Here is a 144,179-nt window from a genome sequence, read left to right on the forward strand (position 1 = left end):
GAGTGACAAGTCCTTTAACACCTGTTGATCCACGTCCTCTGACAGTGACTCGACCCTCCTTGTCACTGATGCAGGGCCGAGAGCAACAGCACGGAGTGAGGCTTTTATGTCGTCTTTGTTTTTGAAATCCTTGAAAATAGTCTCTGCAGTAATGACCATTGCTTCCTTGAATAATTCAGCCATCCGTAAAAGGCTTTTTGTTTTTAGCCAGAAAGTGACTTACACGAAACGATGCTTCAGTCGCAGCCTTATTTTGATCAGAAGATTTTGTAAAAAGTGATTGCTGGGCCTTCAACTCAGATCTCAGCTCGTCAACTTTCCTTGCACGGATGGCTCTTTGGCGGGTAGCGATCTTTAAATTTCGGGTGGTTGGTATTGTGGTGCCGCTCCAAATTCCCTCTTTTACATAATGATTGTTTTTGGTGGCACAACATACATACACACTTATCTTTTACCAAGGTAAAAATAAATTCCTGTTCCCATTCTGGATGAAAATGGTATGTTTTTGCCTTCTTTCGTGTAGCCTCCGCCATTCTAGTTTGACTGTTACCTCACGGACGCTAGGCTATCACCATGGAGATCCATATTGGCGTTTGCGACAGTTAACTTACGAGCTCTTCTCTTATCTGATTCGTCACTTCATTGAAAATAAATAAAGCAGTTGGATTAAAAAAAAAGATGCATGCAAAACGTATTTTTTTCGGGAGCTACGGGCGCTCTTCTCTTATCTGATTGGTCACTTCATTGAAAATAAATGAAGCAGTTGGATTAAAAAAATGTTGGATTTTTTTTCGGGAGCTACTGGGACAGTGATAAAGATCTACCAGTCGATCGCGATCGACGGGTTGGCGACCACTGTGCTAGCCCAATCGAGTCCTCGGCGTCCGACATCACCAAGGCGCTCTCCGATGCAACGATTGAAATCTCATCCATCTCACGAGCTCTGAAAGAGACATTAGGCTGGCACTGGATGGGAGCAAACGAGCGTGCTGGGTAATGAACGGTCTGTGGGGGATTACCCGGCGGAACCGAACCATTGGAGCCCCCAAACAACTCTAGCGTCAACCGGGTCGGCCTCATACCCATATGTAGAAGGACAGGCGTAGGGGAATTCAGCTTGCAGACACACAATCGTTGGGCTCCAAAGAAAAAATCTCAATGAGTGGATGCTTTCCATCTCCTTTTATACCCGTACGTCCGGGGGAGTGGCATGCAAATTCCACTCGCCAATTCTCATTGGCCTTTTCTCAAAGATATTTGGGGCTCCCAAGCTTGACCCCTAGTGTCACTACATCAACACAACGTCGAGTTTTTATTTTCTTTATGGGCTGGTTCATAAGAGTTTGTTTTGAGTAGGAACACTCCTTTGGGACAGTGTTGTGGATGAATCTACACGTTCTTTGTGCTTATGCCTTCTATTGTTTGGAGTTTGCTTTATAGATTATTTTCTGTTGTGTAATTCTGTCTCACAATATTTGTACATATGAACATTTTGAACATTTGGGAAGATATGGGGTGGACATGTTTTCTTTAGTGCTGGCTCAAGTAAAAGCAGGGGAGTCATTATATTGATAAATAAACATCTACAATTCAAATTTCTCAAACAAATTAATGATAAATTAGGAAGAGTCATTAATGTTTTAGGTGAAAATTCTGGGGCAAAGTCTGATTTTGGCTAATATTTACGCAACTAACGCTGATGATCAGGGCTTTTTTTTAAAGAAATATTTTTTAAAGTGGTGAAATATTTACGTTGGCCACTGATATTAATAATGCTTTGTAAAGGTAAATCAGGAGACGGGAACAGTGAGACGGTTAAGGCTGTTTATTTCCTTTGCCGTGTGCACAGCATATGCACTTTTCCTGTGCTTTTACTCAGTCAAGTGACACTCAAAATAAACATACATTTTGGCAAACACTCAGTAGAATACACAATATCAACAGACGCCAACACTGGACTCGTTCTCTCCCCCCCTTCTGCTGGTGGCGAGGGTGGTTTTATCTGCTCTCCCCGTGCTCACTGGAATTAGAGACAGGTGTTAGTCATAATTTAGCTCAGGTGTAAGTGCCCTTACCGTTTCTCTCTCTCCGGATGGGCACTTGACCATGCCCACACTGCCACATGCTTATAAAGAGTTCTATCTTGATCTTTATAGTCCCACGTCTTCGTCTACTGATGAAGATATTCAAAAATTATCTTGATTCTGAAATAACCTTGGAGGAGCTTGACGAGGTAATTAAGGCCTTACCTACAGGCAAAGATCCAGAGCCAGATGGTTTTGCCACAGAATGTTTTAGATCTTATGCTGCAGAATTGGCTCCACTTTTGTTAGAAGTTTATACAGAATCTTTAAAGAATGGAAAGCTTCTTCCATCCATGACACAAGCCAGAATCAGTCTGATTCTTAAAAAGGACAAGGATCCAAGTGAGTGTAAAAGTTACTGTCCAATTTTCCTGATCCAGCTAGATGTAAAAATCTTGTCAAAAATTCTGGCTAACTGATAAAGTAAAGTCTTGTACATATAGATCAGGTGGGGTACAATATATTCGGGGCCATAGCTCTTCTGATAACGTTAGGTGTTTCATCAATAGCATATGGTCAGTGGCGAATGATAAGACTCTGGTCGCTGCCATCTCACTTGACACCGAAAAGGCATTTGATATGGTAGAATGGGATTATCTTTAAGATTTTGGAAATGTACGGGTTTGGGAGTACTTTTATTGGTTGGATTAAGTTACTTTATAGACACACGGTACAAAGGAATGGATTAATTTCAGATTATTTTACTCTGGATGGGTTGCCCTCTTTCCCCATTATTGTTCTGTCTGGCCCTGGAAACATTAGCAGCCGCAATAAGAAAGGAGGATGATTTTCCAGGAGTGGTGGTGGGAGGTATGGTGCATAAGCTTTTGCTTTACGCTGATGATATTATATAATTTTTCTCCAGCCCTACTAGATCTATGCCTTGTCTCCATAGAATTATTCATTCCTTTTCTAATTCTCCGGAGTCAATTGGTCTAAATCCGAAGCCTTGGCTCTGACAGCGTACTGCCCAGTAACGGCTTTCCATCCAGGCACCTTCCAGTGGCCCAAACAGGGCATTAAGTATTTGGGCATTTTATTCCCAGCAAATTTGTACAATTTTGAACCACTTAATAGAAAGGTTTTCGAGCGAAGTGGTCAGGTGGGCTTCATTACATTTATCTATGATTGGGAAGGTTAATGTTATTAAAATTAATTGCATTCCAAAATTTAACTACCTACTGCATTCTCTCACAGTAGATGTCCCTCTCTCTTATTTTAAGCAATTTGATAGCATAGCAAAGTCCTTTATTTAGAATGGTAAACATCCTAGATTACATTTTAATAAGTTACATAGGTTGATTGACAAAGGTGTTCTAGGCCTACCAAAGATTTTGTTTTGTTATTATGCATTCGGTCTCAGGCATTTGGCTCATTGGTCGCTTCCACCTGAGAGAGCCCCTCCCTGGTATTGTATTGCATAGGAAGCCCTTACCCCTATTTTGCCATTGCCAAGCAATCTATCTTTCTATCAAACTAACCGGAGAGGATAAGTTACACCCCGTTATCTCGCATTTGCACTCGGTATGGACAAAAGTGTCCATAATGTTTAATTCAGACATTTATTTCAATCTTGCCTCAATATATGACTGAACCCTAGATTATGTATTAATAAATCCCCTTTCTGCTGGTCATGCCGTATTGTGAGGTGGGTCACTAAACTCAGTGACCTATATGAGAGTGGAGTGTTGAGATCTTTTGTAAATTTGGTTCAACATTTTTGGATTCCCAGATCTCAATAATGTATTTACAGCTGCGCCACCTGCTTGGTCATGAGGCATCAGTGTATTACTCCCTGTTAATTCAGAGTCTGGGGGACGGAACTTCAACTTCTCTTAAAGAGATTATGGGAGAAAGATTTAAACTATTGGAGGAGGGAGTGTGGGCTAATATAAAAAAAACGTCATGTCTGCATCTAGAGATGCAAGGATTTGCCTTATGCAATTCAATGTTATACATAGATTTTTTTTGGACCCCTCTAGATTGTATAGGCTTGGTCTTAAATACACAACCTCCAGGGGGGTTTCAAGAGTTTATGTGACCTTTTGGGCACTCAAATTTAGTTTTACCCCAGAACCTGTATTCTTTAAATAATTTTTAGTATTATGATTGGCAGGCAGATTATTTGAAGGGGATGGAAGTCAGATGGGGCTCCCTCATTTCCGGAGTGAATTTCAGAGATAGGGGGGTAGCGGCTTTTGAGGAGATGTCAAGCAGAAGGCTGGGGTTCAAGATTTGTTTGATAGGAAATGGTATTTCGTGTTTTTGGGGGACTCTCGGGGAGGGGCTGTGGAGAGAGAAGTTTAGTTTTAATTATTCAGTATATGATTATTATATTTTCTTTTTTTTTTTGTGTGTGTGTGTGTATTCTATTTGTGACCACAGGGGTGTTAGTTGGTGGTCAGGGTGGGATTGGTGATTGGGAAGGGTGAGGGGTAATAGCGAGGGTTAAATGTTGACTCAATAGCGCCGCACTCCCACTCTCCTCTGCTATTCCTAATGGTTTTCCTGTGATTAAGCACTCTCTTCGAATCTGGACCCAATTTAGGAAGAATTTTGGACTTCAGATTTTTTCACTTCTCAGCCCAATTGCAGCTAATCATTTGTTTGCTCCCTCGATGGTGGATGGTGCATTTAAGATCTGGCATAAAAAAGGCTTAAAATGCATCGGCGATTTATTTATTAATAGTAAATAAATAGTTTTTCTCAACTGACAAAAAACTTTGGTTTGGTAAAGACTAATTTTTTCAGATTTTTACAAATCAGGCATTATATACAGAAGTTGATTCCCCAATTCCCTAATAAACCCCTAGCCAACCCTGTCGATATGTTTCTTTCTGTTAACCCCACATTAAAAGGCACAATTTCTGTTTTTTACAACCTTATTTCAAAGTTGCATAGCCCCTCATTAGCAGCTATAAGAACCATGTGGGAGCAGGACCTAGGTGCTGCCTTCACAGATCACATGTGGGATTCAGTCCTGGATCGGATACACTCTACCTCCATGTGTGCCCGACATGCTCTTGTGCAATTTAAAGTAGTACACCGTATTCACATATCTAAAAACAAACTAGCTTGTATGTTCCCTGATGTGGACCCGACCTGTGATAGCTGTAAGAGCGCACCTGCGTCACTCTTTCACATGTACTGGACGTGTTCCACCTTGAATGAGTTCTGGACATCAGTGTTTCAAACGTTGTCTGAAGTACTTCAGCATCAGATTGAGCCAAACCCTTTTACTGGCATCTTTGGCATTGCTCCAAATTTGGGCTTGCCTAAAGGGAGGCTGAAAGTATTGGCCTTTGCCTCCTTATTAGCTCGTAGGGCTATCTCACTCAAGTGGAAAGATCCTGCTCCTCCTTCCCACTCACATTGGATTAGGGACATTATGTCCTGTATGAATTTAGAGAAAATACGGCACACCACCCAGGGATCTGAGAATAAATTTTACAAAATATGGTGCCCCTTCTTGACATTTTTTGAGAAACCAACTACAACAATATCAGAGTAGCTACCCTCCTTTCCTTTTTTTTTTTTTTTCTTTCTTTCATTCTTACCCTTTTCACCGTTATGTACTACAATTTGGACATGTGTTTTAAATCATCTCTAGTAGGATCCCTTAAATGCAGGCTTGTTTGTAATTGGATGGAAGGGTGGGTTATGGGTGGGGTATGTTCGGTTTAAAAAAGGGAAAATGTGTATATTTCATCATACAGTAATTGTTTTTGCAAAGTTGTCATTCAATAAAAAAAACTTTGAACAAAAAAAATGTTGACTCAGTGTATATATGTTGTGTTTTTTCAATAAAAAAAAAACACATTTTCAATAAAAAAAATTATGAAAAAAAAGTGCTGAGGCAGAGCTGAAGCCAAATGTCGTCTGAAGGCCTCAGAGCCAATTGACTGACTGAAATACAGATATAATTCTATTTTGTTGTGGAAGGTGGAGTTTTGGGTATTCAGGGCAAGACAGTCATACTCTGAGTTGGGGGACAAAGCAGGAAAACACCTGGCTAGATATATAAAATAGAGAGAGTCTTTTTCTACCATTCCCTCAGTGAAATCTGTTAAAATATGTGAAATCAGTGAAGTATATTAATAATGCTTTTAAAGAATTTAATTAAAATTGTATTTGCATGTTGCTTCGATCATATGGCTGAACCCAAAATTATGTATTAATAAGTCCCTTTCTGCTGGTCAGAGTGGATTGGGAGGGGGGTTAATACACTCTGTGACCTATATGAGAGTGTTGAGATCCTTTGAAAATATTGTTCAACATTTTGGGATTCACAGATCTCTTTACTATTTTGAGGAATAGAATACACCCCCCTAGAGCAGCAGACACTCTGGAGGGGTGATTACTGCTTTCGGAAAAGGTCATGAGGCATCAGTATTACTCCCTCCTAATTCAGAGTCTGGGGGATGGAGCTTTAACTTCTATCAAGAGATTATGGGAGAAAGATTTAAACTAGGTATTGGATGAGGGAGTGTGGGCTAGGATTCTAAAAAATATCAAGTCTGCATCTAGAGATGCAAGGGTGTGCCTTATGCATTTCAAGATTTTATATTGATTCTATTGGACCCCCTCTAGATTGTAGAATGCAAGATATAGTTTTAAGGGGATGGAGGTCGGCTGGAGAGCCATAATTTCAGGAGTGGTGCTCAGAGATGGGGAGGGTGGGTGTTGGCTCACTGTAACAAGACCTTCAGGTTCGGGTATGGAAAATGAGGATATGGGGAGCAGTGACACGCGGGAGGTAAGGCTTTTAATCTCTTGCCTTCTGTGCAGCACATACACTCTTTGGGGTGTTTCACTCAGTTCAATAATTCACTCTCAAATATAAACATAAACTTCTTCACAAAGACTTAATAGCTTCAACACGTAACGTAAACTGTTTGACAATGCTCGTTCTCTCTCCTGCAGAAAGACACAAAACCACACCACCATCACCATATACCTACCACCCCCCATCCCCCATTACTGAAAAGAAAGTCAGCCAAAGCCATCTGTGCCCCCAGTCTGTGGATCACCTGAAATTTGAACGGCTGAAGTGCCAGGTACCAATGAGTGATCCACGCATTGGTATCCTTCATGTGGTGGAGCCACTGAAGTGGGGTGTGATCTGAACAAAGGGTGAAGACCCGCCCTAGCAGGTAGAAGTGGAGGGTGAGGAACGCCCACTTGATCGCCAAACATGCCTTTTCAATGTGCTGTACTTAGTTTCCCTCAGCGAGAACTTACGACTGATGTACAGCACCGGTCGCTCCTCCCCCTCCACCTCCTGCAAGAGTACTGCCCCCAGCCCTCTTTCAGATTCATCTGTCTGCAAAATGGTAGAGAGACTTTTGGTGCAAGTAAGAGCGGTCCCCCACAAAGTGCAGATTTCACTTTCAGAAAGCCTTTTGGCACCACTCCGTCCACTGGACCGGATCGGGAGCCCCCTTTCGAGTGAGATCAGTCAGCAGGCTGGTAACGTCAAAGAAACTAGGCACAAACCTTCGGTAGTAGCCAGCCAGCCCCAGAAACTGTCTCACCAACTTTTTGGTTTTGGGCACTGGGCAGGCCACAATCCCTGCGGTTTTCCACCTGCCCAATTGCACACTTCTTTGAGTTGGCCGTGAGCCCCGCCCGCCTCAACGATCTCAGGACGGCTCTCAGATGTTGCATGTGCCGCCGCCAATCATTACTATTAATGATGATATCATCTTTGGCCTGCGAATTTTGTCCATGAGATGCTGGAACGTGGGGGCCCGAACTAACTGAATGGAAGGGTCAAGAATTGGTGTATGGTGTGGAAAATGCATTTTTTTCTCGGAATATTGGAGTTTAGGGGATCTGCCAATAGATGGGTACGTGTCAAATATAGACACATCATTCACTTTTCAATAGTCCACACAGAAATGTCCCGTCGCTCTTAGGTACCAGAACCACCAGGCTGGCCCAATCGCTGTGTGACCTTTCTATTATTTTCTATTACGTCCGTGAATTCTGCTTGCAACCTGGCTATCTCTGTGAGCTCTGATGCTGAGAGGTGGTCTTCACACAGGACTGGGGTGAATGGATTAGGTTTGAGCGTCACCTCTGGCCCGAGCTCCACCCTCTTGGGAACTACCATTGCCAAAGCCACAGGGACCACCTCCCTGCATTTGCTCTGCCTCTATCCATTCGCTAAACCTCATAATCGAGATCTTCAACTCACTGTGTGACGTCAAAGGGCCCTTGCCACTTAGGGAGTCATTTAGAGCTTGAGGCGGACAGTAATACAAGCACATTACCTCCGAGTGCGTATTCCTGTAGTCGAGTGCCCCTGTAATACAGCCGGCTTTGAATTTACCCAAATTTTTTGAATTGCCGGTTAATTTATCCAAAGTATGGAGTTTTCTTATAAGTTCAATAACGTATTGAATTACATTTTTACTGTTTGAAGGTCCCTCCTATCACGCTTCATTTATGATGATGAGCACACCGTGCGGCCAACGCTCATGCATCAGCTCGAATGGGGAAAACCCTGTGGAGGCTCGTGGGACCTCTCGCACTGCAAATAACAGGGGTTCGAGCCACCTATCACAGCATCCACCTGTACGAATTTACGGATCATGATTTTCAGGGTTTTATAAAATCATTCTACCGACCCATTAGTTTGTGGGTGGTAAATACTGGTGTGAATCGATTTAATACCTAATAATTTGTTCAAAATACATACTGTTTGTGACATAAATGTAGTGCCCTTGTCAGGATTTCTTTCGGAATCCCCACTCAGGAGATTATTCTGAAAAATTCCTCCGCAACACTATATGCTGAGATGCTGCACAAGGGAATTGCTTCCAGACATTGTGTTGCATAATCCACCAAAACAAATGCTATGTCCATTCTAATGGGCCGATGAAGTCCATACCAATTCTTTCAAAGGGTATCTTGATTAACGTTAAAGGGATCAATGGTGCTTTTGGGGTGGCCGGTGGATTCACCAACTGACATTCCCGGCACCTGCAAACGTCCCCATGGATGCCCTGCCAAAAAAAAAAAAACAGGCCATTATTTGGTTTAAATGTTCTTTCCTATACTAAATGGCCAGCCATTGGATTATGGTGAGCAGCCTGGAAATTTGCTTCCCAAGAGCTCTTCGGGATGAATTTTTCTTTTGTTTGAGTGTCCTGAATCACTTGATACAACCAATGTTTAATCATTTAAAAATACGGGTATGCACGTGTGATGTTAGGCTAGTGCTGTTGACATTCGATAACTCTCACTTGGTCAAATGCGTGTTTGAGGGACTCATCACATGACTGCTCTAGAGGGTAATCCCGCTCAGGGATTATCTTGACGCAGAGCTGACGTAGACGACCCTGGCACCACCTCCCCAGCCATAGCATCGCACTACACACACCGAAACATTATTTCACAGGACCTATTTGTATACATTTCCCTTAATAAATTCAGGCCAATTCATCCCAAAATCAGCGTATGGGTAAGGTGGGAATTAACTGCGGCCTCCACTCTATGTTTTCTACCCCTGAAGAGTATCTCAGTGGTAGCCACCAGATACATATGAATATCCCTGTGCACACATCGCACCTTCACCCGATTATTTTTGCCCAATGCCACTTCTTATATGAGACTTAGGTGGATGGAGGAATGAGAATAGCCAGAATACACCAAAGCTTGATATGTATCCCCCTGGGTACTCACCGGAATCCAATATGCCCCAGTTCAATCGGGGCAGCCAGTGGAGTGTCAAGAATCTGGACCAGTGTGCCCACCTGGAAATGCCCTGGATCCCTGCAGCTGTCTGACATATGTGTGTTTTTGTCTTTTGGTTTAAGTTATTAATTAAATATCATTTATATTGTCAAGCCGGTTCTCGCCTCTTCCTTTCCTTTAATCCCTTTACAGTCAGCAACCACATTCGTCAGCATCACAGACACATTGGACATTTGAAGTTGAATCTATCCCACCACACCATTCAATCCGTGTCCCTGGTCTGCGGGCCTGTCAGAGGTTTCAGCTTGAGCATGTAAGTTTCTTTTAACGAGTCCAGAGCCGAGGATTTTGAATACATTGCCGTGTTAACTTCAATAACAGATATGTAGCAGAGTGTCTCGAATCTCTCTGGATTATAACATAAAAATAATTAAAAACTAGCAAAGTGCACAGAGCTTGTCTTTTACACGTCCAACCCTCGCATGGCATCACGTAACTCCCCCTAAATGCGATTAAAATTGTTGGAAACGCAATATAAAAATGTACACTTTCACATATAATTTATATGTGTGTTTATGAATATAGTATCACCCCCAGTCCCATTTAAACACTAAAAAACATCTGCTCTATAACTCGATGGGTGAATGACATGACATCAGAACGTCCACAGCGTGAAGGTAGGATCTTGTAGATTTAGGATTTAGATTGTGTCACCACTACCTGTGAAGAGCTGCAAACTTCTGGCAAACATTTGCGCATGGATCAAAAGCTGATTTGCATGTGAAAATAATGAGTGGTAAATTTGCAGCTAGATTTATTGTAAGGGTTGTTATGACATTCCCTGAACACTTTAAAATACTTATGATACATTTTGGTAACTCTACAACCTGTAAATCCACTTTCATTTGACATCAACAGGGTCGCTGCACGAACTCAGGGTTTTAGGATTGGTTTCAGGTTGACAAATTCAAACCGATCCAATCAGGCTTAATTGGTACCATGATGCAGCACATCAACTGTCTCTGTCAACTCAGGCTTCGATCCTGACTTTAGATTACGTGCATGTGCACATGAATGAGTGGCGTTTGCAGCGCACAACCAATCGTGTGAGAGAACACGATTCACTTCTCACGAGACTCAGCAGAATTTACCTCTCTGCTGAACGCTGATGATTATGAAAATAAGAATTTAAATTCATTTTGCACAAGATGTTGTTTTAAAAATATTTAAAAAAATTCAAATGCATTTACACTTATCAAGAGTTCTGCATGAAAGCATGAAGACTTAAAACACCTTATACACAGTACAAGAGATAACTGTAAAATTATGAAGCAATTAAAGATATTTACGCGACAAGAAGAAACAGCGGCTGCTACGAGAGCTCAGGAGGACTGCTACAAACAAATTCTTAATGTGATAAAAAATATATATATAAAACAGCTGGTATATCGATGCATGGATGAATTCATATAGGCCAACAACATGAACACACAGGCTAAATCATTTTTAAAGCTTAAATTTATTTAAAATATAAAAGCTTTTATATTTATTTTAATTGAAAATGTTATATATTATTCAAAACTATTACAAATAAATATAGGCTATTGATTACAAAACGAATAGAGACTATAAAGATGAATATTCACCTTAAGTTTATTTTCCTTTTCAAAATCAACCATTTTGTATATCAAAGTGTTTTTAGGCAATGGAATAAACTACTTTGATATGGAATCCTATAAAATTCTTAACTTGTCAAAAAGACTTGGAGGACTAGAATTCCCAAATTCCCCGATTAGTTTTTTTTTTTTATGTCTCTGGACACCACATCACATTTTTACTTTAAGCCCCAGAAGAAATATCAATATAACATTAAACTCAGCAATTGAAAAATTTGGTTTTTCTTACATTTTTGAAAAAACCTTTAAAGCAGTTTCTAAAAAAATTAATCATTAAACTTTCAAATTGTCATGTGGTGTAAATAATACTTTCTTTTTTGAGTCAAAAATATCAAGCATTTTTCTCAGGGTTACAACATATGAACAAAATGTGCCTTTTCATAAACATGGATATGTTTTAAACATCTTCCTTTCTACATCCGTTGATTGCTGGCCATTCCAATTTCTTTCATTCATTTTAATAGAAGTGGCCTGTATATACTAAATAGTCTCAGTACCAATGTTTATCTCAGTAATGTTTTACTGACAAAACACCATTTTAGTTTTATAGTTTTTATGGTCAACATAAACAACAAAATGGCTACATGTTGTTTAAACACAAAGATTTTGATTTGGTTTAAAATATGAATCATATTTTAAAACAATTATTTTACTGTTTGTTTTTAAAGAAATAACAATAAAAGATTACTCTGCACTAGTTATGCCAACATTTCATTTTTGAGGAATATCAGATGAGACTGATTTTTATTTTTTTAACTGTCTCTGGACACCACATCACATTTTTCACTTTAAGCCCCAGAATAAATATCAATATGACTTATAACTCAGCAACTGAAAAATGTTCATCATAGAGAAGTAAATGGTTTGTGTGAATTGCATTTCAGATCAGGACAAAAATTAGCGTCACTTCATTGACCCTTAGGACACATGACCATAATATGCACCTGTTACTCTCTGTAATTGTATTTTCTGATTAATTTTGTGAAAAGAATCCACATTATGATCATGAAAAACTAACTTTTTCTAGATCGCTCGCCCACTGCCGAACGCAGTTTTACTACTCTAATCTACTACTTGACCATGTCTGAAAGTGCGTGAAACTTTTGAAACTTGTGGCATAAATTTCATGTGAACGCTAGGAAGGACCAATCAAACCATCGCAAACTCCGACATACAGGTCCTTCTCAAAAAATTAGCATATTGTGATAAAGGTCATTATTTTCCATAATGTAATGATAAAAATTAAACTTTCATATATTTTAGATTCATTGCACACCAACAGAAATATTTCAGGTCTTTTATTGTTTTAATACTGATGATTTTGGCATACAGCTCATGAAAACCCAAAATTCCTATCTCAAAAAATTAGTATATTTCATCCGACCAATAAAAGAAGTGTTTTTAATACCAAAAAAAAGTCAACCTTCAAATAATTATGTTCAGTTATGTACTCAATACTTGGTCGGGAATCCTTTTGCAGAAATGACTGCTTCAATGCGGCGTGGCATGGAGGCAATCAGCCTGTGGCACTGCTGAGGTGTTATGGAGGCCCAGGATGCTTCGATAGCGGCCTTAAGCTCATCCAGAGTGTTGGGTCTTGCGTCTCTCAACTTTCTCTTCACAATATCCCAAAGATTCTCTATGGGGTTCAGGTCAGGAGAGTTGGCAGGCCAATTGAGCACAGTAATACCATGGTCAGTAAACCATTTACCAGTGGTTTTGGCACTGTGAGCAGGTGCCAGGTCGTGCTGAAAAAGAAATCTTCATCTCCATAAAGCTTTTCAGCAGATGGAAGCATGAAGTGCTCCAAAATCTCCTGATAGCTAGCTGCATTGACCCTGCCCTTGATAAAACACAGTGGACCAACACCAGCAGCTGACATGGCACCCCAGACCATCACTGACAGTGGGTACTTGACACTGGACTTCAGGCATTTTGGCATTTCCTTCTCCCCAGTCTTCCTCCAGACTCTGGCACCTTGATTTCGAATGACATGCAAAATTTGCTTTCATCCGAAAAAGTACTTTGGACCACTGAGCAACAGTCCAGTGCTGCTTCTCTGTAGCCCAGGTCAGGCGCTTCTGCCGCTGTTTCTGGTTCAAAAGTGGCTTGACCTGGGGAATGCGGGGATGTTTCTACTCCAGACTCAGTCCACTGCTTCCGCAGGTCCCCCAAGGTCTGGAATCGGTCCTTCTCCACAATCTTCCTCAGGGTCCGGTCACCTCTTCTCGTTGTGCAGCATTTTTTTGCCACACTTTTTCCTTCCCACAGACTTCCCACTGAGGTGCCTTGATACAGCACTCTGGGAACAGCCTATTTGTTCAGAAATTTCTTTCTGTGTCTTACCCTCTTGCTTGAGGGTGTCAATGATGGCCTTCTGGACAGCAGTCAGGTCGGCAGTCTTACCCATGATTGCGGTTTTGAGTAATGAAACAGGCTGGGAGTTTTTAAAAGCCTCAGGAATCTTTTGCAGGTGTTTAGAGTTAATTAGTTGATTCAGATGATTAGGTTAATAGCTCGTTTAGAGACCCTTTTCATGATATGCTAATTTTTTGAGATAGGAATTTTGGGTTTTCATGAGCTGTATGCCAAAGTCATCAGTATTAAAACAATAAAAGACCTGAAATATTTCAGTTGGTGTGCAATGAATCTAAAATATATGAAAGTTTAATTTTTATCATTACATTATGGAAAATAATGACCTTTATCACAATATGCTAATTTTTTGAGAAGGACCTGTACCTGGGGCCTGTACCATGATGGTAGTTGAACAAACTCGGGGTTACAGGATTGGTTTTGAGTCGACAAAACCAAACCGATGCAATCAGGCTTTATTGGTACCATGACGCAGCTCATCAACTTTCTCTGTCAACTCAGGCTTTGATCCTTATGCTATGATTACTCCACACGCGCGTGCACATAAAAGAGTGACGTCGACACTGAACAACCAATCGCGTTCGATATGGATAGAGCGAGAGCTATATATTTTTCCGCGCGAGGAGCAAGAGATTATTATTCAGAAATATGAAGAATATAGGAGTGTTTTTCAAGCACGCAGTAACACTGTATCTGCTGCCAAAGCAAGAGAACAATCTTGGAGGAAGATTGCTGATTGCGTTAATGCGTAGGCTAAGTTAAACAATTAATGTCAATTTATGTAGGATAATCATATTAAAAATTTATTAAATGCTAAAATTAAAATGTGTATTCGTGCTGATATATACATGCATACAGAAGTGTGTGTGTGTGTGTGTGTGTGTGTAGATGTATGTAAAGTGTGAATGTATATAGGCTATTACATCCTAAGAAAGATTGATATTCATTGATTTTTAGATGCAACTCCAAACGTTCTTGGCAGCAGATCAAAACAAAATATAAAAATATAATTCAAAGTGGTGAGTATTTACCAAAACCTTTTATTACTTTTGTGAACATTTAATCACAAACACTTGTTTGCAGCAAACAGAAAAAAGTGTGACATAAGGAAAACTGGGGGAGGGCCACCTCCTCCAGAATACACTGTGGCGGAGGAGTTGGCACTGAGTAACAACAAGGGGCGGCCGATTATGGATGGGATTGCAAGTGCTGTACAGTCTGACCCTGGTGCTGGCTCCTCTAAGCAAGTGACACTGGGTATGTGTGTGCAATGCATTACTAATGTTTTTAAAAAAAAGTTAAATATGGCTGACTCTATGTTCTGCACAGTAGAGGGAAATACAGTGTCCCTGTTGAAGCCAGCACACATGCACACAGTCTCCTGCACAGAGGTCAGTACACCAGACAGAACACAATGAACATAACCTGCTTTATAACAATTTTGATTTAAATTGGCCTTCAATTTATAGGGTGAACCAAATGATGAAGACACTCTGTCTGTGTCTTCAGAGACAGTTGCTGAGGTGAATGCACTGGGCTTTTTATTATAGCACACATTTGAATGTCATAATTAAATGACTGGCTCTTACACATCTCTTTTATTGTAGGATTTTTCACAACCTGCCCCAGAAACTGAAGCCTCTACCTCAATGGGCTTCAGAAGGAATGTGAACAAGGTAATGCTTTAAACCCTTAATTACAGTCAGTCCTATGTTTGTAGAAAGTCATGCCACTTTTTCTGATTTGATCAACCTCCAGAAAACGTGTAATGATTGTTTGTGGTGGAATTGTTTCAGGTGGAAACAGACTCAGGGCCCTTTACAAAAGGAGTCTAGAACTAGACTGTTCACTGAAGGAGCTGGACTGTGAGCTGAGGAGGCTCCAAATTAAAAAAATTAAATTGGAGATCAAACAGCTGGAAAAAACAGATCTCAGTATGTGAATTTTTTTTTTTTTTTTTTTTAACCAAGTTACCCTGTATGAACACTATGAATGTTTATTAATGTCATTTTTCTTTCTCTCTTTCCTCCCTAGCCACATGACCAATAAAACAGTTTGAGACCTATCAGCAGTGTCAGTGTGCTTTTATTAAGTAAAATATTGTGTTGTGATTGTATCTCTGACAGCTGCGCCAGCTGGGTGGTCAATTGTGATTGGGTCAATTTCATCAGGGAGAAGCTGGTTTTGTGGTGGTACTCGCTTCTTTCTGATAGTGGCTATATTGTGCAGAATGGCACATGCAGCCACTATCTGTGATGCCCGCTCTGGTGACACTCTTAAATGCCTAAGGCAGTTGAAACGTGCCTTTAAGATGCCAAAGGTCATCTCGATCTTGACCCTGGTTTTACTGAGGGCCACATCGAAGCGGTTTTGTGGCCCTGTCTGAGGGTCAGGATAGGGGGTTAGCAAAAACCTCTGGCATGCATAACCTCGATCTCCTACCAACAGGCCATCAAAAAGCCCTGTCATAGAACAGAAAAGGGAAAAATTGTGTAAGCTTTTCAAATTAAAACTTTAAAGTGTACTGTACCAATTTTAACTTGCCTTCCTCAAAGCGCTGACACAAAATAGACTCACGGAAAATTTGAGTCATGCACTGAGCCAGGCCATTTGGCATCCAAACTTGTGATCATGAATGCATGATCACAAGTCATCTGCAGATGAAATGTACAGTAAATAATTGTCCTATCTGTTAGTTACTTATTTAAAGATTGATCTCAATGCAAATAAAAATAACTTCACATTTTTCAAATACCTGAACATTAAGGCTGTGAAAGGACTTTCTGTTCACATAATCTGCCTCATGTTCTCCTAGAGCTGTGGAGATTGCAACATGTGTGCAGTCTATTGCTCTTATGACTCTAGGGAATCCTATCATAGGAATTAAAAATATATATTTAAAATCATTCTTAACAGCTACTGTAGACTATTGCATTATATATTTCTAAGTATGAAATGTGCTTTTTTGCAGAAGAAAGAAAACGAACGTGAAAGGTTAAATTTGTTCATATGATGTCACCCAATCAAGATATCTTACCGGCAATTTTATAAAATCCCTCTTTTATGGACATGGTCGATAAATGTCCAGGGAACACAATGAAGCTATTTATGTACCCCTGCAGAGCGAGGACCACCTTGCGAATGGTCCGACAGACCGTGTTTTTACCTACATTCTCTGCATCACCGACCGCATACAAGTATGTACCACTTGCCAAAAAACGCAACGCAGTACATACCATTTGCGGTACAGTAAGGGCATGGCTTCGACGAGTCACATTTGTTATGTGCGGCTCAACAAGTTCACAAAGATAAGACATTCCTTCCGCGGAAAATCTGTATCTTTCATACAAGTATCGGGAAAGTCAAATAGATTTTGTCTGTCCCTAAAAACTCTTTCTCTACGAAGTGCTCGTCTAACAATTTGCGCGGAGATGTCCACAGGATTTGGGAGAAAAGGTGAAGCCATTGCAGCTTTTTTTTTATTTATTTTTTTTATTTGCAACAATAACAAATACAAAAACCAATACAATAATACACAATACTAAAGAGTACAGTACAGAGGGTTACATTACAAAAAACAACAAAGAATATCAAGCTAGCTTAAATGATTGACACCATTGCAGAGTCTTACATGCAGTAGAGTTTTTAGAGCTCTTCAACGAATTTAGATATAAATCAAGATCTTTCTTAAAAATAAAAAAGGAAGGAGTTTTCTTTGAAAATTTACACTTGTGAATATAAAATTTGGCAAGAAAAAGTAGCAAATTAAGAACAAATTTAAAATGATAAGGGTCTAATTTCAAAGAGTCACCAAAAAACACAATTTTTTGGCTTAAATAGAAGTTCAAAGATAGATACCTTTTAACAAAGTTTGAAAAGTCAATCCAAACAATTTTACAGTACACACATTCCCAAAATAAGTGAATAATTGTCTCATCAAATTGATGACAGAATGAGCATAAAGGAGAAATACTGTTATTAAATTTAGCAAATGTATAATTAACTGGGTAGCAATTGTGAACAATTTTAACAGAGACTTCAACCACTTTATTAGTTAAAAAGAATTTCCGCTGAAGAAACCAAAAATCTTCCCATACTATATCATTAAATTTGTTATTCCAAAAGCTTACACAAGCAGGCAAAGAAATCTGATCTCTGCTAAGAATTGAGCTGAATTTTCTTATTTGACAAGCTGTTGAGAGGACATTGATCAACAAATAAATTAGAGCTGTCAAATACAGGTGGAGAGCATAAAGGACCTTTAGGGCCAGGTCTGACTAAAGATTTCACACAATCAGGAATTGCACCAAAAACAATGGCATACTCTCTTGGGGGGACTGGAAAAGAGAATTCTTGCATAAAGTGTTCATAAGAGAGCAAGACACCCCTTTCATCTAAAAGTTGACTTACTAACAGTATATTTTTATCAAACCAATTAAAAAAAAAAAGAGATTTATTTTTATACTTAATATTTTGGTTGTTCCAGATAAAAAATCTATGTGGAGAAAAATTATAATTATATATTAAGGACCAGCAAATTAGAGCCTGTTTATGAAAACCAGAAAGAGTTAAAGGTAATTTAGAAATGCTATAGTTGCAGCGCAATAAAAAATGCAAACCACCAACTGAATTGAAAATATGATTTGGGATAACATTCCAAAAAGATGTAGGATTGTTCAAAAAGATTTTATCCACTTAATCTTGAAAGAGTTATTAAGAGTGGAAAAGTCCACCAAGTCAAAACCACCCATTGTCCGATCAGCTATCATAACACTCTTTTTAATTAAGTGCTTTTTAGATTTCCAAACAAAGTTCAATATAATTTTGTCCAGCTTTCTACAAATCTCCACAGGAACATCCAGAGCCATTGCAGGATAGATAACCCGAGATAACCCATCTGCTTTGGAAAGCAACACTCTACCCGTTACAGACAGATCACGCTGTAACCAAGAATTAAATTTGCGTTGAATAGAGAGAATAAGAGGTTCAAAGTTAAGTTTTGATCTTTTTCCTGATCTTTACATATGATTATACCCAAGTATTTAACTTCGGATTTGACTGGAATGTCACAGACTTTAACATCAGTGGAATGTTTAATAGCTAAGAGTTCACATTTGTGAACATTAAGAAATAAGCCAGAAGCAGATGAGAAGAGATCAATTATATTTAAGGCTACAGAAACTTGATCCTTATCCTTCAAGAACAGAGTGGTGTCATCAGCCAATTGGCTTATTAATATTGATTGGTTTATAACAGAGATACCTTTCAAATTACTATTTTGAATGTGGATGGCTAATAATTGCATAGGAAGCAGAAAAAGATATGGTGATATTGGGCAGCCTTGACGGATGCCTCTTTCTATATCAAATCTGTGAGTAGTACCATGCTGTAATTTAATTGAAGCATTTGCGTTATTGTACAGAGTTTGAATTACACTGATAAAGTTGGGGCCAAAACCAAAAATATTCAAAGATTTAAGAATAAAAGTAAACTCAACAGAATCAAAAGCTTTATAAAAATCAAGAAAAAACAAGAAACCGTCGTCAGGGATCAGATCCGAATAGTCTAAAATATCAAGAACAAGTCTAAGGTTATTAGAAATAAGTCTGTCTTTCATGAAACCCGATTGAAAGTCATCAAATATATTATCTAAAACACATTTAATTCTTTTAGCAAAAATCATGGCTAGTATTTTGTAATCATTATTTAACAAGCTTATAGGTCGCCAATTTTCAAGTTGAGTGGGGTCCTTTTGAGGCTTAGGGATCAAATTTATAACACCCTGAGTCATGGAGCTTGGGAGAGTTCCCTTATGTAGGCTTTCTAAATACACTTGGAGAAGAAATGGAGAAAGAATATTTGAGAATTTCTTATAGAACTCTGAGGTCAGACCATCATTTCCAGGAGATTTATTTAATTTCAGCTTATCGATCGCCTCAGAAACGTCTTTAATTTGAATAGGGGCATCACACAGACTTTTTCCAATATCATCAATTTTGGAAATACGGTCTGAGTCAAGAGAATTAAAAAATCAATCCATATTTTGTTGAGAGTGTCTAGAACGATATAGATTTTTATAAAATTCTTCACAATAATTAGAAATTTCTTTATGATCTTTTAAAACCACTCCATTTATGTTAAGACTATTTATAGAATTGAGATGATTACGCTGTTTCTCTAACTTAAAAAATAATTGGAATTTCGTTCTCCCTCTTCCATCCATCTCCTTCTTGAACGAACAAAGGCACCCTTTGCTTTACAAATATACAAGTTATCTAATGAGTTTTGAAGATCAACCAATTCTAATTTCTGGACAACTGATAAATTTTCAAAGGGGATGCAGGAGAGACAGACAATTCTTTTAACAATGTTAAGTTCCTCTAATTTGTATTGCTTGGCTTTTTGAGAGCCAACTTTGGATAACATTAACCTAATATTGTATTTTAATAGCTCCCAATTAGATCCAAAATTATTTTCAGCTTTAGCTTTATTAAAAAAGAAATTAATCTTATACATTACAGCTTGACAAGTTTCCTCATCCACTAATAAAGCAGAGTTTAGTTTCCAATAAGAACTATATGTTCTTGAATGAGATGGGTTATCAAAAGTCAGAATAATAGACTTATGATCGGACAATGGAGAAGGCAAAATTTCAACTTTGGTGACATAACCAGATAAAGAGTCAGATATTAACCAGAAATCAATCCTAGACCTCAGTGAACCAGAGCTGTTAGACCAGGTAAACTGTGAAGCATGAGGATTTTTTTCCCTCCAACTATCAGTCAGACCAAAACGGGAAATCAACTCACAGAGGCCTGATGATCCATTAGAAATTCTAGGTGGTGATCTGTCCAACGAGCTGTTTATAGTTTGGTTAAAGTCTCCACCCAAAATAATAAGCAAATTAGAATATTTAGATTTGAAATAGTTTAGATGCGTTTCTATTGAATTAAACAATTTTAAGTTATTTTTTGCAGAGTTAAATCCATAAATGTTACCCAGGACAAAGATACAATCATTTAAAGTAACAATAAAAAAAGAAAATGACCTTCAGGATCAGAGATTGTCTCTATTATTTTACCCTTAAACTTGTGCTTTAAAGTTAAGACTCCTGCTGAAAGATTAGAACCATATGAAGAGAACATCTCATACGCCCCATTGTGATTTCCAAAACTTAAAATCGCTAGAATTTGCATGAGACTCTTGTATGAAACAAAAATCAGTGCTAAGAGATTTAGCATACAGAAAAATAGCTTTACGTTTGACGTCATTACGTAACCCTCTTGTGTTAATTGAACAAACAGAAAGTTTAGGAAACATTAGAACAATATGAGACCAGAACTATAACAAGTGAGTCAGTCCATGACATCCTATAAGTGAGAAACGAATTACCCGTAGATGTTGAGAGTTTGGGATCATTCAAGGGGAAAGAAAAGAAAAGGAAAAAAATAAAAAATAAAAAAATAAAAATAAATTATATAAAAAAAAAAAAAAAATAATATATATATATATATATATATATATATATATATATATATATATATATATATATATATATATATATATATGCATAGTAATTCCACAAATAAACCTCACAGTGACTTTTTCTATCTTTCAGTAAGCATTTTGAAGATTGAGAAATGCTACTGAAGTCAGAAACATGACAATAAAGTCAGAATAGTAGGCTACCATTAGCAACTAAATCAAAAACCAATCATTCAACGACCTCCATGTCTTGCACAAGAAGTTCTTTACCATCAACGTACGCCTTTGGACCAACAAAGTAAGCACGGTGTCCTTGCTGATGGGCTCTCTCAACAAGTGGCCAAAGTTTTTTACGCTGCACACGATCCTCGGGGGACAAGTCTTCTGCGAAGCGCAAGTGGTGCGTAGCAAGAAAAGGAGAGAAGCCATTGCAGCAGAGAACAGACGCTGGGAATTAGTTGCGTCACCTATATGTTTCTTTGCTCACAGCTGATTGGTCAAACTTCAGTCTGAGATCTTGAATCCAGAACATAACCTGCCCCGGAGCAGGTTAGCCGTGCAGCGTAAGATACCATGGCAACGAACACCGATTAAAGCCAAGCTACTTTCATAGTACCTAAAACCCAGGGTTGGCGGAAGCTAAACTGGAACATAGCTGGCTAGCCACAAACCGGCTTCATGGTACAGGCCCCTGTTTTATGGTGTTTTCAGAAAACCGGTGTCTTTTTTTGGCATGTGGAGCTTGCGCACTCAAGTTTGCCAGATTGCTGGACTAAAGCATCACCCTGACACCATATCTGATTGGGGGATTTCATCTATAGAAATTTGGCAACCTCACACATGTCGAAATCTAATTCTAACGGGCTTATTGCCCTTTATTTAAAGACTGTTATTTATCATATTAAATATTAAGTATTCAAATTAAATATTATACTTGCACGATTAGCTCTAAGTAATGCATGACACAATTGATCTGAAGGGGATGTAAGGGGAGATGGTGGTTTTACAAGGGGGGTGTTTGGTATTTCTTGCAACAGTGCATCCCCCCTCAATTGGAGCCCTGACTGTAATATATAACGAATTTGGGGCAAGTTTGTAGCAAGTTTGACAGAACTCTCTATTTGTGTTAAGGTCGGGAACTCCGGTAACATCTAGAAATTTATTTTCCAACATTTAAATATGACTTTGTTGGATCATTCATGTGCTCTGAACTCATAATTATGATATTTTTGACTCCACTTGAAGGGCACATTACACTATTGTAGCAACTTGCTAGCAACATGGCAGCTTCAAAATTCATGTTTGGGGAATGTTGTCGAACAAAACATTAAGTAATGTTTACCACAGAACTTATTTTACTCAAAAATACCATTATAAAAACCCCTAGGAAATTCTGAAGGAACCCATAGATTGAAATACTAATTCCATTGCGAATTTTTGGACTACAACCTGAACAGCTTTATTGCATGCTCAAAGCCTAGTGTGACTCCAGCTTCAGATGGTCTTTTATTAGTTCAGTTGGTTCTGTTGCACAGTTACCTCTGAAATACTATGTCCATAATGTAGGATACAATAAGAGAAGACTGAACAACTCTGTCAAAACAAGGGGACATATATTTAGCTAATGATGATTCCTGCAGTTTAGTGTGAACGTGATTTCGCGCCGAAACAAACGAATCGGTTGCGTGGTGACGCAGGCGCAGCGTGGGGTTTCCAAGCCGTGAGAGCAGGGTCACCGGCCGCGCCCATCTCTGCTGTCTGATGGCCGGAGCGAGCGTCTGACATACTGCGCGTACTAGAAACACTCCAGCACCAGAGAACGACGCGTGTGGGACATACAGAACGGCTGAATCTGGAGCGAGCGTGGTGCTGGTCGCATTCATCACAACACATTTGACCGAAGCGGTTTTTTTTGCATCAGAATCAGCGCTGTTACAGCTGTCGCGGCTGCGGGTTCGGGGAGTGCCGCTCCTCGCTGGCTGACTGACTGACTGACTGTCTGCAGGTCGGGCAGCTGTGGATCTCTGCTCGCTGTTTACAGTCAATGATAGCTACACAACAAACTGCCCCGACTGAACACAGGTCAGTACTTATCTTTTCAATAAATACCTCATTGACTTCACTCTTCTGGGGTCCGGTGGGGTTTGGGCCGCTGCTGGGCTTTCCAAACACACACAAAATAGCATTTTCGCGTCTGAAATTGTGATTTTTTTTTTAGTACAGTTGCTGCAATTGTAGTTTATGAATCATGACCAGGCCACATAACTGGTTTAGTATGTGTTAACTTCCTCAAATCACGGTCATGTGCCAGAGATGGGCTGTTAGCTCACTAGCTGCACTCATGTTCAAGCTGCAGTCGTCTTATTTTTAATTGCTATTGCCAGGCTATTCGCACTGTTATTAACGATGACATCTACAAGCTAAAATTCATGTATATGGAATGATCAGCATTCATATCTGCTAAACCTGACATTCCTCAATGTTCACCATTTTGCCTGTTACACTGATATAAATAACAGTATAAAATGCATTTGATGGGCATGTATTGGTGTGTATCTAGCTGCAAATGCAGATGCTAAAATGGACAGAGAAGATGGAGGATAAAGCCAATACCTCCCCCACTTCATCATGGACTCGTACAGTTTGAGCATATGTATATTGTCATGTGTCACCTTAATAAAGCCTTAATAGTGCACACCTGGAGTATGTCAGTGAGCTTGTCCGTTTAGTGTTTTCGCAATGGTTTGCTTATTTAAGTCACTGATATGAGCTTATTGGTTACAGCGATGGTTATATGTGTACAGTATATATGAAGTGTGTTTATGTCGGGATTGTTGGTGTACGTTTGATTGGCTTTTCACTGAGCCTGTGCTTTTAATGACCTTAACGCGAATTAATGGGATTCGCTCGATCTCTTTAACGTGTGTTTTGTCGTGTGTGATTCGTGGAGGAAACGTGAATGAGGAAGAGCAGCGCGATTATAGATCAACCTCGTTGTGTTTGATCATTGTACAGATGAGATATTAGATTTGTGTGCTCGTGCGATCGATCGATGTAGTAATGCCGGTGTGTTTTAAAAAGCTTTCTCAGCTCATGATGCTGTAGTGACAAATGCATGCGTGCGTTTGAAGTGTGTTCGTGTGCTGAATGAATGTGTGTGTGCGCGCGCGTTCACGGCCTACAGCTGCTGCAGCCAACAAGATGGCGACTGATGAAGACAGCCCTGCCTCAACACACACAACACATTACATATGCTCTCATATACAATCTGAAAACATTACATGCTCTGTCAATTATCATTTATTTCTTCTCTTAACACGTCACACATCACATCCGAGACTGAACACATGCTCTCAAACATTATTTGAATACATGCTATTAATATAAAACACATGTATAAATGCTTTGGAATGTCTTTAATAATACTGACATGCATATTAGGGGTTGCAGGACTACTGTTTTTATAGTCAACTAGATGAGTCCACTAGTCGTGACGTCATTCTCCGAAACCTTTAACAACACAAGTGTGGCAGAAATTCCACTCCCATACCAATTTAATATTTTACTATACAATAGAAAGGTTGGATCAATGTTTTTTTATTTATTTATTTTTTATTTTTTTTTTTTAGCGATTTAGCCTATGTGTAGGTAATATAAACAATAGCAAGGTAGCTAAATGTCATATATCCAAAATATTCCCATGATGCTTTGCGGGCGATGTGGGCAGAACTTCCGGTTAAGCGTAAACAATTGTTATGTACTAACACAGCATTAAAAATGATGGGAACTTTAGAACATATGATCACAGAATTATTGCGAGGTGATATTGTTCTTCCCCACCTGTCTGTTAATGATTATGGGTTTCAGGATGATGGCCAAGTATCACAAATATAGAAGTATTTTAGTTATTTTGTTGAGTCTTCATCCATCCATGGAAGAACCTGAGCAGACTAACCTGAAAAGCTATGTAGCCTATTAGCGCCTTCACAGCTATAAAAGTTGGACATGTTTTGAGAATTGTTGATAATTATGTTTATTTTAAAGCATATATTGAGTCTAGTCAGAACCTGAGTTTGTTGTACCAAGATTTTGTACTTGCTGCAGATACAAGGGAGGTCTAGACAGAAGGATGCTTGTGTATAGACCTTATTCATGCTAGCGCCATCATTTGGTTTGTAATGGGAATAGAAACGAGCTGTGAGGGATAGACTTACCATCTCTTCAATGGCACAAACAGTATAAAACTTTCTAAAGCTCCTAGATCACATCTGATTTCCCACAACTCATGTCCAGAGTTCTTTGTATACTGAATGTTCTGGGACAGATATTTTATCAATGCTTTGTCTGTGGAATTGTCCAAAACACTTTAAACTGCAGTACAGCCCATTGAAGAGACTGTAAGTCTATCCCGCACAGCCTCGTTGTCATTCCCATAAAAAATTATAGATGGCACAGCTGTGAATAAGGTCTCACAGCTGTGATGGCACAGCAGGAATCTGGCGATGATACTGTCATGCTCCCATTTTTTGGATAAAATACAAATATTTTACGGGAGATGAATATGTAGTAAGCTCAATCTAGCTTTATAATTGTTAGTTAACATACTCAATCTCCGGATCTAAATGCTATAACCTACATTAAATGTTTTAGTGTTGACGAACAACTGATCCTGTTGATGGATAGAATTTATTGTTCTTGTGTAGGAAATAACAATTTATTATCAGCCCCACAATAAACTGTACCATACAAAAATAAGTACATGCAATAAAAATAAGCATTTATTTGGATATATATTATAAACATTGTACTCAAAAGTTCAATGTTCTTTGTAAAGCAACTATAAAACAGTATGTATTATTAAAAGCACTGTACAAATAAATGTATTTGATACTAAAATAATAGCCACACTTTTCCAAATCACCCTTTCGCTTAAAGGGAAGACATGAACATTCAGCAAAGACACTCAATAGAAAGTGAATTGCTGGCAGGAAAAATGCAGGAAAGAGGAAAATCCCAATACAATTAATTTCAAACTTGATAAAACATCTCACTACTGTACGTCTCATTTAATAATTATTGTCTTCCACTGTAGAATTGATCCATCCAGCATCACAGCATGAAAACAGTTGTCAAAATATTGTCACTACTCGCAGACTTTTTTACCTTTTTATACTCTGTAATAATGCCATTTCAAAACATTCACAAAGGCCAACTCTGAATAGAAATAAACTAAAAAAAATGCTAATGAACTTTCAGCACATGTACATACATTTACATTTATTCATTTGGCATACGCTTTTATCCAAAGCGACTTACAAAAGAGGAAGAACATCAGCGAATCATCTTAGGGAGATAGTGGTACAAAAAGTGCCATACTACAAAGTTTCACTATCATCATAATAGTATACATGGTATACATACACCTGTTAGCACAATAATGCTATCGTTTATGTTCATTGCATTCCGTTTCTGGACATCTATCGTAGCTGGACCGTAACGGTGGATAATATAATTAATTCCCGCTGTTGATTTTTTGCCAATAAAGTGAAAAGAGCACACACAAATTATTCCAAGCTTTTTCAAACAGATGTTCCTAAGTCAATCCTTCTGTAGGCAGACGATGGAAGAGCAGCATCTGGGACTAGAACGCTTGCAAGTGGTTTCTGATCATACCAATGCTGTTTTAAATAAAACTTAGTTTTGCTTGATTATTAGGATAACCACTCTGCACACATTGTCCGGGGAATTTTAAAGATATCTTACAACAATTAAAAAGCAAGAATCTAACCGCATGACACGCAAGCAAGCAGAGACCGGCTACACGCCAACCAATCGCACTTCCACTAGCCAACAGGAATTTCTGCCCAGCTAGCAAAATACAGTGGACTCACAGAGAATATTGTGGATAGGAATGTGAAGGATGCACGTCTCTGTGTTTTTTCTTCTGTGTTGCAGACAACAAGTGACATGCAACTCGCAAGTGGCAGTGCGCTCTCTAGTAGTGGATGACAGTATAGACAGTCTTAATGTTATGCATAACACTAGCACTTTTACTCAACACACACTGGCAAGTTTTTTAAAGGGGTAATTTTTTTCACCAAAACAGTCACAATTCCTCCCTGTCTCTAGCCCTCTGTCTAAAATGCTCGCTTTTGGCATAAGCGCCTGCCTAAATCTTCAGCGTAAATGGCAACTGTTATGATTGGCTAGCATCATGCTGCCCCTCAAATTCAGCAAACTCAATCTGAAGAGAACGAACCTTGACATAAAGAAAATAGCAGGGTTTACACAAAGCACATCCAACACATTGCATCTTAATATATTAAAATGTTAATCACAAGCACAACTGTTAACACTCCGCACCATAAACTATCAAACAGTCCAAGTGTTTTTAAATGCCCCATCCTTCAATAATAGTTCCTTTGCAAAGCTTGAATTGTATTATGACGGTTCACAATCAATGCTGAAAGCCAAAACAATTAACACACCATTGTCCAAAGCATGGTGAAAGTATGTACACACTTACTGAAGGCACACTGAGGTGCACATCATTGGAAGCACACCAAAACGGTCAAGGCGTTCATCGCCAAAGACGTCCTATGTTTAGATACACCAACAATTAAAAATAGCGCAGATGGGTGAAAGAACAAGTCCATGACATGTTTGTGCTCAAAGCAACACAGGCAGCAGCTGAATGAAAGAGAATTGCTTCTCCCTTTCAGAGTTGTAACTTGACATTGCATTGATTCTCCATTGCATGACCCCTTTAAATTTTGGATGGCAGGGGAAGAATAATTTTATATTCATGAGTAAAGCGATAACTGATTTGATGATTCTGTAATATTCATCAGGAAAGTGCTGCCTGATTGGTCAGAGAAACTATAACCCAACCATAAACCTAATTCTAACAAATCAGGTAGAGCTTTTGGAAATCCACCACTCGCTGTATTTCCCACAGAGACCTTTAGGAAATTATGTGGAAAGTGACTAATTGGGGTCAGACTCACAGTGTCGACTGCATGAGTCATAGTCGACTTTTCTATGCAACCATTAACGCATACATACTGTAGATGAATTACATATCTAAATATTATGATCTGATCACATAACATACATGACATGCATTATTACTTGTATACGTATTACGGTCCATTTGATCTGCACACATTCCGCATACTTACAGATGTAATTTACAAATCTGAGCACACATTACACATCCTTTGAAATACTAGCTCCATTCCAGTATCAATATACAGTACAAGACACAATGCAAGATGAATCATGTACTGTAAGGTTTACTGTTACATAGAGGAGAGTTTTCTTTCTGGTTTGTGGCTCATCATCAGTCATATGTCGAGGAAGGGCGGGCATATGAGTGTGCTGTAAGGTGTGCTGCGCTGTATGGTGTATATAATCTTATGTAACACAACCTCAGCATCAGTGGAAAGTCATCTCTTCAAAGAGGTCCAAAATCCTCTAAAACCATCAGCCTGTGTTCATATCCATAAAGGATTTTCAACGTACTAGCCATAGTCTTGCTGGTTAACAGGAAGTATGTCAAATATGGCATAAGGTTCCTGTTTTACATCATAGTATATTTGGCATAAATATGGTCAAAATGTTCAAATATAAAAAAAATATATAAAGTAGCTACTTCAGAATTTAAAAGTGACGTAAAGCATGTCCTGCATTGTTTTCAACAGTCTGTCATAGATTCTACTGGAAGTATGTGACCCTCATGGATATTTTTGCTGTTGTTGTTGTAATGCATTTTTATGATCTTTTTATCCCACTTGATGTTTTTAGTTGCAGCTCTGAATAGGATTATATTCTTTCCGTCTGTATATGGCGGCTTTTAGGATTATGGCTTTGGTCAGTGATAGTGCTGATTAAATTTCTTTTTTCCTTTTTTTTTTTTCAGCTGTCCCGTCAGAAAGAGTTAACGTGCCCTCACGTCATAAACATTTGTTCTTTGATCAGTCTTTTATGAAATTCGGTGCTGCTGCGTGATGTTTTATGCCACTGTAACTGTATCTTTCATCATGGCATTTTGTGTTTTGATTTATCAGAATTTCTAGTGACGTTTCGTAACTGATGGTAGCGAAATCAAACCAGGCAGCTTATGTTCATCTAAACTGCTTCAAAGCAAGTGAATTAAGAGTCTCATTAAATGTGACAGAGCAATACAAGGCTGACTCTGACAAGGCAAATCAATGTCCAGATCACATGTCAATGTCAGTAAAATGGGTTGCAAACTCTGTTCATGTTGACTTTAATGTTGGGGTCTCAAGATAGAGTGCCATGCCAGATGATCATTGCATTTGAGTTGGTTTAGCATTACAGTTACACCACTGTCAAAACTGGAAGCATTTTTGACTACCTTGGCCATCGAGTACTGCAACATGCAGCAGAAATCCTGTTGCAGGAAACTCTTGTGAGCATGTTTCCTGTCTACCGTTTTTCTAGACTTACAGCGGGTGAAATAAGTATTGAACACGTCAAAATGTTTTTCAGTAAATATATTTCCAAAGGTGCTATTGACATGAAATTTTCACCAGATGTTGGTAACAACCCAAGTAATCCATATGTAAAGAAACCGAAACAAATGAGCTCAGCAAATTAAGTTTTGTGTAATAATGTGAAATGACACAGGGAAAAAGTATTGAACACGCTTACTGATATTTATTTAATACTTTGTACAAAAGCCTTTGTTGGTAATGACAGCTTCAAGACGCCTCCTGTATGGAGAAACTAGTCGCATGCATTGCTCTGGTTTGAATTTGGCCCATTCTTCCACACAAACAGCCTTCAAATCTTGAAGGTTCCATGGGCCTCTTCTATGGAAGTTCTCTTCAGTTCTTTCCATAGATTTTCAATGGGAATTAAGTCAGGTGATTCGCTGGGCCATTCTAGCAGCTTTATTTTCTTTCTTTGAAACCAATTGAGAGTTTCCTTGGCTGTGTGTTTGGGATCATCGTCTTGCTGAAATGTCCACTTTCGTTTCATCTTCATCATCCTGGTAGATGGCAGCAGATTTTTGTCAGGAATGTCTCTGTAAATTTGATCATTTATCCTTCCTTCAATTATGTGAAGTTTGCCAGTACCATTAGCTGAAAAGCAGCCCCACACCATGATGTTCCCAACTCCAAACTTCACTGATGGTATGGTGTTTTTAGAGTGATGTGCAGTGCCATTTCTCCTCCAAACATGGTGTGTATTATGGCATCCAAACAGTTCAATTTTGCTCTCATCTGACCACACTATATTCTCCCAGTATTTCACTGGCTTTTCCAAATGTTGTGCAGCAAACTTTAAACGAGCTTCAACATGCTTTTTTTCAGCAATGGAGTCTTGCGTGGTGAGCGTGCATACAGGCCATGGCGGTGGAGTGCATTACTTACTGTTTTCTTTGAGACAACAGTACCTGCTAATTTCAGGTCTTTTTGAAGTTCTCCACAAGTGGTCCTTGGCTCTTGGACAACTCTTCTGATTATTCTTTTCAGTCCTCTGTCAGACATCTTGCGAGGAGCACCCGGTCGAGGCAAATTTATGAGGAAATGATTGTCTTTCCACTTCCATATTATGGCCCCAACAGTGCTCATTGGAACATTCAGAAGCTTAGAAATGCACCTATAACCAATGCCATCGTTATGTTTTGCAACAATTAGGTTGCGACGGTCTTGAGACGGCTCTTTGCTTTTACCCATCATGAGATGTGTCTCGTGTGACACCTTGGCAATGAGACCTTTTTGTTGGCCATCCGTTGAGACTAAACCAGCTGATATTAATTTGCACTGACAAGGGGTTGGATTGCTTTTTAATTACTGATAGTTTTCAGCTGTTGTCTTGGCTTTACATGCCTTTTTGCACCTCCCTTTCTTCATGTGCTCAATACTTTTTCCCTGTGTCATTTCACATTATTACACATAACTTAATTTGCTGAGCTCATTTGTTTTGGTTTCTTTGTATGTATGGATTACTTGGGTTGTTACCAACATCTGGTGAAAATTTCATGTCAATAGCACCTTTGGAAATATATTTACTGAAAAAAATGTACGTGTTCAATACTTATTTCACCCGCTGTATATGCATGTTCTTTCTGCAACCTTTTGCTTCAGATTATAATTTATTTTGCAACCTTTTACACAATTTGCAGTATTCATTTCAGATACTGTTAATTAGTTTTAGGCCAAATGAACATGGATAACATCACCTTCATTTGTTCAGAGGTAAATCAATTCTATAATAACTGTATAATAATAAGTTAGTGTGTTATGAGCGGTTCTGTTCACTTACATTGAGGTTATCAGGTGTGTAATTGCTATCAACTTTTCAAGTGACTGATAATCGTTTGTCTTTATTTCTTTTATAAAAAATTTCATAAATTTGCTTTACAATCTCACTCTTCATTCCAGCCCACATAATAATTTAATCCATTCGGTTTATGACAATATTTAGTCAAAACATCTCTAGGGCTGCCCCCTAATAGTCGACCAAAGGTTAGTTGATGAGAAGAGTCTTGGTTAATTGGTTGGTTGGTAGCACACTCCACAGGAAGTGGCGAAGTCACGCTGTCAGTGACTGATTGACATGATTGTTTACATGGCTGGTCCTTGAGATAATTAATTATGTCAGGCAGGAAATACAAAGTGGGATCATTTCGATAGGGTAATGGATGACGCCAAGAAGGTGACATGCAAAATCGGCAGGCAAATCATTCATCGACCTCAAACATCACTTATCATTTGAAACATGTAATTAGCCTCACGTTAGCCACTTAGCTTGGGCGCTTGCTCTAACGTTAACCTAGATAAATATGCGCTATTTGGCTAATCCAAGTGTTTGTGGGAAGCTAAATTAGTACCTCTCTTACTGCATATTTAATGTGCATTTCTCTCTATAAATTAACAAAATGTTCTGGCAGTCTCCTTGCTGTTTTTTCAGAATCATTACCGCTTTTTTATTTTGGCAAGCTCCATGTGATGGGGAATCAGAGAGAGAGTTGCGGTGAGTTGGTATTTTTTTGGTATTTTTAATCGGCAAGTGTGTCACATCTCCGAATGAATGGAGCGAAATCTCAGCAAAATGGTCAGCAAGTGTGACACCTTCAGTCAAAATCGTGAGTCTGCTAGTGTGGCTTAATATTTTTTGCATCCAGGAATTGCATTTTTGGAATGCAGCAGGAAGTAGGTCATATGACATCGTCAGTCAGCATACTACATTTTCAAACATTCATTGTTGCATACTGTGTACTGCAGGATGCTGCAGAGCTGTCATCATGCAGTGCTTCATTCCAGCCCCCATTTAACACACCTCATTTTTAAGCACACACACAATGACCAGAGTTCAAGATAAATTTACAGGAGCATCAGCTGTTCTGGATCATGTAAAAATATTTTTTTCATCATTCATCTTTGTCCTCATTCCATTTGGACTTTGTTCCTTCCAATTTTTGTTCTTGCTGAGCAAAGCCTTTTACTATTGGACAGACACTTTGGCCACCTGAGTAAAATAATTGTTAAATATATTGGGGATGAAAAGTTGATACTAATATACCTATTTTTGCTGTGGTATCAAAATTGGAAATTGGAGAATCATAAATGTCATGAAACTTTTATGTATACATTTTAAAATTGAAAAAGCCAACATGCTGTTCTACAGTTGCATTTAGAGATTTTGGAAAACTTGTGTGGGGCTGGGCTGGAAGGACGCACGCCCGGACCCCAATCATAAAAAGGGATAAAGGTGACCGGAGACGGCAGTTTGAGATAGAACTACAGGCAGCTGCTTTCTCTCTCTCTTCTCAGGAACTGCCTTCTCCGGTGGCCTCAGGAGGTTAAGACATAGGATTATGTTCTAGGGCTGGGCAATAGGACAATGTAATCGGATATCTATGATGTCTTACAAAGTAGGGCTGGGCAATAAAACGGTATCAATATTTATTGATGGTACAACCGATGACAATATAAAATTTTTTTGATATAATGCTCTATAGTTTTTGCCATATGGGCGGCAGTGAAGGCCGTGGGCCTCGACGGACCAGACCCGGGCAGCAAAGGCTTGCTCTGGGGACGTGGAATGTCACCTCACTGGGGGGGGAAGGAGCCGGAACTAGTGAGGGAGGTGGAGCGTTACCAGTTGGATCTGGTGGGGCTTACATCGACGCAGAGTTTTGGCTCTGGATCCGTACTCCTGGATAGGGGATGGACTCTATTCTTCTCTGGAGTTTCCCAGGGTGTGAGGCGACGGTCGGGTGTGGGGATACTCACGAGTCCCCGGCTGAGTGCCACTACGTTGGAGTTTACCCCGGTGGACGAGAGGGTCGCCTCCCTACGCCTACGGGTTGTGGGGGGGAAAACTCTGACTGTTGTCTGTGCATATGCACCGAACAGCAGTTCAGAGTATTCGGCCTTCTTGGAGACCCTGAATGGAGTCCTGAATAGGGCCCCAGTAGGGGACTCCATAGTGATGCTGGGTGACTTCAACGCACACGTGGGAAATGACAGGGACACCTGGAAAGGCGCGATTGGGAGGAACGGCCTCCCTGATCTGAACTCAAGTGGATGTTTGTTATTGGATTTCTGTGCTAGTCATGGATTATCTATAACAAACACCATGTTCGAACATAAGGATGCTCATAAGTGTACGTGGTACCAGAGCACCCTAGGCCGAAGGTCGATGATCGATTTTGTAATCGTGTCGTCGGATCTGAGGCCATATGTTTTGGACACTCGGGTAAAGAGAGGGGCAGAGCTGTCAACCGATCACCATCTGGTGGTGAGTTGGGTCAGGGGTGGGGAAAGACTCTGGACAGACCTGGGAAGCCCAAGCGAGTAGTGCGGGTGAACTGGGAACGTTTGGAGGAGGTCCCTGTCCGCGAGATCTTCAACTCACACCTCCGGCGGAGCTTTTCAGGCATCCCTGCGGAGGTTGGGGACATTGAACTGGAGTGGGCAATGTTCAAAGCTTCCATTGCCGAAGCCGCGGTGGAGAGCTGCGGCCTCAAGGTTTTAGGTGCCGCAAGGGGTGGTAACCCTCGAACACCGTGGTGGACACTGGTGGTCAGGGAAGCCGTCTGACTGAAGAAAGAGGCCTTCCGGGATTTGTTGTCCCGGAGGTCTCCGGAGGCAGTTGCAAGGTACCGACAGGCCCGAAGGGCTGCGGCCTCGGCCGTGAGGGAGGCAAAGCAGTGGGTGTGGGAAAAGTTCGGAGAAGCCATGGAGAAGGACTTTCGGTCCGCACCAAAGTGCTTCTGGAAAACCGTCCGCCACCTTAGGAGGGGAAACGGGAACCATTCAAGCTGTATACAGCAAAGATGGGACGCTTTTGACCTCAACTGAGGAGGTTATTGGGCGGTGGAAGGAACACTTTGAAGAACTCCTAAATCCCAACACGCCCTCTATGGTAGAGGCAGAGCCGGAGGATGATGGGGGATCAGATTCTATTTCCCTGGGGGAGGTCACTGAGGTAGTCAAACAACTCCGCAGTGGCAAAGCCCCGGGGATTGATGAGATCCGACCAGAAATGCTGAAAGCTCTGGATGTGGAGGGGGTGTCATGGATGACACGCCTCTTCAACACTGCGTGGAAATCTGGGACAGTGCCTAAGGAGTGGCAGAACGGGGTGGTGGTTCCCCTCTTCAAAAAGGGGGAGCAGAGAGTGTGTGCCAACTACAGGGGTATCACACTTCTCAGCCTCCCTGGTAAAGTTTACTCCAAGGTGCTGGAGAGGAGGGTTCGGCCGATTGTCGAACCTCAGATTGAAGAGGAACAATGCGGTTTTCGTCCTGGCCGTGGAACGACGGACCAGATCTTTACTCTCGCAAGGATCCTGGAGGGGGCCTGGGAGTATGCCCATCCGGTCTACATGTGTTTTGTGGATCTGGAGAAGGCGTATGACCGGGTCCCCCGGGAGAGACTGTGGGAGGTGCTGCGGGAGTACGGGGTGGGGGGGTCCCTTCTTAGGGTGATCCAATCCCTGTACGTCCAAAGCGAGGGCTGTGTCCGGGTCCTCGGCACAAAGTCGAGTTCATTCCATGTGGGGGTTGGTCTCCGCCAAGGCTGCGCTTTGTCACCAATCCTGTTTGTGATATTCATGGACAGGATATCGAGGCGTAGTCGGGGTGGGGAAGGTGTGCGGTTCGGTGGGCTGGGGATCTCATTGCTGCTTTTTGCAGATGATGTTGTCTTCATGTCATCATCGTCCTTCAGCTCTCACTGGATCGCTTGGCAGTCGAGTGTGAAGCAGCTGGGATGAGGATTAGCACCTCTAAATCTGAGGCCATGGTTCTCAGCAGGAAACCGATGGAGTGCGTACTCCAGGTAGGGAATGAGGTTTTGCCCCAAGTGAAGGAGTTCAAGTACCTCGGGGTCTTGTTCACGAGTGAGGGGACAATGGAGCGGGAGGTTGGCCGGAGAGTCGGGGCAGCAGGGGCGGTATTGCACTCGCTCTATCGCACCGTTGTCACGAAAAGAGAGCTGAGCCGAAAGGCAAAGCTCTCGATCTACTGGTCAATTTTTGTTCCTACCCTCACCTATGGTCATGAAGGTTGGGTCATGACCGAAAGAACTAGGTCGCGAGTACAAGCGGCCGAAATGGGCTTCCTCAGAAGGGTGGCGGGCTTCTCCCTTAGAGATAGGGTGAGGAGCTCAGTCATCCGTGAGGAGCTCGGAGTAGAGCCGCTGCTCCTTTGCGTTGAAAGGAGTCAGTTGAGGTGGTTTGGGCATCTGGTAAGGATGCCCCTGGCCGCCTCCCTAGGGAGGTGTTTCAGGCACGTCCAGCTGGGAGGAGGCCTCGGGAAGACCCAGGACTAGGTGGAGAGATTACATCTCCACACTGGCCTGGGAACGCCTCGGGGTCGCCCAGTCAGAGCTGGTTAATGTGGCTCGGGATAGGGAAGTTTGGGGCCCCCTGCTGGAGCAGCTGCCCCCGCGACCCGACTTCGGATAAGCGGTTGAAGATGGATGGATGGATGGATGATATAATGCTCTATAGTTTTTCACTTAAATGCAATAAAATATAAATAGACATGAAGTTTGTCCGTATGAACAACCCTCAAGCGTGTGCTGTCCATGCATCATAAACAGCCTCATATCATATGGCTTGATAAAGGAGCATGCTATGAGTGACAAGTAAACAGCCAATGACAAGTTGCATTGCTGTGGAGTTCGGTTGCATCATTGCCATGTGACATCAGAACACAAGAACACATGCGAAAATGAGTGCTTTGCCTGCTGGCTATGAGGAGATTGTGAATAAATAAGGACATGTCAGCTCAAGCTCGCAAGTGTGACAGTTATTGGTTTCTTTACATCCAACATCAGAACACTGTTGTGTGTAAGCTTTGCAAAAAAATAAATGTCCCGGCCAAGTACGGATACACAAGCAACTAATTTCATCACCTTAACCGCTTCCACCCTTTGGAATATGCAGCATGTCGTCCGCCACGACCTACATCTACCTCACCTCAACAAACAACCCACAAGCAGTGCACGATGGAGAGGTACTTGGTAACAATGCCTTAAGATAGGCTATTTGTTTACATTTTATTTTGTTTTTGTCTGTTAAAACTAAAATATTTTTTGTTTGCCTTAATAGATTGGGTAAATAAAAAATACAGTGGTTAAATTCAAATCTTTTTTTCTACTGGTCTTTGTTTAAAAAAGGTTATTAAAATGTTTCAATAATTATCGATACGGAATGATATGAAACATTTATACCGTGACACTTTTTTTTAGCTATATCGCCCAACCCTATTACAAAGATCCAGATCCAGATGCTGATTGCTGACAGACGATGATCAACAATATCAGGAATTGGCAAAACAATGGATCTGGGAAGTTGCCAATATATTAAACTGTAGCCAGGGTGTGAAACTAGCACCTGCTACCCACCAAATGCAATTAGGTTGAATCCATTTCACAAGTTCCTAGTCCAAATGTACTTCATGTGCGGGTAATTTTGCTCATCTATTCGTAAAAGGAGAGCGATCTGTCTCGGAGTGGCACATGACAAGATATGCTGTCAGTCACAAAGATGTGCTTGATCATATGTTTAAGAACAGACAACAGAAAAGCCGTCAATGCTTGTGTCTGATTTGCGGTTTGTTCATAGGCGTGCAGCACAAGCCTGTCATGTGGAACAAGCGCATGTAAAGAGTTTTCACTCTTATTTTTCTCTGTTTCATTCGTCTGAAAACTCTTTTCTAGAATAATGTCTTCTGAGAGAATGCTACAAATGATCTCCGATCATCTCAGGAGGTGCTGTTAGTTTAGTTTGCGTTATTTCCAGTCAGTTTGCATGCATTTTGAACACAACTCTGCAGGTTCAGTAATATATTTGTTAGTGTTGTCACAGTATCAACATTTGTTTTTTCCCTGAATCGTCACTTTCCGGATAATCAGTTTGCGATATGGAGACTTTTAAGTCACGTCTGAAATCTCATCTCATTACACTGGCCTTTGAGTCTTGATAAATGAAATGGAGTTTTGGAGTGTTTGTATTTTGTGCTTTAGATTAATGGTGTTTGTGTATGTGCTAATTTGTAAATGTTATGTTTTAAATTGTATTACTGTGAAGCACTTTGGTCAACTCTGTTGTTTTAAATACGATATAAATAAAGTTGAGTTGAGAGATTAAAGAGTAAATTATTTCATTATATTAATATATAGTTTACATGTGCTGCATGGTTCACAATGAATTAGTGCTCTGCTTTGTCATCTCATACAACATGAATGATTTTCCAGAGTATAAGCGGTAGGATTTGTACATTCATTTAAAGTACACCGCTCATCCATGCTAAGATTGCAGCCTTCAGTTGTTTAATAGATCACACTACGACAAGTCACGAGTTTAATTAGATTAATTGTCCATTTCAGTGTAAGGAGGAACAGAGCATGCCTACAAAATTAGCATTTTAAAGCAGTTGTGTATCAGTCTTACTGCGTGCTGGTACTGGATGAGTCGGTGCTCAGTACTACAGAAACACTGGTATCCGTTGGATCTTTTTTTTATTGTAGTATCAACTTGGTTCTGAAGTACCGGTACCTTTTGAAAATACTAATCATTTTTCACAAGAACACACTTTTGACAGCATTATTTTGGGAACACAAGCTAATTTATTAGGCTTAATTATTTTGATTATTGTCTTTAAATTTATAATCGTCTTTATTTCTTAATCTGTAGGCTATTAGTAATTTTCCATCTGTTGTGTTGACGGATGCTTGCGTGATGGCAAATGGAGCCATTGGAGATGGTAAATGTTTGGATTTGGGGAGGTGGTTAAATAAGAATTTATCGCTTTTTTCTTTGTTTAAAGTGCAATTTGTGAAAAACATAAGTGTATGTTTTTTGTTAACTATCCCTTAAAAAAATTAATATTCAACAGGGCTCAACATTAAGGGAGGTCTGGGGCCAGTGTGAGAGCGTTTCGGGCCAGTTGATGAAACTAACAAATGTTTAATGATGACACATTATACAAATATTGAGTAAGTATAGTGACACTATGTGAAAGTAACACTATATAACAATGTGTTGTTTAAAAGTTATTATAAACAATTTTTTGTGGTTGGGCTAGTGTAAATGTTGGCAAGGCAATTAAAATCTAAACCACTGGACCGAATGGGCTAGCAGAAAAAACAAAATACTTATTGTTGAGCCATGTTTTATATGCTGATGTGATGGGCTGTATTTAGCAAGTCACTGGACAGACTGGTTGATCTGGTTGCTGATAAATGTCTCTGAAGGCTGCACCTCACACGGTTAATAAGAGAAGCGATGCGTGTCCATGTGTCTAGTGTGTCACCAGTGTAGATATCTTGCAGCTTCTTTGAATACAGGTCTGTTATGATGTGTGTGTACTGCTTTGAATAAGCAAAGTAAACAGCTACAATACCGTACAACCAGCCCGCTCTAGCACATACACATGAGCATGTGAAACCTCATCATTTGCAATTGAGATAAAGGCTTTGCATTCTGTTGGCAGCACTAGCATTCGACTGAACAACAGGGAGTAATGTGCTCTAACCTGATGGGAAAGTTATTATAGGCTGTGTTTGGAATAGCATACTACTCTTACTATTTCTGCAGTATGTATACTGTTTGCAGTATGAAAAGTTGTGTGAAGGTGTAGGATCTAAGCACATTCGTACATGTGTTGTCTCTGATGATATATGGAGTATTGCAGTGCAATAAAATGAGGAAGTGTGTGTGTGTGTGTGTGTGCGTGTGCGTGTGCGTGTGCGCGCGATTGGAGCGTACAGATAAACCGGTTTGATCTGCGGCAGACAGTGGCATTCATAATGGTACTGTCCCGAAACCTGGTGAGCTGCCACACTGTTGACTGTTTTCAAAGCTATGCATGGGGCTGAGTATTGGCGCTGATTTCCTGTTTCAGTTCCAATTCACAAGGTCTCGCTTTGATTCAATTCCAATTTTGATGTGGTTCAATTTTATACTGATTTATTTGGAAATATTAGCCTACAGTTACAAAATCAACAGGCCTGTTTTATTTATTATATAATGGCCTGACCACTATGGTTCAAATCAAGCATTGTGACTGTAAATATGTATTGACATATTTCAAAATATTTTCGACCACTACAGGTTAATATACAAAGCTAATATTACACAATGACATTTAATTATTCATATATTATTCTTTTTGGATTTTGCCTTTGCTTTAATATATAACATAGCTCTTTGTGCATGTAAAAGGTCTGCAAAGTTACAAAGTCCACACAAAAGGGAGTTATACTCTCCCACAGACAACACTGATCAAGAACTATAAGAAACGGCTGGATCATAGTCCAGCCATTTCTTCCGTTAAGTATCTACATCACTATATAACACATTCACATAATGTTCGCCTAAGGCTACTTTGGCCCGCCCTCAAACAAAGGTAGTTATAGCCGAGGCCAGGAAGAGTTGTGTCTTTAAAAGACAGGATGTAAAAGAGGGGAAAAGTATGAGAAAAGTAAAGTGTTTTTTGAACATTAAGGCATGTAAACCTATTCTAGTAGATCCCCAAAATAAAATTATGAGCCTGTAAATTAGCACAATGTAAGCTCTTTCATTTCTCCAGAATTTTTGTTTTGGATAATTGAAAATGGGTAGAATTTAACAATTTACATGTGGAGCCACATTGAGAGGCCTATATCTCTGGAATTTAACCATAAAGGGTCTTAAAAATGAACATGAAAGACATGAAAGAAAGAGTGTTCAGAACCAGAATCTAAAAATATATATTGATATCTTTAATTTATAGATTTTTTTTACCTGTACTTTTGCTCCAAAATCATAGGTGAAAATGGTCATTTTGACCCCCCTTCAGAATAATTAATTAATCATTAAATATTAATCCATGGCATTTAAAATTTTGGAATTTGTTATTGTTCATGATATTTACAATTTGAGCTGTGGACCTCCTGGATGAGCTGACACAGAATGACACCAAAGTAATAAAAGTAAGAAAAATGCTTTAATGTAACTGGAGCGCTTGGAGTCGCAGAGCAGTTCTTGCTCCATACTCTGTTAGATTAGAAATATTGAGGGTGTGCAACTTCTATTTCACTTCACTATGTCTAACATTTTGTCAAGCCTTTTTTTTTTTTTTTTTTTTTACACTTGTGTCAGAGAAAATCAAGAAAAAGACTTGAGATTTAATCTCTCCTCACAACAGAAGATAAATGTTACAAGATTGCACCAAGGATGGTAGCCTCGGTGTGGTGCTCTTCAATGTTTTTGTTTGTTTGTCCTGTGTTTTTAGTATGTATTTTTTAATCAGATTTACCAGAGACGAACTGCTGAACATTTGTGTCATATATCAGACAATTCTTCCCGGTCTTTGACTATTCGGACATTTTGCTGGTCATTTTATTCGGAGGCGCAGCTGTGTTCAAGCACGCTATGAGATGCAAACGAGCTGGAGCACTGGTCAAGCTCCGTCAGCGCGGCTTTTGAACAGCAGTGCAGAGTATTCATCTAGTGAATCTCAGCTCTCTTACTAACAAAAGCTAAATCTCCTCACTCATACAAACAAGGACTTTTCAAACTCTGCTGCCTTGTGCTTCACAGAAACCTTGCTGGGTGAACCCATTCGGGACAGGGTGTTACATCTGCCGGGCTTTAAGCTGTTGGGAGTAGATTGCATTGCGGAGTTAACGGGGAAAATGAGAGGTGGTGGAACATGAATTTACATAAGTGAAAGTTTCTGTACACATGTAACAACGTTAAAAAAGATGTGCTGGCCAAATTTGGAAGTGCTCTTTATCAACTGTAAGCCTTTCAATTCGCTGCTGGAGTTTTCCTCGTTTATTCCGGTGAGTGTTTATATTCCCCCACAAGCGTGTGTGAGTGCAGCGCTACAACAGCTGGTTGATCAGATCATAGACACGGAACAACCGTGCCTGGACTCATATTATTATTATTATTATTATTATTGTCAACAATTTGAACAAAGCCAATCTCACCCGTAAACTGTCAAAATACAGACAGCACATTACATGCCCCACCATAGACCGAAATATACTGGATCACTGCTACAGAACATTAAAGGATGCATATCGCTTTTTCCCTAGAGCAGCTTTGGGACTGTCTGATCATTGTCTAGTTCATCATCTTCCAACCTATGGGCAGAAACTAAAATCAGCTAAACCTGTATTAAAGACTGTAAAAAGATGGACCAGTGAAGCAGATCTGGAACTTCAAGAATGCTTTGCACTGATTGGAGGGTTTTTGAAACTGCAGACACCAATCTGGACAAGCTCACAGATACTGTGACATATATCAGTTTCTGTGAGAATATGTGCATTTCTGCAAGGACTTATTTAATGTTCAACAATGAAAACCCATGGTTTACAGCATAACTCTGGCATCTTCATCAGGCCAAAGAGGATGCTTACAGAAGTGGGTATAAAATCGTGTACAATCAGGCCAGAAACACATTGACAAAAGAGATTTTAGCCTGAAATATATGACTAACTACAAGACACCATCAAAAGCTGGCTAATGACCCGAATTTGTTTTACTGTAGATTTGAAATGCCCAGTCTCACACCCCACACCCGCTCTGAACTTCACTTCACACAAAGAACAACACCTGCAACCCCCCTCCTCCCCCCTCCTGCTACTCAACCTGCACTTAACATCTGTGAAGAGGATATGTGCCGGGTCTTCCGGAAACAAAAGACAAGGAAAACGCAGCGCACAGATGGTGTTTCCCCCACTTGTCCAGGATGAAGATGAGAGCGCATACAGAAGGGAGGTTAACAGCAGGCTGTCTGGTGCAGTCAAAATAACCTGAAGCTGAGCACGCTCAAAACAGTGGAGATGATAGTGGACTTTAGGAGACGCACGTCAACATTGACGCCACTCACCATTTTGAACAGCACTGTGGCAGCAGTGGAGTCATTCAGGTTCCTGGGCACTACCATCTCACAGGACCTGAAGTGGGAGACCCACATTGACTCACATTGACATTGTGAAAAAGACCCAGCAGAGGTTGTACTTCTTTCTCCAATTGAGGAAGTTCGACCTGCCACAGACGCTGCTGATACAGTTCTACTCGGCAGTCATTAAATCTGTCCTCTGCACTTCAATAACAGTCTGGTTTGGTCCAGCTACGAAATTGGACATCAGAAGACTACAAGGGACAGTTCGGACTGCTGTGTGTGTTATTGGTTGCCACGCCTTCAAGAACCGTACACTTCCAGAGTGAGAAAAATGGCTGGAAATATCACTCTAGACCCCACTCACCCTGCCCACTACATCTTTGAACTGTTGCCTATGTATGGCATGTGGCCTACATAGGCTGCTCATTCAATAGCACTTCCTCTCAAATCCAAATCTCCAAAATTTTAGCCAGACAGCTTTAAAGTTAAGAAGAGGCACTACGGAATATATATTACTATTGTATAAAAAAATTCATTAATAATAATAATAATAATAATAATAATAATCATTATTGTTGGCTGACTGTTGTGGGATTTGGAGGCCCCCGCTTATTGGGATAGTTCACCCAAAAATGAAAATTCTCTCATCATTTATCATGCCGTCCCATACATGTATGACTTTCTATATTCTGCAGAACACAAATTAAGATTTTTAGAAGAGCATCTCAGCTCTTGCAATGTGAATGGTGATCAGACTTTTGTAGCTCCAAAAACCACATAAATGAACCATAAAAGTAATCTATATGACTCCATTGGTTAAATCCATGTCTTCTGAATTGATATGATAGGTGTGGGTGAGAAAAAGTATTTTTTACTCTAAATCTACACTTTAACTTTTACATCTAAAAGCAACATGTGGTGCCTGTTTTATTTTAACATCAGAAAGTGAAAGTGGAGATTGAGAGTAAAAAAAGGGACTTCCATTTTGATCTGGTTCTCGCCCACACCTGTCATAAGATATGGATTTAACCACTGGAGTCATAGATTATTTTTATGTTTCCTTTGTGATTTTTGAAGCTACAAATATCTTGTCACCATTGTATGGACCTACAGAGCTGAAATATTCTTCTAAAAATATTTGTGTTCTGATGAAGAAAGAAAGTCATACACATCTGTGATGGCATGGGGATGAGTAAATGAGAGAATTTTCATTTTTGGGTGAACCATCCCTTTATTGTGGAGGCACTAGGCAGTTGCCTACTCTGCCTATATCTAACCAGCCCTGTGGCAGAAGCTTCAGTGGTACATGGAAAGAAGGCATGAAGGAAGAGAAATGATCTCATTCACTCTTCTTTCCACAAAAACCTGGTGTTATGAGGTTACTTTAGATATGGATTACACAAATGTGCAATTAGTGAATCAAGAGTGCTGCGAGTATGTGTAAAGGCTTTTACACATGGGACGCGGAAAGCAGCAAATGAGCCACGCGGCTGCCGCTTTCTCTTATAGTGGAAGCTTTTGTGCAGTCTGTTGCCATAGTTACAATCAACAAGAACTCTGTTGCGTGAAATCACCACGCTGCACACAAACAGCAGCAGTAGACTTGCAATGAATGTGAGAAATATTCTGCACCTATTTTACATCACCTCATTGAGATGTGCCCTGGCAACACTTTTTTTTTGTATAATTAAGATGCAGTTGGACCAAACAAATTTGAAACTGGGCTCACTGTTTCTTTAACTGTTTATTTCGTTCATATAGTAGTTACAAATCAAATCAGTAGTTGGTTAGTAAAGTCATAATCAGTTGAGAACATGAAACATGAGACAAACAAATGATAAAATAAAAATTGCATTTGTGTTTATTGTTGATGTGTATGTCTGTGATCTGCTTACAAGAGAACTTGATGCTTTATTTTGCTCATCATAATTATGTATTATTTGTTGTTATTTATAATTTCATTAGAATTGAGTTTATGACTAGCATGACACCCACTGAGTTCTGTTCATTTCCTTTTGCACTTTATTTTACCTGGCAAACCAACTCGCAAGCTCCCAAGCACCGTATTTTTTTATGGCTTTTTTAGATCTCTGAAATTTGAGTCATAATTTAACTCGAAAATGTCTGCTATGAGCTCAGTACAATTTTGAATGATTGGCTGTGAAAAAAGCATTTCAATTATTGACTAAGCCAGACCCCTGAAAAAGATATTACAAATAACATATTTGTATTAAATATTTATCGTAGCACTTGCCGCGAAGAGCCGTGCATGTGAAAGTGGCAGGATTTTGTGTATACGAGCACTGCTTGCACACGCCCTGCGATTTTGCTGTTTGTGATTTGCCTCTCATTGAAAATAAACTAGACACTTGCGCTTGCTGCAATATATATATATATATATATATATATATATATATCAGTGGCGGCTGCTGGTCATTCAAAGAGGGGAAGCTCATTTTCGGCCTACATTATAAACTTATTTACCCTATTTTTTGCACTAAATCAATCTTAGGTGTTGATCTGCCCTGCTGTTTAATTCTAATTTTTTCCTCGTAAGGAAGACTTTCAAATGGCTTCGCCAAAATCAGGTCGACAATATTAGCACCGTCTGCCATCGTGCGCAGTTTCACCCGCACGACGCTAGCCTAGCCTACTGTATGAATGAATGAATGAACGAACGAACGAACGCACGCTCTAAAACAAAATATATTAAACTTGGTAAAACTGAAACAAGGAATGTGGTGTATAATTGTGTGAAATGTATTATGCAAATTGACTAGCAATTTCGCCAAACAAATATAAAGAAATAGGTTGCAGCAGTTTGTCTTTCGACTACACTTGAGAAATCCGCTGATGGGACTGAGCTGAAATAGCTTCAGTGACTTCTTATAGTACAGATTCGCTGTCAATCAAAAGGAGATGCAGCCTTTCGACAGATCCTCCAATCATCACGCGGAAGCCCGGAGTCCGGGCCAGCCCACTCCTCATTCACCCCCAGAGACGCTGAGCGTCCGTGGGCGGGACATAATCGCAGCATTTATCCAATGACCGTCTATTTTCGGAGCACTGAAAAAACTGTTCAGAGCAGCCCCATTGAAGTCAATGGACGCTCGGCTTTAACAGGGAAATGCACTGATGCTAACGCATTTTTAGTCAATAAATTGTTTACACAATAGTACATATTTGACCATTATTTTTTTGACATTATAGGGGAAGCTGAGCTTCCCTTGCAGTCTTAAAGAAATCCCCACTGAGATATATATATATATATATATATATATATAATATATATATATATATATATATATATATATATATATATATATATATATATATATATATAATTTGTATATAATTTGTATTATTTATTAATAAAAAACAAACAAAAAAACTATTGCAATTAAATTGTTTGTAAAATAAAATGCTGCACAACAGTGCTTCACAGTATTAATGAAAACATTAATGGAAATAAAAAATCTGATTACATGTGGCACAATGCTGCTGTGCACAACATGGTGATAAAACACTTGGATTTGTGATTATATCTTACAGATGATGATGATAATAATAATATTATAACAATAATTTAATTTGATAGAATTCTTATTATGAGTATTATTGCTACATTTTTCATTTTAAATTTTTATAAAGTAGTTATGTTTTTCTGTCTTCAATTTCACGCATCGAGTTGAATAGAGCTTTCATACAAACGGGAATTTTATTTTGACAGACCTTTGAGTTCTTCCTGTTTTTGATGGGTTAGCTTCCCATTAATGCTAGGGTAATCCTGTCGTGACTCTCAAGCTGAAATCTCAGAGCTACGTAGTGAACACTGTAGGAGTTAATTTTTATTGCAGGTCTCCTTTCCAATATATGTATGAAATCATGAGCACTCACAATAAAATGAAGACTCCAGTCATATCAGTACGTTTTATTCTACATGGAGGGGGTCTGCACATGGGGGCGGCCATGTTAGAATCACATGACCAGCAGAATACTACTCGCTTAATCTCAGTAACCGTCCTGTTATTGGACACGTTCACTCATTGATTAAAGTCATCATGTCTGACTGTGAATAATACATTTCTACAATGGCATCAGAAACTGAATTTTTTTTATTTTAAATTATGCTGCATCCATGATACTAGGTGTCCGTGTAAGTACAAGATGACACAAAGACAAAAGTTACTGAGTGCACCTTTAAGTGTTAACAGCCTTTTATACTTTTATACTCTAAACACACTGCATGAAAATTAAGCACCAGTAGTGTGTGTTGCGTTTGTTTGTGTGTGTGTGAAGCAGATGACAGCGCAGAGCGGCACCTCGTTCATTCTGTAGAGTGCAGTGCATGTGTCTGTATAATATTTGATTAAATTACATCCTTCTGCTGTTTAATGATCACATTTGGCCATATCCAAAGGTTTTTATTTTATTTTCAAATTGTCTTTGATTACATCTCATATCATTTTGCTAATTACAGCATACTTTATTATGGTACCGAAATTAGCAACAAGAGGATATTTGACCATTTTAAATTTTTTGGTATTGCAATACTTTGTTCATACTGGTAAACCACACAACCCTTGTGCACATACAGTAAGCGAGCGAGCAACGCCTTTGCAGATTGATTATAGGATTACGCCATATCGCAATTTTGATTTGAATGCTTATGGAGGGTCACGGAGAGAGTTGTGGAATCCAGTCATAAAAACAAAATTAAATTAAAAATGCGGAGTCACAAACTTTGAATGTGTGAATGTACCTTTTAATATGATGATATGTCCTATTGTGATGATTACACCACAAAAGGGTGAGATTTAATTAAATATACAGTTTGCTTGTGCTGCATGCTTCATAGTGAATTTGTGAAGCTGGCTGCTCATACACTATGTGTGTGTGTGTGTGGATGACAGAGAGCAGTGTGCTCATTAATCATAAAGTTTGCAGCAGATGCAGAGTAGGTATATATAGAATTAAATCACAGCCTTTTGCAGTTTAATAAGCACATTAAATCATATAGTGAACTGCTTATCCTGAGGTGTAAAGCTGCCATCAAAAAAATTTAAACTGAAAGTAAAAGTTAACTCAAAATAAAAGCTCAATTTAACTAGTCTGTATTCTAAAATATAATATTTAATGTAGTAATAAATAATAATAATGATTCTAAAAAGTAAATCAATAAAAATGGCATAATATTTAAGCAATATTTCACAAGCAAGAGTGCTGTTGTACTGAATAAAATTTTCAATGCTTTCTTTAATACTGTGATGCTTCTTCGTCAAATAATACTATATTTGACAAAAAAATAAATAAAACAATACACCAGTGTAGCGTTTTGGATTGTGCTGTGAGGATCTGTTCATTTGACACTTAATTTGGTCAAAAAGAATGCAATGGTATGTTAAAAATGAAATGTTCAGTTTTTATTTGATTTAAATTTCTGTGAATTCATTCATTGTTTTTAATGATAAAATGTAATTCAACTTTAAAACCCGGAATTCCGAAAAAATAAAACATTGATATTTTGTGTCACACTTTTGTTCTATCTGGCCCGAATCTCTCTCACACTCACCTCAGGCTCCTCCCTTCTTTATGACATCACAGCTGAGGATTGATTGTGCGTGCTGAAGCAGAACTGGGGCCGAATGCACGAAAATGTTCTTAAGAAATAAATTAAGTTCTAAATAGACAAAAAGAACATCTTAATTTGTTTTTTAAGAATAAAAAGACTTTGACATTGTCTGATCAGACTGCTCATGGGCTTGCCTTGTCTAACAGCCTACAACAAATTCAATACTTCAACACTGGTAAATCGTAACGATAAATGTATATATATATATATATATTTTTTTTTTTATGTAAATTGCGTGAGATGTGTTAGTTTAACAACTTAAACCATCATTGGAGACTTGGCTCGCTGCTAACCATTTGATAACTTTTAATTTGACGTGGAGCAAAAGAAAAAAAACAAAAACTTAAGTAGACCAGAGACCAGAAGAGGAAATTACTCCAAGGAAAAAGCTCTCCTTGGGAAGCTTGATAATATGTCGGAAAGAAAGTAAATGAGAAAGGGTGGCGGAGGCTCTCCGCTGTGCCCAACTCCGATAGGGATGTGGATGGGGTGAAAAAATAAGTCTCTGCTTTCTAAATGAACACTAAAAATCAGAGAGAGAGAGAGCGTTAGCGCTAGCGAGAGCTAGCTAGCTATATGCAGTGCATCTGTTTGAATAAGCATGACTGGTCACCACATTAAGAAGCTCCAAAACAACATTTAATGTTTTAATTTAGTGATAATATTTACATGTTGTACAAGCTGAAAATAAAAATGTAATTAAAAACAAAAGGGTCAAAAAAGTTTTTCGTTGTGAAGTAACATTTCTACGTTAACAGCACACTGCGACTTCAGACTCAACATGAAAACCCCAGTAAATTCATTAAACATCTTACCTTTTAGAATTTAAGACAACTGTGAGGTTAACCTAACTTTAAGATTTTATTTACGACGATATTCAAGAATTTTTGTTTTCGAGAATTTGATTACTTAAGTTTTTTTCTTAAGAACAATCTTAAGAAAAAAGATAAAAGGTTTATTCAGGAATACAAAATATTCGTAACTTTTTTCTTAAGTTACAAGTTATGATGAAAATGGTAGTTAAGAAGAAATTTCTTAAGAACGTTTCATGAATCCAGCCCCTGATATGATGATGGAGGTCGAGTGATGATGTTTGTGTTCATCTGAAAGACCCGAATTGAGTTAAAGAAACAGGGGCTTTTAAGACATGCCTTCCAGCAGCTTCTGTATGCTCCATATATCTGCATCGCCATCATGCATTGTCCTTCTGTTTCCGCTGCATTTCCACGCATGAGCTGTGGCCACTGCTGGTGTGTGGGTGTCTCTTGTAAAAGCGTTTTTGGAGGGGAGACGGGCAGAGTGCTATTAAATATTGCATACGGTCCTCAGTGCATGGCTGCAGGCGCATGCTGTCAAATACACGCACACACTTAAGCGGTCAGGCCTATTTAGCGCATGCATTTACACACCACACACTCTGAATGCTTTACACACTTCATCACTTGAGGCTGCAGATGGACACAAAGAGCAAAAATGACCCTTGTGTGATCAGCTCACTTAGTGACTACTGGCGGCACTCGGAGAGCGAATGCTTTCAAGATTATTCGGGAGAGAATGTGTTTTTTGTTTAGTTTTTTCATGGAAAATGCTCTTAAGACGGTCTTTATCAAAAGTGGGTTGCATGTCTATTTGGACTGGGTTGTGGATAGCAGGGAAAGAACAATACCACGGTTCTCCCATTGACAATTCTTCGGTGGCCGCCCAAGTGAAATTTAGGGCTGCCGATGCAAATGTAATAATTATCTCATGTTCAGCTAAATGTTTCTAATCTGTACTGCGATATATTTCCGGTTCGATTAAAGCTTTTGCATGAGTGTAACGAAACCCGCTTGCGCTAATGATCTTCTCTGCTCTAATCTACCATATCTCTTACAGTAGTAAAAGTATCTGTGATATTTAAAAAAAAAATTTGTTTCATTTTAAATAATATTTAAAACAAATATGTTTTTGTATAATCTATTAGACCTTATTTTTATAACAACAGTGGCAGTTGTAGTTAACATTTCTAAATGTGTTTTGGCTACTATTTTTTCATAAATACTACTACTATTATTATTATTATTATTATTATTATTATTTTATTATTAGCTACATTGACCTAAACATGGTAATGAGGAGCCATTCATGGACTTACCTGTGATTTTATGTCATTGGACTGTAAATATATGGGAAAGTACATAAAGGGCATTAAAGTCTGGACCACCAAGATTTGGGGGCAAATTATAAAATTTTCCTCCTCTGTGATGTTCTTTTTGAATGATGTTTGAAATTAGGAAATAAATGGGATAATAAATATAATGGGCTCATAGAAATAAATAAGCTCTTTATAAAAGGGACTGGAAAACGTCCTGTATATTATTAAAAAAATAATGTCACATGGTACTAGGGCTGGACAATATGTAAAACTTATTTTATAATCAAACTCTTGCTGAGGGTCATTGAACATTTTAGCTTTATTGATATTGCTTTAAAAAATACTTTTTCTGAAACACGAAAAACTTAAAATATATTTCTAAATTCAAATTACATCAACAAAGAAATTATTAAAATAACAAAGTGATCAAAAAATCTAAAAAAATCCAAATCCAAACATTCCCTTGTGTTCCCAAAATAATGCTGCCTAAAGAAAATAAAATGAATCTCTGGTTGGTGAATGTAGTCTTGTATTATTTTATGATTTAATCACTTTTGTCTTTGTTTTTTTAATACAAAGATATATTTGAGCTAACCTGCAGAGTTGTGTTCACAATGTATGTTAAGTGCGAACTGCTCCTTGGAAATAATTGACGGCTTTTCATTTATCTGTTTTATTTTTAAATGTGTGGCTTTGTGTTTAACACCATTTCTTGCCATGTGTTACTTTGAGACGTCTTACAGGTCTCCCAATACTGTTGCGGGTAGATAAACAAACTTGCCCGATCATGAAATGCCTGCATTTGGACGAGGATCTTGCGAATAAAGAGCTGGATTCAGCCTCATCGCATTTGGCGGGTTACGGGTGCAAATTTCAAACCCTGGCCTACAGTTTAATATACAGTTGAAGTCAGAAGTTTACATACACCTTAGCCAAATACATTTAAACTCAGTTTTCCACAATTCCTGACATTGAATCGTAGAAAACATTCCCTGTCTTAGGTCAGTTAGTATCACTGCTTTAAGAATGTGAAATGTCAGAATAATAGTAGAGAATTATTTATTTCAGCTTTTATTTCTTTCATCACATTACAGTAGGTCAGAAGTTTACATACACTTTGTTGTATTTGGTAGCATTGCCTTTAAATTGTTTAACTTGAGTAAAACCTTTTGGTTAGCCTTCCACAAGCTTCTCACAATAAGTTGTTGGAATTTTGTCCCATTCCTCCAGACAGAACTGGTGTAACGGAGTCAGGTTTGTTGGCCTCCTTACTTGCACATGCTTTTCAGTTCTGCCCACAAATTTTCTATCAGACTGAGATCAGGGATTTTTGACGGCCACTCCAATATCTTGACTTTGTTGTCCTTAAGCCATTTTGCCACAAATTTGGAGGTATGTTTGTGGTCATTGTCCATTTGGAAGACCCATTTGCAGCCAAGCTTTAACTTCTTGGCTAATGTCTTGAGATGTTGCTTCAATATGTCCACATAATTTTCCTTCCTCATGATGCCATCTATTTTGTGAAGTGCACCAGACCCTCCTGCAGCAAAGCACCCCCACAACATGATGCTGCCACCCCCATGCTTCATGGTTGGGATGGTTTTCTTAGGCTTGCAATCCTTACCCTTTGTCCTCCAAACATAACGATGATCATTATGGCCAAACAGTTCAATGTTTGTTTCATTAGTATGTTAGTATGGTGTTCCATCCGCATCAGCTTAAAAATGCAAGAACCATTATTGGAAAGTCATGAAAACCATACAGTATTTTCTTTTTTCTTTTTGTTTTTCTTCTAATTTTTAATGGAACCGGTTCTTGGTTCCATACCCTACTGATTTTGTTAAGCAATAATATGGTTCTGTAGAAACCACAAGACTAAAAAAGAATTTTGTGGAAGCAAGGTTGCAGAAAAAAATGGGTGCTCTCTGTTGTGCTTTGAGTTCCTTTAGAGAACATGAGACAGACTGCTGTGTAGATCTGAAAGATATTTAACTGTCTGTTTTAGTTTGATCCTGCCCATCTCTTTTATAAACGTCTCTTGTAGGCTGTTTTGCTAAACAATATTACAACAATCAAAATTGAGCATATTACAGTCATTTTTTGGGGATCTTTGAAGTGAAAATACACTGAATAAGTGTTTGTCTTTGTTCTAGTTTTGCTGCTCACCCCACCGTCCATTTCCTGTTTGCAACACATGTTCTCAGCTGACTGTGGGGTCATGTGACAGCATGAAGAATAGATGCGTGTGCCTGCAGACATCAGTGAGCACTGTCTCATTATTTACAACTAGGACTGGGCGATCTATTAAGAAAAATATCAACGTTTTTACGATATTCAAAATATATCTCTTGTTATGTATGTATTTGCTCTAAAATGGCTTTTAGTTTTTTCTTGCAGTTGCTGACCATTTAAATAAAGAATAAATTAAAATAAAATAAATGGCTAAATAAACATTAGTATTGTTTAGTAACAGTCAAACGCTGACTATTTTAATACTGCCAGTCAATTGGGGGCAGGTTGTAAAACAAGACGCATTTACGCACTGAAAATAATTATGTGCTGGATTTGCTTAAAAATATTGTGCAGAATTTTTGTATCCCAGTTTTTAAGCAAATTCCACTAGGAATTTTAAGGAACATTACCTAAAAAAACATAGCTGGCTATGGCCAAATTAATGAGCTTCCATTTAAAAATGTTTTACTTAAAATACTGTGTCAAGCCAGCTACTACATTTAAGGTTTTTTAACCCTAAGACTCTCTGTTTACCCAACTCTGCATTTTAATCTCATTTAGCTCAATTGTAAGTGCTATTAGCAGCTTCAAATTTTAGGTTCTGTTCATTTACTTTCAATTAACTTTAAAATAAAATGAGCTGAATAAATAACAGACAACTGGTGAATGTCAAAAGTTTTTAGTGTTGTTTCTGAATTTACAATCTATCAGATATTCCTGCTCTCCCTGAACCAAAATACATTCTCAAATACAACAACAGTAACAAAATCATGACAATAAACATAAAACATAAAGATAAGTGGGCTATGCAATGACTTAAAGAATTTCAGTAAATCTAAATAAACACAATTCAAAATGCATTTTAACAGACGACACACTGCAGAAATATATGCAGGAAAGATAATACTCTCTGAACTATACTGCAACAAAAACACCAGAAACAGTGTGTATTATACATGAATCTATTCATTCAAAAGATCTTTTAAATTTAGCCAGACCTTGCCATCATCAAGATTCAACACCTTTTACTGTATAACCTCAAAAAAAGAAAGATAAAGTGTCAGCTTCTTTGGGTAGTTGAAGGGCATACAGTAGCCTAAAATGTCAGTGCACTGACCCAAGTTTTGACACATGTCCCCAACTACTTTTCTAGGACTATCAATCCATCCAATGGGCTGAAAGGTAACTCTCGCTCTTCCTGCTGCACAGCTATGATGGCATCTGCTCCTGTCTACACTCGTCAAGATCTCTTCCTAAATGACCCAATCCTGTTAGACAAAAAAACTAAATTAGTATAATTGTAACTGACAAGATAATGTAAACGTATGTCTAGTTTACATTTAAGAGTCATGACGAGACCACTGAAACCCGCTACATATTGCAACAGTGTTATACTTCTAATGTGACACTTTTTTACAAACCAACTTACACATATTGATATCCGGGTGTCTCCTTGGGCATCAATGTAATCCATATAACTTGAGTGAAAATTTTGGTTTGTGTTCCACAGAAGACAAAAAGTCATACGAGTTTGAGATGGCATAAGGGATGAGGACAAATGGCATTTTTGGGTGAACTCCTAAAATCATTTGATTAATCTGAAAAGTGAACATAAAGCAACATTCAGCTAATGTAAGATGGTTTCCCTTTAAGACGAAGGGGTTCAATGAGACATTTGCATGGAAACATGTAGAAAAGAGATTTACTTTGACTTACCTGTTGCCTTCTGAGTTTCTGCCGCGTGAGTGACCCCTGAGCAGCGGTTGAAGATTAACTGTCTCTCCCTTGAAAACTCTGTGGGAATTCTCCGCCACTGCTCGACAATGAGAAGGCAAGGTTTCCCATGAGAAAATGTATTCATGTTGTCTCAAACACTAACTGAACGCTAAAACTGTAGATGCAATTGATGAAGCTGAATATAAACTAACACTCAGAAAATGTTAGCTGGTTTCAAGATGTACAATTTGAAGTTTGCATTAAACATTTTAAATTGGTGTAGAAAAACTATTTGGTGAATACATGTTTACACATTAGCTTCCAATCAGCTGACAATGTTGAGAAGAAAAAGGAACATTTCATTATAATCACGCATAGCACAGATATGATTTGAATCTTGAACCGTCGTTTACAGACGCTTTTAAAAGAAATGACGGAAAAGAGACCGTACCGGCTTTTAAAGGAATAATTCACCCAAAAATTAAAATTTGCTGATAGTTTACTCACCCTCAGGCCATCCAAGAGATTCTTTCTTCATCAAAACAGAATTTAAGATTTTTAGGATTTCATTTCTGGCCTCCTCCTTTAAACAATGCAAGTGAATGATTTTTTTTGACGGTCAAAAATTCATATTTAGGGTGCATCAAAATAATCCCCATGACTCCAGTCGACAAATAAAGTTCTTCTGAACCCAAACCATTGATCATTTTTTTTTTAAACAAAACAACACTTATATACTTCTTAACTACAAATGTTTTCTTCTGTACATCTCTGTGATGCGTGCTCATGAGAGGGATGATGTAAGCTTGTTGGTAAGGTCACGCGTCACGTGGAGGAGGAGGCATTTTTTGGAATTGTTAATTTTTTAAAAGCTAAATGATAAATGTAATGATAATAAAATGTAATTAGTAAAATGTATATTTTCTTTATGTACCTAGTTAGAAGGTCCCCAGGTATAGGTATAAATAAGCTGGGAGAGATTTTCTTTAATACGTAAGCAAAAGGGACTGAAATAGACCCATGCGAGTCGATATCGAATCAAAATCAAATCGAGAGCGTGTGAATAAGAATCCATTCGTGTCTGTCCTACTGTTCTGTGTCTTCTGTTTTTAACACAAGTATTTCAAAGTGTGCAGTTGTTTTTGCATTGATGCCAGATTTTCCCCCCTTTTTTATGTAGGATCTGATCTTTCGGATTGTGCCCATGAAGTTCAAATAACAAGAGCCATCTGTGATAATACAGCATTTAACTTCCTTCTGGAAAACACCTTCCCAACGTTACACCATCATTCAAATCACAAACACTTTCAGTTGTAAACAAAAGCTGTATGCTTCTGAATCCTGAAGTCTCGCAAGTTTCACCAGTATTGTGCTGTGATGATTTTGAAGTTGTCTCAGTTATCATTGCATATGAACTATAACAGCCTCATCAGATCGATTTGATGGTGGAAATTCATGCTTTGCCTTCTGTGTTTTAACACATAGGCCTACTGTTGTTTTATTGGTTGTGCTGATGGTTTGCATGCAATAGTACTCATTTAGATAAAGGAGGGTAGTATTTGATCTGCTTAATGAACAAAAATGAACATTCTGTCATCATTTATTCATTCTCATGTAGTTTTAAATCTTTACGACTCTTTCTTCTGCCAAACACAATAGGTGAATTATTCAAGAATGTCCTCCTTTTTAATCCCATGTAAATGTCAAGCTCCAAAATGACCAAATAAGCATTATTGTGTTCCCCATAAGTCTTTGAGGTTTGGGTATGGAATGACATACAGGTGAGTAAATGATGACAACATTTTCATTTTTGGTGAGCTTTATCTTTAACTGCTCTGTTTGTTTCTTGCAGGAGTGTGTGAGATCATGATGAGGTGATGGTATCTCTTGCAGAGGGTGCTTTGCATTGTAAAGCAGCCATTGTGATTCATTCAGGCAGGCTGGAGTTAACATCCTGTAGCTCGTGCTCGTGTGTGTGTGGGGCAGCTGGTCTAGTGGCAGGGGGTCTTAAATTATTAAACTCCAGCAGAAACAAGGCGGCATCTTATATATGGCACAGCAGTGTTCTGGTCACCTCCTGTACTGCACTGATTTAGCCATGCCTTGCACACCAGACGCCTGTATGGACATTAGAACTTCATCTCCACCATGTCTTATGTTTGTGACGTTTTAAAGGAATAGTTTACTCAAAAACGCTCTTATGTGTCAAACTACTACACCACAAATTCAGGATCTTGCTTAGAAACAGCCAAAGCTGCTGTAGATGTGCTGAAGCCTCCATTACTAATCTCTTAGTAACGGAGTCACTTTAATATTAGTAATGACAGCTTAGGCTGTTTTTAAGAAATTATTGAAGTAATCATGTGTGTGTGTGTGTGTGTTTATTGGTGTCTGTGTGTGTGCTAGGGTTGTAACGTTCCATCGATCTGCGTCAATGCATTTATTAAATCACCAACTATATGATGTAATCGATTCAACACGTAAACATCGATTAATTTATTTTTTTAAGATGCACTTTTATTTTGAAATTTTCTTGCTAGACACATCCATACAATTTTCTATGCACCATATGATATGAATCTTGCTTTATAAGTGCTAAATGTGCTTCTCATGTGGGCACACATATTATAAACTGTGCTAAGGAGGAAAAGAGAAAACACCTGCCCTGCCCCGACATCAATTACAAGACTTTTCACTTCTACACATATACTGCCTCCCTAACATTTATCACAGCAAACTATAACAGAATTGTTCAATACAATCATGGAAGGCTTAGCTAAGAAAAAAAAGGGATGGCACATACTCCTGTTGTGGGTATGTAAGTATTTTGAATTGAAAGACTTGCTTGATTGTTGTAGAGATGACAAATTGTCATTTGTAGTTTTTACCTCATTCCACAAGGCACAATGAAACAATCAAGGTCATCAAACAATTTATAATCACATGTATGTGAAGTATTTTAAGATAATTTTTATTTCTTTTTTTCAATAACTGAAGAATATTTTTTGTTGTTGTGGATGCTCCAATCTGGATACTGGGTTTGGACTTTTCAGAGTGCTCAATAAAATGTACAAATTATATTTTGATTGCATTTGTGAGATAATAAATGTAAGTGATTGTGTAAAATATAGCACATAATATCGCTCTATCGATCGCAGACCCCTGAATCGAATCAAAGTCGCATCAAGGCAAACCTTGAGGTATCTGCAAACATCGCTGGCTAAGAGAATCTATATACGATCGTATCTTGTTGAATCTTGCGATTTAAACCCCTGGTGTGTGTGTAATTGCCTGCGACTTGCGCGACTCTCAGCAGTGATCACTACAAATAGCAAAACTGTTAGTTCATTGATAGTATTATGCTCCGAGAAATCATGGAAAAACAATGCTGATGTTCAGATTTTAATGAAACCCACTCACTGACAGACAACTTTCTCAACTAAAACTCACAATAACACATAAAAGACTCTCATTTGTCGCCATCTACTGGTATAAATATGTCACATGGATTAATTTCCACTTCTAGTTCTCTGTTCGGCTTGTCATTACTCTCATTACGGTTTAAAACGTCACAAACACAAGCGAAGTGATACAAACAGTAAAGCGTCCCTTATATCAGCACTCTTGAAACGCCTCTTTCAATCAGATTTCAGGAACTGTATAAAATATATTTGGAACTAGACTGGTTTCTAAAGGTAGTTTCTTACTGTTTGTTGGGTCTGAATCCGAATTGTAGGTGCGTTTGTTGCGGTCTGAATCCGAATGCGATTGTTGAGACTACAGGTAGCCTCGGTTTTGGTACCACGGTCCGCTCTCCGGTCTGCAAAACAGCTTTCATATTACCAATTGTTTTATGCAAACCGTGCTGTTTCGGACTAAACTGCCAGTGTGTGAAAGCCGCCTTAGTGAGTGTAAAAAGTGGGCAGAGACCCACACTAAAGTGGACCAAATCAGAGTTTCCGCTAGAAAAAAATGGTGCCGGTCAAAGTGACCGGCAGAGGTTTCGTTTTACAGACATTTTGATGATATGCCGGTCAAATATATCGCCTCTTAATTAGTCAAGTTGAGGAAAATTGGAGGCAGTCTATGTGACTTAAAAAATGACATAATCAGGCCGTATAGAATGCAACATATTATTATTAGCTTAACTTTCAAATAGACGAAAAAAAAAAAACATGAACGTCCGATTTCATGGCGTCAATCAACGCCAATTGTTTTTTTACTGTGGTTTCACACACATTCACTTTTTGAAACATTGAGGCACGGATGTACCTAATACAAATAAATAAAACATCTCCAGTTAACTAGCAGATCATTCATTTAGTCCGTTATTAAATAAGAGATCTAGCGCTGAAATCTGTTGTTTTTGAAATCAAGCTGAGCGCTCGTGTCCGCTGCTATCAGTTGCATGGACGACGCGCTGCGCGAGTTGCGCAATCTTCACTAGGACGCCGCGTTTCAATCTATCGCCGTTCTGGAGACTCTCTGTTAATTCCGGTGAAATCACAAAATAAAATGCACACAAACGTGTCCCTGCTTGATATAGACTGTAACCATGCACTGATGAACATAGGCTATTCAGTTTTGATGATAGAGAAAAAAAACTCACGAATGCGCGGATTAGAAGCACTGATCTATCTATAATGAGATGTTCCTGATTCACCATCGTCTGGCCTCTGAAAAAAGCTTTTAAAGCTAGTCTGCCTGGGCCTGGCCATATTTGAAACGTCTCACTCAATCGTTCGTTGTTTAGGTCTATATTGCAGCCGTTTTAGGCGTGCGCTTTATTTGAAATGCAGCATGCGATGTTGTTTCATAACTTTCAAACGATAGAGCCTGTTCCTTTATAACATAGCAAGAGATCGGTGTATTTTTGCTTTATACATTTTAGGCTTATTCTCAAATTCAGATTGTGTTAGGGGGACGGGATTATTAGGCAATTTTAATCGGACAATTTGACCGGAGAGATTTAATTTTGTCGGACATTTAATTTTTTTACCGGCCAATGTCCGGTAATTACCGGACAACGGAAACCCTGGACCAAATGTATAAATTTACAATGTAAATCAGAAAACAAGCAGTCATATTTGGGTCAATAGAAATATGTCTGATTGATTCATGATTTTTAAGTGTGAACAAGTATTTTTCTACTCACAGCGGAGTGTGTGAGCAAAACAAGGTAGAAAAGCTTGACTTGCTCTCACTCTGCTGCAAATATAAATCTACACTTTCATTCTTCTCATAGTTCTTGTCCTCCGTTTCCACCTGCTATTAAGGTTTTGGGTGATCTGATCAGATGTGGTCAGCCCTAAATACAGGTCTAAATGGGGTCTAAAATGTTTTGTGATCGGATTACAGAAACCACATACGAATGTGGTCAAAAACATGTTTCCACATCACATTTAAGCTAATCCATCCTGTATTCATCTTGGCAGCAGAGAAACGCCACCCCTCACCTATCAAATCAACTGCTGTGCTAAAACAAGAGTTTAAATTTGCCATTTACGAGTGGCTTTAAAGGGGACCTATTATGCAAAATTCAATTTTGTGTGTACACAACCACCCTACAATGTTAAAAGTCCACCCACTCCTCTTTCTTATATTTCTATTAATCAAAAACAGTGTGTCAAAATGAACGTTTTTCATTTCTGATGCATTTCTGCTTGTGACAAATATTCTGGATTGCTGTTTCAAATTAATATGATTTAATATTGTAGCTGGACGTGTGTGTGTGTGTGTGTGTGTGCGTGTGCGTGCGCAGTTCAGAGAGAGTTCTCGCAATACACTTTTCAAAGCAACGGTGAAGAAGCATCGCCTCTGAATGATGGGGGGGGGGGGGGGTTATATATATATATTTTTTTTTTTTAAATTAAAATTTCTATATTTTATACACTCAATAGTCTACAATATAATAGCCATATCAACGTAGCGTAATTAATAATAAAACATAGTTGGATATTCAGTGATATTGGCTGTGCAATATCGACTTTTGTGATTGGCCAATACCGGCAGACTGGAGCCAATGGAAATTCTTCTCCTTCGGTGCGCATCTTATTCCTCTGAGAACTTCAAATCAGATCGTTTGAGGTAAATTATCTGGAATGATTTAACTGATTTACGATGCCTAGTATGTGAGAGTGTTATGTCTTAATGTGAGTTAGTCTGAGTGTTTTTTATGCGTGTCATGTTATCCTTTATTTATTAACTGTTATGAGTTTATTTTGCACCGATTCACTGATAGTGTGAGGATGTATGAGGTCACGAGTATGTACTAGTTGAGCACACATTCATGCGTAGCAGCATGGGAGAGGACCGCTTGTCATCCCTGGCCCTCATCCATACACACTATGACATGGCAGTCAACCTGGATGAAGCTGTGAACATATTCTCCAAATTGCACCCAAGAAGATTGGAACTGACCAGTGTATGTTTAATTTTGGACAAAACAGCGCAAGCGCTAAAAACACAGCACGCAAGTGAATTTCAACAGTGTGAGCACCATGACACAGCTCGCGACGTAAAATTTAAACCTGCAGAACTTGCAAATCACAAACTCGAGCACAAAAAATATTATTGTGCACACAAATTAACAAGTCCCACACACGCTTAGTTTTTTCTGCACGCAAGCAGAACTGTACACACGCACGAGTTCTTTTCTGCACACAAATCGGTTTTGACACTCAGGGCGGGCCCAATCCTTTCTGTTAACAAATGCTATTGGCTGCTGACCAAATACTGTATCGATTGGCTGCATCTCTTCGAATCTCTCGTGATTGGCTGTTGTTGGACGAGAACAGACAGAAAGCGGAACTTCTTATTTTTGACAAGAAAAAAACATACAAAACTCTCTTAGTGGAGAAATAAGAAATATACATCAATTGGAACAATACAATTATTGTCAGTGTAAATGAAAAAAAAAAAAAAGCGTCCCCTACACAATACTGAACAACAAAAAGCAAACAACAAGGGGATATTGGTTTAAAAAAAAGTCTTGAGATCAAAAGGCTTGAGAGAAAATGTAAATATTAAAGATAAAATTTAAATAAAAGCATCCTTTAGACGTAGCATACAAGTGGATATTTATAGAAACAATTGTCTGGATATATCATTACACATCTTTCTTGCAATTTTAGACTTTACTTATTTCAGTGAGGAAAATACTATTTATAATCGTTCATAAACCATGAAAAAGAAGGATTCGAATATCTCCACTTACTATAATGAATGATATTTACCCATGAGGACAATCATATTAACCAAATCAGATAGGGATGAATCTACATTATGGATCCATATAAAAGAGAATTTGTGATAAGTCAAACATCAGGATGTCATCAATCTTAAATGACATGTATGTAAATCAGACCAGAAGCTTTTGGCCATAGGACACACAAAAGAACAAGTGTTCCAGAGTCTCATCAGCAGCCTCACAAAATTCACAGGGATCTACTTCCAATTTAACCTCTTTCTAAGAAAGTCAGCAACCGGATATATTTGATAAATTATTTTAAAGTGAGTCTCTTTGACTTTAGGGCAAATGGGCCATTTGATGAATTTGAAATGTGGTTTATCAATGGACAAGTCATTCATATTTGGAATTTGTACACACAATCCTCTATTATAATCCAAAAACATTTTGTTATATAAATACATTTGTTATAACATTTTCTGTAATGTAAATTACATTCATTAATTACTAGATTTGGTAAGGTTGGTGAAAGTCTTATTCTCACATACAACAATGTGTTTTGGATTAACGGTAATAACGGTATTGATTTACACATTTTATTATATTCTCTATAAGTGCGGTTAAGATTATACTTGAGCAAAAATGCAAAATGTCCCAAAAAGTCACTATTATCATCTAATTTATCATTCACAAACACAATACCCTTCTCATACCAATCACTTTTAAACAATGATTTCATATTAATTATAATGACCCTGTTATTCCATAGGGTGGATCCATGGGGAAAAAAGTTGTGGGTAAATATAATTTTACAGTATTGGAGAAATTGTTTGTGGAAGTTTGATAATTTAATAGGAATCTTAGATACCTCAATCACATTTTAAAAGAAATTCAGGCCCACCTATTTTATTAAATAGAAATCTAGAGATCTATCATATAGAGTAAGTATGATTTCAACCATTTACCCTTAAATGCCCCAAACATTGATTCAAAGTCCAAGGCATTGATACCACCCTTATCATTCTCTTTCACTAACTGTGATTTCCTAATATAATGGGTTTTATTTTTACAAAGGAGGGAACTGGGAAGATTGGGAATCGGATGATGGCAGACAGTAAAGAGGTTATGGTTTCTTTCTAAATTCCTCCTTAATTTCTTTTAGCTGTAAGATGTTTTGTGCGTTTATATATATATATAGATGTGTGTGTGTGTGTGTGTGTGTGTGTGTGTGTGTGTATGCACAAAACATCTTACAGCTACAAGAAATTAAGGAGGAATTTAGAAAGAAACCATAACCTCTTTACTGTCTGCATAATCCTTCCTATTGTCTGTCTGTTCTCGTCCAACAACAGCCAATCACGAGAGATTCGAAGAGATGCATCCAATCAATACAGTATTTGGTCAGCAGCCAATAGCATTTGTTAACAGAAAGGATTGGGCCCCGCCCCTGAGTGTCAAAACCGACTTGTGTGCAGAAAAAACTCGCGCGTGTGTGGGACTTGTTAATTTGTGTGCACAATCATATTTTTTGTGCTCGAGTTTGTGATTTGCAAGTTCTGCCGGTTTAAATTTTACGTGCGAGCTGTGTCATGGTGCTCACACTGTTGAAATTCACTTGCGCGCTGTGTTTTTGCACTTGCGCTGTTTTGTCCAAAATTAAACGCCATACCAGTGTACTAAATCCATAAGTGTCAAGACAAATACAGCAACAAGCAAAGAGGCATTGACAGAGAGTCAAGAAATGATGATGAGAAGAATTATTATTAATATTTCAGTAAAGTTCATTAAATCTATTCTGTTGTTAGTGTGGTCTTTAAACTTATGAACTGTGTATGGACTGACAAAGGTGTTACATGAGGAAGCATTTGACAACAATGCAGTAAATATTTTAGGTGCATCAAAAAACGTGCTCGTTAACCAGCAGGCAAGCTAATCCAGCACAAATTAGTGCATAAAAGGTCACCAAAATGAAGTATTTGAACCTCATAATTAAATACAAAAGGAGGAGAAAAACTGCAAAAAGGTCCACTTTTTGAAAAAAAGAACCCCCCCTTTCAATAGGCTGGCTACGGACCTGTAAGTGTTCTGTTGTTGGCTGTAAAAGTGAACATAAGAGTCTTCATGTACTTCCAACATCTGAAGACGCCGTGGACAGGTTTTGGTTTTGAAGGAAATGTTCCCCAAAACATACAAAAATTTGTGTCATCAAAATAATTTTACACTGGACTTCTTTGTGAATGAGTGTCAATATAAAGCAGGATTTAAAAAAAAAAAAAATTGATTCTCAAGCATAGATTAGTACCAACTGTTCATATTCCAGCTTTATATCCTGAAGATGTATCTCACTTTATATTTTGCAAATCCCCTTCCCGAATATTCTTGTTAGCTGATTCCACGGCTAATGCAGCTAAAGTTACCATTGTCTCTGATTGTATTCATGGAGACCAGATATACATATATGGTTGTACTCAGGGCTTGACTGGTAATCTGGCATACCGGGCATTTTCTTAGTGGGCCGATGCACTTTGGGGCCAATCAGTGGACTGGCCTTTGGGAGAACCGAGCGTGCGGTGGGTCGGCTGCGATAAGCTAAAATGAGCCCCGCTTTATGCAGAATGGACCACAAAAAGGACAGCGACCCCCCCCTCTGGAGAGAGAGTAGTGTTATAGAGCCAATTAGTGGATGGGGATTATTAGGAGGCCATGATTGAGATGGGCCAATGGGAGGAATTTAGCCAGGACATATTTGAAGGTCCCTCCTCCCAAGCTGTACGCATGACATTGAGCACATTGCGTGGTCAACGCCCATGCAGTAGCTCGAACAGGGAAAAACCTGTGGAGGCTTGCAGAAACTCGAACAGCAAATAATAGGGGTTCAAGCCACTTATCCCAGTTCCTAGCATCCTCATGCACAAACATACGAATCATAGTTTTCAGGGTTTCATTAAATCGTTCCACCAACCCATCTGTTTGTGGGTGTTTAAACACTGGTGCGAATAATTTAATACCCAATAATTCATACAGTTTGCTAGGTATACATGACATGAAAGTAGTGCTTTGATCTGTGAGGATTTCTTTCGGAATCTCCAATTGGGAGATAATTCTGAAGAGTGCCTCTGCAACACTGTGTGCAGAGAGAGAAGGGGATGGCTCATCTGCCTCCAGTTATGCCGTCATATAGTCATCAACCAGCTGTATGTTTCTACAGTGATGCCGGGTGATGGCACTGGACCTATTCAGCCTATTCTATTAAGTCCTCGTACAACAGGAGGTTGGCTGCATGTATATGTTGGGCTGCGAGCTATGCTTCTTTGGACAGAAGCGTAAGGAGGCGGGCCGCCCACTGAACCTTCGGCTATTTCGACATCGCCGCCTCCCGCTCAAACAGCTCTATGAATGCCTCTGGTTAAACTTGCGGGTCCATTTTCCAGAGGGTGACCGGAGGCATGAAGATTGCTGGGTCTGGGTCACGCTTGGGCCTTCCCCCTGGTGTTACAAGCTCTGGAGTGCCTGCTGGTCCTTTGCTTGAGCTCGGAGAATGGCTTGGAAGCGCTGGTCTTGCTCTCAACGCAACTCAAGCAGGGTCTAGTGTTGAGACTGATGCATGCCGGCGAGAGACTGGAAAACTTCGGCCAGCAGCGAGGACTCCATGACGACATGCTGGCTTCCTCGAGATCCCGGGTTTTGGCACCACTGTGACAAGGTTCTTGTCTACCACAAAGGAGGAAGTGAGAGACAGGCAATGTTTTAACTCAAACAAAGTAACTTATTCTTTTTACACAAATGTTTAACTCAAAAGAGAACACCCTTCCTGTCACATCAGCCCCTTTCTTATCACTCTTCCAGGATTACTGCAACGAGAAACAGCTGTTAGTCATAATAATCACCCAGGGTTGAAGTCTTACCACTTTCCCTCTCTCCCTCACATGCATGCTCTACCGTACCCTCCCCAACACAGTTTATTTTGAAAAATGTGTATTAATTTTTTACACAAAACATTGGGATCTCTGGGACCTCAAACATTAAGACAGTCAATCTCCACAGAACGGAAGGATTGAGCATACGCAAACACATCTAGATATATCTTTAGATATGTGTGTCTGGTTTTAGAGAGCAATGTTTTGGAGGTGAGCAAAAGGCCATATCCAGGTCTCCAATGGCACTGACCCCGTATTACCAATATTAGCATGACACTTTATCAGCTGGATTACTTGCAGCTTAAAAGGCAGAGGCAGCCAATCAGCTGCTGGCGTTAAGGTATGATGTTAATTGGATGTTGATCCATTCAGAAGCTCTTTATCAAAAACACAGGAACTGTGTCTGGCAATAAAGGAGACAGGTAAGACTTCTGCTTTCTCTAGAAATCTGACAACACTTCTTAACGGATGATAATTGAAGGAAGTATGGAAGTGTGACATTAGATGTACGGATGGGTTTTTGTGTTTGAATGAAACACAAAAGATGTTGGACCTTAATAAGTGAAGACTTTACAACTTTAGTTGTGCAGTATTAGATATATTTACTCTTATCTTAAGGAATATGTCCATGTTGTTTCTAGGGAGGGGTCACGATGGTCAACAAGTCTGTAAAATACAGACTAGTCTATTAGTTGACTAGTTTGTCTACATTTTTTAAGTATACAGTACTGTGCAAAAGTCTTCGGCACTTGTGAAAAATGTTGCAAAGTGAGGAGGATGTCCTAAAAAAGAATGCCATGTATAGGATTCATTTATCAGTTAACGTCATACAAAGTCCAGTAAACATAAAAAAAGCTAAATCAATATTTGGTGTGACCACCTTTGCCTTCAAAACAGCACCAATTCTCCTAGGTACACCTGTACACTGTTTGCTCCAAGCTTCTTGGAGAACCTGCCACAGTTCTTCTATCTATTTAGGCTGTCTCAATTGTTTCTTTCTCCATGTAATCCCAGAGTGACTTGATGTTCAAAGAGGGCTCTGTGGGGGCCATGCCATCTATTGCAGGGCTCCCTGTTCTTCTATTCTATTTGCAAAAGGAATGTTTGGGAGTATAAAATGCACACTTAAGCTGAAGATATAAATAACCTGTATAATAATAATAATAATAATAGTACTGTGTGTGTGTGTGTGTGCATGATATATATACTTTTTTCTTAATTTGTTGCACCACTGTTGAGTGAGCATGGTGTGCTTTTAGTTGTTAGACTTTTTGCAGAGTAAAACCTTTTTGATAAAGTTGAGACTTCAAAATCATCCCCATTAAAGCACCACCACTACATCCACAAACATGTACTCTCCTGTTAGTTGTTTTTGAGTGCAAGAATGTGTCTTTTGTAAATGCCCCATAAAAAAAAAAACATGTACAATCAGGAACATGTGAACCTGAATCTAACCTGATTTTACTTGGATTCCTTAATGCCGATTAATAGATTAGTCGTTTTGGCAACCCATTGAATAGTCTATTTAAAAATGGTCAGACATGCTGTAGATTACTGGAGGAACTCCCTACTTCCACATTTTGGTTAACTTAAAGATTGAGTCTAATATTTGTCAAAGGGTTGTGTTACAAAACTTAGTGTTCATGTTGAAGTAAGATGCAAGCGAAAGTGTTAGCCGGTGGATTTGGGTCACCAGGAGCGTTCATCAGCAGATTTGGTGTTAACTGGATTTGTGTGGACGAGCTGAATCAACGGTGTCCCTGGATTACATGAGTGACATTGAGAAAGGGACGAGGTGTCTGTCCACTCGTACTCTCCACTGGTTCTGTCCACCTCACCACTCACTTAATTCAACAAGCGCACAACATTTGCTTTGGATTGCTTCTTTTTGCCAAATTTCCAAAAAGGGGGTAGGTTTAGTTTCTGTTGTGGCTTTAATTTGTATATTTATCTATTTAAATGAGTATCTAGTTTGGAATAGTATAGACTGAATCAAGAATATGTGCAGGTCACATTTCACCCAAAAATCTAAAAGAAATTTGTTTTGCATAATGATGATGAAGGCTATTTTAGGACCCCCCACCCCAATTCTCATTAACATGGGTTAGGTATATGTAGTTGGGTATATTAGGAATATGTAATTCTCATTACTGTAATGTAAAAAACTACAACATTGTATTTTTTTTTTTACAGCTGATTGAAATAAAATTGTATTCTGCAAAACAAAATTACTGTATTACAGTAAAGAGACTCATGTGAATCACCATTGAGAATATTTAGAATTACAAATAAAATGTCCAGATGTTTTTCGCTAAAATATTATCATAGTAAAAAAATTAAAAATCTTTAAAGGCTTCATTATTTTTATCCCAAATATAATTGAATTATCTTTCTTTTGATTTTGGGGTGGAATATGACCCAGTTGACCCGTGTGTGAGATTTGTCTGTGTAATTTATCAGTTTTATAAATGTTACTGAATTAGCTTTAAGTTTTAATTGATTTAAACATGAACACATTCTTTTGTCATATCCTAACTTGACTTTGCTGTGCCGTTATATGAAGACATTTGTATGTTGTGTGATGTGCTGGTGTGTCGGTAGCCATGCAGAAATTTTGATATTTAGCCCAGGCTCACTGCACAACCCTGTTGCTTAGTAACGGCTTCATGGGTTGGCAAGGACACAGGCAGAGAGAGAGAGAGTGAGATTCGCTTGCATCCCTTCATCAGTGTTGAAATGTCTTTTCTCTCCATGTCCAGTCACTTTGGGGCTCTAACTATAGCACGGTCTGATGTCAGCTGTGTTTTTTTACATAAACTCTAATTTTAGCTTTGAATTGTGATGTACATGTACAGTATACAGTATATAATTATTAGAGTAGCCTATATATATATATAATTTTGTATAATCTTTTTCATATCACTCCGCAGTCTTTTCACCTGATAAAACCCATATCAATATTTTACGTCCATTTATTCATTCATGTGGTAAGTATGTGTATAATAAGTAGGGATGTGCCGGGGTGGATGACTAATTGACTAGTGGTCTAACAACTTAATAGATGATTAGTGGGGTCGACTACTAATATTTAAATTTTTAGTAGTGGTGGTTTCAATGGTAGATGGATTTCTCAAATGAATTAAGAGACACAACTTCTTGTTGTGTTGCGTGATTAAAACTCGCTGTGCTTAACAGTGAATAACAGTCAGCAGCACAGTAAAACCCTCTGCAAGAAGTTTTGTCTCTTAATGCTTTAGGTTTAGTCCTTTTGATGTGCTGCTTTTACAACCATCAATGTGCAAAATCAACAATAATTTTGAAGTCTATTACTGTCGGACATTAAATCCTCTGCTGTGAGTAATATTCCTGCTTTTGTGAGGTGTTGTGGAGAGATTCAAGTCTTTTGCTGATTCTGTTGAATACTGCTTGAATAAATAGTTGCAGTAATAAGGTTTAAACAGCTTAATGTCATGAACTAGATCTGTATTGTCTTGCAGTTCTGCGCTTTTGAATGTGCAGCGAGGATTGCCCAGAAGCACTAGGTTATTTTGAAGAACATAATCAGTTTATAATCAAAGTTCTTTATTGGAGCCTTTCTTACTTTTTTACTTTTCATACATTGATAGTTTTGTGCAATAAGTAGTTGTAATTATTTAGCCTTTTTATTTGTTGCCGTTGGTCACCATGTTAAGCTGTGCTGGTCTTATCCTCATGTGATCGGGGTCACGTGAACCTAACGGAGCCCAATTATACATTATCCTTAACACAGACTGGTCGACTAGTTGTTCCAATAACTGACCGACTAGTCAATTAAGATAATTGGTAGTTTTGCACATAACTAATAATAACCAGGATAATGTAGTCATTCTGTCATTACAACATAATGTGTTATATATATATATATATACACACACACACACACACACACACACACACACACACACACACACACACACACACACACACATCATATATATATTAGGGTGTCTATTGATTCATATTTTTATTTTTATTAAATACATAATTAATATAATTAATTGCATTAATAAAAGTTTACAAAGAAAGGCTCCAAATAAAGAATTTAGTATCTAATAATTAAAATAACTGTAAATATAATTTAATATGTAAAATTATTACAGATATTCCTTATACTTGTCTGCTGCCACAATATACACATATATGATGTAAAGCATTTAGGGAAAAACAAATAGTGGCTTTAAAGTCAAAAAATGTTCTATATAATTGAGCATATCCCTATTATTGACTTCCCTCTATTTTTAATTGTTGATCTATATACTCATGCATCAGATGGAAACTTTTGGAGTGTCTTTCTTTGGTTTTGTCGCATTTATCTAATTTCCAGTATATCTAGTCATAAGCATTGTGTTTTAGGACCCTGTGTCACATTGAAAAAGCACATCTTGAGATTCTGTTGCATTCGGTTCGGTTGAGCGCAAGAGAGTGTCATCTATGGAGCTGCTCTTGGTGGTTTGAGGCATATTGCCTGTAGAGCAACAATAAATTTACCATAAATTAATTACATAATTTATGGTAACACTACAAAAAGGTTCCATTTGTCAGCATTAGTTAATGCATAAGTTAACATGGGTGAACAATGAACAATATATATTTTACAGTATTAAAATTTGTTAAAGATGCACTCAGTGCGGCGTAATATTTTAATGTCATCTTGAACTTATACTGACACCTAGTGGTTTGGATCCAGGATTATCACAAACACAATCGTTTTCAGGTACCAGTTCCACTGTAGAAATTCACTATTCACAGTCAGCCATAATGAATGTAATCCTGGAGTGAAAGTGTCAAATAACAGGATGGTTATTGAGATTAAGCGAGTAGTATTTGGCTGGTCATGTGATTCTAACATGGCAGCCCCCATGAGGAGACCCTTTTATAAGGTTACTGATATGACTGGAGCCTTCATTTCATGAAGTTTATCTGGTGCTTATGATTTTAGACCTATGTGTCAAAATTGCTATTCAGTTCTTTATTAGTAAAACTTTTGTAATGAGGAAAAAATGACTGTGTGACCTTTTAATGATTATGTTGGTTCATAACGCATTAACTAATGTTAACATATAGCTCTGGAAAAAATTAAGAGACCACTGCAAAATGATCAGTTTCTCTGGATTTACTATTTATAGGTGTGTGTTTGAGTAAAATTAACATTTTTGTTTTATTCTATAAATTACTGACCAAATTTCAAATAAAAATATTGTCTTGACTCGTTTAGAGCATTTATTTTCAGAAAATGACAACTGGTCAAAATAACAAAAAAAATGCAGTATTATTGCAAAAAAACAAGTTCATATTCATTTTTAATTAATGAATTTAAATTAATAATGTATTAACTTAGGAAGAGTTCAGAAATCAATATTTGGTGAAATAATCCTGATTTTTAATCACAGCTTTCATGCGTCTTGGCATGCTCTGTACCAGTCTTTCACATTGCTGTTGGGTGAATTTATGCCACTCCTTTTATGCCTCGGCTTTGATGGCTTGTGGCCATTCATCTTCCTCTTGTTCACATTCCAGAGATTTTCAATGGGGTTCAGGTCTGGAGATTGGCAGGACAATGCTCCATGCTACACAGCAAGGTCAGTAAAGGTGTGGATGGAGGACCACCGGATTAAGACCCTGTCACGGCCAGCCCAATTGAAACCCATTGAAAACCTCTGGAATGTGCTCGAGGATGATGGATCAAACCACAAGCCATCAAACAAAGCCAAGCTGCTTGAATTTTTGCAACAGGAGTGGCATAAGGTCGCCCAACAGCAATGTGAAAGGCTGGTAAGAGGGCATGCCAAACACATCAAAGCTGCGAATGAAAATCAGGGTTATTTAACCAAATATTGATTTCTGAAATCTTGTTAAGTTAAAACATAAGTATTGTGTTGTTTAAAAATGAATATGAACTTGTTTTCTTTGCATTATTCGAGGTCTGGAAATACTGCATCTTTTGTGTTATTTTTACCAGTTGTCATTTTCTGCAAATAAATGCTCTAAATGTTTATTTTGAATTTGGGAGAAATGTTGTCAGTAATTTATAGAATAAAACTAAAATATACATTTTACTCAAACACATATTTATAAATGGTAAATCCAGAAAAACGGATCATTTCGCAGTGGTCTTTTAAGTCTTTTCCAGAGCTGTGTACTCTGACGTTTTTTAAATCAAAAGTTGTATATATATATTGAAATTAACATTAACTAAGATTAATAGATGCTTCAAAACACAATGTTAGTGTTAATTTTGTTATTCTTCATATAATTAATCACACTAAATGTGTTAAATCAACAGCTCCAATAGTTATATATTCAGGGACCAAAATTAACATGCCACACCAGATACTTTTTGTCTCTGTTTGTCCAACATGGAATTGGAATTACTTGGCTATTTTTCCTCTTGTATGTGATTCATGATTGATTGCAGAGTTATTTAATTTATTTCTGTATTTTTTGTTCTACAGATCAGCGCGAGCGCCAGTGTGTGGACTGAGTGAAGCCCATCATTTAGAGGAAAATGAGCGAACTCGACCAGTTACGTCAGGAGGCTGAACAGCTCAAGAACCAGATCAGAGTCAGTCACTATATACACTTGTTACTTCACTATGTATGCCACACGTCCATTACCCTCATTAACTTATCACTAGGGATGCACCGATCTGATACCTGGATCAGTATCGGCTCCGATACTGACGTTTTTAAATGGATCGAGTATCGGTCCGACGAGCCCGATCCAAATCCGATACTGTGTGTTAGTCATGTTTGTTACTGTCAAAAAATGACATACTATTACTACAAAAAAAATACATTACTATATATTACTATTATAATATATTATTATTATTATTAATATAATTTGTTTACAAATTATAATATTTAAGTTGAATGGTTCCAAAAAATATCTGTGTGAATGAAAATTGAGCTGATATCTTACAACTAAATTAACAAAAAAGAGATCTGAATCCTTTTAAAGTCCAGATACAAGTTGAGAAAAGTTTGCAAAAAAAAAGAAAAAAAGAATGGCTTCTTTTCTACTGATGATTTATACTGGAATTGGTTACAGCTACAGCAGCTCGTGCACTGTGAGGAGCGGCACTCGTGAAACTTCTCTTTCATAAACAAACTGAATGACCAGGTACATGGTACCGACTGACTGAATGAGACGGGCTTGTTGTTCATTCACTTAAGCATTGGCATGTGAGTCTACCTTGTTCATCACGGAGAGAAAAGGGCATAAGAGCCATTCATTTGTCAAAGTGACTGATGTTTATACGTGTTAAGGGGCTTTCACAAGACTCACGTCAGCTCCGCCAAATACATTGAAGTCTATGAAGTGACGCATCAGCGCAACCTCTGCTCCAACTTCACACAGGTGTTAACAAAAGTTTTTGGCTTACAAATGATGTCTTTGAGAGTACAAAGCTTCAAGAAATATTTTAAAACTGCCCAAATTTATGATGAGATATTGAATGTCTCTTTATTTATTTAATTTAATTATTACTTTATTTTTTCCAAGTATCCAGAGACCCCAGTTATTGAACTACAGTAATTGCATTCACTAAAACGTTTTGTTTAAAAACACTAAGACATAAACAAGTCGAGTCCTCTTTTCATTTTCTGCAATCATTTCTGCCTTTTTTCTCTTCCAAATAAATGTTTTCAATATTTATTGTGCACACCTCCCGCTTTCTTGCATGGCAAGCTTGTAAATTCGCCCCTCCTTGACACTTTCTTCAACACTTGTCATGTTTAGGGCAAAGCGCCGCATGATGATGGCGTTGAAATGTGCTTTACAATGAAGAAAGGACATTATTGAAATTCAAAATTATTAACTTTAGGCTATTATTGTTGTCTTATAAAAGTCATTCTCAGCAATGATACTGGAAAATGATACAGTAGATCTGCTTTGTTCTTATAATGCTTAAACATTCAACTGAAGTCAATGGATTTGACATGCAAATTTGAATAAAGGAGAAGGTAAGAACGTTTTTGATACTTAATATTATTATTAGACTATTATTGTTGTCTTTTTGGATTAAAAGTCATGCTCGCCAGTTCACAAAACAAATGAAAATTATAGATCTGCTTTGTTCTTATAATGCTTGAACACTATAAAGTCACTTGAAATGACTTTATCTCAAAGTGATTCTACGAATTACTCATTGCACATAAGACGCGCATTTGTCGCCACCTAGTGGCATCTGCAGACAATTAGTCAATCAATGAAACAACAAATTTGTGAAGCAGAAGCAAGCCACACAAAAATAACCTTTATTGCAGCTAATTTTCACAATTGTGCATATCATTTGCTATACTTGAATAATTCAAACAGCTTAAGTTGGTGCTTTTATTTTATTGTTTAAAAAAAGAATACCCTGTTCGTGGATCAGTTATTCTCAACCTTTTCATACCTCATGATTTTGCATCCCTGGAAGTTATAAACTTTAGACAACGATGACAGTCGGACCACTGATTTTTTTATTTTATTTCACCATTTATTTGTATTATTTCACACTGGGTTGATAAACATGGTGATTTGGACTTAATACCTCACGATGTGAATTCATTTTCAATAATTCAACAATCGGAGACATCTTATACCGCAGTTACCACATGTTGTATGTGGAAAACACAGAATCATATAAATGGCAATGGCAATAAAATGCAGAAAGTCATGGAATATGACCTATTTGGATGAAAATGAATGTTTGAATGTACAGTTAATCAAATTAAAACTGTGATATGTCCTAGTGTGATAATTAAACTAAAAAAGTCTCTGATTTAATTGAATAAAGAAATAATCTGCAAGTGATGTGCGCTTCAAAATGAATGTGTAGAGACGGTCGCTCATACACTGAAAACACCTGATGACAGACAGAGAGCACTCTGAAGTGCGCAGCACATACAGACTATATATTTATTTAATTAGATCACAGTTTTACGGGGATTAATAATCACCCTGGGCCATGGAGCAAGCTACTTCTCTTGAGGTAAGAAACTACCGCAAAAAAGAAAACAAAATAAAAGAATGGTGTGATTTTGCTTAAATATTACACTTGTTGGCCTCATAAATATCTCCTTGAAATGTATTGGAAAATTGCACCTTGAAAAGAGTGGGAACGCTTATTCATTTTATTTGTTTTTACTCCGATACGTAGTCCTAACCAGATGCGATGTGATAAAGTGAGCTTTTATCCAAATCAACCATGATGAGACATTTTAGTGATTATTTGGTTTCTATTCATGTAATGTTTAAATATTTTCTGCCAACAGTAAAATCTCATTGGTCCAAAATCCCACTCCACATTAGTACTTGTATGACTACTCAATTTTACAAATTGACTAATCACACAGACAAGTAGGCTAGTACCTTATTGTGTTTACCTTATGTAAATTTCTCCGAAAATAACCTAATTTCTTTGTACATTTTTAAAACATTGATGGATAATTCCAAATTATGTTCTTTATTTTGTGTTCACTTTATTTACACTTTAGCATAATTTCAAATATAACAAATATTGATGCAGTTTGTAGACTGAAGATTTTTCCTACTGCTATCACCATATGGAACAAACGCAACTGAAATCTTGGGATCCACGTGGCGAAGCTAACAGAGTAGTATATGTGGATCATTTGCTTGTCTTGCTTCTGAGATAGATGCCACATTGACTATAAAGTAGTTGTCAGAAATTGTGTTTGGTAATATGGGTTAATCAGTTTTTCTTCTTTAGGATGCACGGAAAGCATGCGCGGACGCCACGCTCTCTCAGGTAAGACTCAAGCGTCAGAATCCCATGCAAGCAAATAACTCCAAACTTCTCATGTAATCTCATTTAATTGAGGGTTGAGTTTTTGAATAATTTTTTGTTTTCACCTGTTTCTTGTAGATCACAGCCAATATTGAGCCTGTTGGGCGGATTCAGATGCGCACTAGACGGACACTGAGGGGACATTTGGCAAAGATCTACGCCATGCACTGGGGGACTGACTCAAGGTGATCACGTACAAACATGTGCAATAAATAAACTCTGTCTACTTAATACTCTGTATTAAAAGAAATGATTCACCCAAAAATGTATGTTCTGTCATTAACTCCAAACCTGTGTGACTTTCAGTCACCATTTATTTTTATTGTATTGGTAAAAGATGCAATGAAAGTGAATGGTGACTGATTGTATTATGCTGGACATCTCCTTTTGTGCTCCATGGAAAAAAATAAAGTCATAAAGGTTTGGGAAAAGATTAGGGTGAGTAAATTACAGGATTTAAAGTTTTGGGTGAAATATCCCTTTAACCTCCATCTCAGGTGATGTGAGGCAGGTCACTGTTTACACCTGCTTTTTATGTCAAATGCGTCTCCTGTGACCACTTGAGATTGGATTTTGAGGGGAGTGTCAAACTACAAACGTGGAGTTTTAAGCAGAATGGGAATTTTTAGTTTAGCAGCTGTTGAGCACTTTACATGATCTGAGTTACTGTAAAGATGGTACTCAACCAGAATGAACTTTTTCCTGTCGCGGATGCTGCGTCAACTGTCCACTTGCTGCTCTAAACCGCTAGATGTCACTATAATCATACTATTTCAACTGGCTAATGCTGAACAGCTCAGCACTGCTCTTTCTCATGAGAAGTAGATTGCTACTTGGAAACAACTATCTTATAGCCATATTGCACTAATAAACACCATAAAACTTTGCATATCATATGCTTTTAAAGCAACTAAAAAGCAGGAGGTTGAGGATGAAGCCTGGTTCATGCAGTGTAAGAGACAAGGAGCTTACAGTGCCTATTGAAAGTCATACTACATTATCAAAATCCTTATCATATGTCATAGTACACCCTGGAAATTTAAATCAATTCAGTCTAACCTTTTCCAGCTGTATATACACATTAAAACCTTCAGACTTTCCAAATAATCAAAGTAAAAATAACATGTAAAAAAATCGGAACAATTATTAATAATGAATTAGTAAAATACCTGGGGCACGTTCAAGTTAAAAACGGTGTGCAACGTTTTGCTACGGTTTCCGGGTTGAACGTCATGTTTCCAAACGGCGTGCACCGGTGTGCAACGGGGTTTGAGATGCGTTTTCTCTTGTTTGGTGGGTGTGTCAGAACTGCAGTCCAATCAGCAGCAACATGTATATAAAGCACGCGGAATTAAAGTGAACTCACACAATGGGTTCAAATAAAGTATTTTATAAATGTGTTCGATGCAGCTCGGTTTACGCATCAACTGAGGATATTAGAAGACATGTTTGTCGTAAGTTTTATTGTAAAATATAGGATATCAACATAATGATGTAGTTGTTTAGGCTATATTTTTAGCTTCATTGCAAGTGTATGACGTTTGGTATAGAAATAAACAATGGTAATTAAGTGCTTTTCCTAAAAATGAGAAAGAAAATACAGGGTATTAAAACAGTATGAACTACAAATCAAGTCAGTATGTGAGGCTAAATAGATGTTTTAGTCTGAATTAGGTAAGATGTGTGCTTCCATTTCAGTTTCCACAAATCCCTTCACTCGATTGGGAAGTTCTCTCGTGTTCTGGGCGGCAAGTGCAGTAACTGTAACATCGGGCATATTTTGCAGTATTAAACACATATTTATACCGACTTCATCAGGCTCCGAAAATTCTTCACAAAGAATGGCCTTCTCAGCTGCCATAGTTGCAACTCTTGCGTCATCAGAACAGTGCGTTCAACGCATCACCGTTTCTGTTTAAAAAACGTTGTGCAACGTTTTGTCTGCGCTGAACGCAGCCCTGGTTTAGATAAGTGATCATCCCCCTAAGATTAACCATTGCAAACTTGCACAGGTGTAACCAATCACCATTCAGATCATATGCCTGGTTAATTGGCCCCCATCTGACATCAAGTTGAGTGGTTTTGATTACTTAAAAATAAAACTGGCTGTTCCATTAGGATTCCATTACTAGTATTGCATGGTAATGCATTAAAAAATTCACTGTGGTTGGAAAGGTGGTTTCAAAAGGACTCAGGGAAAAAATTGTGGAGAAGGCAGAGGTTAGGAAGAAGGGTACAAAAAAGATTTCAAAGGCTTTTACTCCGAGTACCGTTCAGAGCATTATTAAGAAGTGGAAAGCGCATGGCACCGTTCCTCCAAACTTATTGACTATGCCATGAGGCTATTGATCAGGGAAGCTATCAAGAGGCCAAAGGCAACTTTTAAATGTTTTTAATGGATTTTGAGTTCAGGCTGTAAGACAAAAAAGTGACTTCCAATGATTTTCTTTTTATGATTTTTTTATAGACACTGTAATTAAGATAACCACCTTTTGGAACAGCCTTCCAAAGTGGTCTTTAGCTAATGCAGGCGATTAGGTCATTAGAACTTTGTGCTTTCGACTATTGGAGTGCATCTGGCAAATTAGATGAATATAGCAGTAAGTACATTATTTTGTCTGATTTTTCTGATTCACAATGACTGGCTGTGACTGTGTTATAATTTATGCACACATTGATACATAATGCACAGCAGAGTAAAGGGAACTCTTTGACAGGTTTAAAGACTTTCAAGGATAACCTATCTCTTGTCTCCCTTTAGTGGACAAAATTGTACTACACCTTGTACTGTCCTTCATTGTTGAATAACCTGATCATTTTAAAGTGTTGCTGAAAACAGAAATTTGTGAAATTTTTCACATCAATAGACAAGCATGACAAAAAGGATTGGGACCATCCTGCCTCTAGGTCTTACAGTTTTTGCTGCCCAGACACATTTAGAGCAGAAAATAATAATAAAGTAGAAGCTGCAAGTAGGGGTGTGCGATACTGACAAAACATTATATCTCGATATTTTCTGGGATTTTGCCAATAACGATAAACAGACGATATTATGCATCCTTCAAAAAAAACATTTGTTGAAGGCTTATATTGTACTAGTTCCCTCTTACAACATATTAATTGCATAACATGATAATATTGATTGTTGATATTATTAATCAAATCAATATATTGAAGGAAAAGAGATCTTTATTATTTTAAACTGAATCATTCAAATAAGATCAATACTACTCTACAAACACTGCTCTACTGTAAGGTGAATAAACGCAAGATGCAAAAATATGACATTGTCATAAGTCACCAAATGCAAACTTCTTTCAAACACAGCACAAGAAAAACAAAACAAGTATTGCATTTGTAAACAAATTACACCCTTCTGTACAGTAAAAGATGCACCAAAAAAAGCCCAGGCAGTGTGTATCTTGATCTAAAGTCGTCAAAAGTTGTTAAAACTCATCTCTCTCAACAGCTTGAATTGGCACCATGTCTTTTGCGATGTAATTGGTGACAGTGTTTGTTATATCTTGCCATCTGTTGCTTTTTTGTTTTTTGAGTGTTTTTTTGCTTTTACCCCGTCAGCTGCAGGCGTGTTGTGTTCAGTTGACTTACAAAGCTTTTCATATTCAATGCGGTGGGTAGTTTGAAGATGGTGAAACAGGTTGGTAGACTGTAACTGATTTTTGGCACAGTTTGCAGATTGGCATCTTTTGACTAGCATCTAACCTATCAAAAACCAAACCACCTTATGCTATTGATGACGAACAACGTCTAGCAATTTAATCTAGCGTGGGTTGCAAGGTTGTCAATGTTTAATTATCTTCTCACTGGTTCTTCGCTCATTTTTAACTTCTGTCATACATGTGCAGTAGTATATACTACTTTGCTGCAGCATGCAGTGAATTCGTGGCACTTAATACAGCTTTTGATTGATTTTTGATTACTCGATAATGTGATTTTGTATATCGTTAAAACAACAATTGCGATATTATCGTAGAAGAAATATATTGCACACCCCTAGCTGCAAGCAGGAATTACTGGGGTTCAGAATTAATCTGATAGCAAGTTAGCACCTAAAATGGAGATAATTTTCAGCAATCCCAGGTAAACAACTTTAGAGATTTAGTGTTTTATTTATTTATAAATTTTTTACATGTCTGATTGTTATAGGGTCACCTATTGTCTGATCCACACCAAATTTTGCATGCTGCTTTGCAAAAACATTTAATTTGTGTAAATTTGATTTTAATCGGAGCCTTTGTTTAGGAGTTATTGTCTTTTGGGTAAACTAAGCCACACCCATATGTTTAAAATATCCTATTATAGTCATTATTAATAAAACAGTTCTATGTTTTTTTTTTAATTATAATTATGTATCTAGAAGTTCAGAGAATTGTACTTTACCAGTGGTTGTTGTGGCAAAGTTGTTCAGAATGAGATCTATCATATTATATGAATAACGTGTGTCTGTGCAAAACACTGCAGAATATACAACCAGTGCAACCAAATTTCCAAATTTCACCAAATTTTGCATGCTTCTTCAAAATGATATCTTGCATATACATCCAAAATTTGATGAAAATAGGACTTTTTGTGTAGGACTTGTTGGCTTTTGCGTAATCTAGTCCACACCCATATGTTTAAATTACCCTGTTATAGCCATGCCAAATAAAACAATTATTGATCTAGGCTGTCCAAAGATTCTTCCTGTACATGTTTTGTTGAACTCACGTAAAAAAAACCTAGGACTAGTTCGCAAAAGTAGTTTTTTTTTTTTTTTAAATAATCAAAAATATTTAATGAACGATTTGCTTGACACAATGGTCCATGAGGCAAAGTTGTTCAGAAAGTGGAGATCTATCAAATGATATGTCTAACTTGTGTCTGTGTGACACACTTCATAATATTCAGCCATTTAAAGGCATATAAATGTGATAGCGCCTCCCGGTGGCCAATTATTTTCTTCACATTTTGCAGTGACCTCTAAGGCCAAGTCAAATATACCCACAGTGTTTCATTCTGATCGGCTTTTGTTAACCTTGTCTAAAAGCTGCTGAAAGTAGATGGGTCATGTTTTTTGAGATATGTAACTATCCTGATGGAACTTGATGGCACCTTGGACAAAGACACTGCATGCAAAATTCAGGTCGGTCGGACCAATGATTCCTTTGTTAGAGCCATTTTTAGGTTTTTAATTATTATAGCGGCACCAAGAGGCAGAGATGCGCAATTTTTGCGTATCCTCAGAATCACCCCATACAAAAGTGTACCAAATTTGTTGATATCTCATTCTGTTCAAGAGTTATAACCATTTTCGTAAAAGTGGTCTTGCTCGCAACGTACATTTTGCCGTATCTTTGCTATGATGAATCGAAAGTAGGGGCTTCCACACCTAAAGGAAAGCAGTTTAGGGCGTTTACATGACCACACATGTTGTCGCCTATTAATGGTGCACTCAGAAACTTTTGTCTTTGTGTCATCTTGGACTTATACTGACAACTAGTGGCTTTGATGCAGCATAATTTAAAATCAATAGTTTTCAGATGATGCCATTTAAGCTATATCACACGAGCAAGAGTGCAATATGGCCCTACATCTGCGCTGCTGTGATTCGACCGCAGACACGAGTGCCGTATGTTATCACAGCAGTGCTGATTTAGGGCCATATAGCATGTGTGATATTTCTTATATTCAACAGTTCAATGAACAAGTAAATAAAATAAAAAAAATAGGAAAAACTGAGTATGGTCATAAAAACGCATTTGTGCATGTAACTACTATATTACGCGACGGATCAGAATCTGTCGTTGCTGGTTCAAAACAAATGATGCGTCCAAGCCTCTGTTAGTAATTAAAAAATGTCACTTTAGAAATAGTATCACAGCCTGTGCTGTTTCGAACAAGTTATTGGATAAACAAGGATGTGTGAGTGAAAGACAGACATGGAGTGTATTCAATCATCTCTTGCCACTCCCAAGCAGAGATGATGTCAGCTATCTGAAGATCAGCTTTCTCAGTGGAAAAATAGCATCCAAACAGGGTTGTTCCTCTCTATTTCATGGTAGCCGGTGCACAAGAGTCGTCACTATAGAAACCGCAATGTCCTCCACATTTTAAACGGCACCCATTGTGTAATTAATCAGTCTGTTGTGTCTCTCAGCTGTGATGAGCCGTAATGCTGAAGATATTCGTTTAAAGCCATTTAAAGCTATTTCCTAGCTTTAGTAGTGGTGTAGTAATACAAGTGATCACGAAGAGCTGTTGAATGTAAACCGCTGATGCGGATTCGCTTCATGTCACCTAACTGGCTGATATTACACACAAAAATTATCTTTTGCCACCACCTGCTGGCTAACATATGTAATATAAAAAAAAAAAGACAAACAGAAGCTCTTAACACATGTGCACTACTCTTACAGAACTGCACGAACACAAGCAGAGTGATACACACACAGTGAAGCGTCCGAGTGCTGATGGTGTCAGACCATCAGTGCACATGGAACATCTCTCGTCCAATCAGATTTGAGGACCGGAACAAACTGTTGTATATTATATGAATTTTGTATTCACAATCAGTCATGATTATTTTAATCCATGAGTGAAAGTGTCCAATAACAGGATGGTTACTGAGATTAAGTGAAGTATTCGGCTGGTTGTGTGATTCTAACATGGCAGCCCCCATGTGCGGACCCTCTCTATGTAGAATAAAACAGCTTTTATAAGGTTACTGATATGAGTGATCATGATTTTCTACATATATTGCAAAATTACAATTAATGTCTTTTAGGATTTAAACTTTTTTTTAATAAGGAACATTTTTACTGAGTGCATCTTTCAGTGTAAATTGTGCGTGTAAATGTGTGCATTGATAATATTTTGTAATATTTTGTAACAAAATGTAATGAAATTATTCACAGGGACACTTTTTTGGTGAGTGTGTTTGATTTTTTTTTTGCCTCCGCTCACTCAGCTGTAAAACTACTTGTACAATACAATATTACAAAAATAGTGATACACTGCTACTTTTTGGAAAAAGCTACTCCGTTTTGAAAACTGCTTACAAGTATAGTTTGTAACGTCACTACTTATTTACTTCCCAAAACTGTTTTGTTTTCAGATCTGATTTTTGTTATTTATATGTTGCACCATCACGAAGCATTAAACCTATAATAGAGATTATAAAAATTATGTAAGCTGTTCTATGATGTTCAGATGTCTTAAAGCCACTATTACCGCTGGATTAATCTCAGGGGCGGAGCCAGGAGTTTTTCAAAGGTGTGGCCAGGCAGGGGCAAGCGATCAGTCTCTGGTGGCACAGAAATGTTCGGGCAGCATTTACATATATGGTTGGACGGTGGGGGTGTGAGTGGATACAATGATACCCGTGGCGGAGAGGTTTGGCATCCTTGGTGTGAGCACAGAGATAATTTCACCTCTAAATATATAAATTGGCCACCCCCTAGCTCCGCCACTGATTAATCTTGCTTATCTAAGTGTCCAGTACTATCTAATGTGCTTTTCTAATTTTATTCAGTTAGATAAAAAAAGACCTTTTGCATCCAGCTGGTCTGATGGGGAGAGTGTTCCTCGACTGCTATCGGGTCCTTAAATAGCATATAATGTGCGAGAATAGGGCCGTCAGTGGACTTTCTGGTGCCCCACTTGGCCAAGATGGTGCCCCCCTACGGGGTTGGTGCCCTGTATAGGGAGTGGTGATCCTGGTTACATTCTTCTAATTGCTCTTAAAAGAAGTGCACACTCACATTTCATTTAAACACTCAGCGTGTTTTCTGTATATGTATTTTTATTTCTACTGGAATATAACATTTTTAAAAGTTATACCTTGGAATAGGACTTCCTATTTATGCAAAGCATGCCATTTCCACATTGGTAAAATTACATGTGTATGTTTGCACAAGATTTACATTATTTTGCATGTGTCATATTTTACAATCATTATCTCTCAGAATGAGTTAAAATCTATCATTATCTCTTTTGTGTCTTCAGGCTTCTTGTCAGTGCTTCCCAGGATGGAAAGCTTATTATCTGGGACAGCTATACTACAAACAAGGTAAAAGCTGAAAGCCAAAGATCTGTGTTAACTTTAATTATGGTTTTATGTAGGAATGGGTAAAAATATAGGTTTTTTTGATTAATCATGATTTTCTTTTGAATGATCTCGTTAGAATTCTTTAAATCCCAAGTTCAATCTTTTACTCTATGCACAACCCTCTACAATTTGAGTAAATCCCTCGCATATGGCAATAAATGCACACTATACGACCAAAAATGTCTGTGATTAACCACTGGTTACTGGTAAATGTTTCGATTTCACTCTCCAGTGATTTGAGTTGTATAGTGGTGAAGAAGTTAAGCTTTAAGTTAGTTAAGTAAAAACCCGCTCCTCGATCCAGGCAAAATCATGCCGCTTCACTCGCTCCTCTACCACTCCGCTCAAACACTGTCGTGAACCCTGTAAACTGTGTTGAAAAAAGCACAGTAGTGGTAAAATCAAGTGATAGAGAGATGTTTTGATGTTTGACGGCTCATTTAATTTGATCACATGGACCGAAAACAATGATGCAAATGTCAAAATATATCCTTATATGCCACGATATGGTTCGGCATTTTTTTGGGTTTGTGATGTATCAAAATTCTAAGTATCGTCTCATCTCTTAATATTTGTAGGGATTATTTGTCCTGTGATGAGCAAATTTTTAGGATGTGCATGCTGTGTGCATAACACTGTATGTAATAAATCAGTGAGTATTAGTCTAAGCACAGGGTTTTCAACCAGTGAATAACTAATGTCTAATTTTCTAACTAACGATTTAAGCAGTTTATAATGTAATTGTAATGTCATTTTAGGTAATGTTCTTAAGTGTTGCAATGGTCATGGATATTTCTATAGTTAATATATGATTACACCGTGTAACAAATTATTATTTTTATTTTTTCTGGGTTGTAAGTGTTATTTCCTAATTGCTTATGCCTCAAAAGTATCAAAAATACTATTATTCCCCACAAACTTTGCTTTTGTGACCAGGACAGTGATATTTTGAAATGTACCTATTTTTCAGAACATTCCAGATAGATTCAGTGCTGAGTAAACTTGTAAACTTCATATCAAATTGGGATAACAACTGGAAAATCATGGAAATTCATTAGTCAGTAGGGGTGGGGAACCCTTTCTTAATGAAAGATGAAAAATATAGCTTTTCTAGGGGTCCCTAGCTCTGTAAAGGTTGAAATCACATGTTCTAAGTCATAAAATTGTTCTCCTTGTATATTCTCGTACATCTTTTCATTTGTAAACTCAATCCAGATTCAATTTTAACTTCTAACGTATCATACCGTCTGCTTTATCTGAAATTGGTGCAAATATTTGATGTACTGTGTATTGACGTGTAGGTGCATGCTATTCCTCTGCGCTCTTCGTGGGTGATGACTTGTTCATATGCGCCATCCGGAAACTACGTGGCCTGTGGAGGTCTGGATAACATTTGCTCCATCTACAACCTGAAGACCCGTGAGGGGAACGTGCGCGTCAGCCGAGAACTGGCTGGACACACAGGTACTCAATTTTCAACTGTATAGGCAGTTCTGCACAGTTGTACCTACACTTCTGATGTTGTTCTCATACATTAGCAACCGAGACTAACTTAGGAGTTTATTTAGTTTTGGGGTTTAGTTTATGGTCTCACTATTCTTTACTGCTGTTTTCACCAGGTTATCTGTCCTGCTGCCGTTTCGTGGATGATAACCAGATTGTTACCAGCTCAGGCGACACCACCTGGTAAGTTAAGTTACTGCTTCAGAATCAAGTACCAAGTATCTGGATGTATAAATAGACAGACAGACAGACATGAAAACAGATAGATAGGGATGGATGGATGGACTGATAGATAGGTAGATACATAATGACTAATGATCCAATACAAAAAAGTGTTGTAAAGAATTATAAAACTTTAAGTCTGTGTCCTTATTATTTTGTTATTACATTTTTTTGCTGCATTTGTTTAATATTAGTGCTCTGTGGGATATTGAGACCGGGCAGCAGACAACCACATTTGCAGGTCACACCGGTGATGTGATGTCACTCTCTCTGGCCCCAGACACACGCCTGTTTGTGTCGGGTGCCTGTGATGCCTCTGCTAAACTCTGGGACGTCAGGGAAGGCATGTGCAGACAGACTTTCACTGGCCATGAGTCTGACATCAATGCCATCTGTGTAAGCAGAACTCACATACACACCAGAGAGTCACATATAGTCACAATGGTTTACTATAATCATCCAATGAACCAACTTGTCAATTAGTTCACCGCCACCAGCGTTGCGTTTTAAATGTGCACAAAGTGATTATTGAGGGGTTCAAGCCCCTTTCATGTTTACAATATGAAAAGTAATTAATGGAATTTTGAACTTCGTGTTATCGTCAAACGGTACGCCAAAACATACATGAACACTTTTACTAAAACGGTTATAACTTTTGAACGGATTGAGATATTATAAAAATTTTGGTACACTTATGTATGGGGTCATTTTGGGGACACACAAAAAAAATTGCATGCCTCTGCCTCTTGATGGTGCTATAATAATTAAAAAACTAGAAATGGCTCCAACTATGGTCGATCGACTTGAAATTTAGCATGCTGTGTCTTTGTCCAAGGTGCCATCAAGGTTTATGAGGACCTCACATATCTTGAAAAACATGGCAATTGACCAATCAGATTTTAGCAGCTACTTGACAAGGTTAAAAAAGGCCTATTTGTATCTTGAACATGTTCTTCATATAATAGACCTCCTCTTTCTGAACAACTTTGCCTCAAGAATCAAATTGTTTGTTAAATAGTTGAGATTATTTAACAAAAATACTTTTTCAATCTAGTCCTAGGCTGTTCACCCAATCAGAACCAAATTAGTGCAGAAAGGTTCTCTGGAGTCCCAATCTCAATAATTATCAAAACCGTTGAAACAGTACCCAAACAACATGCAAAGTGGGGATGGCCACGTTTTCTTAAATGGTTAAAACTCTTGAACAGAATGAGAAATCATCACCAAATTTAAAACACTTATGTAGGAGGTCAATTTGAGAACTCGTGGAAAAGATTGGGTACCTCTGCCTCTTGGTGGCGCTATAACATTCAGAAATGTAAAATAAAAACATATCTCTGTGCTACCTAACCTGATGTTTCTGAAAATGTAGGCACTTTATCATTATTTAGTTGCAAACAGACTGTCTAATTAATACTTAATATCTGTAACATATGTACTTGAAGGACCTTAAAGGGTTGAACTCATAAAAGCTATATTTTTCTTTTTCTTTTTTTTAATTTTTTTATTATGTTTGAAATTATGAAGATGGAGACTAAACATATCAGTCGCAGTTTGTGCTTTATTCTGGGTGCACTTCCATAAAGCCGACATGTTGAGATCATGCATCCAGCCGATTATTACTCTGCTGTAATTGGACTCTATCAGTCTCGTAATTAGTTATGGCTGAATGGGAAATGCACATTTTAAAAACATCTATGTAAAATTTATTAAAAAAAGGTCTTCATTTTCATTCAAAGAGTTGACGAATTTGGGGACGGAAACAGGGGAATCGCAATGTGGCCTAGTGTGATTTATTAAACTGCAAAAAGATGGGATTTAATTCAATGAATATATTTATGTGCACCGCATGCTTTAAAGTGAAGACGCAACACTTTTTTTACTCAAGCATGTGTGGAGCTCATGATACAGTGTTTCAAGCGGTCTTGGAGCTTTTTGCTATCAGTGAGTGCATTTATATGCAAAACAGTATCCTGATGAAGTTACCAAATATCAGCTCATTGTAAAAAAATTTATATGATGTGTTTGGGGTTTCTGCATTGTTGACATCAGCACATTGGTTAAGCACTGATTTTTGTTTGCTCGGAGTTCACTTTATTTTCACACTCATGTTATTCAATTTTTGTCACAAGTTACTATATTAATAATAATGTTACACCGGTGCACAGAAAAGAGGAGATGACAGCATTTCACTAGATTTTGAATGCATATTAAAAACACTTAGAGCTATTCAGGTTGTAGTCCAAAAACCCGGAAGAGAATTAGCATTTCATGCTCTGGGTTCCCTCAGGATTTCCTAATGGTTTTTATAATGATAGTTTTGGATTTATGAGTAAAGTTCTGTGGTAAACATTACTTGAAGATAGTTGGATGTTTTGTTCTACAACATAAATTACACAGTCATTCACCAAATGGGAATTTTGAAGCCAATGTAAAAAAATAAAAATATGTTGCTAAATGAGACAGATTGGTCAACTATTCATTCAGGCAACCCACTGTCTAGTTGAGTTCAACATTACGTAGTTCAACACATATCTTGTCCAAACACTTAAATACACATATACACTTCATGTTTTAGATGGCTAAAACTTTATAATTTTTCTCCTCTCAGTTTTTCCCCAACGGGAATGCGTTCGCCACAGGCTCGGATGACGCCACCTGCAGGCTGTTTGACCTGCGTGCTGACCAGGAGCTGATGATTTATTCTCACGACAACATCATCTGCGGCATCACCTCTGTGGCCTTTTCGAAGAGCGGACGACTGCTGCTTGCCGGCTATGACGATTTCAACTGCAACGTGTGGGATGCTCTTAAAGCCGACCGCGCAGGTCAGTATAAAAGGCAACAGAAATATCTTCCACTGTAATGTTCTGTTATTTATTTACTTGTTTCACAACCGGGTGTTTAAAACTTGTCTTTTCAGATAAGATCATGGTTTTTCAGTGAGAAGAAAATTGTAAACCGTGTTTTAAAAAAAGATCTACTTTCTGCATTTGATTGGATCATGAAATGTTAGGCTGTGATGTTTCGGATTTCATTCATAAGATAATATTCAATGTCTTCTTGTCTTTGAAAATAGTGTATTTCTCAGACATCGACATTGTGAAATATTCCTCAGAGAACAACAAATAGGAGGATCACAAACTGTATTTGTAGATAATTTTTTCACATGTTTCTAAGGTATTAAAGACTTTTATTGGCAAAAACATTCAATATATGCAAAGAGTCAATATTTACAGTGTTGACCCTTGTTCTTCATAACCTCTGCAATTCACTCTGGCATGCTGGATATCAGCTTCTGGGCCAAATCCTGACTGATGGCGATCAGTGGGGATTTCTTTAAGACTGCAAGGGAAGCTCAGCTTCCCCTATAATGTCAAAAAAATAATGGTCAAATATGTACTATTGTGTAAACAATTTATTGACTAAAAATGCGTTAGAACACGTTCATCTCGAAGACGAGTTCGTTCAGAATCAGCTACATTACATATAGCAGGTCGGCTGACTCGATTTACTTCTCATACATTCCCGTAGCGTCAGTGCATTTCCCTGTTGAAGCCGAGCGTCCATTGACTGCAATGGGGCTGCTCTGAACAGTTTTTTTCAGTGCTCCGAAAATAGACGGTCATTGGATAAATGCTGCGATTATGTCCCGCCCACGGACGCTTAGCGTCTCTGGGGGTGAATGAGGAGTGGGCTGGCCCGGATCTGTCGAAAGACTGCATCTCCTTTTGATTGACAGCGAATCTGTACTATAAGAAGTCACTGAAGCTATTTCGCACTCAGTCCCATCGCGGATTTCTCAAGTGTATTCGAAAGACAAACTGCTGCAACCTATTTCTTTATATTTGTTTGGCGAAATTGCTAGTCAATTTGCATAATACATTTCACACAATTATACACCACATTCCTTGATTCAGTTTTACCAAGTTTAATATATTTTGTTTTAGAGCATTCGTTCGTTCATTCATTCATACAGTAGGCTAGGCTAGCGTCGTACGGGTGAAACTGCGCACGATGGCAGACAGTGCTAATATTGTCGACCTGATTTTGGCGAAGCCATTTGAAAGTCTTCCTTATGAGGAAAAAATTAGAATTAAACAGCAGGGCAGATCAACACCTAAGATTGATGTAGTGCAAAAAATAGGGAAAAATAACAGGTCATTTCAGCTCTCCTGGTATGACAAAGTTAGCTGGCTGACTGGAAGTGCTGTGACAAATAAAATGTACTGCTGGCCATGCCTCTTGATGAAACCATCTCACGGATGTGTTGTTTGGTCAAAAGTGGGGTTTGGAGATCTGTCTAACTTTGACAGGGCATATAAAAGACATGAAAAGAGCAATGAACATGTGAGTGCATGTGCAAGATTAAGTTGCATGGGCAGGATCAGGTTTGAGCATGCAATCAATGAAGGTGCTCGCATTCAAGTGACTAAACATAATGAAACAGTCAAACAAAACAGGGCCTTCCTAAACCGCCTTATTGATGTAACATCCTTGCTTGGCCGACAGGAGCTGTCATTTAGGGGACATGATGAGAGTAGTGAATCATCCAACAAGGGAAATTATAGGGAGTTCACAGAAACATTATCTAAGTATGACTCTGTACTGTCCACACAATTAGAGTCCTCAACTGTGTTTTCTGGTATGTCCCATACTATTCAAAATGACTTGATCTCTGCTCTTGCAGCCACCATTTCTGATCAGATCAGAGATGAAATTCAGGATGCTCCCTTTTTTGGATGGCAGGTGGATGAAACAACTGATATATCCTGCCGTGCCCAACTCTCTGTCATTGTTCAGCTATGTGGATAGTGCAGGTAAAATTCAGGAGCGCTTTATTGGATTTTTTGATGTTTCTGGAGGGCTGAGATGCTCAGTCCGCTTTTGATGTTTTAAATGAGAACATGCAGGCCTACAATTTTAAGGATAAGCTTGTGGCACAGACCTATGATGGGGCTGCTGTCATGGCTTCAGCACTCAATGGTCTGCAGGCCAAAGTGAAAGCAATAGCCCCAAGTGCAATGTTTGTGCATTGCTATGCACACAGACTGAATCTGGTGCTGTCACAGGGGGCTAAATGCTTGCCTGAGTGCAGAATTTTTTTGCATCACTCTCTGGGTTTGGCACATTTTTTCAAAGTCCACAAAGAGGGCGTCTTTTCTGGAGTCTGCAGGCTGTTCAAGGTTGCCCAGAAGCGCTCCTACTCGATGGAATTTCACATCACGGATAGTGAGCACTGTGGCAAACAATTATGATGGCCTCCTGCAGACATTTGAAAACATCATTGCAGACCACGACAATTGATGATGATACACTGGATTGTGCCAAAGGCTTTCTGAGGAAACTGGAGGATTTTGAGTTTGTGTTCATGTTGTACACATATGAACAAATCTTCACTGAGACTGATGTGGTCTTTGATGTTGTCCAGCAGAGGGCGATGGATGTTTTTTACTGCAAGAAAAGAATTGAATCTCTTCTTGCATTTGTCAAAGAGAAAATGTCAGAGGGGGCTTTCCAAGCTGTTTATGCCAAAACAGCAGATCTCACATCAGACCCACGAGATGAGCCCATGAGAAAGCGCCGTCTGACCCAATTGCAGGATCCCCAAGAGCACTACAGAAATCTCTACATGGCCATCCTTGCTAACATCTTGGAGCAGATTCCTCAACGTTTTTCAAATTTGGAAAGTATGCTCTTAGAATTAGTCAATCCAGGGAAATTTGATGACATGAGACAAGAATTTCCAGAGGAGGCCTTCCAAAGTGTCCTGAAAAGTTATGGCCATCACTTTGATTCAGGGAGACTGAGGTCTGAACTTCAAGTCCTGTATTCAGATCAGGACTTGCAGGGTAACAGGGGAAAGCTGTGTGATTACTTGGTGTTCCTCAAAGACATGGAGTTGGACAGTGCAATGCCTCAGCTTTACAAACTGTTCTCATTTGTGGCAACAATTGGAGCTACATCTGCAGGTGTAGAAAGGAGCTTCTCCTGTTTAAAGCGTCTCAAGTCCTACACCCGTATCACAATGGGCCAAAGTCGTTTAAGCAGCCTAGCTCTGCTGGCCATTGAGAAGACACTGGTCAAGTCACTGGAAAGGACGCCTAGTTGGTACGACAGAGTCACAGTGCATTTTCTCGAAAAGGAACGTAGGGCAGAATTTACTTTTAAATAAGTTTATAATGTAGGCCGAAAATGAGCTTCCCCTCTTTGAAAGACCAGCAGCCGCCACTGATGGCGATCCATTCTTGCCTTATTAGTGCTCAGAGTTCATCACAATTTGTGGGCTTCTGCTTGTCCACTTGCCTTTTGAGGTTTGACCACATGTTCTCTATAGGATTAAGATCCGAGTAGTTGCCTGGCCACGGATCCAAAATTGCACAAAATGCACAGATCATCACCAAATTGCTCCTGGATCGTTGGGAGAAGTTGCTCTTGCAGGATGTTTTGATACCATTCTTTATTCATGGCAGTGTTTTTGAGCAGAAAAAGTGAGAGAGCCCACTCCCTTGGATGGTAGCGTTCACCTTTTCTTCTCCGGACTATCGATTTTCCAGAGGTCCCAAACAGTCGGAATGGGGCTTCATCAGAGAAAATATCTTTGCACCAGTCTTCAATCCTTGTACTTCCTGCAGAATTTCAGTCTGTATTTGATGTTTTTCTTGGAGAAAAGTGGCTTCTTTGCTGCCCTTCTTGACACCAGGCAAATATGCACTCACACCAGCCTGCTGCCAATATTGAGCAAGCGCTGCACTGGTGGTGACACGATTCCGTAGCGTAGTCTCAGCAGGAGACAGTCCTGGCACTTTCTGGACACTCTGGGATGTCCTGAAGCCTTTTCACTGCAGTTGAAACGCTCTCCTTGAAGTTCTTGATGATCCGGTAAATGGTTCTTTCAGGTGCAATATAATTTGCAGCAATTTCCTTGCATGTGAGGCCATTTTGATGCAAAGTGATGATGGCTGCACATCTTTCTTTAGAAGTAACCATTGCTAACAAGAACACACTGATTGGAAGTAATTCTTCCCTCCTTTCATAGCAATCAGTCTGCTCTTATAATCCAATCAGAATGATAGTCATTTCACCTGACTAGTACTCGTTCACACTTTCCCAGGTGCTACTGATATGATTAGTGAAATTATGTTGGCTGGTCATTTTGTGCCAAGGCTAAAAAAAAACAGTTAAATATATTTGTTTTTTCTTTGTGCTAATTTTTTTGGCCAATGAAGCTTTTTGCCATTATTTAAAATGCATCTGATCACTCTGCACAATAATAATAGAAACAATGTGAATCAACACCACATCAACTGAAGCAGAAAACTTTGCGAAACACAAAATTGTTTCACTGCCACTACTTTTGGCCATGGGTGAACTCATTGTTTGAATATGATTGGCAGGTTGTTGTCTTTTTTCAGGTGTTTTGGCGGGTCATGATAATCGTGTTAGCTGCTTGGGTGTAACTGATGATGGGATGGCTGTGGCTACAGGCTCCTGGGACAGTTTCCTTAAGATCTGGAATTAAATCCGGAAGGTAAACTCATCATCTTTGGCTACTTGGTCACTTAAAAGTCTGTAAAATGATTACCTAAAAAGGTAAACATGCAACCTTTGCAAAATAAAATAAAAAGCTTTAATACTTAAAAACATATTAATGTAACATTTTTCAATGAATTAATACTTTCTCTAAATGTCATGTCAAACACAAATGCATCTCTACTGCCATCTACTGTCTGTAATATGAGCTGTATCTCAGACCACAGTTGACTTGGCCTTTGATATGCTTGTAAATGACATGGATTGCTTCATGTTATCAATTATTACATTTTTTCTCCCTCTCTAAGGTTCACTGGAAGACTATTCCACAATCAAAATGTTCAATTTTATTCTCCAATCTTCTTAAACACAACAGAACTGACCCCAACATCTATAAATGACAAAAGAGCTAAAATTTCTCCTTTGGAAATAATTTAAAAAAAGAGCACAATTGTTTCACTCCACTAGATTGTAGTTGGTAAGTGGATTAAAGTTGGTAATTGTGCATTCCTTTTGGGACCATTTTCTGATCTTGTATTGAAAGAACACAAAAGATTCATTCCACTGCTATTGTCATTATGCTAACATCATCTGTCTTCAACACGAAAAGAAGCAGTTTTTCTAAAACAAACGAGCTCGATGGCTTTCTGGGCCTTATTTTGGACCCCACCCCCCTGTCAATTGTTGATTAAGGTTAAAAATTAAGGATCACAAGCTTATCAATCTTGTCAAAATCAGATCTGGGTCCACTAGCTGCTATCAGGGGGGGGGGGGGTGTTTCTAGTTGCAAATTTTGTTTGCACAAGTAATAAAATTTTGCATATATAGAATAATGTTGAAAACTGTTAACTAACCAAGCACGTGCTGTTCACAATGACGAATGCTTGATTTTCAAAGACAAACAATGTCAATTTTAACCATGTCTCTCCTTGTGCTTTTTATTTCCTTTTAAAAATGTGGAGTAATTCAGTGAAGATTAACAAATCATTATAATATTTTTTTCTTTATTTTTCTTATCCAATTTTTCTCTATCTGTTTGATCTTGATGTGGAGGATGTTGACAGGTGGGATGGGGCAGTTCTTCATTTTTCGGTTTTAACAGAGGTGCCCGTTTTGTGCTTGGAAATCAGTAACTACTCTGTGAATGACATGTTGTATAAATCAATGTTTGAAAATAATGATATTGAAAACTTTTTAAGTTAAAAAAACAACAACAATATTTTGGTTGTCTGCCATGAGTGGGAAACTCGTAGAATCGCATGCTGTAGAATTGCTTAAAAGAGGTGCATATGGAACTTAAGTCCTTGATGTTTTTCTTTAAAAAAAAAAAAAAAAAAAACTGTTAAATAGATCACAGTATTTATATATTTTTTTTCCTTTTTTTGTTTTCTTTTTTTGCTACTCTGTGCATACATAATTCAGTTTAACAGTCAAAGCTATGCACTTAAGAGAAGCAAACATGTTGATCACAACACATGAATGGTGAGCTGTTTCCTGTCCCTGGAGAGCTTGTGAATCCCCACACACACACACACTGACCCTGTAAAAACACACACACACACTCAAATAACTAGAACAAAGAAAGTCTCATTCTCTCTGTAGCAAAACAAAATTTCATATACAAAGACAATGCTAGAGACATTTTCTAATGAACAGTTTTTTTTTGTTCTTTAATAAATAATAAAAAAAAAGAAAATAACGCAGAATTTGAATGGCAGAACTCTTCTCGACACGTATCAAGAAAAGCTCTTTCCTTAGCTGTAGTGGCATTTCTTCCATTCTGTTATTCCTCTGCGACATTCTGTACAAAAACAAAAAAAGTGCTGTCATTGTGCATTAGGCCTGGAGTTGGCAATGAAAATAAAAGACTAAAAATGAACTAAATCTCCTTTCTCCCTCTTTCTCTGCCTCTCTTTGCCTCTTCCTTATGAATAACACACAGCTCTGTGCTCCCCACTGTACCCTTATCCATCTTTTGTATTTAATTTTAAAGTCTGTACAACAGAGAGCTGGATGCAAGATAGAAACTATATTAAAATGTACTGTTATTTAAGATGTAATAAACGCAGTTTGAGACGATCTTATGTTGCTTCTCTTTTTTTCAAAGGAAATATTTTGACATGCATGAACTTATTGTCATCTTCAGGACACCTGAAAGGAAACAAAGAAAAATAAACAACTACAATTGCCACTATTGCAATTGTTTTCAGTGTTCTGGAACAGTCATGGAAAGTCATGGATATTTCTACAGTGAAATATTTTTTCAGGGTTCACATGTTTCCTGGAAAACATGCAAATTTGTAATGCAGTTTTCCAATTTCCTGGAAAATATTTTATTATAATAAAACTGTTTGACTGTGCCGTGAACAGTTTTTGCTACATGTACAAAAACAAGGTAATAATTGGGACTCTGGATAGATATAGAATACACATTGTAATCGTTTTGTTACTACTGGCATCTGCAGGAAAGTATTGCTGTAACCCGGAGATCTCCAAATGGGGGCGGAAACTCCAGGGACAATTCCAGAAAGGGGTGGGGTTACATTGGGGCCCCAAACTCCTTGATTGGCTGGGTCCAGCGAAACGGTAAGGCCTGGAGTACCTAAATGTGGCCCTGGTTTGGGTTAGGGGCTCTGTATGTCTTTGCCGACCCCTTTTTGGAGCTCGGCCTGCAGCTATTTCCTTCTCAGCGGCTGAGTATTGTGCAAATATATCAACTGTCATGAATGAAGCCCAGTCACGTACATTCTCTGCTCATCTTCTGTCGTCTCTGACAAAACAGTTATTAGTATTGATATAGTGCAAAATATGATTTTTTTTCATTCCTACATTGCTGTAGTGTTGACTAAAAACATTGAAGTTGTAAACTTAAGATGGTGATGATGGTCAGAATGATTATGGTGATAGCAAGGTCATGCAAATTTTATACAGCGAGTTGTGAATTAATTTTCAATAATTCAATGACCGGAGTCTGCTTATACAACTTATACGATATCACCTGCAGGGCCCTTTGATTTCTGTGATGCGGAACACGAACGGGATCACTGAATCCAGTCATAATAATGGCATTAGATATAAAACATGGAATGTAACAGAATTTTACATTTGGAACGAAAATATGTTTTAACGTGCAATCAAATAAAAATTGCAATATGACCTACTGTTATTATTAAACAGCAAAAGGCTGAGATTTAATTAAATAAACATAATCTGCATGTGCTGCATGCTTTAAAATGAATGTGTAGTAAACCGCTCACCCAGCAAACACATTTACCTTGTGTCGACATTGCTGCCACGTTCCATTGTTGTTCACAACGTGTTCTTCACGTTGTGACAATGTAGAATGTAATTCTGTAAGATGCGAGAAGGCTACCAATTTCCTTATGAAACAGCAAAATCTGTCCATTATTCTAAACTTCTGGCTGCCAGTATATATTTTTTAAATCATGTTTTGGGGTGGGGGGTTAATAATCACACTGTGTCACGTAGTGACTAGCTTATCCTGAGCTGAAAACTGAAGTGAAAAACACACAGAAATTCCAAAATAAAAGCTTGATTTAAATGTGTGAAATTTCTACTGTATAGTAGGGGAGTAAATATTTGCTCCGATTTAGATTCAATTATGATTCTTTACCTAATGATTATAACGCATCGTGAAACTTGGTCACGATTCAATCTTATTTGAATATTTTTGAACAACTAATAATTATTTTCAATAATATGCAGGAAAAAAGACAAAGATTTTACTGAACGTTCTTAACAGACTTGAGCGCTAGAGTCACAGATGCAATTAAGACCAAGGAGGTTTGGAATATGATGTGATGACCTGCAGCTGTTAACTCTATTCCTCAGCTGTAATGTGATAGTAATCCGCTCCTGTCGTGGAGTGATGCTGTCATACGTGCTATTGGAATTATCCTACAAGTATTATACTTAAGTTCAAGTGCTTTGTTATCGGAGTGAAAACAGAGGATGCAAGTTTAATTTGTGTATATTTCTTGAAATCACACTCATGCATTCTCTCCTCCACCATTTTGAAAGTTACATCTGTCTTGACTCAGCTGTTCGTTTATCTCTATTTCTCAGCTATAGTGTAGTATTAATCTGAACATCATGGAGTGAGAGACAATTCCAGATGATTTCAGAGAAACTTGTGCACTGACTGATGACAGTTTGCCAATGTCTGTTCAACTCGCTCATAGCACAAAGATTCAAATCTTTAATATCATAGGGATGAATGAAAAGACACACTGCACTGACACATCTGCACTGCTCTTACACTTTTTAGTTTGGAACACCATGAACCCAAGCAGAGTGATACAAACAGTAAAGCGTCCCAGTGCTGATGGTGTGAGCTATCAGCACTCTTGGAATGCCTTTCGTTCAATATGATTCGAGGACCAGGACTAAATGTTGTATAGTTGTGGTTAAAATATTTTATGGAGAAATAACACCTTTTATGGAGATATAAACATAATATATCACTATTGGAGAAAAAAGCAATGACAAGTTACACAATTGACACAAACCGTTATCAATAATGAAGCCGAACTATGTGGCATCCATTAATTTACCCGCTTATCCTATGTAGGGTTGCAGGGAGTAAATTTAAAACTTAAAAGACATTTTTTTTTTTTTTACTTTATGAACTTTGGTATTGATTTTCTAGAATTATAGAATATCAACAAATTAAATACCAAATAATCATAAAATGATGGCACATTTGTATTCTGTTGGGCGAAAGCAATTTGCGCACTGTTAAAAGTCAAAACAAAATTTGTCTTAAAATACATATTTTTTTGAGTTTGAAAGATATCATGTGTAACAAAATCTGCATGTCCCCCTAATACCTCAAAGAGGTATCCTGGAATGTAATTGCAACAATGGAACATTTTTAACACAAAGATAATAAACAAAAATGGATTTCAATTCAAATGTATATCTTAATTATATTGTTAATAAAAATATATATTTTTTTATAGTTTATGAAAAAGGTGTGTCCGACAAGGCGGTGTTACAACAATGGAAATCACCCCTTAAAGAAAAGAGGAAATTCTATCTGGACTACTTCCTGTGTTTAAAAGTCATTGTACTGTAAGTGATGGCTGTTTTGAGAAGATGATTGTGAGTTCATTAAATTTCACAGAATTTTACTACATTTCTAACCATTTCTGGTTGAGGACCAGAATTATTATCCCTACAGTACAGCAACCATGCATTTACTCACAGTACATCCAAGACATTAATGAAAATACAAATATACCATTTCTGTGATCAAAGCTTTGCACTCTACAATGCGACCAAGGAGTCCATCAGATCAATCATTTCTGTGTTCTTACTATACATCATGGAGGACAATTCTATGGAAAGAATATAGTATCAAAATTATTAACATATGCGTAAACACGTATCCATCCATTTGATAAATGTCACACATGTATCTTACTATACACACACAAATGCATTTCAACTTGTGTCTGTGAAATTCAGAATTAAATGAACGTGAGACAGTTTGTACAAAAAAAAGACACATTTGTGAATAAAATTTCAATCTTTTGTCAATTTGTGTATGCAACCATAGGAAGATGTTCCAAATCAAACACAAAATGGTCTTGTGAAGTGTTGAATGTGCATTTGTGGATCAACTGACACGCATGCATTCAATGTCTGTTTGAGTCAACTCTCTTTCATTCATTTGAATTTTGAGACTTCCTTACCACTGGTTTTGCCTTGCACGATCCACACGTAACTATGTAATAAAAGCAGCAACCACTAGAAAGTGGTCTCATTTTACAGATGGTTTATTCACAAGGTCACTCGGCATGCGCAGTTTACAAGCCCCACTTCAAACAAACAACGTCTGAGACCAGCAGAATCAAAGGTTTGTCTCAATTTTACTCTCATACAACCAAGGATAATGTCCTGTCACATTGTAAAAGGTGTGTCCATTTTAGAGTGTAAGTCCTGGTGACATTATGTTTGTGTTACATGTCAGAAGCTTTCGAGCTAATAGGATTCCAACACCTGGCTCACCGGGTCTTTGTTCCAGGTCAGTGTTTGAGTCTGCTACTTCAATCTTTAGTTTCTAGACTCTACACAATGGGAAATATCTGTTTGTGTAGTCAAAGCATGAGTACAGTTCTGAAAGTTGTAGTATCCAACATGGCTGACTGGAATGGTGATATATTTTGTGGGGATGGAATAAGTGTCAATTGGTAGAAATGTTTCTATATTGTCTATATCGTGGTATGCAAATATCTGTGCATGCAATGCTCCACTTGGCTGAAGGTGAGACTGATAGTGAGAGAGATGAACAAACAGAATGCAGGAGGAGGAATATATTTTTGCATTAAAAGGTGCGGTCTCATGTTATTGGATGAGTGCCCTGTTTATGACATGCGCCACAGCTGCTGTTAATTAATTACAATTGACATCTTCAAGCTTTCCTACCGATCGTTCTAACATAAGCACAGAGAGAAGGAATTAATAAATAACACCTTTGTCAACAGTGCATTTATATCATGTAGACCAGTGATTCTCAACCGGTGGGCCGCGGCCCACTAGTGGGCCTCGGAGCGCCATCTGGTGGGCCGTGTAGGCAGTGGTAGACTACCGACAAATTTTTTATATTTTATATTTTTTAATTGACAAATCTTGTTATTTTCTGATTATCTAATTGTTATGAATTTATTTGATCAAAAACACTCAAGTCAAGATGCATTATCTAAAAGCTAATTTATGTTTAAATGTCGCAACATCAATCACGTCACAACGTCAGATTGAAAGTTTGTTCAAACAGATGCAGTAACATTACGTTATATATGGATCGTTTTTTGAAAAGAAAAGCAGATGCACGAGACAGACCTGTGCAAGCAAAGGCTTCGAAGTGTGTGGTGAGAAAGTACGATGCTGAATACATTAAATTTGGATTTATAAGTGCAGGTACTGAGACTAAGCCGAAGGCGCAGTGTGTCGAATGTGGAGAAATTTTGTCAAATGAGGCTAAAACCATCAAAGCTGCAGAGACATTTGAACTCAAAACACCGGGCTGTGTTGGGAAGCCAAAAGAATATTTTCTAAGGAAAAAGATGGGCTTCAGGCTCAACAAAAAGTCATAACATCGTTATCAACTCAATCAAAAGTCACATTGAAAGCTAGCTATATGGTTGCCGCTCGTGTTGCTCGTAGTAAGAAAGCATTTACTATCGTCGAGGAACTTATTTTGCCAAGTGCTGTGGATATGTGTAGAGAATTACTGGGTGATGCAGCTGCAACCAAAATTCAGTCAATACCACTTTCCGATGACACCGTGGCTAGACGAATTGTTGACATGAGCGATGACATTGAGTGCCAACTCGTGGAAGGAATAAAGGCAAGCCCTTATTTTGCCATACAGCTGGACGAGTCGACGGACATAAGCAACGCCGCGTTACTGTTAGTTTTTGTCCGATACTGCATGGACAGTTATCTTTGTGAAGATCTGCTATTTTGCAAAGAACTTCCAAAGAGAACAGTGGCAGATAATGTCATGCACTGCCTTGATGAGTACTTCACTGAAAAGGGTCTTGATTGGAAATACTGCTCAGGTATTTGCACAGACGGCGCGCCTGCTATGACGGGAAAACACCGCGGTGTTGTTAAACAAATCCAAGAGCGAGCGCCAGAAGCAAAGTGGACGCACTGTTTCTTGCACAGAGAAAGTCTTGCAACAAAGCAGATGTCACCAGAACTGCATGAGGTCATGAACATTGCTGTGAAAACTATTAACTATATTAAGAAAAATGCACTCAACTCAAGGTGTTTTGCAGCTCTGTGTGAACGTCTTGATGCTGATCATTTGCAGCTCTTGTACCACAGTGAAATAAGGTGGCTTTCAAGAGGATGTGTGCTTAATCGTCTTTTTGAACTGAGAAAAGAAGTGCACACATTTCTGGAAGAGCAGCGCTCCCCTCTTGCTGAGCATTACACTGATGATAAATTTTGTGCAAAACTGGCCTACTTATCTGATATATTTGATCAGTTAAATCAGCTGAATGTATCAATGCAAGGCAGAAACAGCACAGTGTTTTTGGTTTCAGACAAAATTGAGGGATTCAAGAAAAAACTCATTCTTTGGAATAGAAGAGTCAAGGAGGGACGATTTGACATGTTTCCACATCTGAGTGAAACTTTGGAAGCCTCTTCTCATGTGCACATATCAAGTGTTATAACCCAGCACTTGTCTCAGTTGTCTCAAAAGTTTGCTGACTACTTCCCAGAGGACCCTCGACATGGAAACCTTTGGATTTTGGACCCATTCTCTGTGGATCCTGCTTCAGAAGACATGGCTCTTTCCACTGTATTGGAAAATGAACTAACGGAACTATCAGCTGACAGTAGCCTAAAACTTCAACTCGCAGAAGTTGACCTTGCTTCATTTTGGTTACTGGCTGCAAGTGAATATCCCTCTCTGTCAAAGCGGGCAATCAAATTTCTATTGCCTTTCACCACCCATACTTATGTGAGTCAGGGTTCTCCACTGTGACTATCACAAAATCAAAAGCAAGGAGCAAACTGAAAGCTACTTTGAATGCTACTCTCCGTGTCAGTCTCTCACCCATTTCACCAAGACTTGATTTTATTATCTCCAAGAAGCAAGCACAAGTGTCTCACTGAGGGTATGCAGAATATGAATTTTGTAGCAAGGTGTCTCAGTATATATGTTTTTTTTCTCATGTGAACTACTCCAAAAACCTGCTCATGTAAATACTGTATATTAATGTGTTGGGATTTATTAATAGTCCTAGACCTAGTGGTTGTTGATGAAAACTGTTTTTGACATGTGACACACCTGTTAGACTTCCTCATTTTTGGATGTGTGGGAAGGAGTATAAGTAACGTGTCCAGTTTTTCTTTAGTTGAATTGTAAAAATAATATATATATAATACATGTAACATTTACGTAATGTTTGTTTATGTAAGATTATTTTAAACATGCCCATATCAGCTAATTGTATTTGATAAAATACACGTACAGTATAAATTGGGGTGAATGAACTGTTGAACATTTCTGCTAATGAATAGAGAAAATGTTCCCCTCTTGTGTGTCTGACCTGTTGTTACAGGTATGTTAGCCTGGATGTGAGGATGTATTATTAATTAATTTGTTAAAAGAGTGTTCCCCTTGTGTGTCTGACCCAGTCATTGGTCTGACCTGCCCTGTTAATGTTACAGGAATAAATGGTTACTGAGTAAACCTGCCAAGTCTTTTTTTATACAAGGACAGTTTTCATCTATAGTTGACTTGACCGCTACAGTGGCATAACAGATTAACAGCAGAGTATATCATTGTACTTTTTGAATTTTCTTTTATTCTGTGTTTATACTATCATATTTGGAAAGGTGGTCCTCGGAATGTTTTTAAACAGTCATTGGTGGGCCATGAGTTGCAAAAGGTTGAGAACCCCTGATGTAGACTATAGTTACCAAAATGGGTTCCAGTATCTAATGGAAAACAAAATCCAAAACAAATCCGTGATTGAGGGCTTTGCTTCAGAATCAAAGAAAATTCATTCTTCAAATAGAAAATGTGATGCAGAGTAGATAAAACAGATCAGATATTATTTTTAATATTTATTTATTGATAAAGTTTTTCATTGTAATGGTCATGACAGGTCTTCCATTAGGCTATATTGGGCATCATTTTAAATAAAAAAGGAACTTTTATTACTTTTGTGTTGTTATGGCAGCCTGGCTCAGTGAAATACAAATGTTATATTAACCATGTAAATAATGTGTATTACATTTGTTCACTCAGGAGGTATGTGGCTGTGAGTTACAGAAGGACTAAATATTGGAGAAATTAAGGTCTCTGCAACTGACAAGACACAAGGCTTCATGGCAACAATCTTGTTTCTTTATATTATATTTTATCCAGGAATTAGCTTGTTTTTTTATGTTCTTATTATGTTAATCTGTTCAGATTGCTCTTGCCCTGACTACAGGTACCACTCCCAGACAACTGACACTACACCATGCAGTAGCAATGAGGAAGGGTAACCTCAAATAAAGTGCCAAGTGTGATGTTCTATTCCATTGTTTCTGTGCGCACATAAAATGTGTAGTTTAAAGACGCAACTCAAACCGAAACAAAATTGAATAAAAAAATTCAATATTTAATTTTGTTTGACCTAACAAAGACTAATTCAGGGTCAAAACATTGTCTTTAAACTGAAAGGTTAGCAGATGTGCACCTGCATTTATAAGCTGAGATTCATATGTTGTATATGGGCATGTAAATTCAATACCTCTTCAGCCACCATACTTATGTCATAGTAGGGTGAATGGGTTGTTGAACTGTTCTACAGCCATGGCTAAAGGTTTTGGCAGTGACGTATATTTTGTGTTTTGCAAAGTTTGTTGCTTCGGTATTTATAGATTATTTGTTTCTATTGTACTGGAAAACATTGATAAGCATTTCATGAGTTTTAAAGACTTATATTGGCAAAAACATTCAATATATGCAAAGAGTCAATATTTACAGTGTTGACCCTTGTTCTTCATAACCTCTGCAATTCACTCTGGCATGCTGGATATCAGCTTCTGGGCCAAATCCTGACTGATGGCGATCCATTCTTGCCTTATTTGTGCTCAGAGTTCATCACAATTTGTGGGCTTCTGCTTGTCCACTTGCCTTTTGAGGTTTGACCACATGTTCTCTATGGGATTAAGATCCGAGTAGTTGCCTGGCCACGGATCCAAAATTTCAATGTAATGATCTCCGAGCCACTTCATTATTACTCTTGCATTGTGACATGGTGCTCCATCATGCTGGAAAATGCACAGATCATCACCAAATTGCTCCTGGATCATTGGGGAAGTTGCTCTTGCAAGACATTTTGATACAATTCTTCATGGCAGTGTTTTTGGGCAGAATTGTGAGAGAGCCCACTCCCTTGGATGAAAAGCAACCCCACACATGGATGGTCTCAGGATGCTTCCCTGTTGGCACGACACAGGACTCATGGTGGCGTCCCAAACAGTCAGAAGGGGGTTTCATTAGAGTAAATAACTTTGCACCAGTCTTCTGCTGTCCAATCCTTGCACTTCCTGCAGAATTTTAGTCTGTCCGTGATGTTTTTCTTGGAGAGAAATGGCTTCTTTGCTGCCCTTCTTGACACCAGGCCATTGTCCAATGTCCATTGTCTTCGCCTCACTGTGCATGCAGATGCACTCACACCAACCTGCTGCCAATATTGAGCAAGCTCTGCACTGGTGGTGACACGATTCCGTAGCTGACTCTTCAGGAGGAGTCAGTCGGTCCTGGCGCTTTCTGGACACTCTGGAACGTCCTGAAGCCTTCTTCACTGCAGTTGAATGGCTCTTTAAGGTGCAATATTCTTTGCAGCAATTTCCTTGCATGCGAGACCATTTTGATGCAAAGCGACTAGTACTCGTTCACACCTTCCCAGGTGCTGCTGATATTATTAGTGAAATTATGTTAGCTAGTCATTTTGTGCCAGGGCCAAAAAAATGTGAAATTAGTTTTTTTTGTGATAGAGTTTTTTTACATTTTAAATGTAAAGATTTTTGCAATTATTTAAAATGCATCTGATCACTCTGCACAATAATAATAGAAACAATGTGAATCAACACCACATCAACTGAAGCAGAAAACTTTGCAAAACACAAAATGTATGTCACTACCACTTCTTTTGGCAATGGCTGTAATGTCTTTTGTCAGTAGGGGTCAGCTCAGCCTGTAAAAGCAGGGAAGAAGAGACCGGTAGCTTGTGAGTGAGTCCTCCTGCTGTATGTGTTTGTTAATACTTGTGCAACTCATATATTAACATACTTTCCGTACTAAATTCAAATGCCTTGTAAAACGCTGAATGAAAAATGTGTTCACCAAAATATGAAAACTATCATAATTTACTCATATATCGAAATGTTAGGCAGTATGAATAGAGGCTGACTGGGGGGGTTAGACCATATATGTTTGAAACCATATGAGGGTGAGCAAATTATGACCATTTTTATTTTTGGATGATCAATTACAGTATGAGTGCAGCCAAAAGAAGACAACGTTAATTATTATTAACGTTCATTTGAATACATGAAAATATTACTTATAAGCAACAAAGTATATGTGTGACGCTCCTGTTCCCCACTCTGTACGGGACTTGAACAGGTGTCTCCGGCATGGGAGGCGGGTGCGCTAACAAGGAGGCTAAAGGCTACAGCCCCTATTGGCAGCTGTGCAGTGAGGATTACACACATTGCACAGCTATCTATCAGCTGGCCACCATTTCACTCAACCCCCTAAACCTCACTCCCATCCTGGTCACGGCACCATTGTGACGCTTCTGTTCTACCCACTCCATATGGGACTCGAACTGGCATGGGAGGCGGGAGCGGTAACAAGAAGGCTAAAGGCCACAGCCTCTAGCATCAGTCGCTAGTGTACCTCTTGATATCAGGAGAGTCAAGTCAAGTCATTTTTATTTGTATAGGGCCTTTCACAACACACATAATTTCAAAGCAGCTTTACAGAAGATAAGGCATTAACAGACAATTAAACTGTAATGAGAGTGAGGTTTATACACTCATAATGCATAATTTGGTTCTCGCTCTTGGAGGGGTACGTGGTGAGTTGTGCGTGGATGCCGCAGAGAATAGCCTGAATCCTCCACATGCGCTTTGTCCTCTGCGTTAACGTGTTCGACAAGCCATGTGATAAGATGCGTGGATTGCATCAGGCGCGGAGGCAACTGAGATTCCTCCTCCGCCACCCAGATTGAGGTGAATCACAGCACCACCACGAGAACTTAGAGAAATGGGCATCCCCATTTTGGGGAGAAAAAAATAAAATAAAACGATTTAAGTAGCAGACTCGAAACCTGACCTGGAACAAAGACCTGGTGAGCCAGGTGTTGGAATCCTATTAGCTCGAGACGTTGTTTGTTTGAAGTGGTGCTTGTAAACTGCGCATGCCGAGTGACCTTGTGAATAAACCATCTGTAAAATGAGACCACTTTCTAGTGGTTGCTGCTTTTATTACATAGTTACGTGTGGATCGTGCAAGGCAAAACCAGTAGTAAGGAAGTCTCAAAATTCAAATGAATGAAAGAGAGTTGACTCAAACAGACATTGAATGCATGCGTGTCAGTTGATCCACAAATGCACATTCAACACTTCACAAGACCATTTTGTGTTTGATTTGGAACATCTTCCTATGGTTGCATACACAAATTGTGATACGGTAGATTTATACAAAATGGAACTTATGAATCCACAAATATCTCTCTTTCTGTACAAATCACAGCACGTGTATTTAGTTTTGAATTTCACAGACACCAGTTGAAAGGCATTTGTTTGAGGATTGTAATAATTTTCAAATCAGTGGGTAGATGTGCATACATTTATGAAAATGTTTTAGGGATTATTTATTGATTGGTGTTTGCATGTGGATCTTGCAAGGGAAAAAAACTGCGAAAATAAAGTCTCAAAATTCAAATGAATAAAACAGAGATGACACAAATAGACATTAATGAATGCATGTGTATCAGTTGATCCACAAATGTGAATTCAACACTTATATATTATAAAAGATAATTTTGTGTTTGATTTGAAACATCTTCCTATATACACAAATTTTAATTTACAATTGTGTCTGTGAAATGTAGAATTAAACGAATGTGCCTCAGTTTGTACAAAAAAGTCACAAGTTGAAATGCATTTGTGTGTGGATAAGATACATGTGTGACATTTATCAAATGGATGGATACTTGTTTACGCATGTGTTAATAATTTTGATAATATATTCTTTCAATACATAACCTGTTTATGACCTGATTTGTACACCTATGTCAGAGTAGTAAAGTGAATGGGTTGATGAACTAACTGTTCTATGTTAATGTCTTTTGCCAGTAGGGGTCAGTCTTGTGCAGTTCATTTTAGCCTGTAAAAGCAGGGAAGAAGAGACAGGTAGCCTGTGGTGGAGTGAGACGCCTCCATCGGTCTGAATTCAGAGTTGTCTGCGAGAATTTACAATCACTGCTAGGGAGAGGCTGATGGCGTCATCATCAGTGGGAAGTAGAAAGGGAAAGGCGGGGAGGTACAACTGCTCCGGGAATGGAACAGAGAGGCACAAATGGGGGGATAGCAAGGGAAGTATGGAGGTAGGAAGTGAAGGAGAATATGGTGGAACTTATAGGGAAAGTTGGAAAGAGGTAAGTAAACGAAGGGAAAAGAGGAAGGATAGAAGTGGTTCAGAAGAACCAGATGAACTGAGAAAAATATTAAATGCATCATAAGGTTTGGTGATCAATTTGGGGTAAGTAAAATTAATCCATTAAAATTGACAAAGATGATAAATAAATCTATTGGAAATATAGATTTAGCCAAAGTACTATATGATGGAAATAACAGACAAATAAAGCTCTTAAACTTAAGGAAATCGCCGGAATTAAAGTTGTTAGTACAAACAAAGTAGGAGAAATAGGTAGAAACGGGAAAAAGAGGTGTTATTTCTGGGGTACAACTTAACATAGACATGGATAAAATTAAAAGCAATTCAAAGGGAGGAATAATATTGAATGAGCAAAGAATGATATCAAATGTGGAATGAGAAACTGAAACAGTAATGATAGAATTTCAAGGGGAAGAAATACCCCAAAAAAGTGATGTTAGGGTTGATGAGTTATACTGTGAGAGAATATACACCAGGGCCAATGAGATGTTTCAATTGCCAAAAGTTTGGACATATTGCCTCAAGGTGTATAGAAGAACATATATGTGCACACTGTGGAGGGAATCATGAATATGGTAAATGTGGGGAGGGAGTCCAACCGAAGTGTTGTAACTGTGGAGAGACCCACAGTGCAGCATATAGAGGATGTGAAGTAGTGAAATGGGAAATAGAGATACAGAAAAGGAGAGTAGAGAAGAAAATGACATATGCTGAGGCTGCAAAACAGATTAGAGGACAAGAGATGCCATAATGTACAAACATGGGAAAAGATGAGAGGAAACTATGGGAAAATATAAGAAATGAAAAGAGAAAGTTGGTAACATTTATTGCAGAAGTTATAAACAGCACAGCTGGGACTGAGTCTAAAACAAAACAAAAATACATTTGATAGTCAACGCAGCAATAATTCACCAAGGAATGGAAGGGTTAACATGGGAAGAAGTAACCCAGTCAAGAATCATGTGGATAATAATTAGTTATGGTAGTAATACTTCAATGGAATCCAAGATCTCTAATAGCAAATGGTCAAGAGTTTAAGCATTTTATTGAAGGATTACTAATAAAGCCAGATGTAATTTGTATTGAAGAGACATGGTTGAAACAATAGATGCAAATGGAAAGGTAGTAGAAATTTAATAGAGAAAAAGGAACTGGTATGTCTGAACAATGGGAAGGGGACTAGGTTAGATGTTTATACCAGATTGGAATCAGTGCTGGATTCAACATTAGTGTCTAATAATTTGGCTGGAAAATGTAATTGGGAGGTAAGGGAAGAAAATTGCATAGAGAGTGATCATTACCCAATAGTCACTACAATGGATACTGACACAGATAAGATAGCAACACAAGGAGGGGGAAGGTGGATTTATGAAAATGCTGATTGGATTGAATTTGAGAGAATATGTGAGGAAAGAGTGATAGTAATTGATGAAAAGATATTAAGAAATTACATTTTTGTAAAAACTTTGTAAAAGAATCCTAGAGGCTGCATCAGAAACAATACCAAAAAGTAAAGGGAGAATGAAAAGTAAAGCTGTTCCATGGTGGACTGACAAAGGTAGCAAGGTGATAAGAGACAGAAATAGAGCTTTTAGAAATCCTAAGAGAACACATAATTATACACAACTGAATACCAGAGAGCCCAGCAGTAGTGAGGAAAACATAAGTTAAGAAAGGAAGCTGACAAAGTTTTTGCAATGAGACTGGAAGATCAACTCCAGTAGGAGAAGTGAGGAATATGATCAAGAGAATGGGGGGAAAGGAATGGGAATATCCAGTATTAGAAGTAGAAGGTGAAGTTGCAGTTACAGACAAGGATAAAGCAGAAATGTTTGTAAAAACATTGGTCCAGATACATGGGTCAGGGAACTTAAATGAGGAAGGAAGAAGCAGGAGAGAAATAACAAAGAGAAAATATAAAAAAATACTGGAAAGGAGTGGGGAAATGGAAGATCAGCTAATCAATTTTCCATTTACTCTAGAAGAAATGAAAAGAGCATAAAGTAAATCAGCCAATACTCGTACATCACCAGGGAAGGATCAAATAGGGTACTAAATGGGGTACTTAAAATAGGGTACTTTAGGGCAGCTGTGGCTTAGGTGGTAGAACGGTCGGCCACTAATCGCAGGGTTGGGTTCAATTCCCGGCTCATGTGGCTCTACATGCCGAAGTGTCCTTGGGCAAGACACTGAACCCCAAGTTGCTCCCAATGGCAGGCTAGCACCTTGCATGGCAGCTCTGCCATCATTGGTATATGAGCGTGAATGTGTGTGTGTGATTGGGTGAATGAGTCACAGTGTAAAGCGCTTTGGTAACTGCTAAGGTTAAAAAAAGGTGCTAGTGCAGACCATTTACCATTTACTTAATGCTGAGACATCTTAAGGATGGGGCAATGAGGAAACTGTTGACACTATATAATAGAGTATAGGAGGAAGGTAGCCTTCCAAAATCATGAAAAGAAGCTATAATAATTCCCATTAGGAAGCCTGGGAAGGATCCATCTAAGCCCACTAATTATAGGTCGATAGCCATTACATTGAATATATTTAAAATTATGGAAAGGATGGTCACTCTCTCTCTCTCTCTCGTGCATCCGCCATTTAGCAGCTGACGCTTGAGTTTAGTGTGAGCATCGTTCCTGAACTTACAATGTTACACATGTATAAACCTTCATAAACCTGTTAATCCAAATGCAAATGGTGTTATTTCGTGTCTCTAACACTGTCGCTTATAATCAACAAAGCGATCAACGTGCAATTTGCAGGCGCGCAAGTCTGGAGCGGTCATTTGACGCCTTTCAAATCGTTGCGCTTCATTATTTTACACTATATTTGACAATAATTGTAAAGCTAGCAGAACTACTCAGCTGCAGAGTTACTCCCGTTATATCTCTCATCTCCATCTCTCTAGATCTATGGCTGCCAACGCAATTGAAACTGTTCTCACGCTCTCACGCCACACGTCCATTTTCTCATGCAGTGATAACGTTGCGGATCAAAGAGGACACTTGACAGCACTGATGAGTTGTTATTTGAGATATTTCACACAAAAATTTACTTACCTTCATGCTGTTGCAAACATGTATGACTTTCTTATTTCAGTGGATATCAAAAGGAGATATTAGGGAGTTTCAGTCACCATTCACTTACATTGAATGAAAAACAAGATGCAGTGACAGTGAATGGTGACTAAATGTCTCTTTTGTGCCACGGCAGAGAAAAATTAATTCAGACTCAAGGGTGAGCAGCAATGACAGATTTTTAAATGAACTGCCCTTTAACTACCTGTTAAAGTAATTGTTAAAATGATCTGCCAAGAAGCACATGCTAGAACTTATTCATAACTTCAATGGCACACACGGTATAAAGCTGTACAAAGCTCCTAGATTTTATCGGATTTTCCGTAACTCATGTTTTCTGGAGATTTTTTGTTTAATGAATGTTCTTGGAAAGTGTTTTTTCAATATTTTGTCTGTGGAATGATCCAAAAACACTTTAAACTGCAGAACAGCCCATTGAATAGTATGCCTATCCCTCATTGTCATTCTTTATTCTTTATTTAATTTCTTTGTTCAGCAGTTCTGTTATGTCTGTGTTAATTGATCATTCAGCAGCAATGTTGTTTCAGACACTGTACCAGTAGGTGTCAGTAATCAATTATGCTAGAAAAGAGACACAATAAAAAGTGAAGTTTAAGTTCCGGTTTAAGAGACACAATAATTATGAAGAGAGACAGTGTTCAAAATGTTTGCATCTGTAGCGATGCATCTAGCGTAATTTCAATATAATACCAGCAAAGAGATACAATCATCAGGTGTTGTACTTTTTCTTTAACACCATAAGTGCAACACAAGTGTAGTGACGTTTTGTTGAACGATTGCTAACAAAAGTAAAAGAGCCCTTATCAGAACAGTTGAACAGATGCTAGATGATCTAGAGCACAAGTACAAGCGGCAAAGCCAGTACATATAGGATCTCCAGCTTTTTAATCGAGGAGCTGCAGAAGATATCTCTGACCAGCTGGAGCCACCTCATCCAAAGGTGATAAGTGAAAAGCATTCAGAAGTACAGAAAGACCACTGTCAGTTTAAGAAAACCCCAGAAATAGAAATATTCTAGAGTCCAACTCTGATGCTGTAATTCACCCATGCACTTATGACAAAATCTTTGAAGTCACCATTCGTAGAGAATTTCATATTGGGCAAATTGGTGCAGGGGGACAATGTGACAAGCTGTTCTGCACTAACTTAATGCAACAAAATTGTGTCAGCATTGTTTAAGTGTGGTCAGGAGCAGGGCCAGAGTGGCAATCGGGAAGATCGGGAGAATTCCCGCTGGGCCGGTTAGATCAATATGCTGATTGACAACTTGCATCATATGTTGCTTAAACATTGCCAACAGTCTGTAACATCCGGTATTTAAAGGATCAGAATTGGGTTCCGTATTATATATTATTATTATTCCGTATTAGCGGACACAGTCTGTATTTTACAGTATCATCACACACCCAAACAAATGAGAGAGTAGCCATTGCTGATTTTGCGGCGCTTCATCACACGGGATGGATCATGGAAGATCCATCGAAAACAGATAGGCTACTAATAGCTGAATGGATGAATGTGCTTCAGGTACAAAATCATCTCAAGTTTAATACTGACTGCAGTCTCACAGTCTCAATCAATTCATCTCTGAAATCCTCTTCCCTAGCAGTGCAGAATGATAATAGCAAAATAATTTTTTGTCACAAAATAACAGAAGTAAATTAATACAGCATGACACAGTATGTAAATAATGGGACTTTACAGCTCTCAAAAGATTCAACTAAATGAAACAAACTGCAAAGAGTGCCTTTAATGTTGTATCATGCGATAAAACCCTCTTAAAGAGACAGTAACCATTTTGCCTTTGTCCTGAACATTTACACTCCAAGTAAAAGAAAAATACAAATGTGTTATTTTTATTCTTTTATTTCACTCTTATCGCTGTAAAATGGCATGTTTTTGAATGGCATGTAAAAAATAAATAAAAACAATCACTCAAGCTTCATTGTTTCACTGGATCTGTTGCTATTTTAATTATCTAAAAATACAAAACACTGACAATTTAATTGTCACTGACTGATTTCTGACGACCATTCACTTGCATTGAAAGTACCAACATAATGGAGAAATACTTCCAAAAAAGCTTAATTATCATAGATAATCATTAATTATTAAAATTAATGGAACATTGATTAGACTTAACACTAGCTTATTTATCCTTCAAATTCAACAATCATCAAAGTTAATTGTCAATTATCAAAATCAATAGAATATGAATTAGGATTAATGTCGATGGGGCACCAGCCTGGAATCAAGGACTAATAACCAGACTGTATAACATATTAGAATCATTAATGTCTCGACATTAGATTGTTCTCTTAGGAAAATTGATGTCAGTAGATCATTAAAATTAAAAAGGAAACAATGAAAGTTTGAATTAGAGCACTGGCATCCCCTGCCAGCCCTTGACACATGTGTATGCAAAACAAACCAAAACAATTCTCTTCGAAATATAACAAAGTTCATTGATGCAGTAATATCAATTAATAATCAATACAATGCAGTCAATAAACTTCCGACTTTCAACTACAAACTAAACAGTGACTTGATTAGATATGGTTACCAAAATAAGCCTATAACACAGGATGGTAAGTGTGTGTGTGTGTGTGTGCCACCAGTCAGTTAACCGCTGCACTACAACAAGATGGGCGTTCCAGTTTCTCCCATTCATTTTAATAGAAATGGCCTGTCTCTGCTAAATAGTCTTTCACATTTTATCATATACACTGACATCATGATTGATGTATGTCATCATTAAATCAGAGACACTCCCTTTGAAATCCAAACACAAGTGGTCACAGGACATGTATTTGAGACACATAATAAAACCAGGTGGAAACAACCACCTATACTCATGCTCATGTCAGCACCAGTTACCAGGAAAACTGAGAACCAATAACAATGCTATTATTTTAATGCAGTGTCATGCCACTTGATGGCAGCACAAGCCTAGCCTCATAAAGCATTTGGCTGTTACTTGTTGCAAAATACAATTTGTTCTCTTCAGTCCAAAAAACAAAAAACTAACAAAAAACTATTAATTTCTAGTCCTGCCAGACTATAGGAACACACCTTTGGATGTCTCACCATCACTAGCTTAAATGCTGATGGGTCGCAGAACCATATTACCCACGGCAAAGTGACTGTTAGATCCAGAACATATAGCAGGACTTGCAACCAGACTGAAATGTAATCAATCCAAAGTGAAACAATACTATGACAGGGGCTCCAAAAAAACACTGCCTGAGCTGGAACCAGGAGATGAAGTACGGCTACAAGAAGGCACACTGAAAACCAGCGAAAGTCATCAAACCATTTCCAGAGCTCATACATTCCGGAAGCCGAAGAGCAAAGGTTATGAAGGAATATGAGACATCTGATAAAGACAAAGGACAAAAAGGCAGGAAGAATCACAGAAAGAGAAATGCCACAAGAACATGAAATGCCACAAGTACCACATAATGAAAGCCAAGGACCACAAGCAGAATATAAAGTGAAAACACAAGAAATCACTCTTTAGAAGAAACCCCTTTAGAGAGAGTAAAGTAAATACATTACATTGTCCATTAAAATACATTTCTGTTTAAAAAGGGAAGATGTAATGCTAAAGCAGTGTTGGGCCTCATGTACACAGATATGAGACAAAGGCAGGCATACATACAGTCATAAAGCCAGACGGAGGCCTATATACAGCCTGATAACAACTGCACCAAAATCAAACAAAGGGAGTCCAATACAGACTACAGATCCCATGAAGCCTTGCTCACTTTACACCTACAGTTTGTGTGAAATTCTGATGGATCGAACTGTTAACTCCTATTGGTGAGGTGCACGACAGTATGTGTCCCTCAACCATGACGTCATCTGGAGTATAAAAACCTCAGAGATCTTTGTGGACGTTACTTCCAATGACAGTATGTGCCACGTCTATACAGGGGCGCCCCCAAGGGGCGCCAAACTGTGGCCACCCCTAGTATGATTTTTGCAGTGGGTACTATTAATTTGAATACATAATGTAAATTCACAATAGTTCGTGAAGTGAAATAAAATAAAATAAAACACCCGCCACAGCTCCAAAAAAGATTGTAGATTGATTGGCGCCCACGCCACCACCAGAGTTTCACTGCCCTTCTCCAATCCCGTCGTTGACTGCTCAGTCAATGCAAGAAGCAGGACTGACTGACTGATTCGACCACAGGAGAGCATCTACACTTTTAGGAGAGACGACAAACGGCAACGGGTATGTATGCCATAACAGTAGTGGCTTATTGTGAAGACATGAATGTATGTTCTAAGTTAACTTTTCCTCAGTAAAGTTTTTACAGTGTTGAATTAACATTAGCTGAAATTAACGCTGGCGCTGATAAGCTGCAAAGTTAGTTTACTAGCTATGACTAGTCACACTGTGCTATATCAATTTGCAGAGGATGAAAATCGACAAGCATCTCAAATTTTCAAAGAAGAAATGTAGCACAGGGGAGTGTAGGTCTGAGGTAGAAGGCAGGTGTGAGAACACACTTGAAGATAATGTCCAAAGTGAGGCAGAGCAGCAAGCCAGTGAGCAGGCAGAGGCTGCTACAGGGGATCTTGCAGAGCACAGCGAGGAACAGGCAGAATCAGTGTTGGGTCCTGGGCCAGCAGGTGAAGTTAAATAGACAAGACTGTTTAGGTTACCCTTGTTAATGAAATGGATGCTATGTCCTGATGTGACACACACACACATGTGACACACACACACACAACACCAGAATCGAGTTCTCTTTTGCATTTGAATGAACAATAACACACATAATTATGTCAAAATGTCGGTTTTGTCGAGTATTCTCCTAAGAGCGGTCTTAAACGAGTTAAATAACGTCTTAAATGAACGTAAAGAGTTGTGAGAAAATGAGATGCCATGGTAGGCAGCGGCAGATCACAGTAGCCTAATAAGCTGTGATGTCTGTTATTAATGTTAATAAAAGAACAAAGGTATCAGAAAATTGTAGCTTTAATAAGAATTAATCTATATATAATTTATTTATGCAGGGCAGGTAGGAAGGCCATATCTGTTAGACAGGTAGGAAGGCCACAGGTAAATACAACATTTATTCTAATGGGTTATGTGAAGATTGTTTTCAGTTCACTTAAATTAAAAGTTGTTATTTTCCATAGCCTAATAAATGTTGAAATTGATATAGCTTTCAATTATACTGTAATGTTGAATGTCTATCATTAATGTTTTAAAATAGCAATTTCATAGACAGTTGTTTTTAACTTGCTCGATTACAAACCGCCATCAAAATGAAAAGTTTAATTACATTCCAGCTGCTGTAAGAAGAGGCTACAAACGATTCAACACCGGCTGCATTTTCACACGCGACAAATTGATTTTGGAAAATTTTTAACCAAAAAAAGTTACGGACTGCGGCTTTAAAGTCATATTGTTACATTAACCAGAAACAAATGTAAACAAGTATAACACACATTACACTGAATTTTTTGTTTGTTTTTGGTGCCACCCCAAGATTTTGCTGTGGCCTCCACTGGCCACCCCTATTAAAATTTTCTGGGGCGCCACTGCGTCTAGATGCAGCTCTTCTGCTCCCAGATGTATCCTCGTTGCCCAATGAAGTAACGTACATACCTGAAACTTTGGCCTCATCTCACTGGACGAGTTGAGATTTGTCTGTGTTCTACCGAGCACGCTAACAGATCCGAAGGAGACCGCCGAGCAATCCGCGTCTTCACTCATTTGCCTGCAGAGGTGAAGAAGATTTATTTTCCCTCTTGAACCATGTCAAAATTCTCCGCTGATTTCTCCGCCAACGATAAACAGCGCCATACTGCCCACCAACAGAGCTAGAAAATGGCCTCCCGTCATCAACCGAGCTTCGAGGAACTGAGTCAAACAACAGACAAACACACATTATTCCTGAACCCATACATTTCCAAAACCTTAATCCCATTCTATCATATCTAACACCATTTCGGCATTAAGTGAGATGGCAGCGACCAGAGTCTGATCATAGCCACAGACCACAAGATATTGATGAAATGCCTAATGTTATCAGAAGAGCTGTGGCCCAGAATAAACCCCACCTGATCTATATGTATAAGAGATGTCATAACTTTCTCAATCGGTTAGCCAGAATTTTTGACAATATTTTAACATCTAGCTGGATCAGGGAAATTGGACGGTAACTTTTACACTTGCTTGGATCTTTGTCCTTTTTAAGTATTAGACTGAACCAGGCTTGTGTCATGGTTGGCTGAAGCTTTCCATTCTTTAATGATTCCATATAAACTAGCAAAAGTGGAACCAATTCTGTAGCATAAGATCTAAAAATTCAGCGGCAAAGCCATCTAGCCCGGGAGCCTTGCCTGTAGGCAAGGCCTTAATTACCTTATCAAACTCCTCCAAGGTTATCTCAGAATCAAGATAATTCTTTTTGCTCCGTAATCAGTGTAGGGAGGTCTAATGGTTCACAAAGTTTCTAATATCCTCATTAGTAGACGAAGATGTGGAACTACAAAGATCAAGAATTATTTAAAAGCATTATTAATATCAATGGCCGAGGTAAAAATTTCACCACCAGCAGATTTCATTGTAGAAAAAGACTCTATCTGCTTTATATATCTAGCCAAATGTTTCCCTGCTTTGTACCCCAACTCAAAATATGACCTGAGTAGACAAAACTGCACCTTCCGTGACAAAATAGTATTATATTTGTATTTCAATCGGGTCAGTTGTCTGAGGCCATCAGACGACATTTGGCATTTCAGCTCTGCCTCGGCACTTTTAATATTTCCTTCCAAATCTACTAGTTCTCGTGCTTTGTATTTTTTGATGAATGAGGCATACTGTATGATCCAACCCCTAAGAACTGCCTTAAGTGCCCACACAGGATCCTGAAGACCAGTTCTCATATAAACATTAATTTCAGCCTTTAACATTTGGAATTCAAGATTTAGCAAAAGGGATACATTAAAGCACCAACTATATGATTGATTTTTTCCGTATGTGACAACACCTCTAAACTCACCAGGGCGTGAGCCGAGACTAAAATGTTTCCAATTGAGCAATCCACAACGTGCGTGCGTGCGTCCGTCCATGTGTCCAACCAGATGGGTTCAAATATCTGTAAAACCAAGATATTTACACATCCTGTGAAGTGTCAATTTTGCTCTAGGGGACTTACACACTTTTGCTTCACTATGATCAAGGAATGAGTCCATCAAAAGATTAAAGTCTCCTCCCAATATTATAATCATGATGGGTGCCAGCCAGGGGCGGTGTTCATTAGGGCGATATGGGCGACGCACTGAAATCGGGAAAAGGAAGGGATTTTTTTTCTAACCAATTCTATCACGGCAACAGTCAGTGTTCTAATCTAGACATCTGATCTGCCAATCAGGCTAAAGTCGTGCTTAAAATGGCCCTGCCCCTTTGGGGGCGATTTCAGTCAGGTTGAAAATTGCCCCAGAAGTCTCTCATAGATATATATATATATATATATAAAATATATTTTTTTCAAATATCAGAGCTTTCAATACAATCTCTATGGGTTCGGGGAGGGCTTGCACTTACGCGCTTTCATCATACGTAACGTAACCATGAGCGTAACCTAAGAAAAGAGCAGGTAGCAGTGTCAATCAATTCGCGTACTACTGTCAAGATGTCTAGCGTTTTGTGCAACTCGATTGTCTCTTGAAAGAAGTTCCTTTTAGTCTGCGAATGAATCAAGATAAATTGTCAACGAAACAATTAGGACCTCCCAGACCAAATTTAATCATTCAACAGGTTTCTACTAAAGGGGGAAAGTCCTACACCCGAGGATTTTCCAAAAATTGGTACGAACGAAAAACCTGGCTAGCAGGCTGCGACGTAGCCAATGCAGTCTTCTGTTACCCCTGCCTACTCTTTCACCCTGAAGGCGGCTCGGCAGACAGCACTGCTTGGACAGCGACTGGTGTAACAAACATGCACCATCTTTCAGAAAAGATAAAGTAACATGAGCTGTCAAATACCCACATGGATAGCTGTTTGAGATTGTCTGCTTTGGGGAGAGTGAACATTGCCACTCAACTTGATGAGGGATACAGGCTAGTTGTCCATCGCCACAACAATGAGGTTAGCAAGAACCGCCACATCCTCAACCGGCTAATCCAGTGTGTGAAGTTTTGCGGAGTGTTTGAGTTAGCTTTGCGAGGCAAAGATGAAACTGAGGGCTCCACCAAACCTGGTATTTTTCTTGGACTGGTCAACTTTGTGGCACAGTTAGATGAGGTGTTTGATGAGCATCTTAAAAATGCTAAAGTTTTCAAGGGCACATCAAAGACCATTCAAAACGAGCTACTGGAGTGGATGCTAGCGGTCGTGAGGGAACATATTGTGAAGGAGGTGAAGTAGCCATCCAAGCTGATGAGACCATGGACGTTTCTACACAGACACAGCTGGCACTTGTGCTGAGGTACATCGATAGCAACCATAAAGTGCAGGAATGCTTTTTTGATTTTCTTCCCATCTCTGAATCAACCTCAATCTCAATTGCCAGTGTGCTTTTGGAGAGACTGTACGGTCTTTTTGCCGATGACGAAAAAGTTAAACTCATTGCACAAGCTTACGATGGAGCCAGTGTGATGAGGGGAGAGAAGGCTAGTGTGCAGCAAAAGGTGCATGAGCATTTTACGAATGCCCATTATGCGCATTAATGTGCATCAGCTGAATTTGTTCATGCAGCAAGCTACTTCTCGCATCAAAAAAGTTTATATTTTCTTTTCCGATCTGAGCGGGATTGCAACCTTTTTTTCCCGGTCACCCAAACGGACCAGCATTCTTGACCAGACTGTTGCACGAAGACTGCCCAGAACTTCATCCACACGGTGGAACTTCAACAGCAGAGTCGTGAACACGGTCTACGAGAATCGAAACGACCTCATACAATGTTTTGAAGCCATCAGGACGGGTTCATTGGGTTCATTTGACCAGCCCACCGTGAGAGAGGCATCTGGCTACGTGAGGATGCTACATGATGAAGATTAATTTTTTTTCCTGTGGCTTTTTCACAATATCATGCCCCACATCGATACTCTGTACCAGAAGCTCCAGAACAAGGACATCGATGCTGTCTTCATCAAACCCTCGACAGCTTCAAACAGTGTGCAGGCCATAAGGTAAGATTAAACAATATCATTCAATCATTCTCAAAGCAGAGCTTTGTCATTTGAAAATGTATGCATGAAAGGAGACTGCATTTGTGTTAGAAATTACATTATTCTCATTATATAAGGCCAGTGGTGTAATCTAGTTTACTTTATATACTGTATACTGTGCTGAACATCCAGGCTAGGTGAGACATAAAGGCTAACTTAAACACTAAAGACTTTATGCATCCCTGCCCATTTTAAGTGGAACTGAAATCTTTGTACTATACGTGGATAAATTGCATATACCTGTGCATCACATAGACTACAGTACTGTACATAGCCTAACAAACACATTGGTCTGTTTGCCTTCAGGGACTCCTCAACAGCAGCTGCAAGTAGCAACAGGAGCCAAAAGACCCAGAACGGCTTTGAGAGAAGAGTAGAAGCAGAGGCTGTCTGAAGAGGTCTGCGACACCATCCTGGATTACACCAAAGCAAGGTTTTCTTTCACTGGCCACCTTGTGAGTGCTACCTTACTGCAAGCAGATATGTTTGAAACGTACTGCCATTCATTTCCTGATGAGGCTCTGAATGCCACTGTGAATGCATACCCCATGCTGAACAAGGCAAAGCTCAAGACAGAACTCTCTCTGATCTATGAGAATTCTGAATTGAAGGGCTGCTGTGGTGCATTGGCACTGTACCAGGTTCTCATGAGCTAAAACCTCCAGGAGACATTCTCTGAGACTGTGACTCTGTTGAACATCCTCATAACTACTCCCATGACAACAGCTGAAGCTGAGAGATGTTTCTCACCTTTGACTCGAGTTAAGACATTCCTGCGAAATTCAATGGGCCAGGAACGTCTGAATGCACTGGCCATGCTTTCCATGGAGGGGGAACTAGTCCTCAATATGCCTGATTTCAATGAGAAAGTCATTGACTGCTTTGCTGCATTGAAAGAGAGAAGAGCACAGTTTCAGTACAAATAATGTAGCCTCTCTCTCTCTCTCCCTGTCTGTCTCTTTAACACACACACACACCAAATCAGTTGACAGTTGATGTTGTTTTAAAAAAAAAATTCATTCATTCAAAAAAAAAGTTAAAAAAGAAAATCTGTTCATGTTCATTTTTAAAAATCTATACAACTGCCCAGAATATGGTTGTTCATATTTACAAAGCCATACAAATAGCTGTGTTTACCTTTCTAGAAATTATTTTCAAATGCTGTTTTCAGGCAAAATGTCTATCACTGTTCATGTTCATTTTCACAAATCTATACAACAGGGCAGAAGTTACTTTGCTTTTATTAAGTAGCAATTTGGTTCCAGAAAATGTAGTTCTAAAGATCCACTTCTCTCAACAATTTGTCTACTTGTATTTTCAGCTGATATTTTGTTTATGGAAATGCAGATTGTTTATGCAGTGTTGAGGAATGTGAAAGAACACCCTTGATTATTTGTACTGTGATAACTTATTTTGCTTTTGTAAGCCAATACTTTTGAGATCAGTCAATAATTGCTTCTGGTATTGACATATATGCTGCCCCCGTCTTTATGTTGTTGCTGGACATATCTTTTTAAAAATGTGTCCTGTTTAGCTATTTTACATCATACAACATTGGATTAATGTAAGTAATGAATAAGTGGAATAATTAATTGTGGAGCCATGTCATTTTTGCTTATGAAGGCTCCTGGATGCTAATTTCTTACATAGCTTTCCACCTGTCACTTATGTAGCAAGAGGGGAAATCTGTACCCATTGAATGGATCACCTTAATCATTATCAGAAAAATTGCCCCCCCCTGAGAATTTTTCCAGGAGCCGCCACTGGTGCCAGCGGCTTGCAACATCCCTTCAAGATCTAAAAATAAGCCTTGATCATTAATGTTAGGTAAGTAAATAATAGCCAGAATCAACCTTTGCCCCTGAATATCTGCTAAAACATCTCGGGTTACATGTGTAACCCTTGTTCCCTGAAAAAAGCGGAACGAGATGCTGCTCTGCTAAGCGCTACGGGGAACAACTCTAGCTGTGAACAGAGCTGAAATAGTGTGTGTAACACGTCAATGAACATTGACCGGAATTTATAGCCTCGGCTGATGTAATCATTAGATGCACCTGCGGCCAGGCTATAAATGGATACGTCACCAGGTGTCGTCAGATACTTCTTTTTGAAGAGCAGTCCTGGGATGTCCCAGTGCGGCAAAGCAGCGCAGCATCTCGTTCCGCTTTTTTCAGGGAACAAGGTTTACACATGTAACCCGAGACGTTCCCTTTACAAAAAGCTTCACTACAATGCTGCGCTGCTAAGCGCTACGGGGAACGCAATACCCACGCCGCCGCACTTGGGGCTGTCCGGACCCCTACGGTTGTGCAGTGTACTCACAAAAACGCGAGAGGTCTCAGACATGAGCTTGAGATGTCGACTCAAGGGCATAAGAGCCCGGAGTAGCATAAACATCTAAACCATTCAATTTTGATGAATGTGAGCGGAGAGGACCAGCCTGCCGCATCACAAACTTGTTCAGGTATGAGCTGAGATGTCGACACAAGGGCATAAGAGCCCGGAGTGCAGAACATCCAAACTAAAAAAGTCCAATGAATGTGTGCGGAAAGGACAACCTGCCGCATCACAAACTTGCTGCAGAGGGAGACCTCTAGCCAAGGTTTTAGAGGAGGAGAGCCCTCTGGTAGAGTGCGCCCTGAAACCTACTGGCGAAGCTTGACCGCGCCTTGTAGGCCCGGCAATAATGAGGATGCCTCTTTGAGGGCACCCCGCCCACCAAGCCGTGGCAAACCGCAGTGGCCACATAGAACCTGGCAGTGGCAAGGCAAGTGCCCGATGACAGTTCTTTCTACAGAAAATCCAGAACTGAAGCAAACTGGCAGTTAGCTGGTTCTGTAATAAGAACTTTAGTAGAACGAAACGCATGCAGGCGCATTTGCGTTACTACGTTCAGCCCCTCCCGAGGGGGGGGGGGGACTGGGTGACTCGGGGAGAAGTAGAGGAGACATTGCGCTATCAACAGAGGCGAAGAGGTCCTCTTCTGCCCTGCAAAATCTACCCAGATCAGTTCCAAGTGGAGGGAGCCCTAGCACTTGAAATGGTCTCGATAACCTCAAGAGAAAACCCTGTGAACCTCATTTGGTACCCTTAGGGGTCAGACATGAAAGGTTTCACAATTCGGGCCAAGGATGAGAAGGTCCTCCCTGTTCGGAATCGCCCAAGGTGAGCCGTCGAGGAGAGGAATTAACTCTGAGAAACATATCCTGTTCGGCCAGCGCAGCGCCATTAATAGGAGGCAAGACCCTTGCTGGTGAACATTGCCAAGACTCCCGGGAGCAGAGAAACTGGGGAAAGAAACGCATACAAACTCATTCTGGGTCATGTATGTGTCTTAACGTCCAGACCCAAGGGGGCTGGGTGATTTCAGGGAGAAGTAGAGGAGACATTGTGCTATTCATAGAGGCGAAGAGCTCCTCTTCTGCCCTAAGATCTCACCCAAACTTGTTCCAAGTGGAAAAAGCCCGGCATTTAAAAAGGTCCCGATAACCTCAGGAGAGAGCCCTGTGTCCCTCAGTTGGTACCCTTAGGGGCCAAACATGAAAGATTCCACAATTCGGGGCAGGGATGAAATATTGCCCTGTGCCTGAGATAGAAGATCCTTCCTCTTCGGAATCGCCCAAGGCGAGCCTTCGAGGGAAGAAATTCGCTCCGAGAACCAATCCCTGTTCGGCCAGCGCGGTGCTATCAGTAAGAGGCAAAAACCCTTGCTGGCGAACTCTGGCCAACTACTACCTTAGGGTGGAGTTCTTAACTCCCCCGTTGGTATTTTCTGTCTGGACCGTAAATCTGCTCCCGTATACGGGCATCCAGGGATATAACTGACCTGAGTGACAGGAGCTTACCCTGGGCCCTAAGGAGAATCTGACGTGTCAGAAATACAGCTGACAAGAACGTGGGTCTCCTTGATGATTTATGTAAGAGGCTACCGCTGTATTGTCCACCCGCACCAAGACATGGCAGCCTCAGGAGGAGGTATTTCAGGGCCAGAAATACAGCCATCAACCCGAGACAGTGACTGTGACAACCGAGCTGACGACCCTCCTATCCCCTTAAGCTGGACGACCACTTAAGGCCGCTACCCCGCCCGTCAGGGAGGCATCTGTCGTTAGCAGTCTGCGACAACAAGACGCACCTAGAGTGGGACCCAAGGCAGAAAACCGGGGTCTGAACCACATAGAAAGGGAACGAAGCCTGAAGTGCATAACCCTTTTTAGCCTAGGGGTTTTGGCCCTTGGAAGAAATCCCCTGGCTTTTGGCCACAACAAAAACGGTCTTATGAGCAGAAGGTCCAGAGGGATCACCGTGGACATGGTCACCCTGAGACCTGGAAATCGTTGATACTGATAACAGTGCAACCTTGACCTAGCCTGACTTTGCTCAGGGTGATCTGAATGGACTCAATCCTAGCGGGAGAAAGTTGTGCCCGCATTGTGATTGAACTCCATATGATGCCCCGATAGACAGTGTTCTGAGTGGGAGAGAGGACGCTTTTCTTGGCGTTGAGCCTCAACCCCAGAGAAACAGATGAGCTAAGATGATGTCCCTGTGCTGAACTGCCAGTTCCTGGAACTGCGCTAGGATCAGCCAGTCGTCTACATAATTCAGAATGCAGATGCCCCGGAGTCGCAAGGACCCAGCGCTACATCATGCATTGTGAATGTGTGGATAAAAAGGGCTAGGCTGAGTGAAAGATCCTGACCCTGGAAGACTTCGCCCCCGGAAGTGAACCACGAGTAACAACATCGAGCAATTCCTCCGTAGATTTTTTATCGCGGATGGAAAGCTCGGAGGCGGGAAGAGAATCGCGATCCACCTCATGATCCGAAGAAGCGTCGGAACGCACTTCGAGATCATGTGAAGGACCAGCTGGGTATGGGGAGAGAGTGAGAGAAAGGGATCAACCCGTCTCTTGCTCCACAGCCAAATCCATGCAAGAGCCCCACGAACAATCTTTTTTTTTTTTGTGAGTGCTGACTCCTGGAAGCAAGAGAGGCGAGCACAACACACTCTGCCTGTTAAAGCAAATCGCAGTGCTCGCACCCACCCTGCTGCAACGCGAGAGCAGCGTGATCTTACCCCCCAAAAAAAGAGCAAAAACTGATGTGTGTCGTCTTCAGCTATAGAGCGAGAAGAGGGGAACACGCACCGTTTGCAGCTTTCTGTCATTCTCTCTTTTTTTTTTTTTTTTTTAGAAATATATATATATAATATTTTCTAGACAGAAGAGAAAAGAGAACAACGTTCACTGCACACTGCCTAACTGATTCTAACTCCTAACAGAGGAAAGAAAGTTTTGACAGGGTTTGTGAAACACACAGAAACAGAATCGCTCTGAATAAAGAGTTTCTGACGACACCTGGTGACGTACCCATTTATAGCCTGGCCGCAGGTGCATCTAATGATTACATCAGCCGAGGCTATAAATTCCGGTCAATGTTCATTGATGTGTTACACACACTATTTCAGCTCGGTTCACAGCTAGAGTTGTTCCCCGTAGCGCTTAACAGCGCAGCATCGTAGTGAAGCTTTTTGTAAAGGGAACAATAATGACTCTTCCTAATTTATCTGTAATCTGTTTGAGACCTTTGAATTGTAGATGTTTACTTATCAATGTAATGACTCCACTGCTCTTACTTGAGCCAGCACTAAAGAAAATACGTCCACCCCATATCATCCCAAATTTTTCAGCTTCCTGCGGGGAAATATGCGTTTCTTGAAGAAACACTATCATATTTCTTACATTTCAGAAGAGAAATAACTTTCCTTCTTTTTATGGGGTGCCCCAACCCATTCACATTCTATGAGGAGAGAGATAATCCAATTATATTAACATTTGACACATTAGAAAAAATTGATTGTGTCAAAAACAGGATTATAAAGACCACTTTCCAAAAATAGTGCAACAATTAAAACCCGAACTTCCCCCCGAACCAAACAAACAGAAAGAAAATAAAAAAGACAGAAAAGAAAAAAGAAAAACGTGACCATTGAAGCAGTTTCTATCCAATTTGTGAAAAATCACTTAAAAGAAAAACGTGACCATTGAAGCAGTTTCTACCCAATTCGTGAAAAATCACTCTTAGGGATTTTGATTTCGGAAGAATAGACTTTATTATCATACAATAAAGCAGAGTTGCCTGCAGAACAACTAAAGCGTCTCTGGGATTTGGTTCACTTAAATACATGTCCTCTAACAAGGTGGGGCTAATACACTTCAAATGTGTCACCCTAATCCATCATCCTATTCTTTGACTCAAGTGTAATTATTTTAAGAAATGGACAGGAGACACCTGTGGAAGAGCCTCACCATATACTGTATTCTTTCAGCAATCATGAGAAAACCTGCACAGACCTCTAAATAGGCACACACACATCTGTTGAGCCCAGTCATGAGAGCACATGTGTGAGGCTATTCCTGTTCCTGCACAGGCCACTAAAACACACACACTAAGTAAAAGACCTGCTTGACCATCAGAAATAATTGTAGAATAAAATGGCATTGATTACACCTGATTAATGTATATTTAACTTGATAAAAATACACCACACCATTAACCCTGAGCACGACAGCACCAACCGTTGTCCATGCCTCTAAACTCAAAAAGCCCATGTACACCTACGAGAGTCAACTTTGCCTTTGGATTGCTCAATTCCGGTGCATCAATAAAACTTTTGTGAGACAGAATTACATAACAGAAGAAAATCTATAAAACAAACTCCAGCCAATAGGCAGAATAAACACAAAGAATGTGTAGATTCATCCATATACTGTCCTGAAGGTGTGTTGGTCCACAAAACAAGCTCCAGCACCTAGCAGAACCAACACACACACACACACACACACAAACACACACAAAACATTCAGTTTCATCGGTCAGTCAATCGAATGCTTAGTGAGCCGGCTGATTCATGAGTGCAGCAGATGGCCTAATCTATCCAATGTTATGCAAAAATATATTCCAAAAAACAAACTCAATCTAATAAGAGGTACAAGTACAAAGAACGAGATTAATTCACAACTGACCCAAAGGAGTGTTATTCCACAAAACAAACTAGCAGCTCGCTAGCAGGAGCCATTACAAGAAGAACCAAAAAAAGGTGCCCAGTTTCCTCGAACAGTCAAGTGAATGTTCAACGAGTCAAGCTCACTCGGGAGTAACATGCAAATCTCATCCATCCATCCATCCATCCATCCATCTTCAACCGCTTATCCGAAGTCGGGTCGCAGGGGTAGCTGCTCCAGCAGGGGGTCCCAAACTTCCCTATCCCGAGCCACATTAACCAGCTCTGACTGGGGGACCCTGGTGGCATTCCCAGGCCAGTGTGGAGATGTAATCTCTCCACCTAATCCTGGGTCTTCCCCGAGGCCTCCTCCCAGCTGGACGTGCCTGAAACACCTCCCTAGAGAGGCGGCCAGGGGGCATCCTTACCAGATGCCCAAACCACCTCAACTGACTCCTTTCGACGCAAAGGAGCAGCGGCTCTACTCCGAGCTCCTCACGGATGACTGAGCTCCTCACCCTATCTCTAAGGGAGAAGCCCGCCACCCTTCTGAGGAAGCCCATTTCGGCCGCTTGTACTCGTGACCTAGTTCTTTCGGTCATGACCCAGCCTTCATGACCATAGGTGAGGGTAGGAACAAAAATTGACCGGTAGATCGAGAGCTTTGCCTTTCGGCTCAGCTCTCTTTTCGTAACAACGGTGCGATAGAGCGAGTGCAATACCGCCCCCGCTGCCCCGATTCTCCGGCCAACCTCCCGCTCCATTGTCCCCTCACTTGTGAACAAGACCCCGAGGTACTTGAACTCCTTCACTTGGGGCAATACCTCCTTCCCTACCTGGAGTACAAATGGAAATCTCAAAAATAACTTATTCCATTGACTTTATGAAAGTCATCGCTTGTTGTGGGTGGTAAATACTTTGCGGCCATCCTTATCTATCCTCAATTTGTCCGGGAACATCAATGCAAAAGCGACCGTCCATTGATCTAAGAGTTTCTTGCGATCCTTGAATCGATCACATTTCTCTTGTCGAATTTGCAAAGTTGGGAACAAGAATATGCTGTGGTTCTTCCAAGAAAGCTTTCTTTTACTCCTCGCCTCTCGTAACACAAGATCTTTATCAGATGATCTCAGAAATTTGGCACAAATTGATCAGGGCCTGTCCTGGATCTCCGAGACAAGACTCTGTGAGCTCACTCGATTTCCAGTTTATGGCCTGTTATGTCGAGCAGACTCGGGAAGAGTCTAGGATCACCATATATCAGCATTCCTCGTTCTCAGGAATTCCAACAATTCAGACAATGTTTTGCCAACTACAATTTTCAAGGTCTTCCATCTTTTCCAAGATGCACTGCAAATCTGCCTTGGTGGCTAGTGGATTAGCAGCTAATTCCCTCTCTGACAACTGTTTCTCAACTTCAGACAATCTTGTAACCAACTCAGAGAATTTCTCCTCCATTGCCGTAATCGATCTACGTATTACAGCAAGATCCACCAGGTCCGCTACAACCTTCGTCAACATCACAGAAATGCTCGCCATTTTACAATTAATTTCAATCTACGCACCATCCAAATTGAGTCCCTGATCTGCGGCCTTGTCAGGGGTATCAGCTTGAGCATGTAAGTGTCTTTTAATGTCACCAGAGCCTGAGGATTTTTAATTCTTTTACATATTTTCTTCATAGAACTGTTATGAAAGAACTGTATCGAATCTCACCAGTTTAGGACACAAAAAGAATTAAAAACTAGCAAAGTGCGTAGAGCTCGCCGTTCACACGTCCGATTCCCGCATGGCGTCATGTGACTCTGTGCAGGTGTGTACTTTAAAAATACAAGCCAGCTTTCCCACTGAATTGAGAAGATAAAAATGAATGCCAGCCAGCATTCATTTTTATCTATTCAAGGCAGTTTGGGGTATGGAACACGGTTTTAAGAGGGTGAGATTCGTTAGAAATACACCTCATCACCAACTCTGCGTTTGCTGTTTCAGCTAATGCCAGGTGTGTGTACATGCCAGGCTCATGAAGCAGCAAGGTTAAACCAGACCAAAACCTTTTGACTATTGGCTGAACTGTCAAGCAGCCTTTCAAACATCAGCAGAGAAGACAGAGAATTAGGGTCATACTGAATATTACTGCAAAGGCTATGACCAACTTTAAAGCTAGACCCTGGGTTCGCCTTACTTACAGCTTTGGACTGTATTGATTTTAACATAAAAGTTCAACTGAGGTGTGGCATTTGATTTTCAACAGGAGTTTTGTTTATGCCCAAAATTGGGGCCATACTGAATATCAATGTACAGGTATGCTAGTAGCACAGTTTCACGTCTGTCGCTCACTTCGACGTTGTGTCAAAGAAGCAACACTAGGGGTCTCTCTTGAGCACCGAATATGCCTCTGATCTATGAAAAAAGGCCAATGGGAATTAGGCAGACAGTATTTGCATACCTTGCCCTCGGACATACGGGTATAAAAGTGGGCAAATACGTTGAGTTCATTCAGAAATTTTCTTCGGAGCCGATGGTCGTGTTGCAGTCAGCTGCGAGTCACACACCTGTTCCTGTTTCCTCTGACGCTTGCCTGTTGGATTCGATGGCGCATTACAGAGGCTTACTCCTTCTCTGCACGGCAGTGCTGTTTGTCCCTGGGCGCTTCGACAGCGCAAGAAACTTAAAAGATTTTTATAAAAGAGTGATTTTCTCTGAAATAGTTATTTCCTCTAAAAAAGCAATACGCAGCTGGCATTGAACGTCCTTTTCAGGACGCGTCTTTATAAAGATGCCCTTCTGCCCCTGCATAGTTTCTGGATGCGGTAGAGTGCTTTCTGCATCAGACGGCCACAGGCGTTGTCTCGTGTGTCTGGTTTGCGACCACACTGAGGCAGCATTTGTGGATGGTTCATGTTCTCGTTGCGGTCACGGCTTGCTTTCAACAGAAAGCACGCCACTCCAGCCGCCCCCCGCATTGCTCCTTCTTCCCACGGGATTGAGGATGGTGCGGCTGGTGATTGAGGCGATCTGGGGATGGCAGCGGGTGCAGCTCCGCTGGGTACACCCCTCGGACCACCCGCCCCCCGGCACGCTAGTTGACTCCCGTCCGTGCTTGCCTCACGGCCAGCCTGCCTATCCTCTAGAGCTCGAGGTGGATGAGCTCGCCGCTGCATCGGAGAGCGTGGCGGTGCATGATGAGCTGACGTCTGCATGGAGAGCACCCCTCTCTACATGTCACAAAGACGGCGGAGCGGCCCACAGGTACACAGCGATTCCTCAGGTGGATAGGGCTGTTGCGCTTCACCTATGCCCCAAAAACCCTACCACCTGGCGGGGTCGCCCTGTACTCCCCTCCAAGGCCTGTAGGACAACATCGTCACTGACGGCCAAAACGGCCAAAGCCTACAGCACCGCCGTACATGCCGCTTCCGCCCTGCATGCCATGGCCCTCCTGCAAGTCCACCAGGCCAAGGCACTCAAAGATCTGCACGAGGGTAGCCCTGATCCCGACGTGCTGCAGGAACTGCGCTCAGCAACCGACCTCGCCATTAGAGCCACGAAGGTTACAGCGCAGTCACTCGGGTCCAGGAACGTCATCTGTGGCTGAACTTGGTCGAGATGCATGAGGCCGACAAAGTCCTGGCAAACAGTCCCGGCACGCTGGACGCGGACCCTCCTCCCTCAGCCCCACGACTGTTCCCCGGCCGGCCAGTTCTAACGAGTCCAGAGGACGCTGCTACAGGACCTCCTCCTCAATCACAAACCCGACCCCTGCCGGGAGTGCGGAGCAAGGTAAGTGCTTTGAGTCTTTTCTCAGCACTAGCGCCTCGGGACGCGTCCGTGCCTCCTGACGCCATACTACCTGCTCCGCTCCGCCAGGTACGTCAAAATAATTGTCCCTTTGGTGCCCCTAGCATGGAGCTTGGATGCATGGCTTTCACTTCCCAACCCATCACACTGGCTGGCACGGACCATCCGACTCGGTTACGCAATTCAGTTTGCCAGGCCTCCGCCCCCCTTCACGGGCGTCCGCTCCTCCGCAGTACACGGCGAACATGCCAAATCCCTGCGCGCGGAAATCGCTACTCTTCAACTCAAAGACACGATAGAGCCTGTCCCTCCAACCGAGATGAAGAAGGGTTTCTACAGCCATTACTTCATCGTTATCAAGAAAGGTGGCGGCTTACGACCGATCTTGGACTTGCAAGTTTTCTCGTGGGCACTGGCAAGGGGCACCTCCCTGGCAGACATATGTAGAGCAGCGGGTTGGGAAACACCTAATACCTTTGTGAAATTTTACAATCTCAAGGATGAGTCAGTATCGTCCCGTGTCTTCTCAGGTCCGTGTCGGTAGAACTCGGTAACATGCTGATGAACTGACCGGGTGGATCACTTGCACCTAGCGCCCTTTCCCTCGGTCGAGGTAAAACTGTGCGCTTTCTCTCCCAGGAGATTCCATATATTCGGATCCCTGGACGATTCCTCCCTAGCCCTATGGGTCCGCAATTCGGTGGAGGAATTCGCTGAACCAATCCCCTACGGGTGCTTCACATTTCCGGACTCCTGTGTGGACTCCTTCTGTGTGTATATACTCCCCTTGCGAGTGGACCCGCGTCTCCCTTAGGCAGTTCCAGCTGCCCTTCAGTCGCCGTGCTGTAGCAACTCCCCCCTCCTTGAGGCTGGATCTACCATTTTTTTCCACATGTGACCTGAGGGGCCCATGTGATGCATCTCGCCACTTTTACCTCCCCGTTCCTGGGCAGGTGTGGTCTCTGCAGGGTCTTTTCCCCCTGAAAGAATAGGAAACTGAGTAGGACCCCCTTCCCACGATGCATGTAAGAGCCCCAGCCCTTTTTGCTCTATGCGAGAAACATAGAGAGAAAAGAGGCCCGGCTAGGCTCGGCCCATTCCCAGATTGGCAAACGTCACCTTGTTCCCCTGCTTAGGGTAACCAAAAGGGTTCTGATGTCTTTTTATGGGGCATTGGGGAAGGGTACGTGCAGTCTGACACAACTGGTCGCCTTTGCACATAAATATACCTGCCCGCTCTTGTGTCAGCAATACACGTACACGACTCAGCGCATGGCGTGATTTGAATTGGACCCCTAGTGTCGCTTCTTCGACACAACGTCGAAGTGAGCGACAGACGGGAACGTCTAGGTTATGGATGTAACCTCCGTTCCCTTTTGGAGGAAATGAGACGTTGTGTCCTCCCGGCCACGTAGCTGAACCGAGCCACTGTTGCGGCCGGACCATTCCGGCTCCTTAGAACAATCCTAAATGAAACAGACGCATTTCCCTCCCTTTATACCTATATGTCCAGGGGCAGGACATGCAAATTCTGTCTGCCAATTTCTCATTGGCCTTTTCTCATAGATCAGAGGTGCAAAAGGCTCTCAAGAGAGACCCCTAGTGTCACATCTTCGACACAACGTCTTGTTCCCTCCATCAGGGAATAGAGGTTACATCCGTAACCTAGACGTTTGTTGTGAAAAGCCCTATACAAATAAAAATGTCTTGATTTGAAATGTTAACTGTAGAACTTATAATGTATTATATCTATTTGTATTATACATTATATTAGGTATTCTTTAAGTAAAGTGACAAAAGCAATGTCTTTTAATTAACATCCATAGGATTGCATGTTAATCTTGTAGCTTTACCAGTGTTTTTCTTACTGTCTCAAAATTTACATCAAGAATGTGTTCCTTTTGTGTTCTGTGCATTTTTCTATAAATTCCATTATACAAGCTTGACTTGTAATGTATTGTATGTTACAAGTTTATGTTATGACTGTATATAAGAAGACATTGCATTTGTAACCTAAAATGGGACAAGACCACCTATAATTGTATATGATCACTTCCGTCCTTATGAATTTTTAAAATATGCTGTTCTAAGTGTGCACATTTACTTTCTACCTAATATACACCGACTCACAGGTGAAGTGAATAACGTTGATCATCTCCTAACAAGGCCACGTGTCAAGGTCTAGGTAGATTAGATGGCAAGCGAACAATCCGTTCTTGTAATCACTGTGTTGAATGCAGGAGAAATGGGCAGTAGTAAAGACCTGTGCGACTTTGACAAGGGCCACATTTTTATGGCCAGACGACTGGGTCAGAGCATCTCTGACAAAACTTGTGAGGTGCTCCCAGTCAGCAGTGGTGAGTACCTACTGACAGTGGTCTGAGGAGGGACAAACCGCAAACCGGCAAAAGGGAGCTGGGCATCCAAGGCTCATTGAGGGCAACAAAGGCTATCCTGTCTGGTCCGAACCGACAGAAGGTCTACTGTAGCACAAGTCACAGAAAATTTGTATGATGGTTACGGGAGGAATGTGTCACAACACACAGTGCATGCACCCTGCTGCATATGGAGCCACAGACCAGTCAGAGTGTCCATGATGAACCATGTCCACTGACGAAAGCGCCTACAATGGGCACGTGAGTGTCGGAACTGGACCTTGGAGCAGTGGAAGGTCTGTTGTCTTTTACATCACATGGACGGCTGTGTACATATGTGCCGTTTACCTGGGGAAGTGATGGCACCAGGATGCACTGTGGGAAGACGACAAGCCTGTGTAGGGAAAGTCGAGCTCTGGACAATATTCTGCTGGGAAACTCTGGGCCCAGCCATTCATGTGGACGTGGCACGTTCCACGGTTGATGACCAGGTTCACCCCTTAATGGCAATGGTTTCCCCTGATGGCATTGGCCACTTTCAGCAGGATAATGCGCCCTGCCACACTGCAAACATTGTTTGGGAATGGTTTGAGGAACATGATGAAGTGTTCAAGGTGCTGCCCTGGCCTCCAAATTTCAAACTGATTGAGCATCTGTGGGATGTTGTTACGACACTCCCGTTTATTGTTGTCTAGGGAGTGGGGAGGGCGACATTAGCCCACATGAAGCACAAAACACAACGTTTACAAAATGGGAGAGGGAAAAGAGGCAGTTGGAAAACAGTGTAGTTAAATATTTACACGTTTACAATTCGCAACCGTGACCCAAAAGTGTCCAAACAATCAAATGGTAAGTATTAATTACAATAAAATATTTACACTATGTACATCAAATATTTACAATATTATCTCAATATTTACACTATGTTCATCAACACTGAAGATGAGGAGGAAAAGGAATTAGATAGTGCCAATTCAAAGAAATGAATAAAACCAAAATGTCCAATCTTTCTAATCAAATAAACCTACCTAAAACAAAAAGAAAATGTAGAAACAAAAACCTTCAATGTCCGTGACATCGTATCTAAACTATACTAACTAACCAAACAAAAAATACAGCGGGTGGCACTTAGTGACCTAGTGTGTTTATACAGCAAAATGTTCTAAATGTGCAAAATGTATCTCACGTGACATAACTTACCTGTCCCTTTTCCTCCAGCCAGCACAAGCACAATTAAATACTCCAACAATTCAGAGACGTGAAGGTATGAAGAGTTTACAAATTAAAAATCACAGTCAAACTATCAACCAAACAAGATATCAATGCGAGCGTCTAAGCATTTAAAAAATCTGAATGTGGAGCGAGCTCTCTGTGTTGGCATCGGCATGCCCTTTTATATCTTCGCATGCTTCTGGTTATGGGTGTAGATCTTACGGTGATGTCATCACGTTGGACTTCTCTGAATTATTGGCAGTGGAGAAAACTAACCAGAACGTTAAACCTGCAAAAGTAAAAGTGAAAGACAGAAAACAGAGCGAGGAAAAAAAAAGCACTGCAAAAGAAGCAACACATTAGCATCACATGGGAACATAACATGCCAACACTTAAGAACAAATATATATGTTTGTAAAAAACATCTTAATGACAAAACCGATCGCTCACCTGAAAGTTTTCACTATAGAAAGAGAGTCCGCAAGAACATTCTTGAATCCTTTCTTATGTCGGATCTCTAGGTTATAACTCTGTACAACCAAGGACCAACGCATGAGGCATTGAATCATACATGTTATACATGTGGGGCAGAAAAACAAGGGGATTATGATCCGTGTACACCACAATAGGTAAATAAACTTAAGAATTGGAATGCCAACAGTAGTGCTAAAGTTTCCTTCTAAATTGTAGAATAGTTCCTTTGATGTTTGTTAAACTTCTTGGAGAAGTAGCAAATGGGATGGTCTATTCCATCTCTATCCTCTTGAAGGAGAAATGCTCCAGCACCTATAACACTTGCATCAACTTCTAACTTAAAAAGGTTTTCGAAGTTCGGAGCAGATAAAACAGGAGTACTGTAAAAGAGAGACTTTACATTCTCAAAGGCAATTTGGCAATCTTCTGACCAATGGAAATGTTGCTTTGGATTGAATAAATTGGTGGGGGGGCTACCACAGTAGTATCCTGCCATACCTAGGAACCGCCGTAACTCTTGTCGAGTTACAGGTATTGGAAATCCGGTGATCGTCGCAACTTTTGCCTTAACCGGCTTCACCTGTCCTTGTCCCACCTGTTTACCCAGGTAAGTAACACTGGCTTGACCAAAAAAATTTTTTTTCACACACACGGTTAAATGTTAATGAAGCACTTTCCAAACTTTCAAAAACATTTCTTAGCAGTGACATATGCTCTGTCCACTCCTTAGAAAAGATCACCAGATCATCCAGGCGTTACAGTTAGGTATGCCATCTAAATCTGAATCAATCTATGGAAAGTATCAGGCACGTTTCCTAGCCTGAATGCCATTGCATTATTTTGTAGGAAATGGTCCGGTATTACGAACGCCAAAATGTCCGATGCATTAAGGGCACTTGTCAGTAGCTTTTTAATAGCTCAAGTTTACTGACAAATTTAGCACATCCTTTGTTGTCAATGCAATCTTCCATTCTGGGAAGAGGTATTGTCACAGCATTTACCTTCCGATAATCAGTACAAAAACGGAATGAACCGTTGGGTTTATGTACCAGAAGACATGGAGAACTCCATGGACTACAGCTGTGTCGAGCAAATCCATTCGTTAGCGTCATTTTGGTCAGCGAAGTGATATAACAATGTGCTTGAAAGCATTAATATAGGAGTCCACTTGTCTCTCTAAAATGTGGAACCAGCATAACATGTTTACTGACATCGAATGACTCGGTTGCTAGCAGTGGAGCAGCGGCAGGGGAGACATTAGGAATTTGAGGGAGACCTGGCTGCGCAGCTGAGCCACCCACAATCCTCATTGCTTTGAGCTCCAACTGTCGCATTTTCACCTGTTTCTCCGCCTCTATCTCCAGTTTGCAAACTTGTCGCAAAGGCTAAACTGACATTTAGTCACGTATCCCCTTTTGAACCTGAGGAAATAGGAGAGAACGGTTCAAATGGTGGTAACCCTGCCCTGACGTCGGCCTCCGGTTCACCCCACATTTCATCTACACTCATCCTAGTAGGTGATCCCTCCTCCGTGCCAACTACTACTGTATCCACCGAATCTGGCAACATGAGCACATTCAACTTCACCAACCTGTCATATACAGTTGACCAGATCTCTTTCTTCAAAGATTGCTTTGCTAATGTCAACAAATCATCTTTTCTAAATTTTTCTAACTGTTCTACAGTCGGGTTCTCAACATATTGTTGCAAATTAAATGACATTATGCCACAGCTGAGTCACAGTACACTGCCACGCACTCACCACTCTCCCAATATAAAATGGCAGCAATGCTACTGAGTGGGGTTAGATTATTTATAATATAATTTTAAATGTCCTGGACCAATTAAATATATCCCAGATGAGCCCCCATTAATGTTACAACCCTCCCCTGTTTATTGTTGTCTAGGGAGTGAGGAGGGTGACATTAGCCCACCCGAAGCACAAAACCCACCGTTTACACACTGCGAGAGGGAAATGAGGCAGTCGGGAAACAGTGTAGTGAAATATTTGCACAGGTTTATTTGCAATTCGCAACAGTGACCCAAAAGTGTCCAAACAATCCAAAGGTAAGTATTAATTAAAAGAAAATATTTATGCTATAATTATAATATATACATCCACACTGAAGACTGTAATGTATTGTAGCTGGCAATGGGGAAGACGAATGAATGAAAAAAAACTTGAAACATAAACATGAACTTGGTTAGCAAGGCTTAAACATCACATGAACTTGACAAGTGCTACACAAACTAACATCAATACTAGACAAAGGACAATGGTAAACATGAGGGCTTAAATACATGACATGGGGGAACATAAACCAATGATCAATGACCAATGAGGACCAAGGTGGAGTTGAAGGGATGGAAGTCCCCTGTGGAGCAGAGGCAGGCCTGGACTGTGGAGCAGAGGCGGGCCTGGACCATAGAGCAGAGGCTTGCTTATTACATGGAGCAGACTGAGGTTCGGCTTTGACATGGCATGGAGCAGGCTGAGGCGTGGCTGTGACATGGCCTGGAGCAGGCTAAGACTCGGAAACAACCCCTGTGGTCGTGAACATGGGCAGAGACTTGGAAATGACCTCCGTGGTCGTGAACAGGGACAGAGTCTTGGGAACGACCTCTGTGGTCATGAACACAGGCTGAGACTCGGAGACTCTGGTTCGGCGGTGGCCATGTCGTGGAATTCTGGTTCAGCAGCCATGTCGTGGAGGCTCGGTATCCGCCTCCCCCACAGTAAATGTGGAACCAATAATCTGCAGGGCGAGGTCGATATATTGGGCCAGATTGAGGGGACTGTGACCGCCAAACATCAAAGAGGAGATGGGCTCATTAAGTCTGAACCAAATATTTTCTTGAAGCTCTCACAGTGACGTCATCACGTCGGACTTCTCCGGATGATTGGCAGTGGAAAAAGCCAACCAGAACGTTAAACCTGCGAAAGTAAAAGTGAAAGACAGAAACCGGGAGGAAAACATAGCGAAGGAAAAAAAAAGCACTCCAAAAGAAACAACACATTAACGTCACATGGGAACAACAGATGTGCTGAACCAACAAGTCAGATCCACGGTGGCTCCACCTTGCGTCTTATAGGTCTTGAAAGATCTGGCATGCAGATGACCAACAGCATATTAGGCAGGTGGTCATAAATGTTTTGGCTCATCAGCGTAATTATATTATATTACAACATTTGAGGTTATAATAGTATAATATTGTGTTATAATGCATTATACTCTTTTAGGTTTAACTATGAATATAAGTACTATAATGTATTATAAATGTAGTTACAATTATTTATGAGAAGTTATCATATTATAAGATGTATTATGAGGAATTATAAATGCATTATAATGTATGTATAATGCCGCTACAATGCATTATAAAAATGGGCTTCATAGAAGTATTACCTTTTTTTTTTCAGGACTTAAAAAAAAAAAAGCCATCATAAGAGTTGTAAGCCATGAAACAAACCAAACAATTCCATGGTGAATCACAAGATTACAAACTTTAATTTGAAGCAAAAAATAATTTGAAAATCAGACAAAAAAGACAAAGGAACAACATTTTTTTACTAATTTCATGAGAGATTGAACTACAATTCGAATGAGGTAATCAAATTAAAAACGATAACAAATAAATTTCTATTAAAACTATGAATTTAAAGTTGTTGATTGTATAGAAATTACACATTTAAAGTTTATTGCAAAATATTTACATATATATACAAATATACAAGTAGTTTGAGCATCAAAAAGTACCAGTGAAAAAACACAAATGAAAGTACCAGTAGTCCATACGACTCGAGCACTATATTCAATCTTTTAAATTGAAAAAAAAAAAAAAACTTTATTACCAAAAACTTATACTATACATACTTTACATACTATAGGTTTCTTTCCCCCCAAATCTCCACACTTTTAACAGTTGTCCCACAAGATGTTACATTAAGAATAATTGTTGTTCATTAATAAACCTAAAGAAGGAGAGTCACTAGAAAATGTCTTTTAAAGGGGTCGTGAGTTATGACATACTTATTTTCTCCTTATTTTATTATTTACCATGAGGTCCAGTTATAATGTTTTTTGCACCAAAAAGTAATAATTTATTCATATATTATTTTCCACCCTGTTTCTGGCCCTCTGACTGAAACCCTCGGTTTTGGCCTCTGCTTCTCACATTGTTAATGCCTACTGTTAAGATTCGCTAACATTTTACAAAGCAAACAAGCATCTTTGCCCCTACAATAGAGTGCAACAGTCTGGTTCCAGACGTAAAAAAAAAACAAAAAAACAAAAAAAAAAAAAAAAAAACAATCAGTTGATTTTGAATAACATTTTTTTTTTAATTTTTCTAGAGCAAATCGTTTTCCTAAAAATTTATGTTCACATATGTGGACAGCGAGACTACGTTGTGAAATTTTATATAACATTAAGTTATAGAAAGTCAAATTTTCTTTACATAATGTTTTTTATTATGTTTCCAGGAGTGTTGATTATTCATGTTTTTGAGATGTTTCAGACATTATTGTTGATTTTCTGTAAAACTGAATAAATAATTCTGATTCAAAGTAACAGCCAGCATCATCCAATCACAGTCAACCATGTTAAAATAAAATGATACATGATAAATTCTGAATCTATGTACTGATTATCATTGTCCCATGTGTGTCAAACATGTTGAGTGATCCAAACATCATCTGCAGCCTGAAACTGAACTTTTGGTCTGATTTTAGGATTGAATGCACTGTATAGAAAGCAATAGGATGCTTCCTTGCTCACTATTTAGTGAATGACTTAATCTCCAGTGTGCTGTGCTGTCTGCACTGGTCTCAGAACAGTTTGAAATGTATGGAGCCAAATCAATCTCATTAATAATTCACGCACAAAAAACGATTCACACATGCGTAGACAATTTCACATGCATGAAACCTAATTCACGTACACAAAAAAAAATTCACGTGCGTGAAAAAAAAATATATTCACAAAAAGCTATTCACATGCGCAAAATAAAAGTATGCATACGTAAAATACATTATACAAACGCAAAACATACTTCATAGATATACAACTAGTCGCAAAACGTTTAGAATGTTTAAAATGTACAAGCTTAACCAATCATATCATAAGCCACTGATTCTGCGCACCTTTTGCACAATATGGATTAATTAGAATTATGTGGTCATTATCATTAATTATGATTGGTTAAGCTCGCATCTGATTGGCTAAAGAGTACGACAGACCCACGTGTGAAGAGATCTCTGCCAGGAAAGTATCAAAAACACGCACACACAAATTCAAGGGGATTCACACGTGAATGACGATTTGCACATTCAGATTCATGGATACACTCGTACATTTTAAAAATTCTAAACTTTTTGCGACTAGTTGTATATCTATGAAGTATGTTTTGCGTTTGTAAAATGTATTTTACGTATGCATACTTTTATTTTGCGCATGTGAATAGCTTTTTGTGAATATATTTTTTTTTCACGCACGTGAATTTTTTTTTGTGTACGTGAATTAGGTTTCATGCATGTGAAATTGTCTACGCATGTGTGAATCGTTTTTTTGTGCGTGAATTATTAATGAGATTGATTTGGCTCCATAGAAATGCACCTCATTTTCATCCTAACTCCATATAAAGCCTCTGATAGCAACATTTTTCAGCTTTTGGATGAATCCATTTATTCTCAACGTGATAACGTAAATATAGGAATGCATTCACTGACAATGAATAGAATCATTTTACAGTGAAAAAATAAAATATAACAAAATGTACATTCAAAATTAAGCTAAATTACCCACAGATATGTTAGAGTTGAAAGTTATTCAAAATAACGAACATGTTTGTTTGTTTTTTACCTTTGAAGAAATGCGGTGCCAATTTCCACATATGTGGACATCATGTTTATCAGGACGCTGACGTTTGAAAAATGAACGGATTTAATGCGGCATATCAAACGAAACTAGAGACTCTCCTCTTTACAACCAAACAGGTTTCAATGTAAAAACTTAGAGATATCTTACAGACTCACCTTTGTTCTCGCTGCATCCTTATGAGCGCTTCATGGAAATCTACAGCATGCTGTTGTCACGTGACTCCGTACGGCAGATATTTAACCCTTAAATGACAGTCTCTTTACAAGACGTGTTTTTTTTTAATGGCTTATGAATGATAAGTATTTACAATGCTGCTACACAGGTGTGGAATAATTAATGCTTCTCAACAACTTCTCTGGTGATGTAATGGGGAATAATGACGGCCTCTTTTAAACTTATTTTTGTTGGGTAGCTGCAGCTGCTCTTAAAGCTGTTCTAAGGCTGTTCTTTAGGAGTCTGTTTCTTGTCTCTCACATTTAACACATAGCCTCGAATGTATGTCACCCCCATATAAGGTAAAGAACTATTTCATTGGTGAGGGTCCAGTGGAATGTGGTTTTATAAATGCTGAAGCAATAAACTTTGAAGAAAGGATTTGATACCACTGAGTCTCTGTGTCAGTTCTTTCTTCCCTCGGCTGAGCCGTATCGAGACGGGGATTGCAGATCAACAAATAAATTAAATACATTGGATGACAAAATTATCTAACAACAGGTCAATACAATTATGAAAGCATTCTAAAATACATTTTCAAGACTTTTGTATTGTACAGTACATTTATACTTTTATGATTTGTTTTGGACTCAAGTAATCAAACAAATCTGCCACATTCAACAGCTGCTTCATTAATCAATATGAGTGACAGTTATGCATTATTACATTATCAGTAAACATATCACAACAATATGAACAACTGGAGTGGTAAAGTGTGTTGTTTTGCTCATTCATATCTCGCCCTCATCTGTGTGAACGAAAACAATACTCATGAATTGTCACCCCTGTTTGTCACCAGTGTATGTTGTATTTGGGAACCTGGTGTCCCAGGCTTCTTAGCAAGCTTTACCAGCAAGATTACCGCCAGCTAGACCAGCCCTGTTTTTTTTTTTTTTTTTCATTATTTCATTTATTTTCTTGTATGGTAATTGGGAAAGCGGTCTAAGGGTCACACTTGTGATGATATTTGGGCTTCTAAAAACACATCAAATGTATTTAAAAATGGGTACTTGAAACACATGCTGTTTCCTCACTGTTGTATTTGTCTTTGTGATGTTTTTCCACTTATAATAGCACTTTTAGAATAACAACTTTCAACTGTAATGTCCAGAACCTTAAAATTATAAAGTCAGTGGATATTTAACCAAATGTCTGATTAAAGAGATTTTAAAGGCATAAATGTATTATATGAATGGGTAAATTCAGAACATTGTTTTTTTAATAGTGAAGCAAAGAAAAGGTGACTTTCATTTGGATGAAAGTTTTAAAGGAATTTAATCATTATTTCTGAGTTTCACATCACTATATATTCTTCTTATGTCATAGTTTGAGGACAAATGTCCAGATATAGATTTAAGTAATTTTTTCATTATGTTATTAATATAATTAAATGCAATTATAATGATCAGATTTTGTGTAGCCTACTGGCCATTATTTCAATAAAAACAAAACATGTTTATTTCCAAACATGCATGTGTTGACTATCAAGAACAACTGTCTACCAAGGCTGATGTTTAACATGTTTTTCTGAAAGAAAAATCAATTGGACAAAATACATTTAGGACGACTGATAAAAAAAAAGGATTGATGAGAGTTTGCTGTAGCGCTTTTAATGTGCAGTTTCAGTCTGTTAAATAAGAACACTGTTTTTGTATATAATTTTTACACATTACAATTTTATAATACACTATTAATCAAATAAAATGTAACAGTGGTAAAACAAGAACAATGTACCAGCATAAAAAATCTTGAAATGTTACACAAGAAGTCTAAAATCTCTCTCTCAATGTAAACAATAAACAGTAATTTGCATAGATAAACACTTGATATTAAAAATTTCTATTGTTAGCTAATTCAATGTTTTGATCATAATTATCAAACGTTTTCATACATAATTGCAATCATCATATATACTGATTGGTCAAATATGAGCTATAAATCTTATAAAGCTGTAAATGTTCAATCACTGTTATATTAGTAACTTTCATTTAAGGCATAAAACCTCACATTTACCACACAAAGGCTGCTTGACGTTAGGTTACTCAAGGTCCCTGATCACATGTCTACATTAAACTACAGTTACATATATCATCACATAATGTTGTGCTCATTCATTAGCATTCACATCTTTATAGCTGCATTAATTATTGTAGTAAACATAAAAATTTAAGACACACTGAACTGGCTGTTTACAGGACATTGTGGAAGACACTTTAAGGTCATGTCAAAAGTTGATTAATTCATGGTATGAAAACTGGCTTTCTGACAGTACGCACAAGTACCATTATCCTGTATAAACCTATTTAATTAAACACTTTATGCTGACTATCATAGTTCACCCAAAATTATAAATTGTGTCATTTACTCCCCCTCATGTCGTTCCAAATCGCTGTGCTTTTTGTATGCATTCAAAACCCATTTCAGTGGAACAAACGTGTGACATGTTTAAGAATCTGCATGCAACACTTCATAGTAACAATAGCTGCTTCATAAAGGACCAAAGAACACCCTGAAATCACCATAAATTGATCATAAAGTTTAATAAAAGTTGTCCATGTGACTATTGCACTATATTTCAAGTCTTCTGAAGTTTTGAGACTCACTGAAAATCTTCGTTTAAGCTCCAAAATGTCATATTCTTCCTTGTTCAGATTAAAAATTGCATCATGTTTGATGTCATTAGCCACAGTCACACATGCAACCAGGCAAATTACAAGAAAATCCTTGGGTTGCCTTTACTGGTAAATGTACCAGAGGTGCTGTTCACACATGAAACTACTTCCTGTCTTTTTTCTCAGTATTGCTATCATTCACATGTCAACACCAAATGCCATTAAAACTAAGTGACCTTGTTTGCCAGAATTGACCTCAACGCGGCTGCACTTGTTTTTAGTTTGAAAACATGGTGGGGTAGGATTTTTTTTAGCTGAACGTATGCGGTCAGTTAAAAACGACACTGTATGTGATGACTTCAAATGAGACTGTTGGACTAAAGAGAACAAAATGTTATAATGTAAAAATATAGCTCTCCAAAGGCGGAGAAGCTATATTAAGCTGAAAAGAACACTAATATGTACGTATATCGCTACACATAGATCTGTGTGAAGAATGTGGGTTCATCTATGAATACATGGGAAATCGCTATCTGTGACGGTATGCTTCATCTCTACTGACGATATTTATTATTTAATTTTATTGTCATATTATATATATGAATGATGTACAAGAATGGGAGAGAGAAAAAGGGCAATGTAATTTGCTAGTCCTTAGTCTTCTGATGGCATTAATGATTGATTTACTACTGATAATTAACTAATAAAATCACTTAATCACTGACTGGAACATATTGGATGCCTTTAAATCTCAGAAAACAAAAACTCTACGGATCTGCACAAATTCACAAGTGGTTTATTTTTATTCAAAACCGCGTATTAAAGGGTTAATTCAACAAAAAATCCTCTAATGATTTACTCACCTTTAAGCCATCCCAGATGTGTATGACATTCCTTCTTCAGCAGAACCGAAGTGAAGATTTTAATAAGCACATTTCAGCTCTGTTTGTCCATACAATGAAAGTGAATGGGTGCCGTGATGCTGCTGGCTATTTGATGGTCCAAAAGGCATATTAGGCAGCATAAAAGTAATCCACACAACTAGTCAATCAATTAATGTCTTCTGTAGCAAACTGATAGATTAGACAAATTTATATCAAAAACTATCAGAGTTGATTTTCTCCAAAAGCCAATAGTTAAAAAAAGCAACTATCGGCCCAGATTAATCAGTGAATCCAATATATCATTCAACCTCTAATCGTACCTGAACATGATGTGCCAGATTTAATATGCAGAATGGATAATAAGATGTAAGAGCTTCAGCAGAAGGGAAGATTATGAGTAAATACAATTTTTCTTTTTTCCTCACACAAAGCTTTTGAATGACTTCAGAAGACTTGGAATATAGTGAACA

The 144,179-nt window shown here is 39.0% G+C and overlaps 2 protein-coding genes across 5 annotated transcripts in view; one reads left to right on the plus strand and one right to left on the minus strand.

Moving 5' to 3' along the window:
* The first annotated feature begins 23,064 nt into the window (after positions 1-23,064).
* Positions 23,065-94,804, plus strand: gnb1a (guanine nucleotide binding protein (G protein), beta polypeptide 1a). Of its 3 annotated transcripts, none has more exons than XM_052094098.1 (11): positions 23,065-23,404; positions 72,022-72,131; positions 75,289-75,327; positions 75,445-75,551; positions 83,371-83,434; positions 84,775-84,937; positions 85,093-85,159; positions 85,393-85,594; positions 87,810-88,026; positions 92,614-92,729; positions 93,040-94,804. In XM_052094098.1, exons 2-10 carry the CDS (start codon positions 72,075-72,077, stop codon positions 92,718-92,720), a joined length of 1,023 nt encoding a protein of 340 aa, XP_051950058.1. In that variant the 5' UTR covers positions 23,065-23,404; positions 72,022-72,074; the 3' UTR covers positions 92,721-92,729; positions 93,040-94,804. The 3 variants fall into 3 exon arrangements, with proteins under 3 accessions (XP_051950058.1, XP_051950059.1, XP_051950060.1); XM_052094099.1 differs by lacking the exon at positions 23,065-23,404 and adding an exon at positions 65,902-65,952; XM_052094100.1 differs by lacking the exon at positions 23,065-23,404 and adding an exon at positions 67,312-67,440.
* Positions 94,805-141,815: 47,011 nt separating this feature from the next.
* LOC127620832 (choline dehydrogenase, mitochondrial-like) overlaps positions 141,816-144,179 on the minus strand; it is a 76,984-nt gene continuing 74,620 nt past the window's right edge. For both annotated transcript variants that reach the window (XM_052094091.1, XM_052094090.1), the window contains exon 8: positions 141,816-144,179. This exon is cut by the window's right edge and continues 615 nt beyond it. The gene's annotated coding sequence lies outside the window, so the exon portion shown is untranslated.

The sequence above is a fragment of the Xyrauchen texanus genome, chromosome 27 (genome assembly GCF_025860055.1).
Source record: "Xyrauchen texanus isolate HMW12.3.18 chromosome 27, RBS_HiC_50CHRs, whole genome shotgun sequence".
Lineage (NCBI taxonomy): Eukaryota > Metazoa > Chordata > Actinopteri > Cypriniformes > Catostomidae > Xyrauchen > Xyrauchen texanus.

What these genes read in the sequence shown, in the direction of transcription:
- gnb1a (XM_052094098.1), top strand. Translation starts at nt 72,075, where the DNA reads ATGAGCGAACTCGACCAGTTACGTCAGGAGGCTGAACAGCTCAAGAAC. An exon ending in CACTGGGGGACTGACTCAAG is followed by an intron (nt 75,552 to 83,370) that starts GTGATCACGTAC and finishes TTGTGTCTTCAG; the next exon opens with GCTTCTTGTCAGTGCTTCCC. An exon ending in CTGACATCAATGCCATCTGT is followed by an intron (nt 85,595 to 87,809) that starts GTAAGCAGAACT and finishes TTCTCCTCTCAG; the next exon opens with TTTTTCCCCAACGGGAATGC.